General features: G+C 43.8%; 1 protein-coding gene, 2 long non-coding RNA genes and 6 other non-coding genes across 9 annotated transcripts; 8 read left to right on the top strand and 1 right to left on the bottom strand.

Moving 5' to 3' along the window:
* The first annotated feature begins 19,613 nt into the window (after positions 1 to 19,613).
* LOC142665391 (uncharacterized) lies at positions 19,614 to 28,758 on the top strand. The gene is made up of 11 exons (XR_012851495.1): positions 19,614 to 19,663; positions 20,193 to 20,241; positions 21,654 to 21,693; positions 23,725 to 23,770; positions 24,252 to 24,273; positions 24,887 to 24,943; positions 25,571 to 25,616; positions 26,918 to 26,944; positions 27,456 to 27,510; positions 27,892 to 27,937; positions 28,220 to 28,758. It is a non-coding gene; the product is annotated as an uncharacterized LOC142665391 (long non-coding RNA).
* On the top strand, positions 23,584 to 23,655 carry LOC142666870 (small nucleolar RNA SNORD65). Its single transcript, XR_012851760.1, has one exon. It is a non-coding gene; the product is annotated as a small nucleolar RNA SNORD65 (small nucleolar RNA).
* On the top strand, positions 24,077 to 24,147 carry LOC142666871 (small nucleolar RNA SNORD65). The gene has a single exon (XR_012851761.1). It is a non-coding gene; the product is annotated as a small nucleolar RNA SNORD65 (small nucleolar RNA).
* On the top strand, positions 24,745 to 24,815 carry LOC142666861 (small nucleolar RNA SNORD49). The gene has a single exon (XR_012851752.1). It is a non-coding gene; the product is annotated as a small nucleolar RNA SNORD49 (small nucleolar RNA).
* On the top strand, positions 25,430 to 25,501 carry LOC142666869 (small nucleolar RNA SNORD65). The gene has a single exon (XR_012851759.1). It is a non-coding gene; the product is annotated as a small nucleolar RNA SNORD65 (small nucleolar RNA).
* LOC142666860 (small nucleolar RNA SNORD49) lies at positions 27,296 to 27,366 on the top strand. The gene has a single exon (XR_012851751.1). It is a non-coding gene; the product is annotated as a small nucleolar RNA SNORD49 (small nucleolar RNA).
* Positions 27,751 to 27,822, top strand: LOC142666868 (small nucleolar RNA SNORD65). Its single transcript, XR_012851758.1, has one exon. It is a non-coding gene; the product is annotated as a small nucleolar RNA SNORD65 (small nucleolar RNA).
* A 47,073-nt stretch (positions 28,759 to 75,831) lies between the features above and the next one.
* On the bottom strand, positions 75,832 to 140,735 carry ST6GALNAC2 (ST6 N-acetylgalactosaminide alpha-2,6-sialyltransferase 2). Its single transcript, XM_075845072.1, has 10 exons — positions 140,429 to 140,735; positions 90,663 to 90,746; positions 90,518 to 90,572; positions 88,851 to 89,034; positions 82,495 to 82,657; positions 81,227 to 81,365; positions 80,377 to 80,480; positions 80,205 to 80,288; positions 78,771 to 78,870; positions 75,832 to 77,023 (listed from the first exon to the last, which is right to left on the bottom strand). The coding sequence occupies exons 1-10, from the start codon at positions 140,527 to 140,529 to the stop codon at positions 76,856 to 76,858; spliced, it is 1,182 nt and encodes a 393-aa protein (XP_075701187.1). The 5' UTR covers positions 140,530 to 140,735; the 3' UTR covers positions 75,832 to 76,855.
* On the top strand, positions 105,612 to 122,782 carry LOC142665399 (uncharacterized). The gene is made up of 4 exons (XR_012851496.1): positions 105,612 to 105,743; positions 107,491 to 107,561; positions 107,781 to 107,914; positions 121,841 to 122,782. It is a non-coding gene; the product is annotated as an uncharacterized LOC142665399 (long non-coding RNA).
* Positions 140,736 to 144,179: the final 3,444 nt, after the last annotated feature.

The following is a 144,179-nucleotide window of genomic DNA, read 5'->3' as shown; positions in this document are numbered from 1 at the left end:
TTTTAGCCTCGAATTACGTCAGAAAATACAGCTCCTAAGCGTCGGCAAACATCTGCCCATTCATTTGAATGGGTTTTACTATGTTCTGTGCCGACGGTCATTTTTTTTTTACGCACCGCTGTCAAAAGACGGCGCGTAAAAAAGACACCCGCGTCAAAGTGCATGTCACTTCTTGAGACGTAATTGGAGCAGTTTTCCATTGACTCCATGGAAAAACAGCTCCAATTACGTCCGTAATGGACGAAGCGAAAAACGCCTGCAAATGCCATTACGTCTGAAATTAAGGAGCCGTTTTCTCCTGAAAACAGCTCTGTAATTTCAGCCGTATCGGACGCTGCCGTGTGAACATACCCTAACAGTCTTTTTGGATACCCGAGATGTTTGACTTTTTTGCCATGTCATTCCATCTACTCTGAAGTGTAGAGGGATCTTGCATAATTCTTTTTACCCTCAACATTTGGTTGAAAGGGAGGGGCGCGATCATATGATTAGGATGACAGCTTTCAAACCGCAATACATTATTGCGGTCCGTTGTCTTATTGTATAGATCAGTGTATAATTTGTTATCTTTTCTGAAAACTCTTTTGTCGAGAAACTGTAAGGAATCAACTTAGGATGTCATGGTAAATTTAATGTGTAACCGTTTAAAGTGAGAAAAAGATCGGCACTGCTTTGGCTCTTGGAGCACTACAAGTCTCAATAGTCAGGCGACCACATAGGTCTAAATGGGTTCAATTGAATCCACAACAGGTGGTGCTCAGTGGTGTGATTAGGCAATGACAGGTATAATAGTAAAACGCAGAAAAAATCCACGGCACTCGCTATTCAGTAGAATTTTCATTTAACATTGCGGCAGGCAAACAAAGGCAGTATGGATGTGGAGCCAAATCCATACTGCCTTTGTTTGCCTGCCGCAATATTAAATGAAAATTCTACTGAATGGCGAGTGCCATGGATTTTTTCTACTTTTTACTATTATACCTGAAATTTAATGTGACTGTCTACTCCATACAGGATAAAAAAAAATAGTTCCAGCTCTGGGTGAGAACCAATCTCAGTATCTCCACCACCTCAATATTTAGTTCTGAACTTAGATGTGATCGGTAACAGCTTGATCCTGCGTGTCGGAGACCCTCAGGACCCGCTGCCACTGAACCAGTCAGTGCCGCTGACCTGATGGATACAGGTTTCAGCGCTAGATACAGCTGCTTTGTATACAGGATACAAAGCAGCTGTATCTCAAAAAGTAAAACTAATTTTTAATAAAAGTTGCACAAAACACACTGTCACTTTAAAAGTAAAGTCTTATACTTTTAATAAATGTGTAACCTATTATCTGATGTTAAACAATTTAGAATCTGATAGTATAGAATGTAGTATACTATAACTATTGTAAACTGTACAGAATTCCCTAGGTTTCTATTAAGCTGCAGTCTATAAACCTTTAGGCCCTGTTCACACAGAGTTTTTTGACGAGTTTGACGCAGAAACCGCGCCACAAAACTCCTCAAAAACTGCCAGAAAATGCCTCCCATTGATTTCAATGGGAATTGGACGAGTTTTTTTACCGCGAGTAAAAAAAACGCGTCACGGTAAAAAGAAGCGTCATGACCCATCTTGAGGTGGTTTCCGCCTCCAAAACCCCATTTCAATCAATCAGAAAGTGGGAAAAAAAACCTTGACGAGTGTTTTGACGAGTTTGTCAAACCACTGTGCAAAAACCTACTGGAGCAGTTTTTGCAGGAGGAATTTTCCTCCTGCAAAAAACTGTGTGCACTAGGCCTTATATCTCTTGGAATTTCTTTTCTGCTAATGTAAAAGGGGTAAGATCCAGCCTAATCCCTCTTGACATTTTGGTTACATCTGATACTGCGAGACATTACATTTCATGGTAGTGTTCCAAAAGGTTTTGCTGTCTGGACTAATTAATGTTCAACTAGTTGAATGACATTTTCTCAGGCAGATAAAAAGGTTCTCATCAATAAATATTAATTCACGGATGATGATCTAGCCTCATTATAAAGCACTATTAAGTTGTTTAATCCATGTTAAAGGGAAGCTCCACACTGTAACCCTTTTATCTAATAAATCAGGGTGCTACATTAAGAGCAACACCCTAATATACTTCCTTAAGGCCAGGATCACAATGTAGTTTTTGGTGCAGTTTTTTGGGCTCAGCTTTTTGAGCCAAAGCCAGAAGTGGAACTAAGAGGAAGGAGAGGTATAAAGAAAAAAGACTGATACATATCCTATTTCTTTTTCCATTTCTGTGTTTGGCTTAAACAAACAGAGCCCAAAACTGCATCAAAACTTTGTGTGAATGAGGCCTTAGTGAATAAAGCTAATCAACGAGGTACGACATTCTAATGTAGCCACCCATTTTCCCTTGCAGAGGCTATTGCAGGTTGCATGTACTATTAAATGGCACCAATTCAAATGACTTGTATCCATTACATAGTCGTGTCAAATTCATCTTAGTGGAACTAGATCCTATGACGGGCATAAACTGAAATTGGGAAGCAATAAAAGGTGCTCTCATGGTGTGCTGAGGGCATTTATATTAGCCTTTATCCTCTCCCCATTCACAGAATACAGGTGTTATAAACAATACCTTTACTCACAAAAGCAGCCGCAGTGAAAATTAACCGGTTCAGGACCACGCTATTTTGGTCCTTCAGGACCAGACACCATTTAGCCCTTTTTAGCACTCATTAGTTAAACGGCTTTTTTATTTGTTGGGCTAGCGACATGATTTGTGTTTTTTCCGTAGACAAAAACGTCCCAAGAAGTGTCCTGCACTTCTTTTGACGAGCCGTCATTTTACGCGCCGTATTTTGAAAGCGACACGTAAAATAAAGGCTCGTAGGAACAGAACATCGTAATTCCCATTGAAAGCAATGGGCAGATGTTTGTAGGTGTAATGCGAGGCGTAAAACGCCCGAATTGCGTCTGAAACCACTGCGTGTGAACATAACCTAATAGAGCTGTGCTGGGTCTAGTAAGACCCAGCAGCAGTATGTCACTAACGGCATTCCGGCGATCATGTGACCAGTCACATGATCACCTGGACCAATAGAGCTGCCGCTGCCTCTATTCATATACACAGCGCTCATTGAGCGCTGTGTAGAAGAGTTCAGAGAAGATAGAAGCGGCGAAAGCTGCTTCTATCTTCTCCTCATGGTCCCCGGCAGTCACTGACTGTCGGAGACCAGACATTCAGCTGCCCGATCGCTCGGGCAGCAAGCTAAAACCCGCACCGTAAATAGTCTATGGCGTGGGTTTTAAGGACCCTGACCGCTGGCCATAAATACACAGCCAGCGGTTGGGAACCGGTTAATTCCATGCTGCTGTTGTCTGTAAATTTATCTACACCAATTTTTTAGGTAGTAGCTAAAAAGATTCTGGGCCCTAGTTTCCCCACAATATAGAATTAGTTATGGACAGCCATGTTGCTGCACAACCGCGCTGCTCAGGGACTCCGGCCCCGAGAACGCGCCTGACATCACTGTCCATATATGGACAGTGAAGTAATCAGCTTCCCCAGGGCCAGAGTTCCTGGGCAGGGCACTAGCCGATGCTCCGCACATAGATTGCGGCCATGGGGAAACCCCTGAAGTCACTGTTCATTTATGAATAGTGACCTCAAGAGCTTCCCCAGGTTCAGAATTCCCGGGCAGAGCGATTCATGATGCTTCCTCTGCCTGGGGACACTAGCTGATGCTCTAGCAGGGACTCCGACCCTGGGCAATATCCTAATGTCACTGTCCATATATGGACAGTGACTTCTGGAGTTTCCCCAGGGGCAGATTCCCCAGGCGACGTATCCCATAGAGTGGGATACATCGCAGCCTTCTGTCGGAGGTATACTTCTGGAATCCACTTGTCGTATACCTCCGACAGAAGGCCAAAACGCATGGTTAAGAGGTCCCTATTTCAAAGGGTTCTCTTTTTTTAAAAGCTCAGAAATGTTCACGTATTTACAGAGCTGCTAAAAAAAATAATCTATCATTTTGGGTAGTATATTAAATGAACTATAGTGTTATTTTTTACTGTCTATTTTCCCTATGCGGAGAGCTGTTTTAGCACATTACTGGGAAATCGATTTAAAGGGAATACCTTTGTATAATATGGTGGTGATTTTTGTATTCGTATGTCCATGTAGACAGCAATATGTATGAAGAACAGATCGAAAGTAAAAAAATAAATGGCAGGACATTGTAACAATATTGGAAAAGGGAAATTAAAACAGTGTGCCAGCACATTATAATGAAAGCCTTAGTAAAAATCCAGCAGGTACAAATGTTTATGTAGTTAAAACTGCCAACCAGCTGGTGGACGACAAGATTATATTAAAGAGGCTCTGTCACCAGATTTTGCAGCCCCTATCTCCTATTGCAGCTGATCGGCGCTGCAATGTAGATTACAGTAACGTTTTTCTTTCAAAAACGAGCATTTTTGGCCAAGTTATGAGCATTTTTATATTTATGCAAATGAGCCTTTATGGACAACTGGGCGTTTTTAATCTTATTTCCAACTGGGCGTGTATTGTGTTCGTTACATCTGGGTGTGTTTACTTGTTTTACTAGCTGGGCGTTGTGAATGGAAGTGTATGATGCTGACGAATCAGCATCATCCACCTCTCTTCATTACCACCCAGCTTCTGGCAGTTCACAGACACACAGCGTGTCCTCGCTCGTTCCTCCTGTGGAATGAAGCGAGTGAGGTCACAGCGTGATCTCGCGAGAACACGCTGTGTGTCTGTGCACTGCCAGAAGCTGGGTGGTAACGAAGAGAAGTGGATGATGCCGATTCGTCAGCATCATACACTTCCATTCACAACGCCCAGCTAGTAAAACAAGTAAACACGCCCAGATGTAACGAACACAATACACGCCCAGTTGTCCATAAGAAAGGCTCATTTGCCTAAATATAAAAATGCTCATAACTTGGCCAAAAATGCTTGTTTTTTAAAAAGAAAAACATTACTGTAATCTACATTGCAGCGCTGATCAGCTGCAATAGGAGATAGGGGTTTGAAAATCTGGTGACAGAGCCTCTTTAAATCGTATCCACATATGTCCTCACAAAATAAGCTTAACCCATAAACAAATACAGAACAACCTATTTTAACACTATGACGAAAATGAACATGATGGTCGGGTGCTAGATCACGCACCATGACGTTCATTTTCATCATTGATTTGAACGGTCACCATGTGTAAACACATGGTGACAGGACTGTGCTGACAGCTGTCACAGACAGCTGATCATCATAGTCAGCGGCCGGAGGACGAATCACAGTGATCCCAGCCTGGCAATCGCTGTGATTGGTCTGTCATCAGTGACTGACCAATCATAGCTGTCAATGTCATGAAGGCAGGAAGAAAAGCCAGTACACGGCTCTGATCTCCTCACTTCTGTCAGAGGTTGTGAGAACAGAGCTGCGTCAGCCTGTCCTCCTGTCAGGTAAAAAGAAAAAAAAAAAAAAAAAAAAAAATAAGAAAAAGTTTAGATCTGCCCCAGTGATCCCTCCCCACCCATCCATATACCCCCTCCTGTCATTTTGTGTGACTTAAATAAAAAAAAAAATAGATAGAGGTAGTGCTAGGTGTAGGGAGTTAGGTATATGACGTTAGGTAGCATTGGGGTTGGGCAATAATTTGCGTTAGCTAGGTGTAGGGCTTTAGGTAGCGTTAGTGGTTGGGCATTAATTTGTGTTAGTTAGGTGTAGGGCTTGAGATAGAGCTAGTAAGGTTCACGTTATTAGTAGTTAGTGTTACGGATCAACAAATATATATGGGGAGCATGCGTGAGGTTCGACTGAGCGGATGTGCTTAGTGTGAGCTCAGTGCCAGCCACTGCAACCGGGCGATAATTAGCGCTGAATTCCAGCTCCACCAGCATTGCCTGAACAGGGAATTGTTCCCGAACATGACCAGAACTAAAAACAAAAAATCCGATTGGAACCGGGATTTGCAGGCTCCATCGCAAACTATTCCCGCTCTCTTCCGCTCTGCGGCGGAATTCAACATGGCCGATGCCACATCTCAGGCCTGTAGTGAAACCTCCGGCCGCAGCATACCGGTGTCTCTCAGGCCCCAGTTTCACCGCTTCAAGAACTACAAACTCACTCAGACCTCTATCAAAATATAGAAAAGCTATTTAGGGCTGAATTAGCCCAGGCGGTGACACAATTTACACATCAAGTGCAAGAACTCGGTCAGCGAGTCGCTGATGCGGAAGCTAAGACGGAAAGCATGGTGGACGCCATTACTACTGAGAGACGTGATATTGATTTTCATACTTCTAAGATTGAGGCCCTGGAAATGAAGCTTGAAGATCTCGAGAATTGTTCGAGACATGCAAATTTTCATATAAGAGGGCTTCTCGAATCTTCGACTGATCTTCCCGCATTGGCTACTACTTTATTTTGGGCGCTCTTACCTCAACTAGACACGATGTTGTTGAAGATGGACTGGATCCATAGAGCTCTGGTGAACCCAAGAAACCCTGACTGGTGTAGAAATGTTATTTTACGTTTGCACTATCCAGAGGTCCGAGAACAGATCTTGGGAGCTGCACGGAACTTTCCTACATTGCCTAATCTTCCATACACGGTGCGCATCGACACTCGGCAGACGTCGTGATATGAGACCTATCACTTTAGCCTTGCAGGCTGCCCAGGTGAAGTACCGCTGGGGCTTTCCCTTCTCTCTGACTTTTCTGGTCAATACCCAAACATATGTTGTTCATAATCCTGACGACGGCAAAGAAGCATTACATAAACGTGGCTTTTCCCTTGCGGCTCAACCACCATTGCCGCTCAGAACACCACGCCCTACGAGATCATGGATGAACAAAGCAACAACCTCCTCGAGGGCCTCTGGAGTAGTGAAATGACGGGTGTTCTCTGAAGAAACTGAAACTTCGTTGATGGAAGAGTGTTGGTAAGAGGGGATGCCCCTGTGCATCTCTACGCATTATGTGACCTGGTCTCGATTCTTCATTTGTCCTACCTAAGTCAGGTATTCCCTGTTCCTGAATGTTCAAGCTTGCCTGTAAGTGGTTTGGACTACCATATTGTCCCTGTCCTCCTGGACTTGGGGTTCCACTAGACGGATTCCCCACCCAGATAAACTAGTTGGAAAGGGTATCCTTTTTTATGGTTACAGCTCTCTCCCATTTTTTATCCCCTGATTCGCATGGTCATAAATTCAATGACTTCCGTGAGGCCCCCGAGATCAGAAATGTGCTGACCTGGCTCACGAGTATACCCTACCTGTGTTCACCTTCTATGATCTCTATGTATTGCATTTTTGTGTTATCTAAATGTGTTGAATCATCTCACATAATATGAGGGGTTTTAACTATCTCCAAAACGTCGAAAGGCCTTTATTTATTATTTAAAACAAGCTGCACTTTACCCATGCTTCTGCCGCTACGTTTTTCCATAACAGGTATTCTGCGGTTTAGAGGTCTTCATTTGACACTAAAACTAGGGGTGCAGTCACTAAGATTAGAAATACTTTGTCCCTGCAAGTCTCCTCGGTCCTAAAACCAGAAAGGAGATATTTGATCTTCCTAGGTACATTAGTAGATGTTGATGTATGTATAGTAAAATTCCTATGCCCACAATGTAGATCCTACTACATTTCTTCAAGATTTAGCACAGGTAGTTGAGCCTCGCTACTACCAACATTTAATATGGTGCGGTGATTTTAATTTAGTCATTAATCCTATACTTGACAAATCCCGCACTGTAGCGTCCTATCGTACAGCTGCGCACAAAACAATGATCTCTGATACCTTTCACCTACTCTCGTTAGCAGATACCAGGAGAGAGCACAATTGCTCAAATAGAGGCTATACCTTTTTGTCAGCAACACACCATCACCACGCCAGAATTTATATGATCCTATCAACTGCCTCATCACTGCTCCAATTGTTCCACTCTAGACATATTGTTTGTGCCTGGTCAGATCAGGACATGGTCTATTCTGAATTTGATTTTGCACGAAGGGTTTCGACTCCGTTCGCTTGTTGACTGAATGAGGCCATGCTTAGGAGCCCGATTGTGAGAGATCAGGTAACGGAGTATCCTCAGGAAATATAATGAGGAGAATAATACCTCTGACATGACTCCACATTGGCTTAGGCTGTCTCATAAGTCTTTTATAGGGGGACACCTTATCGCAGTAGCTTCTAAGAGGAAGAGGGAGAAAGGACTGGAACAGTCCAAATTAGAGGACAGATTAGCTAGATTATCTCTTGCACACCACCGCAGACCGTCCCTATATTTATATAAAGCCTTGTTAGAGGCGAAGACTCCATTAGATGCCGTACTATCACACACTACTGAGAAGGCCTTACGTTGGACCCGAGCTAAATATTACAAATGGGCTAATAAACCTGATAAACTTTTGGAGAACAAACTCAGGGATAGACAATGTATAAATCAAGTGTTCAAATTTCAAACTAAAAGCGTCAAACTACATCCAATCCTAACATCATTTATGACATTCAGAAAATTATACCAAGCCTTATACCTCTAAACCGTCTTGTGTTATGGAGACTACCATAGCCAATCTCCTATCACAGATACAGTTGCCGAGCTTAACATCTAACGCCGTATCTGACCTTAATGCGGTTATTACGGATGAGGAGATAGATTTGACAATTAAAACAACTCAAGTTGTGGGAAGCCCCAGAAGGCCTCTCCTTGCCTACTACAAAAAGTTTACAACTCACTTGTTACCACATATTCAACATTTTTGCAACGACCTCCTGAAAGGGAATGTTATGCCCCTTGAATTTCTGGATGCTATGATTGCGGTAATCCCAAAGCCAAATAGAAAACCCTTTGTCTCCATCAAATTACAGACCAATATCACATCCAAATCTCGATGCTAAGATTTTTACCTTATTCTGGCATGCCGTCTAAATTTATTTTTGCCTACATTAATACATACTGACCAAGTGGGCTTTATTCCTCATAGGGAGGCTCCGGATAATATCCATAAACTTCTCAATACTATAGTCCGGGTTCCGGGTGAATCTACACCTTGTACTCTCCTAGCTTTAGACATAGAAAAAGCTTTTGACACTGTCTTGGGATTATCTCTTTGCAGTTTTACGTCAGGTAGTCCTTTTTTTGCAGCCATACAAACCCTATATACTTCTCCATTAGCCTATCTTAAGTTACCCTCTTCCTCAATACAAATACACCACGGTACCCGTCAAGGTTGTCCCCTCTCCCCTGCTCTCTTTGCGCTAGCCATGGAACCATTAGCACATCTGATTAGAACCAACCCCAACATAGTGGGAATCAGTCTTGGCTCTTCTAAGTACAAAGCCAATTTGTTCGCAGATGATCTGTTGCTGACTCTCACTAAGCCCCTGACATCCCTCCCTAACCTTCTTAGCTTATTATGTACGCTATAAATTTATAACCACATAAAATGAAACATGTAAGATTTGAAAAATGAGACTCTGCCAGGAAGGCAAAACGGACTGCAGCGGCAATGGGTAAAGAACTCTGTTTGAAACGCGTAAGTGTCTGCAAGCATGAATTCTCAGAAGCATCATGTTTTAATAGATTACTTAATAAATGAAGAGTGCTGGATTAGGTCTTCAGTTTACCAACATCTTGCAAGCCAGCAAGCATTCCTAGGCACTTTGTCAGATTTAAGGACCTGTATAGCTTGAAATCTGATATACAGGGAAGGATGAGCACTATTTTTTTTATATTGTGACCCAGAGAGTGCTGCTTGTTTACATTGATGAGGTATAAGTACACAGGACTGGTATGCCTGCATACAGTATGCTTGTACTGCATATATCGCTGTCTAGGTAGCTGCAGTCCCTGAGATCTGCTCTCAAGGATATAATCATATAGATAATATAATAACATACAAGCTATATATACAAGGTATAAGTACAATGCTCATTTTAATAAGCTTTATTTCTAAAAACATTTATAATAGTTGTCGAATTTGGGCAATGTCTTTTTGCTAGAAGGGTATATTCACACGTCGAAAAGATCTGTTGCAGACATTTCTGCAACTGTCCCATTCACCTTAATGGGATTTGAAGAAATCCATGGGTTACATGCAGCAGAAACAACCTTATACGGATGAAAGGAACTGATCTTCATTCACAGAAATTTCTGCAACAAATCTACCGCATCCGAACATATCCTTAGGCGACATGCATACATTTTTAGGTACAGTTTAATTTTTGGTGCGGAAACGGTTGTGGTTTTAATGATGCAGATTTTTTTTTTTTTTTATAAACTTGCCAGATAAAATTCTGAGATGGAAATGCTAAATAAATTGACGTGATGCTCGTTTTAAAATCTGCACCGCAGATCAATTTACGTGCATAAAATTTCTGCAACGTGTAGATGAGATTACTTGAAATCTCTGGTATTGTATTACGCGCGGCAACTCTGCCCATAATACGCATTTTGTGCATGTGGCCTTAGCGTGTCTCAGTGATAACCTGTTTACAATGTGTCCCGCTTCTAGGAACCCCGGAGAGCAGCTGTAATCAGAGTGAGAACCTGGAAGCAAGTGTTCAGTTCCACTGCAGCACCACCACAGGCAAAATAAAGCATTACACAGTTGTCATTGAAATCACTGGCCTCTCCGTGTCATGTAGAGACAATAGGTCCCTCCAAAGCAAGAAAGACTCTTGTAGCCGCTAACTGCTGTCTAATCCATAAGAATCCTGAATGGGGCACCCCCTCTATTAACTCATAATTCCCTAACAGATATTTGAAGATGGGTCTTCTAAACCAGACAACTCTGTGACATTATTGTATTCTTTACCCTCCAAGTTGGCGCAAAACAATTAACATCCTTTGGAACCCATCACAATATCCTGTTCTACAAAGGACAAACATATTTTTACAATTTGTAAGTGACCCCAACCCCTGAGTGTTCAATATTTTTCTAATAAACATTCTTTAACAGAACAACATCCTTATGGTTTATTTCTTAAGATTATATCAATTGGCAACAAAAAATTTTTTAAACAACTGCCTGAAACCAAATGAATACTTGGTAACGGGGCGTAACTAGAAATATTTGGGGCCTACAGCCAAATTTTGATACTAATCTCTGTGCTCAAAACACCATTTAAAAGTCTTATTCACCAGAAGACTATTCAAACCTGTTACCCAAGTGAAACAGTCCTTGTAATATGGCATTATAATCAGTCATTATAATAAAATATATATATATATTTTGTGACAACTTGGGGACCACTTAGCTCATGGGATCGCCATCTCCCGGGTGAGATGGTTGGCACACATAGAAAGTTCACTCCAAAAAGGTTTAAACCAACCGCAGCTAGATTTATTGTCTTCACAACAGCAATCAGTGATACAACATAAACATACAAAATAAACCCTAGGCCGTCCAGCCTCTAACTAACACATTCAGTGTCCCTCACTATGTGACACTGAGCCTTGTGCCCAGCACCTCAAAACCTTCAGTTTTACCTCACACGGTGGTGATTCTCACAGGCTGGCATGCCTGTCTTCCCCAGACTGAGAGCCCTGTGTGAACAGCACACACCTGATATAAAGAGCCGTCTCAGGTGGAGAATAACTAGGCTCATCAGACAGCCCAAGACATGGACTGTCTGTATGGAGTGGAAGCCCAAGACACGGACTGTCTGTATGGAGTGGAAGCCGCCCTTCTCCTTCACACTCCAGTAAACCAGGCCCTTTGCCAGGCTTTACACCCAAGCAACAGCAGAGAAAACCCTCTCTGCTGTACATGTTCCCTGGTTGCTTAAAACCTGAGTTTCTGCCCTGTCCAGCAGCTGCACTGCTACTATATATTTATATATACCAAAATAAATCCTGCAGTGCTCCAGAATAGCAAAGAAAGGATGTGGTTTATTCAATCAATATAAAGATGCAACGATTCTATCTAGCGTTAGGACCGTTCTCAAGCATGATACATTAACACAGGTGATATTTAAGGCATGTGTCTCATTTACATAATGAGTGATTATTATAAAGTTGTGCATTTCTAATAAACAAAGGCATACATAATATAAAAAATTAAAAACATATATTTACTTAATTAGCACATTATCAAAGATGCAACCATGTGTGCTAGGGATGGGATTTCAGGGCCACTCACCAATCGGAGACGAACTATGTCAATTCTTGGTAATAAACCAGCAGCACCAAACCATGCGATGACTAACTACATGGCGTCCACAAAGTGCCACTGCCCATGTCCCGGAACCTCAACCGGAAGTTTACCATTGCTACGCAACCACACGCAGCATTGACTGCTGCACATGCGCTATTATCTCTGGACGCAGCGCTGGAAATGTCAATATGTGATTTGTCCGATAAACAGATAACTAGAAGTTAGATGCCCTTCATATTATATTCAAAATTTGACTACATGGCAAATTTTGGGTTCAGCAGCGCTAAATCAGTCAGTTGTAGTGAGGGCACAATAAGAAACTTATTTCGTTGAGGCTGCGGGAAATATAGCCTTGGCTGGCATGCCAACAGGTCACTCTGTCATGGCCAGGGTATTTAGATAAATGGCTAGAGCAGCAAACTGAATGTAACTCCAGGGAAACCGAAATCCCAGATACGACCAGCTTTTACAGCTTTTGCTTTTTGGATCTGGACAGAAAATGGCAGCCCTTTAATAAATATTTCACAACAATAGAGGGCAGAGCTGAAAAGTCCTGTCAAATAGAAGACAGCCAAAGAAATGTATAATGTCATATCAGTCACATTAGGTCAAAAAAGTCCTTTCTACTTGACAGTCACAGACTGGGTTGCTCAATTTAAGACAGGACATTTCAGCACTGGAGCTGAAGATCATCCAGAAGGTCTATTTGTGATCATTGTGCCTGAAAATGTATATAGCATTGACAGCACGATCTTGGCAGGTCTGAATATCTCAGCCAAAAAATACACAGGGAAAAATCCCTGCTATTTTTCAAATACAATATTAGGGAATTATGAGTTAATAGTGGAGCATCCGTTCAGGATTTATTAGCAGAACAGCTACAAGAGCATCTCATCTTCTGGAGGACTTGGCATGTTCTTGCATTATACGGTGTAACGTTCGTGGTCCATCATCCTCATTGACCGCAGACTCCTGGGTTCTGACCAGTGTCTTCCTCCTAGGAGACGCCAGCACTTGCTTCCGCTCCACTCTGCAGTGTCCTCTAGGTTGCGTACGCTCGTTCCCGGCCTTAAAGGGCCAGCGCACATGAAAATAATTGCAAATTATCCCCAAATCACCCTGGACTATAAAAAGGGCTCTGCCCTTTCACTTCTTGCCTGAGAGTTGTTGTCTAGTCCCATGTTTTTCTTAGCAAATGGTCCCTTAATCGTATCCTGTTCCCAAAGTTCCTGTGCCCTTCTACCTGTATCCTGTATCCCGTGCTGTGTTTATTCCTGTGCCTCTTCTAGTGTTGGAGTCGCATTGTGTCATCTGCCATGCCTGTTGTCGTACACCACATCTGGTGTCATCTGCCACACCTGGTATCATCCGCCACATTTGGCGCCATCTGCCTTCAAGTTCCATCTGTGCCTAGACTCTGCTACTGTCTGGACTTTTACAGGTACTCTTGCATAGACTGTTGTCTGGCCAGCTGCTACTTCGCTAAGGCGGTATGGCCTACTGTGTCCATATAGCCACGGATCGTGATATACGGACAGCTCTTTGATTTTGAGGACTGTGGAATGGATCATTTTCCCTGCTCTGGCGCTGCAGGGAAACTAAACTGTTGGATTCCTCCACAGATTATACTTGATCCCTGGGGGCCCAAGCAGTGGGACATCCTGTGAACAGTTTATTGTCTAATAATTATTCACCAATGGGATATTTTCACTTGCATCTATCAGAAGATTATTTTGATTGTATTTCCTCTTTAAAGTGCTAAAAAAAAACCTTGCCCATTTACCTGTTCTGTCCCCTTCAGACTACCATTTATTTCAAATGAAAAACAAATATGAAGAGACGAAAAGTTTGACGATAGAGAATGTCATGACTGATATGCAGCTTAGACAACCTAAACGCGAACCATGAGGGAACATATCCCCTAAAGAAATAATAAGCAAAATATATGCAAAAGTAGAAAATCTTTATTAAATATGATATACAATGACATAATACGGAATAAAAAAGGATGGACCATACACAGAGAAGAAGACAATAAGGTCAGATGTAAAGGACCAGTGACAAATAGAAAAAACCAACCACAAAAAACTCATGTAACCCACAACAAGAAAAAATAATGCATGAAAATAATGCATGAAAATAGATGGTACGTGCTAGAATACTAAGCCCACATGTAAGTGGTAGCTAGTGGTACAATGCCCACATATAGATGAAGTGCTACCTAAGTACAATACACAATAAATAGTGTCAAATGTCCTAATAGCCTGACACAGAAAAAATGCAGGCAGAGAGACAAAGAAGGTGAACTAAAGTGATGATCATAAAAAATCCATTATGGAAATGAGCACATACCCGGAGACATAGTGGGCAGTGGAAATGGCAACCTCAGGACTGGATGAAAAAAGCTCCTGATATGCAGCTTAACCTTATCTCTGTAAGAAGGGTATTAAAGTCAAGGGAGATTAGAAAAAGTATCTGCGCCAAACCTGAAGTTCATTGCCTTCTAAACAAAGCCCAAGTATTATCAGTATCACTCATATTTTCTATTTTTCCCTCTGGGATAGGACCTCCACCTTTTTCGAGGCTCCTATGGTAGGTGTCACAATCTGTGGGTATGTGGACCCACTGGGCCATACCACCATAGTGGGAGAGCAGCTGGCCAAACAGTGTACCAAGTCAATGTATATATAGTCCAAGCACAAGGGTACCTGTAGGAGTTCAGACAGTAGCAATGGCTAGGCTCAGATGGGACCTTGGCAGCAGACACCAGGCGTGTCCCCTTAAAGGAACAGTGTCATCACACAAAAAAATTTCATATGTTAAAGATGTCAGTGCTTTATTAAAAACGTTTATATTTATTTGTGTGTTTGTGTTTTACTTTTTCTTATTTTTACACTTTTTCTTCCCTATGGTGGCTGCCATTTTTTGTTCCATTTCTGTATGTGTCGATTAACGACACATACAGACATGGAATACGGCAGCCACAGTCCCATAGGGACTGCGAACGGCTCCCGTCCCATCCACTTCTGTGTACGCCGTCTGTGTGGGAACTGCGCATGCGCCGCTCCCACACAGTCCAATTTGAAATTGGCGCCGTCCGGCTCCATTTTCCTGTGGACCGGAAGTCGCGGCCGGACAGTAAGATTACTACTTCCGGTCGCGGCTTCTGGACTTGTGCACTTGGACCAGCGGCAGCAGACGGAGCGGACGGGCCGGAGGGAGCCGCGGCGGCAGGAGCAGGTAAGAGATTTCAATGTATGTTCGTGTTTGTGTACGTTTACTACTGTATGTAAACCTACTACACTGTGTGTTAGCTCAAAAAATGGCGACACACAGTGTAGGAGGATAGACCGTTCAAACCCCTCGTTTATCCCGGCACTAGCTAGGATAAAGGAGGGGGGGATGCTGAGAGCTCACTAGAGCGAGGGCTTTTTACCCAATTTTGCAATGCTGCAATTTTGGGAATAGCTCCATCTAGTGACCAGCAATGGGAAATATTATAAATTAGAATCTAATTTATAATATTTCCTGACTCGTGAAAAAAATAAAAAAAAATTTGAACAATGTTTAATCACCTACACACTAAATGTTTAATTAAAAAAAAAAAACATGTTTTTCTGGCAACACATTCCCTTTAAGTAGTAAGGTTCACTGTACTTTTTATTAGGGGTTTATATAAACTTGTTTGTATTTTTATAGATCCTGCATTTGTTCTTGATTATTTATTTTTATTTTTATCTTTTACTCTTAGGTTTGTCTACTTCTAATTGAATTTGGACTACTTCACTGGACGCTCACCCAAACAGGAGGACATAATATTGTTGAGGGTTATACTTACGGACCAATATGCTGATTTTTATAATTTTTCATTATGCCATTATGTCATTGGTTGTGTGGTTGCATATGTGATATGAACATTTTTGCTTAGACTTGTCCCCTCCTTTTTCCATTTTGGATTAATAGAACCCTGTATGGTCATAGCATTGGTTCTACAGCGTGAGATTCTCATTGCTGTGTCCTGTTATGTTATCAGACATGTGCCTCTTTTTGGCATTTTTGGTTGGGTCAATGAAATCCTACTAGAGTGGTGAGCATAGGATATGATATGACCATATGGTCACTTCCTTGTGCTTTCTTCTACTTTGACTTACCTCCGGCATTCGATTGCGCGTGCACGGCCTTTTACATATTGGGTTGCTAGCTGTCTCGATGGACGCTAGACCTGGACCGTTTTGACAGCCGACCATGTGATTTATTTATCACATGATCAACTACTAGACATGCGCATTCGTTCTTTACAGACGCCGGAGTCACTGTGCCTGAATGGCGTATTATACTCGTGCATGTTCTATTCCTGCGCTTTGGGTGAGTGCCAGTGATTTTGTATTGATTGAACTACTCTTAACACATGATGACCACAGCTGTTGTATAATACTGATAAAGATTTTGACAAGTTTTAGGTCTGTATTTTTATCTTCTATTACATTACCACTTATATGTATGTTCACTAAGATTATAACACTGACACTATTGGCTATATGGTGATTTGACCAGTCGATTGTTCACTTATAAGTTTTAACTTTTATTAGATGTAGATTCTGATAATCCTCCCATTGTGGGTTGTATAAATACACTGAAATGTCTGTATTATATTGCTTGACAAGGGCTGCATTCAGCAGCTGAAACTTTGCATTCTACTGCACTGATGGGTGAATAAATGTATCCTCTTTGATACGACTATTGGAGTGCTGCCTCTTTTCCTATTTTTTGTCTACATGTTGGGGATTTACAAGTCGGATCCCAGAGGCTTTGCACCCTGTTACCCTGGAGGTTTTGTTCTACTGTGCTGCCCATACTTTATCTGTTTGGACTACATGGACAGTGACGTCAGCGACTTCTCCTGGAGCGGAATCACGAGCCGCTGTGGCCGGGGATTCCGCTTCAGGAGCAGGGGACCACTCCAGGAGAAGTCCCTGACGTCATTTTCCATATATGGACAGTGACGTCAGGGACTTCTCCTGGAGCGGTCCCCTACAGTTGCACTATCTACAGGAAGGGGGGAGGTGCCATCTACAGGGGGTGCCATCTGCGAGTGGTGTGCCATCTACGGGGGTGCCATGTACAAGGGTGCTGTATAGTACTACCTAGAGGGGGGATGTGTGGCACTACCTAGAGGGGGGATGTGTGGCACTACCTAGAGGAGGGCTGTATGGCACTACCTAGAGGGGGGCTGTGTGGCACTACCTACAAGAGGGCAGTATTTGGTATTATCTACAGAGGGCAGTGTGTGGTACTATCTACAGAGGGCTGTATGCCATTATCTACAGAGGGCAGTGTGTGGCATTATCTACAGAGGGCAGTGTGTGGCATTATCTACAGAGGGAAGTGTGTGGCATTATCTACAGAGGGCAGTGTGTGGCATTATCTACAGAGGGCACTGTGGCATTATCTACAGAGGGCAGTGTATGGCATTAGCTACAGAGGGCAGTGTGTGGTACTATCTACAGAGGGCTGTATGCCATTATCTACAGAGGGCAGTGTGTGGCATTATCTACAGAGGGCAGTGTGTGGCATTATCTACAGAGGGAAGTGTGTGGCATTATCTACAGAGGGCAGTGTGTGGCATTATCTACAGCGGGGTTGTGGCAATATCTACAGAGGGCAGTGTGTGGCATTATCTACAGAGGGCACTGTGGCATTATCTACAGAGGGCAGTGTGTGGCATTATTTACAGGGTGGCTGTGACAGTATCTACAGGGGGCTGTGTGAAAATCTCTATAGGGGGCTGTGTGCCAATATCTACAGAGGGCAGTGTGTGACATTATCTACAGGGGGCTGTGGCAGTATCTACAGGGGGCTGTGTGACACTCGGACCCTGTCGTGTGAGTAGAGCCTCAGGCTTTGTTTTAGCGTTCGGTGGGGGTCTCAGTGCTCGGACCCCCACCAATCAAAACTTCTGACATGTCACTATGACATGTCAGAAGTTTTCTGAAAGTTTAGTTATCCCTTAAGTAATTTCCGAGTTAAATGGGTATTCCCAGAATCCACAGGATAGTTGATACTTATCTGATCACTGGCGGCCCCACCATTGGGCCCCAAGAACTGGGCTCCCAAAACGCCAGATCCTCCTCACTGCACCGCCCACAGTGATGAGGAGCTTGACTGGAGTAGTGGTAAAAGGATGCACCCGCCGCACCATTCAAAGTCTATGAGGTTTACGGAAACAGCCGAGCACTGCACTCGGCTATTTCCATCATTCATCTAGACTACGAATAGAGCGGTAGCGCGGAAACTTGAGCGTTCAATGTTGTTCCTCACTGCGTTCGAGCAATAAGGAGGAACAGTTAGATCGGTACCCCCATTCTCACCATCAGTAGGGGTCCCAGTGATGGGGCCCCCAGTCATCAGAAAATGATCATTTATACTGTGGGTAGGTGATCATTTTTGATTCTGTTACAACTCCTTTAATTTGGCATGGAAACATTGTCCAAGATCAGAGCTTCAATTTGTAAATCCTGTCCTTTTTTACGCTGCAAAGTTACGTCTTGTCTTTGTTTAATAGTAAAAATGATTTATTAATGGAAAATCACATCCTAAGGCCCAATTTACAGGAGGATGGCATCATAGTATTCTGGAGAAGGATTTGTTTTTCAAGGGCATGGCAGCAATCCAGCAGCCAAACCCCAAATCGCACAAATTCCAAGTTACTCCTCACAAATAAAAAATGAGAGGAGGTCGGCGATGGTTCGTGGATATCCATTACCATTAATAACGGGCTGGGGAAAGATATCACAGCGGAGAAGACAACGGGGACGAGGACATTCACAATAATACAGACGCGGCACTTGATTATGCCTTTATCTCTCCATAGGAGGTTAATCTTCCTTTTAATCTCTAATTAACTGTCTGCTTAATGACCCAGTAATATGCAAAGTCTGAATTCTCATTATCTCTCCCAATCAGCAGTTCTGCATTTCTAGCCCCTAATGGATTTTCATGCCACCAGCAGCAATATTTCCCTTCAGTGCCAGCCAACACCCTTCAGACAGGTGGCACCTTGGTAGCATTTCACAGCGCACCGTATAAATGGTACAGTCACATTCACTGACTGATAGTTACACTGCTTTATGAAGGACTGCACTGCGCATGACATATATATTTATTTATATTTAGCGAAAGAGCGCCACATAGTGGCTACTCTGCAACATTACATCTCAACCTAATAAGCAGAAGGAAAACAAAAAAAAAATCCTCAAGTTCCACCACAGAGTAAAACTTAAAGCGACTGTACTTTGTGTCGTTATTTCACATAATGATAATGAAAGTCTCTGGTCGTTAACTTAAGTGAGCATGCGCCATAGCTCAGCAAGAACTACATTTCCCTTAAATACGCCTCTTTGTATCGCGAGAAGTGCAGACGGGATTTAGGTGCTATAAAAGCTCGCTTTACGGCCTCGTAAGGTCTCTATCGTGGCGGTGACGGCTGGAGGAGGGTATGTACTGCTAGTTGTGTAAGCTGGTGGCGGCCTCGCTGGCCGGGTGTGGGTGAGCACTTTGGGGATGGCAGAATACGTTGTATTCCCAGCGTCGTCTATAGACACATGGTGGCCGCTGTGTTTGGGGTTAGTGATCTACACGTGGCTCACCAGCTTCTGCTTAACTACGACTTCCAGCATGCCTGGAAAGCGGCCGCTGGTAGTTGTAGCCTTGAAGAAACTATCAGATGTAATCTTGTCTATGATCTGTAGCATGTCTGATGTGTAACCTAAACGTGAGAAGTCTATGCTTTACATAATGACAAACTTTAATTCACATTCAGAACCCTCTCCATTAGTCCCAGCAGGGTCTCCCCTCCAACTTCCCAGGCCCCTCCATATAAGGTCACAGCCAGGCCTCCCTTCTCCTGACTGCATGCTCCAGCAATGTGCCCCTTGGGTAAAGGGTTGCTGGTGGTCCACAACACTTGCCTGGTTGTGGGTACTTGGCTTTGGATTACCTGGTAACGTGTGGTATATTTTACAGGCCTGCTGTGAGAATGTCCCTCATGGAGTTTGGACCCAGACTGACCGTGGTAAGTTATTTCCTTGTATACCTGTCTTTAGTGCATAGGGATTTTGGGTGACTCGGTGCCTGTCCTTCACCTGTGACTTCTCTGCTAATCTGTAGTCTGGTGTTGACTTCTCCCATAAACAGAGTACAGACTGCTGTTACCAGCCCAGACTGCTGCCCTAAGGCTATGTTCACACGGAGTATTTTGGGGGAGGAATATCTGCCTCAAAGCTCCAAATGGAATTTTGAGGCAGATATTCCTCCCCCAAAATACTCCGTGTGAATAGCAATGATCGCGCCGTTTTTCGCCCGCGGCCATTGAGCGCCGCGGGCAGAAAACACGCTTTCTCCTGCCTCCCATTGAAGTCAATGGGAGGTCGGAGGCGGAAGCGCCCGAAGATAGGGCATGTCGCTTCTTTTTCCCGCGAGGCAGTTTTACTGCTCGCGGGAAAAAGACGCCGACGCCTCCCATTGAAATCAATGGGAGGCGTTCTCGGGCCGTTTCTGCCGAGTTTTGCGACGCGGTTTCCGCGTCAAAAAACTCGGCAAAAGACCCCGTGTGAACATAGCCTAAGAGTCCTAGTGATCAGTTAGTAACGGAGCTTATACTTTAGAGAAGTCAATATACCAAGTACCACTTACGCAGATGACCATAAAATACCCCCATGTTATGCCTGTGGACTCGGCTGCACCTATCGGGCTGTGTTCACATGGCTTATTTGTTTCAGAAAGTTCTGCGTCTCAAATTCTAAGCACATGGATTTCTACCAGCCCTATTAGGCTACATGCACACGTTGCGTATTTTGATGGTGCGACTTTTTTTTTTTCCACAGCCCTAGGCAGATATAATTTGCACGTGGAAACGCAACTAAGTGGACATGCTGCGGATTCTAAAAAAGGACCGCAGGTCCATTTCTGTCCTGAAATACCACAGCGTGTACATGAGATTTCCTGGAAACTGACCATGCTGGTACTGTATTACGCTGTGGACTTGCCGCACGTAATACGCATCGTGTGCATTGAGCCTAAAGATGTGAGACCATTGCAGGAATTTCTGCAATAAATCTGCATGTGAATTTAGCCTTAAAAGCATGGCACGAGGAACGTGCAGGTGACTCGCTGGCACCAGTAAAACCTGTTACTGCCCATGTCCTAGTGACCAGCATCCAAACTTGCTTCATTCTTAGCATTCTACATGTGGGTGAACCAACCTGTACCCCCCAAAAACCACTTGGCATCCTGCAATGAATACAGCTGTGTATTGGCATTATGTGGATCTCGTAGCTCGCATTAGTTTTCTTACCAGTCATGAAAAGCCAGTGATGCTTTGTTATCCCTGTCTGAATGAATGAGGACACCTACATACTGAGGCTTTTCTTGTGCTGGAGTTCTTACATGAGGACATGTAGTCTAATTCTCTCTAACCTTCTGCAGGTGTCTGCTGTGCATTATGGGAGAATGCGGAGGCCCAAAGGTAAGAATCTTTCTTCTGACGCTCTACAGTGGCTAAGTTGTGTAGACTTATAATAGCCATGTAATACTGGATCAGGCTGTCAAAACTTTTAGTTACCTAGCGGATGTATTGGGTTATTACTGACCTCGCTGTAGAAGTCCTTACATCATGGAAAGTTGGAACTGCTGTTTTTGCATCCAAGGGCAGACACACCTGGCTGATGTAGGCCATATTCACACATGGTGGATTTGTGCCTACATAATCCTTACTGACTCTTCCAATGGTTCTCCGTTTAGTTGGAGACTAAAGTGAAGCTAATGTCTAAGGCCCCATGCACTACCAAAATAAACTCCGCATTTACGGACCTGCCCGTTTCTATTGGCTGCGGACACCTTTCACGTATCGCTACGGAAGTTGTCCGTGCCATAAAACCGGAAATATGGGGCATGTCCTACTAGTTTGGTTTTTTTTGCAGGCTGTGCTCCCATACATTATTGCCTGTCAGTGTAAAACTGACAGGCAATTTATTAGGCCATGCCTTTGTTAGGCCCCCGGCTGCCATGAGAACCTGACGGCACCCTGCGATTTCTTTGCAGGGGCGCCGATGGGGTGAAAGGGATCTACCTGGCGCTGTCAAACATTAGATGCCGCTGTCTCTTTTGACAGCGGAATTTAAAGGGTTAAACTGCCGGACTCGGCAGGCGCTTTGATTCTGGCAATTGGGGCAGGAGCCAGGCTGTAACAGCCGTGCTCCTGCCGCTGATCGTGTGGGTGTACTGGTAGTTCCCACCCAATCAGAGCGACTGATGTATCTGTCGCTACGCGGGAACGAACACCTTGCGACGGATATAACCGTCAAGGGGTTAAACCATCTGAAAACACTGGCCCTAATAGAATTTTGGGGCGCATATCTCATATTTTTTTACCACAATTGTCTGAGGCTTTCACCATCTAATAGATGCTTCGTTGTAGGTTACTACTGGGTTTTTTTTCTCTTTGAAAATCGTTTTAGTGACAGTTTGATGATTTTTACATTTATGTAAGTATTTTTTTTTTCCAATGCCCAACTGTTTTGTTTCACCAAGTGGGTGTTAAGTGTATCGCTGACCATTCGGCATGTCACTTCATTCGTGCCAAACTTTACTCACCGTGAGATCATGCTGTGCTGTGAATAAAGCTGGGCATGAATGAAGAGAAGTCTGACTTATTGGTCAGCGATACACTTCTTTACAACACCCACTTGGTGGGAAAAAAGCCCAGTTGGGCATTTGGAAAATTTGTGTAAATGTAAAAATGATCAGAACTTTTTCACCAATAAAGGTTTTTGTTTTGTAAAAAAAAGTTCACTCAACAGCGTTTAGGTTAGTTAAGAGATAGGGAAGTGTTAGGGCTTGTCCACACAATGGAATTGTTTCAGGAAGTTTCTGCAGCAATTCCATTGAAAGTCAGGATTTCCCCTGCAGCAAAAATGCACCATTTCCTGCAGTTTTTGCGGCAGAAAATGCTGCGTAAATTGCATTTTTCCTCATGTTAGGAGGAGACCACTCCTGGCAAACCGCAGCAATTCTGGACACCTTTTGCAGCAGGATTTAACATGTGGTCAGAAAAGTACACACCGCAGGTCAATTTTCGCTTGAAGTTTTACGCAGCATGTGGATGTGATTTATGAAATCCACTGGCTGAAATTCCAGCTGGAAAAAAACATGGAAATTCCGCAGCATGTGGACGAGCCCTTAAACTGGTGACAGCCTCCTTAAACTCAACAAACCAAAATGCAGTGGTCTGTATGTAGTAACAGCAGTTCTTACAAATAGTCAACCAAAAGCGAAAAGGAAACCACTTCTGCCATTTAATGTATATCTTAAATGTTGTGCATGGACGTCGGTCTGACCGCTCTGCCTTTATCCTGTGCGATGATGAGTTAACCTATAAATAGCTGGAATTACCGGCAGACTGCAGGTGGTGAGACGGGTCTCTCTGAGCACCTTATAAATGGGATGTAGAATTCTAATGTGTTGTATAATGTACTAACTGTGATCCTGCATCTTCCAGACATGGGTGTGTGGACATGGAAAGAGGGTGACACCTGAGTGCCAAGGTAATTTCTTTCACTTTTATCAAATGATCACAATGTCTGACAACTAGGCCTCATTCACATGGCTGTATTAGATACACCTTATATGCAAACTCATAAGCTAATTCATCTAAAGTACATAAAATATTCTTACTAGTTGTTGTACCAGATCCGTAGCCCTAGTAATACTTTGAGAAGGTTATTGTACATAGCATTTTTGGTGCTATTCCCATCCACTGGTCAGTGGGCAATCAAATATTGCATTATGGCTCATTGAGGTTTCCCTTATCATATTGATTTTTCCACGTTCTATGCAAGTCTTGGTTTGCGCCCTGATGAGACTAACCTTTAAAAAGCTGGAATTACCGGCAGATTGTTGGTGGTGAGAGGTTTATCTGAGCGCCCTGCAGAAGCTTTCTTGTAGATCACCCCAGAAATCTTTAACTTCTAGCACATAAACTCTTATAGACTCCAGATATGTAATACTATTTTAATTTTATTTTAGGTTGGACCTTGTTTGATAAATGGTAAGTAATTCACACTTGCCACTTTTTTTTCTAACTTATTTTTTCTATTATAAATGAATGTTGACCAGTAGTTGTTAACGTAGCACATTATATGCAAGCCTCAAATTCTGCCCTTGACTCCATATGAGGTCTTGCTTATTCCACTTTGCAGTGGAAAGGTGGCCGCACATACGAGGCCGTACTCTAGTAAAGCCTGGCATTTACCAAAGCTGCGTAAGGACACTCTACTGCCAACACTTGTTCAGCTGGGAATGTGCGTAGTTGAAAAACCATTTTATTGGTGGTACCCAAAAAAGTCTGATCTGTCACTGTTCTAGTACAAAGCTTTCTGTATGCCCTGCTGTACCACAAGAGCCCTGAGCAGGAGCTGTAGCTTAGGGGTCCTGAGGGTTGAATGCTGCCTTTTGGAGCCCCCAAATGACTTTCGCTATGAGGACTTTGAGAATTTTCTACCCCTCCACTTGCTAAGTGACACATGATGAGACCAGGCTATAGGAAGTGCCGTCAGATGCGATAACTGACGAGGAAATATTCTGCTGATTGTCACCACCTTCCTTTGGGTTGGGGTTGTTTTATGTTGCCCTTTATGATTTTATATTTTTGTTTTCTTCAGTTTGTAAGCCTTTCCAGTTTGTACCTTCGCTGCATCCAGAAAAACAAGGATGGTCAGGTAAGCTAAGCTACCTCAAACCCTCATGGAGAGCCTGTGGTGATTGTTCCTAAAGTGTCTTAAAATGCTGCTGTCCAGAAGCCTATAGTACAGTAATGACCCATTTCTTATGGCATAAAGTTGGAGCAGCTCTTGGGTCAGAAGGCAGAGACCACTGGCAGTAAATGGCCACTTCAGGCCGTGTTCACATGATGGACTCGTGCCATTACAATCCGCCACAGCTCCTCTGTATAATTGAAGATTAAGTACAACTCCACCTCTTGATTAATATTGGCCATGTGTAAGGTGCAGATCTTGCTACAGAAATCTGCATCTGCCACATTCAGATACATTTCAGGAACAATCTGCTGCAGGTGACCACCCTTAATCAGGCTTTACTTGTGTATATGCCATAGGTTTTGACATGTGACCTCACCAATCAGCTGATTGTAATATCTTAAATGTTGTGCATGGACGTCGGTCTGACCGCTCTGCCTCTATCCTGTGCGATGATGAGTTAACCTATAAATAGCTGGAATTACCGGCAGACTGCAGGTGGTGAGACGGGTCTCTCTGAGCACCTTATAAATGGGATGTAGAATTCTAATGTGTTGTATAATGTACTAACTGTGATCCTGCATCTTCCAGACATGGGTGTGTGGACATGGAAAGAGGGTGACACCTGAGTGGCAAGGTAATTTCTTTCACTTATCAAATGATCACAATGTCTGACAATAAGACCTCATTCACATGGTTGTTACAGATTCATGTTACTTACAAACTCTTGCTAACTCATCTGCGATACATACTCTATTACTACTGGATGTTCCATGTTTATAGCCCTTGTAATTCGGGATGCATTGATACTTCTATACTGTTTCAATGTCGCGCACCCTCAAACGGTTCGATACCATTATTTCAATACTGAACTGTGCATCCGCACAGCTTAGTATTGTAACACATGAGAGCGGGGCTGCGGCTGTGATACAGCCATTGCCCTGCTCCTGAGTCATGTCAGCATGATGTGATGCGACTGGTGCTGCACTGAAGACAGAACATGGCGGGCGCACTGCAAAACACTCCGATCTTCTGTCAGTCCCTGCCCCGACGCTCATTAGTGCAGCGCTGGTCGCATCACCTCATTCTGACCGCGGGGCAATCGCTGTATTACACAGCCGCAGTTAATCAAAGCTGAAAGCAGCATTCAAGGGGAAAATGAGAAGGGATGCCCTTTCGATTGCATCATGGGAAATTCCTGTGACTCAATCGATGGCCATGCCATATATGGGCAGACAGTCCAGGTTTCATTGAAGGACCCCAGGGCTGTGACCATATTTCCTGTTGGGGCATACTTGGGTATGTCCTAACCACCTCAGTACACAGCTAATGTACTGACATAGACATATGCCAGTACATTAATGTTTAAAAATAAAATTAGATTAAAAAACAAAACAAATATTACAATAAGTCTCTATATAAAATATACACATCGTTGCAACCATAATAAAAAAAAATGGCGTTAATGATTACGCTGTCATAAAATAAAAACTACTGTTTCACTTAATGTGTGAGGCACAAGGTACTATGAACCTAACGTGCTTCACATTAATAGTAATTAACCTAATCATGTACCTCATACTATTAATATTAACATGAGGCACATGGAGGTTCAAAATTCATCACACCATGTGCCTCACATCAGAACATGGCAACTTTTTATTTTGCTGGCATAGTATTTTGGTATAGAGTATTGCAATACTACACTATCTATCCAAGTCTAAATTCTGCTATCGTGGTAACCCTGCTGATGAGACTAACGCTTAAAGAGACGGAATTACCGTCAGATTGCAGGTGGTGAGAGGTTTATCTGAGCGCACTGCAGAAGTCGTCTTGATGACCCGCGCTAACTGCGTATCCTGTATTACTGGACTGAGTTTGTTATGTACTACAGTTTAAGTCCTTCAGATATATAACTGCATTTTTCATTTATTGTAGGTCTGACCCTGTTGGATGTGATACATGGTAAGTTTAGTCTTTGCCCATTTCTTTTTATATTGTAGCATGATATTGGAGTTGTTTTAAACGATGCCCTTGACTCTGAGGTACTGCTTCCCTCCCATAGTTTGCAGTGTGAAGGTGGCCACACAGGTGTCCCTCAAGTGTGTACACTAGTCACTAATGTTTAGTACATGGCGCTCTTGAAGCGCTCTGCTGCCCTGTAGTACATGGATTGCAGCACTGAGCAGGAACGCAGCCAGAGAGCTGAATTTGTAAGATGAAACCCCCCTCCCCCCTCAACTGACTTTCGCTAGAAGGAATTGGAGAATCATCGACACCTCCACCTGTTATTGCCCCAGGTCCTTCTAGTTGGTGACACATGATGAGACCAGGCTATAGGAAGTGCCGTCAGATGCGATAACTGACGAGGAAATATTCTGCTGATTGTCACATTCTCCCCCCCCCCCCCCCCCCCAGAGGACCTGGTTGTGTTTTTTGCACTTATGTCTTATGTTAAAATTTGTTTTTCCCCCAGTATCACTTTTCAGTCTGTCCTTTGGATGCAGCCAAGAAAGTACATGGATAGTTGGGTAAGTGGATTCATCCCACATGTCACTGGAGTATTCATGATTTGAGTCCCCATATTCCAGATCATTGCTCCATATAAAAACATGCCGATCGGCAAGTTAATGTTTATTGGCACTTGTTACCAGGCAGGAAATCTGCCAATGTCAGACCCCACTTATACATGGATCAACTGTAATATGACTTATAAATATCTTAAATGTTGTGCATGGATGTCGGTCTGACCGCTCTGCCTCTATCCTGTGCGATGATGAGTTAACCTATAAATAGCTGGAATTACCGGCAGACTGCAGGTGGTGAGACGGGTCTCTCTGAGCACTTTATAAATGTCATGTAGAATTCTAATGTGTTGTATAATGTACTAACTGTGATCCTGCATCTTCCAGACATGGGTGTGTGGACATGGAAAGAGGGTGACACCTGAGTGGCAAGGTAATTTCTTTCACTTTTATCAAATGATCACAATGTCTGACAATAAGACCTCATTCACATGGTTGTATTATGGATTAGTGTAATGTAAATCTGGAGAGCCTGTGATGTTTGTTATCCCTGTCTGACATGTTGTACATGAGGACACATTCTATTACTGAGGCCTCTGTGTAAATGTCTTGCTTCTAGCTGCTATCCTTTCTAATATTAGGCTAGGACTATTACTCTTTTGCAGGTCTTGCCTAATAAAAATGCTTACGATGACATTTTATTTTTTTGTTACAGCATCCTACTTGGCTGCAATGCTGGTCCTCATCTGCAGACAAGTTCAGTGCGGCTTCTGGAAAAGACACTTCTTCATCTGAACAATACCTTTTTTAAATAGTTCTCGGAGCTCAAACCAACTCCTGAGACCCCCCCCCTGGTAAACACCTAATTCCACATGGTGGTACTTCAGATGAATGGGAGCGGCTCTGGCTCATAGAAGGGGGTCTAGTGTAGGGCAGCCATTCTGACATCCAAATACAGATATTATCCTGGTGACTAGTTTCCTTCATGACTTGAACAGCAACTTTTAGTCACAGCCACATTCACTTTCTCGGGTGTTTTGTAACCTTTCAACGTTGTGAAGTCCCACTATTCCTGACAGACTTCTAGATGAGCTGCGCTAGTGAGTACTTCTGAGAAACATGCAACTTTAACAAGCTTTTAGGAAGATGACTCCAAATTTTTATTTTTTTTGTGTTTGTTGATCAATCTTATGCTAATTGGAACCTGTCAATGTATTCTGTACATAGAATTGCATTAAATACCTGTTAAATCCATGTCTGTATTCTTTGCTAGTGTCCAGGGTGCAATGCCACATCCATAGGAATGCATGGAGTATTTTGCATGTGCCTCAATTCACTGCAACTTAAAGGGTTTATCAAACTTCTAAAAGACTATTAGATTAATCTTGTCCACTTTACGAAGTAGCAAGTCCTTAATTTGGGCTGTAACATCCGCTAGCTGTTTAAGGGTACATTTAGTAGGATTTAGTGCCTTTGGTAGATTCCAGAGACTGCAACCTAGTCTGGAGCTCAGTCCATTTAAGTGTAGCAAGAATACAATGCCCTCTAACAGCCTTGTGTGCCTCCCAGAGGGTTGCTTCTGAGAAAACTGAGCCAATGTTTTAAAAAAATACTGCTATAAATGGCAGTGAAATGCCTCCCTCTTGAGAAGGGTCTCGTTGTCTCCAATGGCACACGAGTTATGGGACTGGGAGGTCATGAGGAACACAGAGCACGCAGCATGATCTGACCACGTCAGAGCCCATACAAGCATCAGTCATACGCAAAAGTGGGGTATTGCCAAAAAAGTTATCAATATGCGTATTGTGGCCATTCTATGGTATCCACTCGGCTAGTAAGCAGTTTAAGATCCTTGTGTACAATTGCTATTTCATCTTGCAAGTTTGAGTGACAGATACTAAAGCCTCAATCTGTCTTGGTAGACTGTTATGAAGGAATGCCAGCCAGGAGGGTGGCGTAGTAGGCAGTTGAGACGGTGATAGTCAGCAGCCTGACATGATGGAGTATTCCAGTGATCCCCCATCTGTCCCATATTGACTCAGAGGGGGCAGCCCCCAATTCAGCCTGGGTTTCTGACCCTTACTGGTGGTGGTAATGTTGGGAAAGTTCAGTAGGAATTGATGGCTCAGAGGGGACACCAGGTGCTTTGTGAGCATTCTGGTGTGATAGCGATTAGGCCCCAGACAAAAGGAGTCAACAGGGAAAGGGAGGTAGATTGTACATAGCCTCCAGGAGCCTCGCCTGGTGAAAGCAGTGTCCCTAGCAAAAAGCTGATGTGCAGGCTCTGGATCTTGTGGCCGCAGGCTGTTGTGAGGATTTCTCCCCGGAGAGTGATGAGGAGGATGCCACTGAGGATAGAGTAGCCTCAGGCGGATCTCCCACCATATCATTCAGTGCAGCTGTTGTGGAGATCAAATCACATGGCCATGTTATAGCGGTCGGCCGCTGCATGGGAAGATGGCCCTGGAGTACGAACTGCATGCTGTGGTAAGGGTATGGCTCCATGGTAGGGAAGCCACCCAGAGGTGCAGAAGAACGTGGTAGGAGCTTCTGGACTTTTTTCTCCCCAAAGTTTGATAGCTTTGCCTGAAATTAGTGGTTGAGGACAGGAGCGCTAGTCTCAGGTATGCACTCAGGCTTCTGGTCATGCCCCCTACCACAATGGAGGTTAAACTTACAGGCCTACAGTTTCCAGTCTTACTTTTTGACCCTTTTGAGTATTGGCACCACATACTAGGCACCAGTCCTATGGAACAGACCCTGTCATTATAGAATCCTTAAATATTAGAAATAAGTGTCTGTCATACCCACTTGAGCTGCTTATGGTTGCATAGGTGTAAATGCTGTGTATTGCTCCTATGTGGTGGTTTGCACAATCTTAAGACCTCATTTTTGGTGACTTAGAATTCCTTAGTATTAACATTGCAGGCTGGGAGCTCAAGTATTTCAAACTGATCTGACACCTTTCTATCATGGGCAGTACAACTTTGCCACATCTAGTGTCATCTGTGCCAAGGGTCTGCTCTGAGTATCTTCCCAGGTACTCTTACCCCAGAGACTTATTGACTGTTTGGCCATCTGCTACGGTGGAGCGGCCTAGTGGGTCCACAGGCGTGACAGTCTGTACATATACATAACACTGGAACCAAGCTAAGTACATAAATACAGCTCCAGAACAGTTTAACCCCTTAATGCCCAAGCTATTTTTTACGTTTTTCAATTGTCGCATTCCAAGAGCTATAACGTTTTTATTTTTGCGTCGACATAGCTGTATAAGGTCTTGTGTTTTGCGGGACGAGTAGTATTTTTTTAATAGCACCAGTTTGGGGGACATTATTGGTTAACTTTTTTTGGGGGGGGGGGGGGGGAATAGAAAAAAATCTGAAATTTCGCCACTTTTTTTGCGACCTAAATCTGCCATTTACCGTGTGGTATAAATAACACTAACTTTATTCAGCGGGTTGTTACGATACCAAATTTGTATAGTTTTTGTATGTTTTACTACTTTTACACAGTAAAAACGCTTTTTGTCTCCATATTTGAAGAGCCGATGCATGAGGGCTTTTTTTTTGCAGGACGACTTGTAGTTTTTATTGGTACCATTTTGGAGTAGATGCGACTTTTTGATCACGTCAGTATTCACAGAAAACAGTAATTTTTCCATAGTTTTTTATTTTTTTTTTACGGCGTTCACCATGCGGGTTAAATGTAATAGATTTATAGTCTGGGTCGTTACCAAATGTGTAACTTTTTTAATAGTAAAGCAGTTTGTAAGGGGAAAAGCTGGGTTTTTCATATTTTTTTTTTTTTTTTTAAATTAACTATTAAACTTTTTTACTAGTCCCATTAGGGGACTATAATATGCGATTGCTATTGTAATACACTGCAATACTTCTGTATTGCAGTGTATTACTGCCAGGTCATGCCTGCGGCATGACCCAGCAGGCATTCATTCTAGGCAGACCTGGGGGCCTTTATTAGACCCCCGGCTGCCATTAGAGACACAGGCGATCGTGTCGGTGGGGGAGAGAGAGGGAGCTCCCGCCCTCTCTCCAAAACCACTCAGATGCGGCACTTGCTATTGAGCACCGCATCTGAGGGGTTAAATGTGTGAGATCGATACTAATATCGATCTCACACGGCAGAGCAGGGAGATTTGACAGCTCCCTGCTCTGTTTACTTATTCCGATGCTGCGACGTAAAAAGTATGGCATCGGAATAAGGCCCGTTAGTGACCGACGTAGAAACACGATGGGCCGGTCACTAACAGGTTAATACATATACAACACTGTAACCAAGCTTAGTACATAAATACATCACTCGAACCAAGCTCAGTACATATACAATGTAAAGGGAAGTGTTTTATATATTTACATCTATAATCATATATATATTTGGCAAGGACGTGGTGTTCGAGGCACCGTTAGCACTGCCCACAGACAGACCTGTAAGGAAGGAGATGAGAGTGCTCAGTCGGTCTGTTTCTGCGTGAGCATCTACTGCATTATCTGTACTCTGAGTTATCTGTGGTGTTGGGCCCTATTCACATGACAGGGATTCTCGGCCGTCACAGGGGCTATTCCCACGGCCGATTTTTTTTTTTTTAACGGCCCTGTTAACTGGGCCATCAAAAAAAAATGGAACATGCCTTATTTTGGGCCGTTCTCCTGGCTGCACGGCTGTTACTTGGATGTGATCCGAGTGACAGCCGTGCTTTCTGCCTCTCGTCTCCTCACAGTGTGAAGTGCATGTGAGGAGGAGGGTATTTTGTTGCTCCCTAATCCCCGGCCACAGCTTCGGGATTACCTACAGGGGGGCTGTGTGGTACTACCTACAAGGGAGTCTTTGTGGCATTATCTACTGATGCAAAACGGGGCAAAATTGTCAATTAAAAACGGAAACACGGCCTGCAAAACGGCAGAGAAAAACAAACCAAATCGACCGATACTCGGACCCTGTTGTGTGAATAGAGCTTACATAGGACTGCAGGTAACATCTACATTATCACATGAACAGTGGACACATCCTGTGATGCATTCCCACATAACAGGAGGTTCCCACGACCTGCATGTGCATGAGTTTGGCACAGTGATGTCATACAGAAGTGCACGGTTTAAAGAGGCTCTGTCACCAGATTTTTCAACCCCTATCTCCTATTGCAGATCGGCGCTGCAATGTAGATTACAGTAATGTTTTGTTTTTTTTCTAAAAAAAGCATTTTTGGCCAAGTTATGACCATTTATATATTTATGCAAATGAGGCTTTCTAAAGTACAACTGGGTGTGTTTAAAGTTAAAGTACATCTGGGCGTGTATTATGTGCGTACATCGGGCCGTTTTTACTTCTTTTACTAGCTGGGCGTTGTGAATGGGAATGTATGATGCTGACGAATCAGCATCATCCACTTCTCTTCGTTAACACCCAGCTTCTGGCAATGCACAGACACACAGCGTGTTCTCGAGATCACGCTGTGACGTCACTCACTTCCTGCCCCAGGTCCTGCATCGTGTCGGACGAGCGAGGACACATCGGCACCAGAGGCTACAGTTGATTCTGCAGCAGCATCAGCATTTGCAGGTAAGTAGCTACATCGACTTACCTGCAAACGCCGATCCTGCTGCAGAATCAACTGAAGCCTCTGGTGCCGATGTGTCCTCGCTCGTCTGACACGATGCAGGACCTGTGAGTGACGACACAGCGTGATCTCTGGAGAACACGGCTGTGTCTGCACTGCCAGAAGCTGGGTGTTCTGAAGAGAAGTGGATGATACTTCTATACACAACGCCCAGCTAGTAAAAGTAGTAAAAACGCCCCGATGTACGCACATAATACACGCCCACTTGGACTTTTGCAAGCCTCATTTGCATAAATATAAAAATGGTCATAACTTGGCCAAAAATGCTCGTTTAAAATAAAAACGTTACTGTAATCTACATTGCAGCGCCGATCTGCTGCAATAGCAGATAGGGGTTGCAAAATCTGGTGACAGAGCCTCTTTAAATACCCCAGAGTCCAACACTGCTCTTGCACTCCTGCTCCCACCACCAACGGAGGATCTCTACCCTGCTTCGTGCACGGACACTCACCACCACCAATGATCCCCTGGACAACGAGCATTAAGAATCCTCTCCCCTTATACATCGAGCATTCCTCTCCCCCTATACAAGGCGCTACATTATCTCCCTACCTCTCTCCCCCCTCTTTTTCCACCTGGTTAACCCTTACTTCCCCTAGACAACGAGCATTATCCTACCATTCTCCCCTTACATTTAACCCCTGGACAAACCTCCCCTCCTGGTCCTGCATATTTTCCTCTGATATTTACCTTTTACCCCCCTATACCTACTCATTAACTCCATCCTATCCTAACCCTGAACGCAAATACAGCAGAAGCTGTATTAACCCTACACTACAGTATTTACCCCAGTTATTATGCGTATTGAGATATTCATATACTATACAGTGAATATATATATATATATATATATATATATATATATATATATATATATATACATGTGTGTGTTTGATAACTAAGTGTGATTTGTGTTGGTAATAAAGCTTTATTTATTATACACTTGTGTCGTCAATCACTGCGCACACACGCACTTAGTAGCAAGGTAAATAGATGAGCGTAATACAAGGAAAATGGTAGAGAAGCTAGGCATAACCCTGGTGACCCTGAGAAAAGGAGGTAGTGATAGTGGGTGACACTAGCCAGTGAACCCCACTAAATACTAGCCCCTTCTACATATGGCGAGCCAAGTCCAAACTGTTTATTCATTTATTTTTGAATTTTGTACAATAGAATTGTGTTAAACCGTGAGCTAAGACAGGCGGAGAGGCACAGATGGATAATATATGTACACGGTGAAGTCTTATACTGTTCGTCTAGACCTTGAAGTTCGGATGAGTACCACAATTTTATTTAAAGGGGTTGTCCGAGATCCCAACATTTTTTCAAAAACTGTGTCATACATTACCCCTTATACAGACAACCTAAATAAAGCATTATTTTTTAAAAAAATTCTACTTAGCACATTTCTTCTTTGAATTCAGCACGGCTTGTTTACATGCAGTTCAGCTCTGGTTTGTTGATCTTTCCTTGTGATGAAACTTTTTTCCCGTGCACGCTCCTTGCAGGCTGCAATGAGCGTGCACGTACCTTCCAAGAGTTCATGTGAGCTGTCCTTGCTCCTCCCGCTGTCCTCCTTCACTGGACTTGTCTCCTTGCTGACATTCTTGAAGGATGATGAGCAAATGTTACCCCCCCCCCATTATGTTTTTCACATTTATGTTTTATTTCTCTTTTCAGGTCTATAAACCTCTTCGTGTCTACCCTAAGGGTATGTTCACACGCACTAATTACGGACATAATTCGGGCGTTTTTGCCCCGAATTACGTACGAAAATAGCGCCTCAATAGCGCTGACAAACATCTGCCCATTGAAAGCAATGGGCAGACGTTTGTCTGTTCACACGAGGCCTAATTTACGCGCCGCTGTCAAATGACGGCGCGTAAATAGACGCCCGCGTAGAAGAAGTGACCTGTCACTTCTTTGGGCGTAATTGGAGCCGTTATTCATTGACTCCAATGAATAGCAGCGCCAATTACGTCCGTAATTGGCGCGGCGTTCAAGCGCCTGCACATGCCGTTACGGCTGAAATTACGGGGATGTTTTCAGGCTGAAACATCCCCGTAATTTCAGCCGTTACGGACGCCCTCGTGTGAACATACCCTAACCCTTGTCCGCCCTCCTCTATCTCATGTCTCTCTCCACTAAGGCTTTGTTCACACAGAGTTTTTTGGCAGGAACAATATCTGCCTCAAAATTCCATCTTGAAGTTTGCGGCAGATTTACCTCTCCCTGCACGTTGTTTTTTGCGTCGTTTTTCCCGGCGTTTTTTGTGCGCTGTTTGCGTTTTTCTTTGCCGATTTTTTTCGGGGCGTTTTTCGCTTACTTTATCTTGGCGTTTTTTGCTTGTTTGTTTGCGTCTTTTTTTGCGATGTTTTTGAATGTGTTTTCCGTTTCGTTTATCGTATCCTTTTTTCGCGTCGTTTATCGTTTCTTTTTTTGCGTCGTTGTTCTCGGAAATTTTTTATGCGTTTTTCGTTGCGTCTTTCGTGTGGTTTTCCCCGTTTTTTTTCGCAGCCTTCTTTGCCTCTTTGTTTGCGGCTGTTTTCGCGTCATTTTCCACTATATTTTTTTCGTCGTTTATCATAGCCTTTTTTTCTACGCTTTTCGTGTATTTTTTTGGGGTTTTTTTTTTCTGCGTTTTTCGTTGAGTCTTTCGTGGCGTTTTCCCTGTTGTTTTTCGTGGCGTTCTTTGCCTCTTTGTTTGCTGTTTTTTTCAAGTTTTTTTTAAAATGTTTTTCCCCGCGTTTATCGTAGCCTTTTTGGCGTTGTTTTTTGCGGCGTTGTTTGCTGCTTTTTTTGCGTTCGTCCAGCCCCGTCTTATGCCTCATGCACACTTGCGTGTAAGATTGACGCCCGTGAGAAACGCATATGAAAACAGGCCAATTTAAAATAATGGGTCGCGTGTGCTGTGCGTGGTTTTCACGATCAGCACACGGGCGAGATTCACCCTGTTGAGAATGGGGCCTTAGGCACGATTTACACAAGCGTGAATCACGTCCGTGTGCTGTGCTTTGAAAAAACGCACAACACACGCGACCCATTTATTTCAATGGGGCCGTTGACACATGCGTGACTTTTCACGCAGCGAGAGTCCGCTGCGTGAAACATACTGCATGTCCTCTATTGGTGCGCTATCATGCACCTACAGTCACATTGAAGTCAATGCATGCGTGAAAACCACAAACAGCACACACGTGTTTGGTGCGTGATTTACACAATTTGTTAGATGAAAAAAATGTGCTGGCTTTGTGAGTGCGTGAATAACACACGACAATCGAAAAGCACACTGATGCATAAGGGCGGATTTACACGAGCGTGTGCGTTTTGCGCACGCAAATACAGTGGCGTTTTGCGTGCACAAAATGCACTTCACAGCTCCGTGTCATGTTCATATGGTGCGCAGCTGCGTGCTTTTCGCGCAGCCGCCATCATTATGACACTACGTTTGGATGTTTGTAAACAGAAAAGCATGTGGTGCTTTCCTGTTTACATTCATACTTTTTACTGCTGTTGCGCGAATCACGCACGTCCCACGGAAGTGCTTCTGTGTGGTGCGCGTGATTTTTACGCACCCATTGACTTCAATGGGTGCGTGATGCTCGAAAAACGCAGAAATATAGAACATGTCGCGAGTTTTACGCAGCGTACTTACGCTGGGCAAAACTCACGGACAGTCTGCATGCCCCCATAGACTTGCATAGGTCCGTGCGACCCGCGTGAAAACCACGCGGGTTGCACGGACGTATAGCACGTTCGTGTAAATCCGCCGTAACGCACACACACAGACATGATTGACGCAAGTTTTTCACGCGTGTAAAATACACACGCTCGTGTGCATGAAGCCTTACTAATGGACGCTGTTAGACAGTAATGAACTAGTAATACATTTTAAAATAAATGAGGACATAGAAAAAATATTGTAATGAAATAACACACACAACACTGGTTAACGATTTTATTAAAAATAAAAAAGGGTGACATTGAAGTAGTCCTTGAACTGTAAAAAACACATAACTAAGAAAAAAAAGTGATGCTTAGATACACTGCTCATGTGTGATACTGTCTGTTTGACCATGTATCTAAGCCTACCACAAGGTAGCCTTAGATACATTACCCAAGCAGACAGTGTCACACATGGGCCATGTATCTAAGAATACATGTTAGGCTTAGATACAGGGCCCCAAAACACAAATCTTATACAGAAATAAAAAGAATGTCATCTGGGGTCCTGTATCTAAGCATACATTGTGTTAGGCTTAGATACAGGCTCCACGTGTGACAATTTTTTTTAGCCACTGTATCTAAGCCTAACAATGTAGGCTTAGATACAGGACCCCAGAAGATCTTTTACAGTTTAATATTATACGCTCTGCTCCGGGACTCCTGACATCGTAGCAGAGCCTATAATAGCGTAGTGCGGCTCCTCCTTGGGCCTGCTCGGTGCTACGGCGCAACGGTGTCCCGCGGGCCGCAGATAACAGCCTCAAGGGCTGCATGCGACCCGTGTGCTGCATCGAGTTGTCTGATCCCCTATCAAAGCCTACTATGTGTAGGCTTTGATAGGGGAAGAACTAAAAGTACAGAGGTCACTGTACCTCTCTAGTCCGCGGGTGCCGTCCCTCTTCACTTTTTTCACTGTGAACACGCATAGGCGCGCTCACAGTGAAAAAAAGCTGCATAGGCTGGGCGGGCACCCGCAGAAACGACACATCTCCAGTGACGTGTCGTGTCCCATCCGAGGTCTCGCTGGGGCGAGACCATGTGATCGGGACACGACACGACAGTGGAGGAGGAAGAAAACGTGACGTCAGAAGACAGGAGATCTGAAGAAAAGAGCTGCCAGAACGGAGAACAGAAGCAAGATTGCACAGGTAAGTATATTAGGGAATAGTTAATGTGTGTATTGTGTGTTTAACTTTTAAATAAAAATATATCTCGGACAACCCCTTTAAAGCTAAATACAGGATACAGTTGGAAACAGCGAACCTAAGTATCGTTTTTTTAAGGTATTAAAGTTTTTTTTAGTTTGCTTTGCGGCGTGCTGCTCTATGGCGACGAATTGTCGGGCGATCAAGGAATGCATAAGATTCTTTAGAGGTATCAACGTCTGTGTCTGTGTTAGGAGAAGTCGAGCTGGTTGGGAAAAGGCGTTCCAAAGCAAAATAACCTTTTTCCTTATTCAAAAATTTTTATTGAGTTTTAGAACACAAAATTACAAAACATATGGGAGAGAAGGCCTCCACCCATAACTAAAAGAACAAACAAGGTCAGTGGACCAAAGCAAAAACATACAGAAAAAAAAAAAAGGGAAAAATCAATAATGTGCATCACATCTTGACATGAAACAGAATTATCAGTGTACAACAGTAGCATGAATAATCATAGAGGCATAACATCAAGAGGTACAATGAGATCACTTAACTCAAACAGAGAAGGAGAGGCACATAGCCCTAGTCAGGGGGAAAGAAAGTACAGAAAAAGGCCCCACGAGAGGGAAGGATAGGAGGGAGGGGAGAGGACAGGAGGGATCCTGGACTCCAGTTCCAGCGTATTATGAGTAAAAAATCAGCAGCGAGCAAGAGCCGTAGTATGTTTCACAGGGGCATAGGCCGACTCAGGCTACAACCGTGAGGTAGGAAGGCGAAGAAAGAAACACTATCCAAGGAGACCATGTAGACGTGTATTTTACCACAGCTGCCGGGGAGTGAGCCACCAAGTGTTCCATTCGCTGTATCAAGGCAACTTCCCGAAACCACTCATCTAATGTTGGGGGCATTGCCGTTTTCCACCTGCGCGGGATCACTGACTTTGCCGCCTGAAGCAGATGTCTAGTTAGGGAGCTTTTATAAATGTGTAATGGCATCGGGAACATGAATAAGAGAGCTGCCTCCGGAGAGTTGGGGACAGAGACTCCAGTAACCTCCAATATCAATTTAAGTACCGCATCCCAAAAACTCCTCAACAAGGGGCAACTCCACCAAACATGAGACATGGAACCTCCCACAGCACCACAGCGCCAACAATTATCAGGCACAGACGGATACCATTTATGAAGCGCAGCCGGGACCCGATACCATCTAGAGACAATTTTATAACTAGTTTCCTGGGCCCTAACGGCTATAGAGGCTTTTTGTGAGAGGGAGAAACACCGCTTCCATTGTGTATCAGTAAATGTAGTATGTAATTCTCTCTCCCAGGCCCCGCAGAAGGAGGGGAGTTGTTGGGAACGCAGCGAAAGGAGTAATTTATATATTGTGGATATGGTATGTGTAGGGGGCTGGGAGGAGACACATAGGCGCTCAAAGTCCGTCAACGACCTGTGAAGATGTGCGCGTCGGTTTACCACTCCATAAAAATGTTTTAACTGGGCATACTCATATATATGGCGAGTGAGGGGCACGGCATCGGGGCAGATGGAGGTTAGAGGGAGAAGAGAGGAAGCGGAGAGGACCTGGGCAAAATACATGGGGTTGGTGGACTGCCTGCCTAGGAAGGAGCGACCAGCCTTACCAGCAGGAAAGGCTGGATTATCTGTGATAGGAGTTAAAGGACCCAGGGGGTCTACAAGCGTACTTCCAGGCCCTAAGGACCTCAACGCCATGAGAGTATGGTAAACAACAAAGGAGGCTTGAGTCGGTCTATTCCCGGGCAGGATCCACGGCAGGGATGATAGGGTACTGGGACATAGTTGTTGAGCTAAACGAACCCATAGTTTTGATTCACGGTTATGAAAGAAATCTAAAACCCGTGCGTGATTTGATGCCAAATAGTAGAGCCGACAATCCGGCAGACCAACCCCACCCGTACCCCTGGAACGAGTCAGAAGAGCCCGGCTCAGACGTGGGCGACCAGTCGGCCAAATGAAGGAGCCGAAGCATCGCTGAAGCCGCAACCAATAGGAAGATGGGATAGAGATGGGGATCGTCTGCAGGAGATAAAGCAAGCGGGGGAGGAGGGACATCTTAATAATATTGATACGGCCAAACCAGGAAAACTCAGTCTTATGCCAGGAATTAAGGTCAGTGCGAAACTTGGCCAGTAGGGGGATAAAATTATTTGTAAACAATTGTGTAAGGTCCCCACTTATACGGGCACCCAAATATGTAATACCTCTAGAGGGCCATGAAAAGGGGAAATTACTTTGGAGAAGCGACACTAATGGGCCCGGGAGAGAAACATTTAGCGCCTCAGACTTAGAGAAATTGATTTTGAAATTAGACCATGTTCCAAAACGAGACAGCTCGGACATCAGTGAAGGGAGAGAGACATGAGGGTCTGTGAGATAGACCAATAGGTCATCAGCGAATGCCGAGCACTTGTATTCCTTCCCTCCAATGTTAATACCCTTAATATCTGAGTTGTTCCGAATGGAGGCCATGAGATGTTCCATAACCAGGACATACAACAGGGGGGATAGGGGACAGCCCTGTCGTGTGCCATTGTAAATAGGGAAAGGTGCCGAAAGGGAGCCATTTATTTTTATTTGGGCCGAGGGTGTACGATACAATGCCATAATTTTTGCCAAGAAAGATGGTCCTATTCCCACATGTCGAAGGGTTTGGTAAAGGGCAGACCACGATATTCTGTCGAACGCCTTTTCAGCATCCAGGGACAGGATCATGAGCGGGATTCGGTTAGCCTGGGCGTGGTGAATGATATCAAAAGTTTTAAGGGTGTTGTCACGGGCCTCCCGACCAGGCACAAACCCCACCTGATCCGGGTGAATTAGATCTGGCAGGTATTTATTCAGTCTATTGGCGAGCAATTTGGCGTAAATTTTTAAGTCTACATTGAGCAGGGAGATGGGACGATAACTGGAGCAGAGTTGAGGGTCTTTACCCGGCTTAGGGATAACCGCGACATGAGCCAAGGTGGAGCTAGGGGGAAACAGGACCTCCGGGGAAATAGAGTTGAAAGCTGACAACAGGAGCGGTAGCAACCGGTCCGCCAACACCTTATAAAACTTGACAGTGTAGCCATCCGGGCCAGGACTCTTTCCCCCAGGAAGATCAGATATAACCATGAGGAGCTCCGCGGGAGTGAAGTCCGTATCAAGTTCCTCAGCCATCTCCCCAGACAACGGTGTGAAGGGAGATGAGAAAGAGTCCCGTCCCGGCGGATGGGAGGGGGCGGGGGTGGGAGGGTTAAGGTTGTAAAGCTCAGAGAAAAAGCTATGGAAGCACTCCGCTATCTCTGGGGTCGTGTGAACAACTTGGCCAGAAGGGGCCTTAGTATTTGGGATGTGTGACTGAGCAATTCTGGTTTTTAAAGCTCTGGCCAACATACGTCCGCTCTTATTGCCAAACTCGTAGAATTTACTGCGACAGACTTGAAGAGCGCGCTGCTGGGCAGAGTCCAACAGCCGTCTGGCGTCCTGTCGGGCAATCTGTAACTCACGTAAAATCGGGAGAGACAGCGCACGTTTGTGAGCCAGTTCAAGAGCACTAATTTTTTGGAGAGCAATTTTAAGGGAGTGGGCCCTTTCCCTCTTAAGGCGCGCCCCGTGTTTTATGAGGACCCCCCTGAGAACACATTTAAGAGCTTCCCAACGAACCAAGGGGGATGTGTCGTCCTGGGCATGATCAATAGTGAAATTTTCCACCGTTTGAAGCAAATCAGCATGGCACACCCCATCCAGGAGCAGGGACTCATTCAGTCTCCAAGTCCAGGGGCCTTTAGTGATGAAGGGGAGATGTAAGGTACAATATACCGGGGCATGGTCAGACCACAGGATACTGCCAATGGACGTAGATGCCACCCAGGGGAGAGCATGTTGCTGAAGGAAAATGTAATCCAGGCGACTGTAGGTGCCATGCGGATGGGAGTAAAAACTATAATCCTTATCCGTGGGGTGTTGAATGCGCCATGCATCACACAGTTGAAGCTGTAGGAGAGCACGCCTCACCCGCCTAATAGCACCGTATGCAACACTAGAGCAAAATAACCTTTTTCAAGCAGCAAAGGACAAGGAGGACAACACAGACTGAGATGACTTCTGGAAAAGTGAGTACGGATTTCTCCACATATAAACACCTTGCGAAACACAGCACTTTTAATCCAGTACCCCCAACTACATATAAGTCAGCAGAAATGCTGTGGTCCACTCTGCTGGACGGGGCTTATGCACACGATAACTTGTGCATTAGCAAGAGGAGTGTTTTTAATAAATCCTCCAAATGGCTCCACGTGCTCGCTAAACTGATCTGTGTTTATGAGGAGACGTGGACGCATGATCACTCAGAAATGAAGAGTGATTCCCCACATTTTCACTGCCAGTGTTGTGTCAATAATTTGAAGCGGGTTTGTGGTATGCAGACACAACTGGCAGAGAATGCCCAATGTAAGATTGATAGAGGTGCCGCCTTCTCAGATTGGAGTCGTTCTTTTTCATGCAGTCCAGACCTCTATGACGCCGCCTCCTGGCCATGACCAATTTAAAAAGTTTGCCGCTCAGATGTCTTCAGAAGCTCACTTTTCCAACATTTCCACACCTATAAACGAAGTTAAAATTATCACTCTATGCCCGTGAATATAATAATATCATACATTGTGCCCCTGAATATGATAGTGCTACACACTGTGCCCCTGAATATAATACCATACACTGTGCCACTGAATAAAATGGAGTAAAATACTGTAAAGTAATGCATCACACACACAGTGCCCCCTGTAGATAGTGCCACTCACAATGCCCCCTGTAGATCGTGCCCCTTATATAGCTCCCTTTAGATCATGCCCCTCATAGTGCCCACTGTAGATATTGGCCCCTGTAGATAGTGGCTCCTATAGTGCACCCTGTAGATAGTTCCCCCTCTAGTGTCCCCTGTAGATAGGGTCCCTGTAGATAGGGTCACTGTAGATAGGGCCCCTGTAGATATGGCCCCTGTAGTCTACAGGCTGTAAATAGTGCCTCCTGCAGATAGTGCCCCCTGTAGAGTCCCCTGTAAATAGTACCTCATGTAGAGTCCCCTGTAGATAGTGCCCCCTGTAGATAGGGCCCTCCATAGAGTCCCCTGTAGATATACCCCCTGTAGAGTCCCTGGTAGATAGGGCCCCGAGTCCCCGGTAGAGAGGGCCCCTGTAGTGTCACCTGTAGATAGGGACCCCTATAGAGTCCCCATAGATAGTGCCCCCTGTAGCATCCCCTGTAAATAGATAAGCATAGATAGTGTAGAGCCCCCTATAGAGTCCCCTGTAGATAGTGCCCCCTCTAGTGTCCCCTGTAGATAGTTCCTCCTCTAACACCCCCCTGTAGATAGGACCCCGATAGCATCCCTTGTAGATAGAATCCCCTATAGAGTCCCCTGTAGATAGTGCCCCCTGCATCATCCCCTGTAGATAGGGCCCCCTGTAGTGTCCCATGTAAATAGGGGCCCTATCTACAGTGGACTATATAGGGCCCCTATGTAGTCCACTGTAGATAGTGCTCCCTGTCGCATCCACTGTAGATAGGGCCCCCTATATAGTTCCCTGTAGGTAGGGCCTCCTGTAACGCTCCCTGTAGAGAGACCCCTATATAGTCCCCTGTAGATAGGGCCCCCAATATAGTCCCCCTGTAGATAGGGCCCCCAATATAGTCCCCTGTAGATAGGACCCCTATATAGTCCCCTGTAGATAGGGCCCCCTATATAGTCACCTGAAGATAGGGCACCCTATACAGTCCCCTGAAGATAGGGCCCCCATCACTGGCCACTGTAAAAGTAAAAAATAAAATTACATGCTTACCTGTTTCCGTTCCTGTTCCCGCACCATCCTCCAGTGAACCCAGAACTCATACAGCAGGACAACGCAGTAGCGCGATGACCTCATAGCGTTGACTGCATCATCACTAAAGCACCAAATGGCGAGACATTTTGTGCCTCGTCAGGGCAGTGCTAGCCAAATCAATTGTATCCGCGTCCTAGGGATGCAGATACAATTGAGTGCAGGGGACCGATTATGGGGGCGGAATCCCTGGCCAGAGCATTGCCGACGCTCTGTACGGGGATACTTGCATTACAAAGCCCCTAACATATTGACCGTGACGTCAAGAACTTTCCCAAGATTGGAGTCCCCGGCCAGAGCGCTTACTTTGCTCAGGCCAGGGACTCCATAATTGAAAGCCCCTGACATCAGTGTCTATATATGGACAGTGACATCGGGGCTTACCTGGGCTCAGCGCTTAAAGTAGCACTGTGCCCTGGGAGTTTGTGCGACGTATCCACTGTATGCTGTATACAGTGGAATACGTCGGTGCCTTTCGTCGGAGGTATACATCGGGACTTCTCGTATTTCCGCAGCGTAAAAGTACCCTCCAGAAAACTACAATATATTCCTGTGGGAAAAATATTCTACGCTGCACACCTTTTTCATATCATATACATGGTTTTGTGACAATATAGTAAACTTAGCATGGTTAAAATACAACTGAGGCCTTATTCAGACAAATGTAGTATACTTCCGTGTAGCGGCGATTTTTTTTAACGGCCGTCACACGGACGTATGTAGTTCAGTGGGGCCATTCACACGGCCGTTGTTTTAACGAAACCGTGTGAAGGGTCCATGAGAAAATTGCACATTTTCACGGATCCCTCAGTAGACTCAAGTTTATGAGGGATCCGTAAAAACAGATTCCACACAGGTGCGACTCAGACATGAAAAACTGCAGTTTCTCACGTCCGAGTTTGCAGTCGTTCGTGTGAGTCAGGTCTTAAAGAGGCTCTGTCACCACATTATAAGTGCCCTATCTCCTACATAAGGAGATGGGCGCTATAATGTAGGTGACAGCAGTGCTTTTTATTTAGAAAAACTATCTATTTTCACCACGTTATGAGCGATTTTAGCTTTATGCTAATTATTTTCTTAATGCCCAACTGGGCGTGTTTTTACTTTAGATCAAGTGGGCGTTGTACAGAGGAGTGTATGACGCTGACCAATCAGTGTCATACACTTCTCTCCATTTAGTCATCGCATAGGGATCCTGCTAGATCAGTACGTGCTGTCTTATACTGACACATTAACGTTACTGAAGTGTTTAGACAGTTAATAGACATTCCTACCAGGCAGGACGGGATGTCTATTCACAATCCCGACACTTCCGCAACGTTTCTGTGGTACTTACAGCAGTAATCTCGCTGTAACCTGTCATTTACAGCGTGATCTCGCGAGATTACGCTTGCTCTGCTGTACGTACCACAGAAACGTTATCGAAGTGTCGGGATTGTGAATAGACATCACGTCCTGGCTGGAAGGAAGGTCTATTCACTGTCTAAACACTTCAGTAACGTTGATGTGTCAGTATAAGACAGCACATAGTGATCTAGCAGGATCCCTATCCGCTGACTAAATGAATGGAGAGAAGTGTATGACGCTGATTGGTCACTGATTGGTCAAAGTCATACACTCCTCTGTACAACGCCCACTTGGTCTAAAGTAAAAACACGCCCAGTTGGGCATTAAGAAAGTCAGTAGCTAAAATCGCTCATAATGTGGTGACAGAGCCTCTTTAAAGTGAGTGTGTCACAAGTTTTTTTGTAGGTCAGGTATTGAGAAATGCAGTGGCCACATATCTTTACTACATGTATTGGTTATTGACGGATCCTGCACGGCGCAGGAACAGTATTTGGATGAAGTGGCAGATGACTCAGCAGCTTGGCAGAGTCATCAGACGAGTCTAGAGGGTAGGGAATGGGGAGGTGTTAGAAAGGACAATGCAGGACACTTCCTGATCCTTAGGACACTTTGTGCATAATTAACATATGGCGTGCGGAGGAATAAATGTTTTTTACTGTTTTTCAAGAACAAACACATGTAATAACAGTATGTGGCCACTGCTTTTCTCAATACCTGGTCAGCGGTGTAAGCAGCTTGGGGGTGAAAAAAGTAATGACAGACTCACCTTTATTGTTTAAATGATTAACAAAAAAAATATATGCAGCAGTTCCTCTTTCTTTCTGCTGTTAAATACTACTTTGAGGCAGGACATAAAGCTGTCTTGCCGGTGTTTATAAGTGGACCTTCTCTGTAGTGACTCATCATGATTGTGGAATAGAGTAAGTTACAAGGTACCACTAAGAATAGGACAAACATTTTCATTGGTCCACATAGGACACCCTTAATGGTCGCACTGTGCCACGTCTGTACTCTTCTAATCCAGCGTCTTTCTCTTGTTACCTGTGTCACTCTACTTATGAAGGACATGATTCCCGTGATTGAAATATATTATGGAACCCCTGATAATGCAACTCTCCAATCAGGGGCGTCGCTAGCACCGGATATTTGGCCCGGTGCCCCGGATCCCCGGCGACTGCCACATTCGGGTCGTAGTGGTCGCAATCGCGACCGGGTCGCAGCAGTTGCAATTGCTCATTGGACCGCGGCCGCCCGCACCGTATCTATAAAAGTTACTATAGTAACTGGAGCCTATGTAATAAAATACACGGGCCCCTGTTACTATAGTAATGACACATACTTACCCAAGTCCTGACATCTTCTCGCGTCATGGCGTAACTTCGCTGTGCGCCGCGGATGACGTCACAATGCTAGATGGTGTCGGGACATCTGCTGCACGTGGAGCCGAAGAGGACGGTAAGTGTAACGATACAGTCTGCTGGGGTCCTGTATCTAAGCCTGCCTTGTGGTAGGCTTAGATACTGGTCCTAACAGACAGTGTAACACATGGACCCTGTATCTAAGCCTACCACAAGGCAGGCTTAGATACAGGGCCCCAGCAGACAGTAATCTTATACAGTATAAGATTAGTCTTCTGGGGCCCTGTATCTAAGCCTACATTGTGGTAGGCTTAGATACATGGTCTAACAGACAGTATCATACATGGGCCCTTTATCTAAGCCTACCACATGTGTTACTAATGTTTTTTTTTTAGGTTTGTGTTTTTTTTACAGGTTCGGTCATTGGACTATGTCGGATTTGAGGACTACTTCAATGACGGATGTTTTTTATTTTCAACAAAATATCTAATGAGTGTTGTGTGTTTTTTTTTTATTTCAGTAAAATATTTTTCTATGTCTTTGTATTTTCTTTCAAACTTTATTACTACCACCTCAGTAATGGCCGCTGGCTGATAGACAGCGTCCATTACTAAGGCGGGGCTTAGTGTTAGCCAGTGCAGAGGCTAACACTAACCCCCATTATTACCCCGATACCCACCGCCACCAGGGGTTCCGGGAAGAGCCGGGTACGATCCAGTACCTAACAATCTGCAGCGATGGCAGGACACTGGAGCGGCCGCAGGCTGGTATTATCAGGCTGGGAAAGGCCAAAAACAGTTGCCCTTCCCACCCTGGTAATGCTAGGCTGCTGCTGCTGTGTTGTATCTCGCTGGTTATAAATAATTGGAAATAACAATGTCGTCCGTGTGCTGTCCGTGGTTTTCACGCACCCATTGACTTCAATGGGTGGCTAGGTGCGTGAAAACGCACCAATATAGGACATACAGTGAGTTTCACACAACAGACAATCGCTGCGTGAAAACTCACGCATGTGTGAATGGCCCCATTAATATCAATGGGTCCGTGTACTGTGCGTTGTCTCAACGCACAGCACACAGACGAGTATTACGCTCATCTGATTTTTCGGGGGGGGGGGGGGAATATATGTCTTGGGCTTGTGCCCCTGATCTTTTAAGACCCTAGCAACGCCCCTGTCTCCAATATAGATGTGAAAATGTTACTTTTGCTTGAAGTTTTATTGTTCCCCAAAGTGCTATTCTAGGGAGTCTTCCTAGATAAACAGCAGCGCTTTTATCTGTGGGCTGTGTCTGGTATGGTATCTGGTGTCTGGTATTGAAGAGAATCGGACTGAGCTGCCCATGGGAAAGTGATATGAGCTCATCTAAACTTGGCTCTCCTCTTTTGATTGTCACCATAGTAGCTGCAGGATCTTGCACTGTTGTTTGGCAGGCGTTTGATCCGCTTTAGTTGGCCATTAGAATAACCATAGGCTTCCCTGCTTATAACTATTTACAGCACAAGTGTCCTCTTTTGCATATTTTTTGTAAAGAAACACAAAGTTGATATTTTTTTGTTTGTAGTGCAAACATTTTTCATGGATCAGATACTGACACGCAATAGAGTGGTACGTGGTGCTTTTCACTTGGCTACAAGACTCCTCCTGACTCATCATGTGTTAACACCAAAGGTCTGTGCAAATAGTTTTCATGCTGTTGATTCCATTTAGATGTTTTCAGACAAAACATAACCATGAGACTTGTAAAGGCAGAAGACTCCATGCACTGCTTGAGTTCTTTAGTGATATGGCCTCCTCATCTACTACCTTCAAACAGGTTGTCCCAATAAAACAACCAATTTTCATGGGTCCTCTATAACATGGAGCAGAGAGCCCATAATAAAGAGTGCCTATCGCTCTGGTGGACCTGGTCCATCCATGTATTACATGGTTGGTTATTCATTTAAATGGCCATCACGTAATGCTACATTTTCCCTGCCGGGACCCATACCATCTGTGTATGGTCCCATTCCACATGTTCACACACAGCTCTCCTTTCTGAGGTTGGCATTCTAAATAGGAGACATCACTCCCTCCTGCATAGATTGCAGGGACTAAATCACTACATGACCCTATAGTGGTCTGCTTGTTATTTTTTAGGAAGAGGGGCCCCACAATTGCTGAACCAGATTACAGCTGTTATGGCTGGTACCAGATTGTGACGTGGCTGATCATTTGGAAGTACACCAGGTTATATATTAGGCAATATTGACATTCTTCTGTAATGTGGCAGACATTTTTTAAAAATTTACAACAGGAAGTGCAACTAAATTGGTTGTCTTCTTTAGTTTCTGAGAAGCTACTTTAAATGTGATAACCAATATGGCTGTTGACACTTTGTTGTTCCCCCAGGCCCTGAAACTAAATTTCCCTGCAGATTGTTGTCATTACCAAAATCTGTTGTTGTATTGCATTTCTACTGATGTTGGCATTGCTGTGGTTCACTTCCATGACAACTGTAAATAAGGTAGCGGTGCCCCACCAGGGGCATAGCAATTAGATACCGCACCAGGGGCGTTAGTAGCTGCACTGGGCCTTGGTTCTTGAGAGGGCCCAATGACCCCTCTGCTGCATAAGAAGCCATAAGTATTGTAAATGTCACATGTGAGGTGGAGGCTCTCTTAGATATTTTGCATTGGAGCCAGGAGCTTCAACTTACACCCCTGTGCCCCACTGCATATTTTGCTATGGGTCCCTGAGAATATTTTTTCCACCTGTTCTACCTCGACTGAAAGAACGCACATTGCATTTCTGAAATACGTTCTGGTTGGATAACATTACTGGGGAATTTCCCAGCTCCGGACCGAGACGGCTTGGTGGTAATGAGTCTATTGTCAGCTTCTACATTTTGCTTATTTTGTAATGTCAGTGGCCCATATTAGCTCTTCTTGTCAGATTACTTGAAGATTCCAGGATGGAAACAAGTCTGATCATGTGAGTTGCATCTGACTCTTCTCCCCAACCTCATTGTGTGCCCTCCTTTGACCTAGTGTGTCACACAACTTGAGGCAGTAATTAGACTAAGTGCTGGCGGGTTTCAGGTTCCTTTGCATTGTACTTTTTGCCATCTGTCCCTCTGAACAAGAGTTTGGAGAGGGTCATTGACTCTATGACCTTGTCTGGAGCCCTGTGGACTTGTTCTAACACAGACAGTACTTAGATGGGCTACTCTAGTTACACATGGTAACAATGACATCCTCTGACCTGTGTATGAACAGTGCTTAAAGGTTATGTAAACCTTTCACATAACCTTTAAGCAAAATTTATATATATATATATATATATGTTTTAATGAAAAGGTGTATCCGTGTGTTTGGTGTAACTTTGTAAATACTTTCTATTAAAAATTATTTTTACTTTTTTAGATTCAGCTGCTCTGTATTCTCTTAACAGAGCAGCTGTATCTTGCGTTATTCACTGAATCCGTCAGTCCCGCGGACCTGACGGGTTCAGTATGTTCACACGGGGTCTTTTGCCGAGTTTTTTGACGCGGAAACCGCGTCGCAAAACTCGGCAGAAACGGCCCGAGAACGCCTCCCATTGATTTCAATGGGAGGCGTCGGCGTCTTTTTCCCGCGAGCAGTAAAACTGCCTCGCGGGAAAAAGAAGCGACATGCCCTATCTTCGGGCGCTTCCGCCTCCGACCTCCCATTGACTTCAATGGGAGGCAGGAGAAAGCGTGTTTTCTGCCCGCGGCGCTCAATGGCCGCGGGCGAAAAACGGCGCGATCATTGCTATTCACACGGAGTATTTTGGGGGAGGAATATCTGCCTCAAAATTCCGTTTGGAGCTTTGAGGCAGATATTCCTCCCCCAAAATACTCCGTGTGAACATAGCCTAACAGTGGGTCCTGCGTATTCCACCTGTAAACTATCACATCTATTATATGATCTGATGGATTCAGTGAATAGCGCTAGATACAGCTGCTTTGTACAGAGAATACAGAGCAGCTATATCTTAAAAAGTAAAAATAATTTGAAATAAAAAGTATTTCCAAAGTTACACCAAACAAACTGATACACAATTTTATTAAAACTTTATTTTTTGCCTTTCAAAGGTTTACATAGCCTTTAAACACTGTTTCAAGAAAGTTACATTTAACACACCTGTCAGTCATTGGAGTTAGGACAATTAGGATTAATATTTACAGGATCACTATTGCTTAGGGCTCATTCAGACGGGCGTCTATCTTGTCCGTGTGACGGGTGTTAAAACAACGGCTGTCACACGGACTCATGTACTTCAATGAGGCCGTTCACATGACCGTTGTTTCAACGGAGCCTGTGAAGAGTTCGTGAAAAAATAGGACATGTCCTATTTTTTTGCGCTTCACACATCCCTCTATGGACTCTCGTCTATGAGGGATGCGTGATAACGTGTCACACACGGGTGCACCCCGGAAGTGAAAAACTGTAGTTTTTCACGTCCGAGGTTGGCTACGTTCGTCTAAATGTAGCCTTACATGACATTTACTTTTCCTTTTTGTGACAAGGAATACATTGTACTATGCAAAACCAAAAATATGCTGTGCTTTATACATTAACATAGGGGAATATTGTGGTATACTCTGTTCCTTATTAATGGGGTTATGCGGGGACCGGAAAGTATTAGCAGTACTCACTGTAGCAGTAGTTACTTCTTGTACATAGAGTACAGCGGGGCTGGTCACATGACGAAGAGTCCAAACGAGTGTACTCACATACTTTTCGGTCCCCGCATAACCCCTATAAGGACTCATGCTCACCACCATTCTTCAGGTTGTACAGAGCCGTAACATAGCACTGAATGAAGTCTACGGACCCTACTCTTCCTCCATATGCCTGTGATATTGCATTCGCCTGTACTTGTGACTATGTCATGCTAACAAAGCAGATGACCTACACATATGTCTGTTTCTAGCCGTTGAGAACAGCAACCCTCTCTGGTAAGTTGGAGTGGGAAAATGTAGAAAAACAAAACTGCATTGAAATGAAGGGCAATACATTTGGAAAATAGAGGAAAATATAGTATTGAGCATGTTCACAGGATAGATGAAAAGCTACAGGGCTATGACATTTTTTTTTTTTAAAGGGACTGGTTAAACTAAAAAGGGAAAACATGGCAAAGCAAAGTATTTATAAAATGAATATTCTAAAGTGGAATGATTTTGAAACAATCTTGGATACAAAGAGTTTGGAGGGGCACGTGTCGCACTGATGAATTGTGTCTTTGCGAATACCACTTTTATAACAGACAAACATCTTTTCTGGGGTCGTCACCTCAGAATGGAAATGTTTCCCTCTAAGAATTCTGGAGGCATCACTTCCGGAGGCTAAATTTTCTCCCCCCTCTTCCCGGTCTGCAAAAAATTTTTTTTAAAATTATTATTTCCAGGTATTCCAGGTCCTTTTCCTGATGGCCAGCATTTCTGGACCACACGTAAGAGTTGTAGAACGCCATTTGAATCAGGTGTATAGCTCGTTTATTGTACCCCGTACGGGACCTTCACATCGCATCACGTGGCTTTATCATCTGTTTGAGAGGTTCGAGGGGTTTTCTTTGTCGTCAATGGAGGAAGTTCAAGGGCGAAATACGGATGCCCCCTCACTGACAGAATCTGTTTCCGAACAGAGCATTTCAAATACCTCTTCTGTGGTATACAGTCGCCTTGCCATAATGCATATATATATATATATATATATATATATATATATATATATATATATATATATATATATATAGTAAATCCTTTCAATACACGAGACGGCACACCTTGATAGTAAAAAAAGTGGATTTATTCACCACATGCGCCGTTTCAGCCCTACTCCATAGGGCCTTTCTCAAGCATAACACAACATGTGAAAAGTGCACATATAAGTACCCATTTCCTGGGTTCAGATGATTAATACAAATTTCCATAAAACATTGTATAAAAAATTAATAATAGGTAAGAAACTGCTGATACATGTACCTATTAATACCAACATACAAAATCTTCAACTTTTCATTGACAGTCATTTATCATTTCTAATGTATATAGTGTACAGTGCTAATTGGTGGTTAACCCAGTGCAGGTGTTACAAATAACAATAGAATAACATTTACATTTCAAAGTGACTCACTGTTTACAGATGCCCTCCTCTGTTTGGTATTGAGAAATCTCTGCTACTTCCTCTCTCTGAGTGTAACACGAGTCCTGGAACGCACAGCATGACACGCACACCCATTGCTCAGCATGTGTCCAGCCCACATTCAGTAACTCATTGTGTGCCAGGTAAGAATTACTTCCTGGTTTCCTTTCCTTATTGTCAATGCTATGATACATGCGTTTTTGCTATAATACATGCGTTTTTTCAAGCGTTTTTTCAATGGAGACATATGTTTTTGCAAATTCTGTATATATATATATATATATATATATATATATATATATATATATATATATATAAAAATATTTCTGTAAAGTGTATAAATATATAGAGGTCTTTAGTCAAATCAAAGACCATACTATATCATCTAAATTATTAGACTTAAATCTGTTTCAATATAAATACGTATTTGTGTGTTTTATTCATAATATGAAAAACCCAACGGAAATAATCCAGATCGGCATAATATTGTGTATCACATACACTCTTATTACAGGACCTAGTTCTAAATAAACCGCATTATCACGGTGTTTATATCATGTCAATCGCATTATCGCGATGTTTATGTAATATCAACCCGTATAGTCACTCACTGACTCAGATACAACTCAGGAGAGGAAGAGATAAATATTAAAAAAAATTAATTTATATTTCATACAATTTTATAAAATTCTCTTTACTACATATAGCGAGGGGAACCGTATCAGGCGAGTCCTTCAGTCTTGAGGATCATGTAATAACTATCTGTAATACAAAAATTTAGAGTTAGTATACATAACTCATACTCTAATAATAGTTCATAAAATATGATCATATACAGAATATGCAAATGATGTAAAGACAAACCCAACGCCAACTTGGAGAGAAAACGCCAATCGGATCCACCGTTCCCTAGCCGATACCCTTCAATTTAAAATCTACATTAAGACCATATGGTCGAAGTGTATTCAGTTTGAAGATCCATTGTAACTCTCGTCTCTTTAATTGAGCTACCCTATGACCACCTCGTCCAGATTTCGCTACATGGTCAATGATCCTAAAACGCAAATCTTTTTCTCTATGGCCAGCCTCACAAAAATGTTTGGAAACTGGCAGATCTAATCGTTTATTCTTAATTGTAAATCTATGGTTATTCAACCGTGTCTTAAACTCCAGTGTCGTCTCCCCTATATAGAGCAAATTACAGGGGCACTGTAACAAATAGATTACATGATCCGACATACAGGTTAAATAGTGTTTTTTCTAAATTCCTCTCTAGTGAAGGGATGTGCGAACACTTCTCCCTTCAACATATACGTGCAATTAATGCAGTTAAGGCATGGGTAACAGCCAAGTTTTTTTGTACCCAAGAATGTCTGTCTATTCTCCCTACTGCCACCTACATCAGCTCTTACCAATCTATCCTTGAGATTATACGATCGTTTATATGACATTAAAGGTGGTAAATCAAATTCTGGAACGTACTTCAAATTAAACTTTAAAATTGGCCAGTGTCTTCGTATTATCGCAGCTAGACTGTTACTCGTTTCTGTATATGTTGATACAAAAGGTACTCTTTTGGTCATATCCGATTTATTCTTAATTTTACAATTTACTCTCCCAGACGAGGACTCCCTATCCAACTCCATCACTCTATCCTTATGGTGTTCCACCAACTTCTTTGGATAGCCTCTAGAGACAAATTTCCTACCCATCTATTCCAATCTATTCATGCTTTTGTCCTCCCCTCCACAATACGTCTCACCCTCAAAAACTGGCTATAGGGAATGTGTGTGTGTGTGTGTTAGGGAATATCAGCCTGGCCCACTGCATGTACACGCAATTGATGACGAGCTGTGCCTTGGCTCAGCCGGAAGTGCAGGGTGGGCTGAGGCACGGAACGTCAGAGGAAGTTAAAAATTCACAACAGGTAAAGAACACAGAAATGCTGGCACATTGAAACAAATAGTATATTACAAAATTATTTATAAATGGCAACGTAAGTTAAAATAAAAATTATTCCTGGCCAACCCCTTTAACTGTATTATAATTCACGTGTATATGTGTGTATATACACACTACCGTTCAAAAGTTTGGGGTCACCCAGACAATTTTGTGTTTTCCATGAAAACTCACACTTATATTTATCAAATGAGTTGCAAAATGACTAGAAAATATAGTCACGACATTGACAAGGCTAGAAATAATGATTTTTATTTCAAATAATAATTTTCTCCTTCAAACTTTGCTTTCGTCAAAGAATGCTCCATTTGCAGCAATTACAGCATTACAGACCTTTGGCATTCTAGCTGTTAATTTGCTGAGGTAATCGGGAGAAATTTCACCCCATGCTTCCAGAAGCCCCTCCCACAAGTTGGATTGGCTTGATGGGCACTTCTTGCGTACCATACGGTCAAGCTGCTCCCACAACAACTCTATGGGGTTGAGATCTGGTGACTTCGCTGGCCACTCCATTACAGATAGAATACCAGCTGCCGGCTTCTTCCCTAAATAGTTCTTGCATAATTTGGAGGTGTGCTTTGGGTCATTGTCCTGTTGTAGGATGAAATTGGCTCCAATGAAGCGCTGTCCACAGGGTATGGCATGGCGTTGCAAAATGGAGTGATAGCCTTCCTTATTCAAAATCACTTTTACCTTGTACAAATCTCCCACTTTACCAGCACCAAAGCAACCCCAGACCATCACATTACCTCCACCATGCTTGACAGATGGCGTCAGGCACTCTTCCAGCATCTTTTCAGTTGTTCTGCGTCTCACAAATGTTCTTCTGTGTGATCCAAACACCTCAAACGTCGATTCGTCTGACCATAACACTTTTTTCCAATCTTCCTCTGTCCAATGTCTGTTTTTTGCCCATATTAATCTTTTCCTTTTATTAGCCAGTCTCAGATATGGCTTTTTCTTTGCCACTCTGCCCTGAAGGCCAGCATCCCGGAGTCGCCTCTTCACTGTAGACGTTGACACTGGCGTTTTGCCGGTACTATTTAATGAAGCTGCCAGTTGAGGACCTGTGAGGCGTCTATTTCTCAAACTAGAGACTCTTATGTACTTGTCTTGTTGCTCAGTTGTGCAGTGGGGCCTCCCACTTCTCTTTCTACTCTGGTTAGAGCCTGTGTGTGCTGTCCTCTGAAGGGAGTAGTACACACCGTTGTAGGAAATCTTCAGTTTCTTGGCAATTTCTCGCATGGAATAGCCTTCATTTCTAAGAACAAGAATAGACTGTCGAGTTTCACATGAAAGCTCTCTTTTTCTAGCCATTTGAGAGTTTAATCGAACCCACAAATGTAATGCTCCAGATTCTCAACTAGCTCAAAGGAAGGTCAATTTTATAGCTCCTCTAAACAGCAAAACTGTTTACAGCGGTGCTAACATAATTGCACAAGGGTTTTCAAGTGTTTTCTAATCATCCATTAGCCTTCTAACACAGTTAGCAAACACAATGTACCATTAGAACACTGGAGTGATGGTTACTGGAAATGGGCCTCTATACACCTATGTAGATATTGCATTAAAAACCAAACGTTTGCAGCTAGAATAGTCATTTAGCACATTAACAATGTATAGAGTGTATTTCTGATTAATTTAATGTTATCTTCATTGAAAAAAACTGTGCTTTTCTTTAAAAAATAAGGACATTTCTAAGTGACCCTAAACTTTTGAACGGTAATGTATATGATAAGGGCAGCTATGGGGTCATTATACTGTATAGGGCAGTTATGGGGACATTATGCTGTATGGAGGCAGCTATGGGGCATTATACTGTATGGGGGTATCTGTGTAAGTATTATACTGTATGGGGCATCTGTGTGGGCATTACATTGTATGGGGGAATTTGTGTTGGTTTTATACTGTATGGTGGCAACTATGGTGGCATTATACTGTATGGTGGCAGCTATTTGGCATTATACTGTGTGGGAGGCACTATGGGAGCATGATACTGTGTGGGCTGAACCGGGTGTGTATGGGAGTGGACTGGGCGGGATTAGAGGCATGGCTTATAAGGGAAAAAATTGCCGTGCCGCACTTCCCGCACCGTATTGGTTGTCCCTCTTTGCCATACTTGAAAGTTGGGAGGTATGGTAAATGGCCTTTGTTATCTCTGCAATTTTAATTGATTTTATTTATTAACCCTTTATGATTTGCTAACACTATTTGCATTTTCTGCAATGAATATATTTAAGACAACACTTGTCTGTATGCCCTACAAAGGATCCACTCAGAAAAAAAAACAACCACTTGTATATCCAAACCTCGCATCACTGATCAAGAGCCGATATAGCGCTCATTTATAATCCCCCCCACCCCCGCCCTCCTTATCCTCCCCACCTTGTGCATAAATTATCAAGCCACATAACCTTACCATGCCCCCAGGGAGGCCTTGGTGCCAATTTCAAGGGCTTATTTAAACACACAAGTCAGCTACACCATACACTTCATTGTCTCATGTTTACTTGATAAAGGGTTTTGTGTCCCCCAAAATGCATCGTACCTCAAGAGACTTTCTTCTCTTTTTTATGCACTTTTTTTTATAATCTATTGTTTTAGACAATAAATGTATAGATTTTTTCCAAAAATGTTTTGGACTCATGGAAGTATTGCGCCTTGATTATGCGCCTTTTCACAGTGGATCCCATCTGGTTCCCATTGTTTTTATCTAACTACTAGGGCATATAGAGATCATAGATAGGGGTCCTAACTCGGTAGTCCCAGGGGCCGGTAAACCCAGGGTAGGTAAATCTGGGCAGGGATTTCAGAAAGTGCCCCATCATTTTCAGTCCCTTAAGTTCACTATTCTGATGGATGGGCAATCATTATTTTAATTGCATCCACCTCCCAATGGCTCTTTAGGTGGCTGCCTACTCCACCTACCCCTTGTCCTTGCCAACTTCAGGACCGCTAAAAGACCCGCTAAGATAATTGACTAATATGTAATACTAGATGTAAATCCCCCTGCCAGGGACAGGTAACGGTGGATTTTTTTTAGAGTAGGAGTTGAGACATTCTCAGGGATTGGCAAGTGTTGCTGGCTAGCCAGACATTTTCAACACTTTTGTCTTGTTACTATTTGTACTAAACATGTTTGTGAATAACGTGTTAATATTGGAGCAATAACAGCTTTACTGTGACCACTTGAAAATCTTTATCTGTTTTCAACCATCATGCGGAACCACTTAGAAATAAGAAATCCTATCTCTCATCGCTTGGATGAGGTGTGGTAGGCAGATGAATGGTCAACAGTCAACAGCCTGTGATCTTTTTCCAAAAACAGTTATATTGACAATTGGTATAGTGCAAATACAGTTTCCAATTTGCTGTGGAACTAATGGAAAATGCACTTTGCAGTAAATACTGGGAGGGATTATGGACCATGAAACATGTGGCGTGGAATTATGCATCTCAGAGTTGTTGTGAGGAGTTAGTTTGTTCACTGCTGTGCTTACTTGCTGGCTCTAACTGATAAAAAAAAATTAAAAAAATCACTGCAAAATAGTACCTATTTAAAAAAGTTTATAATCACAAAAGTGTACCTTGCAGGGGAAGGTGAATACGGATTAAATCCAGGGTCAGTGCCCAAGGGCTCATTGCAACTTTAGTTAGTTACAGCGCTCATTAAAGTTTAAAGGGTAACTAAAAGTTTAACAAATTTCTGACATGTCATAGTGACATGTCAGAAGTTTTGATTGGTGGGGGTCCGAGCACTGAGACCCCCACCAATCGCTAAAATGAGGCAGCTGAAGCGTTCGTGTGAGCGTTCAGCCGCTTCGTGTCTGTTCGGCTTTTTCCAGAAATGAATGTATCGGAGTACAGAGTCATTAGAAAGTCTATGTGCCCGTACTCCGATACATCGGATTTCCGGAAAAAGCCGTCCCGAAGCGACTGAGAGCTCACAAGAACGCTTCAGCTGCTTCGTTTTAGCGATCGGTGGGGGTTTCAGTGCTCGGACCCCCACCGATAAAAACTTCTGACATGTCACTATGACATGTCAGAAGTTTATCAAACATTTAGTTACACTTCAAGTGCAGGAGCTGCAAAAAAAAAAAAGCAAATAATTAGCGATCCTCAAATGCAATTATTTGCCCAAACCAAATATACCATGGCTATGGTGGTTGGTAAGGAGCCCGTGATCTTTGCCGTTTGGTGCCCAGATCGCTCTGTCTACCCCTAATTAGATCTTAACAGTTTGCAGTTTTGCGCACTGGTGAATCCATTTATATTCAAATTACAGGGAACAGATTGAACATTACCCTAGGACTACCAGTTCTGGCATCTTACGTAATTCTAGGACAATGATTCCCAACCTTGTTACCATGGTAGAACCCAGACAAACTGTTTTCCTGTCCTGGGGAACCCCTCCTATCATAGTCACATAGGTTGAAAAAAGACACAGGTCCATCAAGTTCAACCTTTCTCAATCAATTGCAAGTCTGTCATTGCTAAATTAGTTAAAATTCCCAATGCCGTTCGTTAACAAGTAAATATCTAGCCCTTTTATAACTGCTGACATAGTATATTACCACCTCTTGGGGTAGGGCATTTCATAGTTTGACTACTTTTACTATAAAGAACCCTTTTGTATATTGATATCTTAAACTGCTTTTTTTTCCATATGCAATCAATGTCCCCTGTTTCTTTGTAATGTCCTTGGAAAGAACAAAATCATGTGCTAGTTCTTTGTATTGACCACATATATACTTCTACATGTTGATAAGATCACCTCTAAGGTGTCTCTTTTTTAGTCTTTCATTGTAAGAGAGACCTTCCATTGCATTTAATAATCTAGTCGCCCGCCTTTGAACCCTCTCCAGCTCTCCTATATCCTTTTTAAAATATGGAGAAACAGTAACTTTTATGAGCCTTGCAACCTGAACATACAGTAGAACCCCATTGTGTATACAACATACACTATATGGACAAAAGTATTGGGACACACTTCTTGATCATTGAATTCAGGTGTTTCATTTAGTCCTATTGCCACAGGTGTATAATATTAAGCACCTAACCATGCAGTCTGCCTTTACAAACATTTGTGAGAAGAATGGATCGTTCTAAAGATGTCACTGAATTCGAGCTTCGTAGTGTAATAGGATTTCTGTTCATGAAATTTCTTCCCTCTTAGATATTCCACAATCAACTATGAGTGGTATTATTGCAAAGTGGAAGCGTTAAGGAACCACAGCAACTCATCCATAAAGTAGCAGACCATATAAAATTAGAGAGCGAAGTCATCGAGTGCTGAGGCGCATAGTACATAAAAGTCGCCAACGCTCTGCTGGCTCATTAACTGCAGAGTTCCTAACCTCCTCTGACATTAACATCCACACAAAAACTGTGCCCCCGGAGCTTTATAGCATGGGTTTCCATGGCCGAGCAGCTGCATCCAAGCATTATATCACCAAGCACAATGCCAAGCATCGAATGGAGTGGTGTAAAGCCGCCACTGGACTGGGGAAGTGGACATGTATTTTGTGGATGACGGATCCTGCTTCTCTATCTGGCAGTCTGATGGACGAGTCTGGGTTTGTCAAATGCCAGGGGAACGTCACCTGCCTGACTGCTTTGTGCCAACTTTAAAGTTTGGTGGAGGAGGTATAATACTGTGGGGTTATTTTTCAGGGGTTGGCCTAGGTCCCTTAGTTCCAGTGAAGGGAAATCCGATTGCTTCAGTATACCAAGACATTTAGGACAATTGTATGCTTCCAACTTTGTGGGAACAGTTTTGGGAAAAGCACAACCTATTTTCAGGCGTAAACGAGGCGTATTATGCCTCGTTTTACGCCTGAGAATACGGCTACAATACGTCAGCAAACATCTGCCCATTCATTTGAATGGGTTTGCCGACATATTGCGCCGACGACCAGTAATTTACGCATCGTCGTTTGACAGCTGTCAAACGAGGACGCGTAAAATGACTGCCTCGTCAAAGAAGTGCAGGACACTTCTTTGAAAGGTAATTTGAGACGTTTTTCATTGAAGTCAATGAAGAACAGCTCAAGATTACGGGCGTCAAAGACGCCTCGCAAAATGCGAGGAGGAGCTTTTACGTCTGAAACGACACAGCTGTATTCTCCTGAAACCAGTCAATCTTTTCAGACGTAAAAGCCAGTTGTAAAGGATCTGTCAGGCACTACGTCTGTGGATACTCCCAGGATTAATCAATCGACACCTGAGGCCGGACCTCTTAGACTGACTCCGGCTCCCACCAATCAGGGTGGCAGGCTCAGGAGTGGGAGAGCCTATCGCGGCCTGGTCAGTCGGAGTTAGCTCCGCCCCCTGTCCATTTATACCTGCCGTTTTCTCTTCCTCATTGCTTGTGATTCTTCCTAGTTTCCTGGCTCTGCTACAGCCTTGCTCCAGCCTGCTACAGCCTTGCTTCAGCCTTGCTACAGCTGCCGCTTATCCTGCTTCGCTCTGACCCCGGCTTGCTTCCTGCTCCTTGCTCTGCGTTCGTATACTTCGTGACATCCTGATTCTGACTGCTCGTTGACCACTCTGGTTTCCTCACGGTGTTCCGTGGGCTACTGCCCCTTCCCTTGCTTGTTCCCTGTTTGTATGTCCTTGCACTTAGTCAGCGTAGGGACCGCCGCCAAGTTGTACCCCGTCGCCTAGGGCGGGTCGTTGCAAGTAGGTAGGGACAGGGCGGTGGGTAGATTAGGGCTCACTTATCCCCTTCCCCTTCTTCCTGCCATAACATAATCACAAGCCCTTACCTAGTCTACCCTTTCGCCTACTCTATCATGGACCCCCTTGAGACCCTGACCCAGCAGATGCAGGGCCTCTCCCTACAGGTCCAGGCCCTGGCTCAGAGGGTCAACCAGCCTGACGTTGCCATAGTAGTACCCCTCGCCTCACCTCTAGAGCCTGACCTCAAGTTACCTGACCGGTTCTCAGGGGACCGTAAGACTTTTCTCTCCTTTCGGGAGAGTTGCAGACTTTACTTCCGTCTAAAACCTCACTCCTCAGGTTCCGAGAACCAGCGGGTGGGAATCATTATATCCCGACTCCAGGAAGGGCCCCAAGAGTGGGCCTTCTCCTTGGCTCCTGACGCCCCTGAACTTTCCTCCGTTGATCGTTTTTTCTCTGCCCTCGGACTCATTTACGACGAGACTGACAGGACTGCCTTGGCCGAGAGCCAGCTGGTGACCTTACGTCAGGGTAGGAGACCTGTTGAGGAATACTGTTCGGACTTTAGAAAGTGGTGCATAGCTTCTCGGTGGAATGACCCTGCCCTAAGGTGCCAGTTTAGGTTAGGCTTATCTAACGCCCTGAAGGATCTGCTTGTTAGCTACCCCTCTCCTGACTCCCTAGACCAGGTTATGGCCTAAGCAGTACGGCTTGACCGACGTCTAAGGGAACGACAGCTTGAAAGTTTCAGTGTTTTCCCCTCTGACTTCCCTGCGATCCCCCCCGAGGTCCCGTCTCCTCGCTCTTCCACGGAAGACTCGGAGGTACCTATGCAACTCGGGGCCTCCGTGTCCCCCCGACAACGTAGAGAGTTCCGCAGGAAGAATGGTCTTTGCTTCTATTGTGGGGATGACAAGCACCAACTGAACACCTGTCCCAGGCGCAAGAATAAGCAGCCGGAAAACTTCCGCGCCTAAGTGATCATCGGGGAGATCACTTGGGCGCACAGGTATTTCCCGTTAATATGAAACGCAATAAAATTTTGCTTCCCTTTCAGGTCTCGTTTGGTGGTCGGTCTGCCACCGGCAGTGCCTTTGTGGATTCAGGCTCATCTGCTAATATCATGTCTGTGGAATTTGCTATGTCTCTAAAGATGCCTTTTATTGATTTGCCTAATCCTGTCCCGGTAGTGGGTATCGACTCCACTCCTCTTGCTAATGGTTATTTTACTCAGCATACTCCTGTTTTTGAACTCCTTGTTGGCTCCATGCATTTGGAGCAGTGCTCTGTACTGTTGATGCAGGGATTATCGTCCGATCTGGTATTAGGTCTTCCCTGGTTACAGTTGCATAATCCCACGTTTGATTGGAATACTGGGGATCTCACCAAATGGGGTAGTGAATGCCTGACGTCATGTCTTTCGGTTAACTCTATTTCTCCCCGTGAGGAGGTAAACACGCTACCTGAGTTTGTTCAGGACTTCGCTGATGTTTTCTCTAAGAAGGCCTCCGAGGTGTTGCCCCCTCATAGAGATTACGATTGCGCTATCGATTTGGTACCAGGTGCTAAGCTTCCTAAGGGTAGGATATTTAATCTTTCATGTCCTGAACGTGAAGCCATGAGGTAATATATCCAAGAATGCCTGGCCAAGGGTTTCATTCGCCCCTCTACTTCTCCTGTAGGTGCTGGCTTCTTCTTCGTGGGGAAGAAGGATGGTGGTCTTAGGCCGTGCATTGACTATCGTAACTTGAATAAGGTCACCGTAAGGAACCAGTATCCCCTTCCTTTGATTCCGGATCTTTTTAATCAGGTTCAGGGGGCCCAATGGTTCTCTAAGTTTGATCTACGGGGGGCGTATAACCTTATCCGCATCAAGGAGGGGGATGAGTGGAAGACTGCGTTCAACCCGCCCGAAGGTCATTTCGAATACCTGGTCATGCCCTTTGGGTTGTGTAATGCCCCTGCTGTCTTCCAGAATTTTATTAATGAAATTCTGAGAGATTACCTGGGAATTTTTCTTGTAGTGTACCTTGATGACATACTGGTGTTTTCCAAGGATTGGTCCTCCCACGTGGAGCATGTCAGGAAGGTGCTCCAGGTCCTCCGGGAAAATAATCTGTTTGCGAAAACCGAAAAATGTGTGTTTGGGGTACAGGAGATACCATTTTTGGGTCAAATCCTCACTCCTCATGAACTCCGCATGGACCCTGCCAAGGTTCAGGCTGTGGCGGAATGGGTCCAACCTGCCTCCCTGAAGGCGCTACAGTGTTTTTTGGGGTTCGCTAACTATTACAGGAGATTTATTGCCAACTTCTCGGTCGTTGCTAAGCCTCTTACGGACCTCACTCGCAAGGGTGCTGATGTCCTCCACTGGCCTCCTGAGGCCGTCCAGGCTTTTGAGACCCTCAAGAAGTGCTTTATCTCGGCCCCAGTGCTGGTTCAGCCCAACCAAAGGGAGCCATTTATCGTGGAGGTTGACGCGTCCGAGGTGGGAGTGGGGGCTGTCTTGTCCCAGGGTACCAGGTCCCTCACCCATCTCCGCCCCTGTGCTTACTTCTCGAGGAAGTTTTCGCCCACGGAGAGTAACTATGATATTGGCAACCGCGAACTTTTAGCCATTAAATGGGCTTTTGAAGAGTGGCGTCACTTCCTGGAGGGGGCCAGACACCAGGTAACGGTCCTTACTGACCACAAGAATCTGGTTTTCCTAGAATCTGCCCGGAGGCTTAATCCGAGACAAGCTCGATGGGCGCTATTTTTTACCAGATTTAACTTTTTGGTTACCTATAGGGCTGGGTCCAAAAATATTAAGGCTGATGCCCTGTCACGTAGTTTCATGGCCAATCCTCCTTCGGAGAAGGATCCTGCTTGTATTTTACCCCCTGGTATAATCGTTTCTGCCACTGATTCTGATTTAGTCTCTGATATTGCGGCTGATCAAGGTTCAGCTCCCGGGAACCTCCCTGTGGACAAGTTGTTTGTCCCCCTGCAATACTGGCTAAGGGTACTTAGTGCGGAGTCATGGTTTTCCCTATCTGGTCATCCTGGCATCTTGGGTACCAAACACCTCATTACCAGAAACTATTGGTGGCCTGGGTTGCCTAAAGACGTTAGGGCTTACGTCGCCGCTTGTGAGGTTTGTGCTAGGCCTAAGACCCCCAGGTCCCGACCTGCGGGCTTACTACGTTCTTTGCCCATTCCCCAGAGACCTTGGACCCATATCTCCATGGATTTTATCACCGATTTGCCTCCATCTCAAGGCAAGTCGGTGGTGTGGGTGGTAGTAGACCGCTTCAGCAAGATGTGCCACTTTGTGCCCCTTAAGATACTACCTAACGCCAAGACGTTAGCTTCTTTGTTTGTTAAACACATTCTGCGTCTCCATGGGTTCCCAGTCAATATCGTTTCTGACCGAGGGGTACAATTTGTTTCATTATTTTGGAGAGCCTTTTGTAAAAAGTTGGAGATTGATCTGTCCTTCTCCTCCGCCTTCCATCCCGAAACTAATGGCCAAACGGAGAAGACTAATCAATCCCTGGAACAATATTTAAGGTGTTTCATCTCTGACTGTCAATTTGATTGTGTCTCATTCATTCCTCTCGCCGAATTTTCCCTGAATAACCGGGTCAGTAACTCGTCAGGGGTCTCCCCGTTTTTCTGTAATTTCGGGTTTAATCCACGTTCTCCTCCGTTTCTCCTGGTAGTTCCAATAATCCCGAGGTAGAGTTCGTTCATCGGGAACTGTGCACAGTCTGGGCCCAGGTTCAGAAGAACCTAGAGGCGTCCCAGAGCGTACAAAAAATTCAGGCTGATAGAAGACGTTCTGCTAACCCCCGGTTTGTCGTCGGGGATTTAGTGTGGTTGTCGTCTAGGAACTTGCGCCTTAAGGTCCCGTCCAGGAAGTTTGCTCCCCGATTTATTGGGCCTTATAAGGTCATTGAAGTCCTCAACCCTGTATCCTTCCGTCTGGAGCTGCCCCCATCCTTTCGCATACACGACATCTTTCATGCCTCCCTCCTTAAACGCTGCTCCCCGTCCTGGTCCCCCTCGAGGAAACCTCCTGTTCCCATTCTCGCCCCTGAGGGGGTGGAATTCGAGGTGGCCAAGATTGTGGACAGTAGGATGATCCAGGGCTCCCTCCAGTACCTGGTCCATTGGAGAGGATACGGGCCGGAGGAGAGGACTTGGGTACCTGCTCGAGATGTTCACGCTAGGGTATTGGTCAGGAGGTTCCACCTTCTCTTCCCCACTAAACCAGGTCCTCTTAGTAAGGGTCCGGTGGCCCCTCATAAAAGGGGGGGTACTGTAAAGGATATGCCAGGCACTACGTCTGTGGATACTCCCAGGATTAATCAATCGACACCTGAGGCCGGACCTCTTAGACTGACTCCGGCTCCCACCAATCAGGGTGGCAGGCTCAGGAGTGGGAGAGCCTATCGCGGCCTGGTCAGTCGGAGTTAGCTCCGCCCCCTGTCCATTTATACCTGCTGTTTTCTCTTCCTCATTGCTTGTGATTCTTCCTAGTTTCCTGGCTCTGCTCCAGCCTTGCTCCAGCCTGCTACAGCCTTGCTTCAGCCTTGCTACAGCTGCCGCTTATCCTGCTTCGCTCTGACCCCGGCTTGCTTCCTGCTCCTTGCTCTGCGTTCGTATACTTCGTGACATCCTGATTCTGACTGCTCGTTGACCACTCTGGTTTCCTCACGGTGTTCCGTGGGCTACTGCCCCTTCCCTTGCTTGTTCCCTGTTTGTATTTCCTTGCACTTAGTCAGCGTAGGGACCGCCGCCAAGTTGTACCCCGTCGCCTAGGGCGGGTCGTTGCAAGTAGGCAGGGACAGGGCGGTGGGTAGATTAGGGCTCACTTATCCCCTTCCCCTTCTTCCTGCCATAACACCAGTTCTCGTGTGCACATACCCTAAGGTGAGCGCAGAAAAAGCATTAGACGGCTCAGCCTAGTTGAATGTTTTGTTCTTCCCATGACATGGACCTTTGAATGAGCTAATGATCAAATTCCTGTCTGGGGAATCCCAGGGGACCACAAAGCCCTAAATACTGCCCCTAAATACTGTAAACTGGTAAACAGATGCTAGGAACGTTAAGACATACTAGGATAATCTCCCACCTGTTCCTATTATCAGTTCAACTCATTTTTATTTTGATGGACTTTGCATCTGAACATATGGACAACGTGAATGTAGGGATTAACAGATTCACCAGTGAACAAAGCAATATGCTGGTAAACTCCAATTCTTATTTATCTTTTCCTTCGAGGTACACTGTTGTGAATATATACTTTTTAAAGAGTTTATTATATACCGGACGATTTTGATCCATTTTGCATCCGGTTTATTCCCTGTCCATTTTAAATACAGATGCATTTCATTTGTAAATTTTTTGCCACACATAGCCCTCTGTAGATAATGCCACACACTTCCCTCTGTAGATAATGCCACACACTTCCCTCTGTAGATAATGCCACACAGCCCCCTGTAGATAGTACCACACATCCTCCTGTGGGTAGTGCCACATAGCCCCCCAGCCAGTGGCGTAGCTATAGGGGTCGCAACAGTCACAGTTGCAACCAGGCACCTAAGCCTGGGGGACCAACATTATACTGTGTGAGGGCAGCTATTGGGTGCATTATACTGTGTGGAAACAGCTATGGGGGTCATTATACTGTGTGGGGTCAGCTATGGGGGTCATTATAATGCATCGGGCAGCTATGGGGAGCATTATACTGTGGAGGCAGCTATGGGGGACATTATACTGTGGGGGCATCCATGGGGGCTGTCGGGCAAGCCGGCTTAGCACAGGCGTGAACAGGGGTCTAGTGGTGTTGGGGTGGGGAAGGGGGGCCCAAGCTGAATTCTTGCACCAGGGCCCATGAGCTTTTAGCTACGCCCCTGGTTAGTGCCACACAGCCCCCCTGTAGGCAGTGCCACAAAGCCCCCTGTAGGTAGTGCCACACAGCCCCCCTGTAGGTAGTGCCACACAGCCCCTTGTAGGTAATGCCACACAGCCCCCTTGTAGGTAGTGCCAAAGTCCCTTGTAGATAGCACCCCATATATGGCATCCCCCATAGATAGCGCCACTGTGGCTTATAGCTCCCTGTCCATATATGGATAGTGACGTTAGTGACTTCTCCTGGAGCGGAATCAGCCCCCTGTAGGTAGTGCCAGACAGCCCCCTGTAGGTTGTGCCACACAGTCCCCTGTAGGTTGTGCCACACAGCCCCCCTGTAGGTAGTGCCACACAGCCACACTCTAGGTAGTGCCACACAGCCCCCCTGTAGGTAGTGCCACACAGCCCCCCTGTAGGTAGGGCCACACAGCCCTCTGTAGGTAGTGCCACAGCCCCTTGGAGATAGCACTCCCGTATATGGCACCCCCTATAGATAGCGCCACTGTAGCTTGTAGCTGCCTGTTCATATATGGATAGTGACGTCAGTGACCTCCTGGAGCGGAATCCCCGGCCACAAAGCTTCGGCAATGCTGTGGCTGGTGATTAGAGGGATTCCGCCCCTACAGGGAGCTACAGTAGCGCTATGGACAGGGGGGAAACCAATGGTGGGCCAGCTACAAGGGGGCTGTGGCAGCAAAAAAATCTCCTCATATGCACTTCGAACTGTGAGGAGAAGAGAACAAGCGGCAGAAAGCACGGCCGTCACTCGGATCCCATCCAAGTGACGGCAGTGCTTTACACGGCACCATAGACTTCTACAGGTCAGGTGACTGGAATAGTCCACACCTGGGCCAGTACTGACCCCAGTCAGAACGCCGCTGCAAGACCTCCTGCCTCCTCCTAACGGTGAGTCCCGTCACACAGAGTGGAGAGTGGTAGCGGTAGGCTACCGCTACAGCTCTCCGCTATTGCGGCAGTGTGGCACTAAGTACAAGGGGGAGGGTCGTTCAGTGGCACTAAGCACAAGGGGGAGGGGGGCACTATCTACAATGGGCTGTGTATGGCGTTATCTACAAGTGGGCTGTGTGTGGTGCTATCTACAGGGGGCCGTGTGTGGTTCTATATATAACGGGGCTGTGTGGCGTTATATTCAAGATGGGGCTGTGTGTGGCCTCTTTAATGTATTTACTTTTAGCTTATTGTTATGTTAAACTACCTTATATAACTACATTGCTTGTAAAATGTTGAAATGGTTAATGCTCGAGTTACATTCAAAAAAACGGTGAAAAAAAATGACACCTCATTGATTGGTAAAGAAAGCAAACATGTCGAGGGGAAGGAGATGTCGGGAAATAAGTTGGGGGGAGGGAGGCGCCAGTCTGAATATTTGCCCCGGGTGCTGGAGAATCTAGCTACGCCTCTGCCCTAAGCCTTTGATCTCATAAGGAGGCATAGAGAGGTTTTTCTATTAAATTCTGTATTTCTGTTAAATTTAACGCCTATTCGTTTTTTTTACTTCAACAAGCTGGACTGTGCTTTTATCAAATATTTATGAACTATACTTAATATATTGCCTTCCCGGAAGATTGTCTGCACATTGCTTTAGATAGATGTACTTGTATTTGTCTTGTGAGTTAAGTGATCGATGGTAATATGTACATTGATTGTATATAAAAAGTCACTGCTGTATTGCACCTTGCACTATAAAGCTGTATGATATTTATAAGCACCAACTTTGGATATTGAGTGCGGGAACACTTCTATTAGCAAACTTAAGAGGTTTTCTAGGGGCCAGAACAAAGATATTTTCTCAATGGACACATGACCCCGGGTTAATTGCCAGCCACAGTGTTGTCATACCTCTCAACCGTCCCTGACTCAGCGGGACAGTCCCTGATTCCGTCCAGTGAACCCGCTGTCCCGGGCAGCTGGTGGTATATCCCTATGTCAACTGTATCTGCGTCCTCAGCTCCTTGCTTCAGCATTCATTGTTCACTCATCAAGGACTCCTGAGCACAGACTACTTTAAGCGCTTGTCCCGGGGAAGCTCTTGACATCACTGCCCATATATGGACAGTGATGTCAGGCTTTCAACTGTGTAGTCCCTGGCCAGAGCAATGCAAAGTCTCTGTTCGGGGACTCAAGTCTTGGGAAAGCCCTTGATGTCACTATCCATATATGCATCTCAAAGCCCCTATATGGACAGTGACGTCAGCGGCTCCTTCTTTAGCGGAATCTCCGGCCAAAGCGTTACCGATAGTGATTGCAAATAGAAGATAGCTAGGTTCTTTTTTGTGTGCAACTTGTGTTCTAACTACTGACACAATTTAAAACCTCTTATTTCTTTTTTGCTGTACACCTAATTAAGGGGAGGGGATAATTGCTCTCAGGTGCTTTAAATTAAACTGCAGGACTGTTATCTACAAGTGGGCTGTGTGTGGCGCTATCTACAGGGGGCCGTGTGTGGTTCTATATATAACGGGGCTGTGTGGCGTTATATTCAAGATGGGGCTGTGTGTGGCCTCTTTAATGTATTTACTTTTAGCTTATTGTTATGTTAAACTACCTTATATAACTACATTGCTTGTAAAATGTTGAAATGGTTAATGCTCGAGTTACATTCAAAAAAACGGTGAAAAAAAATGACACCTCATTGATTGGTAAAGAAAGCAAACATGTCGAGGGGAAGGAGATGTCGGGAAATAAGTTGGGGGGAGGGAGGCGCCAGTCTGAATATTTGCCCCGGGTGCTGGAGAATCTAGCTACGCCTCTGCCCTAAGCCTTTGATCTCATAAGGAGGCATAGAGAGGTTTTTCTATTAAATTCTGTATTTCTGTTAAATTTAACGCCTATTCGTTTTTTTTTTTTACTTCAACAAGCTGGACTGTGCTTTTATCAAATATTTATGAATTATACTTAATATATTGCCTTCCCGGAAGATTGTCTGCACATTGCTTTAGATAGATGTATTTGTCTTGTGAGTTAAGTGATCGATGGTAATATGTACATTAATTGTATATAAAAAGTATATAAAAGGAGGGGATAATTGCTCTCAGGTGCTTTAAATTAAACTGCAGGACTTATTCTGAGCTCGCTCTCACTGAGCTTGCTGAACTATGTGGCTTGTGTAATAAGTGGAGTTAATAAACCGTAGTTGAAAAGAGGAGTTAAATGGATAGCAAGATTGTAAGTTTTCTTCAATGCACAGTTTGCCATATGTATGCACGACTGGGGCCGGAGTACCAGGTCGAATAGCTCTGTGGCAGATGTGAGCATGTTGTTCACCTGGAAGACACACCCCCTACTCACGCATCTGACGTCAGGATTGAAATCAGTGCACTCCACGTGACCTACGTCCTCAGTGACGTTTATAAGGGAGCCTGCTGCAGACATGCGGGTAGCGCCTCTCATTGCGGCCAGCCGCGTTACAACAAGCGCCATTTCGCAGAAGCCAGCATACTATATTTGAGTGACAGAATGTCTATATGCCCTCCTCAAGCTAACAGTCCGGGTGTATACACCAAGTAAATACAATTGTGACATTAAGTACATATATAACCTGGTTTAAAACTGCAGAATTTCCACCAATATGGCTAATCAGTATATACTACATGTATTCCTATTCGTACCATAGACCTCTATGTATCTCCGGGTATTCGTCCATGTATACTTACCGACACACATACACATTGTTTGTAACGTAACTTCTTGAATTGTTTTTTTCTACTCTACATGTTCGATAGACATTTAGACACAGTATGTTCCTCAACAATTACCCATAGATGTGATAATAATCTGAGTGAGAGAGATGGACCCCGGTTTGAACACGACTGCATACTTGATATGTCATTTTCTAAAAAAAAATCTGTTCTTGGTATCTTTCTCTGTATTGCGCATACCTTTTAACATGCATTGCTGTTTTTTGTGCTTATTGTGACAGGTAGATCTGTTTATACCTCTTATGTTACTTAGAGTGCATATCCCTCCTCCAGATGAGAATTGCTGAAAATTGTTTAATTACACGTTATGTAAGCCATTTATCTTACGATTACTGACATTATTATTTGTTGTACATGGAGTTTAATCAGTGGCGGATTATCATATGGGCGTTTCGGGCGGCCGCCCGGGGCCCGAGGCTCCCAGGGGGCCCATGGCAGCCCGAAACGCACATCATCTCCTAAATCTATTCAGCGCGCTAGCGCTGCTAACGGCCGAAGATGAGGAGGAGCAGGGAATTGGCCGGGAAATAGGTAGGACACGCCTCCCTGACAAGTGCGGGCCGCCGCCATTGAGTAACAGAACAGCGACGGACGGCTGTTCTGTTACTCCAAAGCAGCAAGACAAGAGCCGGGCGGGCGGTCACCGGCGCTGAGGTCAGTACAGGCGCATCCTCCTGCCCAACTGGTTCCCGACCGCTGGCTGTATTTTTACGGCCAGCGGTCAGGGACGGGTCCTTAAAACCCGAGCCATAGACTTTCTACGGCTCGGGTTTTAACTTGCTGCCCGTGCGATCGGGCAGCTGAATGTCGGGTCTCCGGCTGTCAGTGACTGCCGGGGACCCTGAGGAGAAGATAGGAGCAGCTTTCGCTGCTTCTGTCTTCTCTGATCTCGTTTACACAGCGCTCAATGAACGCTGTGTAAAGGAATAGAGACAGCAGCAGCGGCGCTGTCTCTATTCCTCCCGGTGATCATGTGACTGGTCACATGATCGCCGGGTGCCGTTAGTGGCAGACTGTTGCTGGGTCTTACTAGACCCAGCACAGCCCTATTAGTGACAATCGTCACTATGAGAGGGCTGATTTCCCCTGTAACTGGGGCTGCTGTGCAGCTCCAGTTACAGTGGAAAAACATGGTGTAAAACAAAGAAAAATAATATATACAGTTCCCCAAAAGTCTTTTTTGACCTTTGAGGATCAGACCATAGTAATAAAAAATAGTAAAGTGCAAAAAAAAATTAAATAATAAATACACATAAAATACCCACCCCAAAAAAAACGTCCCCCCCCCCGCCAATCATTGTTGTAACGCTAGCGCTGACCCAATTACCCTAATATAGACATGTAATATATTAAAATTTACGGTAGACAATGACGATTACAAATAAAAGGTCTATTTTAGGGTAAAACAATGTTATTACCAAAAAAAAATAGCTGAAACGTAAAAAAGCTTATTTTTTTACTATTATTTTCAAACTTTATGAATAAAAATTCTAAAATAGCAAAAAAGGTGTGTATAAAAACGCTAAAAAAACGAAACCTGCATTGTCTACGGAAAAAACTTCGCAAAAATCACGTCGGTTTTATATTTTTTTTAATAAAAATGTGTGTTTGGGGCAACTTTGTAATTACGTTTTATTAAAAAATATTTTCACTTTTTGAGATATAGCTGCTTTGTATCCTGTATCCGTCAGGTCAGCAGGACTGACGGGATCAGTGAAACGGGCCCTGCGCTAAATTATAATCTTAGATGTGATAGATTTGAGGTGGATCCTGCGTGTCACTGATCCTGTCAGTCCTGCTGACCTGACGGATACAGGATACAAAGCAGCTGTATCTCAAAAAGTAAAAATATTTTTTAATAAAATCAATCAATCACACTGATACACAGACATACCATATATATATATATATATATATATATATAATTATAATATAAAGTTTTTAAATGTGTACATAACATTGTGGCACTATATGCAAGGGGGAGCGCTGTGTGGCACTATATACAAGGGGGAGCGCTGTGTGGCACTATATACAAGGGGGGGCTGTGTAGTGCTATCCACAGTGGTATGTGTGTGGCGCTCTTTATAGGGGGGGCTTTTTGGTGCTATTTACAAGAGGGGGAGGGCTGTGTGGCGCTCTCTACAGGGGGGCTGTATGGCACTATCTATAGGGGGCTGTGTGTAACGCTCTCTACGAGGGGGATGTGTGATATATAGAGGGGGCTGTGTATGGCGATATCTATGGGGGTGTGTAATATCTACAGGGGCTGTGTGTGGCACTATGTACAGGGGGCTGTGTGTATGTGGTGTTTTACAGTGTGTGGTATTATTATATTCAGGCGCGCAGTGTTTGGTGCTATTATATTTAGGGGTACACTATGTGGCACCATGATAACTTTATTTTCGTTTATAGGTGTGGAAATGTTGGAAAAGTGAGGAGACATCTAAGTGGCAAATTCTGCAGAAATGAGTCATGGCCGGGAGAAGTCGTCATGAGTGCTGGACCGGATGGAGAAGAAAAGAGGAAAAAAACTACTAGAATCTGATACGTCGTCACCTGTGAGTCACTAGATTTATAGAGAATCTGTCACCTCTCCTGACATGTTTATTATAGGAAATCCTTGTATTTCACAAAAAGTCTTTCTGCAGTCCAGGACTGATAGACAATTCCCCTTGTCAGGAGGTTGTGTCCCTGCACAGTGTGATCCTGTCAGTATGTAGGGACACCGCGCTGTGACAAGGGAAATCGTAACACTGTTAATGCTTGCCCAAAAAGGTAGTGTTAAAAATAGTTACGGCGCGGTGAGGAAGGGGGGCCCAAGTTTGGGTAACAGCCCAGGGCCCATGGTCTACTTAATCCGCCACTGAGTTTAATGTATATCCATTCACAAATTTATAGTGCCTGAGGAAGGACAAGGATTGACCGAAACGTTGAACTGATACTGGCAGCACTGATACTGGTAAAATAATAAATACCTTTCTTGAAAATTACTCCCATTGGTGTGCATTGTACCTTCCTCATATTCTATTGGGTTGGGCCCCTACACATGCACCCACCTGAAAACCTAGTGCTATCTGAACCACGACAAACCTTAATAAGCAGAGATTATTCACGGTTTGTTCCTCTCCGGTGAAGAAGAATTTAAAATTTAGAGTTCAGTAAGCGTCTATACTGGAGATCACCAATAAATTAGGACTTCTTTATACCTTTAATGGAGCTAAATCTTCTGTATAATGGGATTACATGTCTAATTAGAACTTGACCTAATTAAGGTGTGGAGTTCGTCTTTTAATAAACCTGACTGCCAAGAAGAAATTGTGAGGTCGAGGGAGCAATTTTATAGCAATGAGTTTTATTTGAAACTAATTTTTTATGTTCATTTTTTCCTAATATTATTTGCGGGGCACAATGGGGAAGATGTACAAAGTAAAATTCCCCAGAACACTGGTGAAAATTGAGCCCAAAAACTTGCATACATGCTGTTTATTATGCATTTTAAGCAGAGTTTTTCGTTTTTACAACGCACTTGACAGTTTTGAAGAGTGTCTAGAAGAAGGGGCTTAGTAATGTCATAAAATGCACCAGATTTATTACTGACGTCCATCATTCTTTTGGTGTAAAGTGCGCCAGCCATGAGAAAGAGAAGTTTGTCTGAGGTCTAGCAAGGTGCGCCAAAACTTATCATGCAGCGTGCACCACTGTGATGAATTTGGAACAGTATGTGCCAGTCTAGCCCAGTGTGATCTTGTCTAACTTTAAGACAGTATTAATAAATGTCTTAATATGTCTTTATTTGAGATTATATGTCGTAAGTAGGCTTTTGTTCACTGGGGGAGGGCAAAGATTAAGTTTGCTGCCCATGCCCTGCATTTACATACCCTTTGCTAAGGCATTGTGTGGCTTGTTGGCACCCCCTCTACTAGCAGCCAGCACCCAAGGCACATGCCCCACCATAGCCCCAAACAGCTTCGTCACTGTTATATGCATATTGTTTACTTGTATGTTTGAATATTCTATTTTAACCATAAATATCTGGGAAGAAAACAGAATAAATACACTATGAGATTATGAAGGAAAATATAAATTTTGTTGTATAAATATATGTCCTTGTGTCCTATTATGGCAAATGTATGATATAGAGGGAACCCTACCCATCTCCACTATTAGCCAGGGTAGAGAGATCAGATTATAATTTGATCACCTGTTGGAGGAAGATGCTTCGATGGGGACATCCCCTTTAATTAATACTCACATTTCAGTTTTGAAAGGGTATATAAGGAAGGATTTGGCTGGTTTCATACGAACTTCTTTTAATCTCTGTATTACAGCAGCAAAACCTGAAGTCCCCTGGTTCTACTAAAGCAAATTTACACCACCATAGGGTTCTGTGGTTTACAATCATCATTTAGGCAGTTGCAGATGTATATTAAGTGTAATGCATCCTGAAATTATGTCTGCAGCCATTGCTCTGTATGCATTTCAAAAATGAATATTATTTCTGTCCATGCCCGCTGAGTGGGCAGGCTCTTCCACGTGTAAAGTTACTACTGGCATGGTGCTCTGAGCCAATCTGATGTATCCCCCTGCTTCTGCTCCCCTTCCCTCTTCTAATGAAGACATTTATAGATGTGCACCTCCAATTATATCCCTCTTATGATATGTCATTGAGGCAGGTCAGGAGACCATGACCAGGGACTGCAAATGGTTGCTGGGAATGTAGAATACTGTGACACTTACCAAGTACACTTTAAGGATTCTGAATTTCCTGGCTAAAAATAATTATTGATTATATTGAATACAATTAGTAATAACAGAGAACAGTAAAAATGTGTTTAATACGTTTGTAATACACTTTCTCAATCTGTAATCAGCACAGTCCAATACTTTTTTGCACCATTCATTACACCCTTGGACACTTAGAGTTCTTAGTTCACTATAGCAGACAGGCAATAGACATTCTACAATTATTACCTACTGCATTCCATTTTATATCCTCGTTGTTTAGTGCCTGTTTTGCAGCAGAAATTATTTTTAATTTTTTTTAGAAAACAAGATACTCCATGTACTTTATTTAAACATGTATTAAAAAAATTTCAGAGAAATAAAAACACAGAATGAGACACAATCATCATTTAAAATATATTCACACCTTTTTAGTTTCCTAAAAAGTCTTCATTGCAACATCAGCTAAGAGGTATTTAATTTCACATTTGCTCACAATAGTAGGAAGAAGAACGTGTAAGGCACAACACCACATAAAACTGCAGTATTAAGGTACTGACCACATGGTGCGACACCATTGTAGCAAACGTCTGAATCACAGTTCTAAACTGTTCTTAACTTTTATTGTTATTGATTAATTCAGTTGTACATGTCTTAAATTAATGCTTGGATTTGGAAACCATGCCTTGTAAATTATTGACCAAGAGATTGTTTTGTTAAAAAAAGATAAAATACCCTGTTAACAATTAGAGGAAAGAGGAAATGCCTGTTTGGCAGCCCATAGGTCCATTCTTTTTTAATCACAGATAGTGGTAGGCCCCGCTAAAAAACAGTTAAATTATTTTAATATCATGTTTAGTTATTTTCAGGTGGTTAAAGATTAATCCAAACTATGGGAATTTATATGGCAAGTTCTTTGTGAAGGAACCAGGAATTTTTTGTACTAATATTGTAATATTTAATGAGGAGGCTGACAGTACTGTAGTTAAAATATCCCAATCCACAATAAATCCTGCTGACCCTCACATCTACAGTGTATTTTTCATAGCTCTCCAGCGCTATAGAGGAATACTGCCAGAATACTTTCACGAGTTCAATTGGCAAGCCCCTTTTTCTCTTCACCGTTGGTACAAAGTCATGATCCCTTTCTTATGCAGTTTGCTCCACAAGTGCATTTCCAGCATCATGTCATGATTGGCATAGAATTCGAGTGGTTTCTTCGTTCTTTCAAAGTAATGGTCAGAGAACTGGCTGTAATGACTAGTGATGAATCCATAGGCATCGACCTGTGAAAGAGACATACAAAGACTGAGTTTGTCACCCCTTCCTCACAAAGTAATACCTACAGGTCTTTGTATAATGGTGTACATATATGGATTTGGAGTTTAGTCATAAGCATGCCCTCCCCCACACAGCTGTTACTGGATGGTGGCCCTGCTGCTATTAACACTTTATTTATTCTTGCTTCTGGTATCTCCCCCACTCCCCCTCCATCACCCAGGACACTTGCCCTGTCAGACATCCTCCGAGCTACACGCCATACTTCCCAACAGTCCTGGATTCAGCGGGCAGACCTGCATTCCAGGCGGTGTTCTGCTGTCCCGGGCAGGCAGAGGTATGTCTCGCTGTCAACTGTATCTGCGTCCTCAGGGCTCAGATACAGTTGAACCTAATACTGAAGCAGGGAACCATCAGCTCCCTGCTTCAGTATTAGTTCAGAGAGGAGGAGCAGAGGGAGCTCCTCCGCTCGGCAAGGACTCCATGGGCACAGCGCGACTTTAAGCACTATGCTCGGGGAAGCCCTTGATGTCACTGTCCATATATGGACAGCGAAATCAGTGGCTACTGATTGAGCAGAATGCCTGTTGCCGATAATCTTGCCGAGGATTCCGCTCCTAGAGGAAACCCCTGAGGTAACTTTCCATATATGGACATTGACGTCAGGGGCTCCACTTGGAGTGAATCCCGGCCAGAGTCGGCAACGAGGATTCCGCTCATGGAGTAGCCACTGATGTCACTGTCCATATATGGACAGTGACATCAGGGCTTCCCTCTAGCAGTGGAATACCAGGCCTATGTTCTGGTTGGGGATTCCGCTCCTAGATGGAGTCCCAATGGCACTATCTACAGTTGGGGGGGAGCACTATCTACAGTTGGGGGGGAGCGCTATCTACAGGGGGGTGTGCTATCTTCAAGCAGCTGTGGCACTATCAACATGGACACTGTGGCACTATATAGGGGCACTATCTATATTGGCGCTATCTACATGGGCACTGTGGCGCTATCTACAAGGGCACTGGCATTTTATATGTGGGCACTGGCACTAGGGGCAGCCCTGAGGGCATTATTCGGTATAAGGGTAGCAATGGGGGCATTATACTGTATAGGGGCAGCTATGGGGGCATTATGCTGTATGGGGGCAGTTATGGAGAATTAAACTCTATGGGGCAGCTATGGGGGCATTATATTGTATGGGGGCATCTGTGTGGGCATTATACTATATGGGGCATTATACTGCATGGGGCAGCTATGGGTACATTATGCTGCATGGGGGCAGCTATGGGGCATTATACTGTATGGGGGAATTTGTTTGGGCATAATTACTGCATTAGGGAATCTGTGTGGGGATTATACTTTATGGGGGCATCTATGTGGGCATTATACAGCATGGAAGAATCTGTGTGTGGGCATTATACTGTATGGGGGCATCTGTGTTGGCTTTACACTGTATGGGTGCATCTATGGGGCATTAAACTGTATGGTGGCAGTTAGAGGGCATTACACTGTGTGAGGGCAGCTATTTGGCATTATACTGTGTGGGAGGCACTATGGGAGCATGATACTGTGTGGGCTGAACCGGGTGTGTATGGGCGGGGATTGGGAGGGAATAGAGGCGTGGCTTAAAGAAAAAATTTGCCGCGGTGCTCTTTGTGATACTTCAAAGTTGGGAGGTATGGCTACACCCCTCCTTTCATAATTGCTGACCTAGCAATGGTCCCATTGGAGGTTAGACATATAACAGAACCCTCTTACCTGATCACAGCTGTGTAGTGCAGTAAGCAGCATCAGCCCACCAGTACTTGGCATATATAGGTTTGCATATTCTGTTTTTAATATATCCGACTTTAAGAAACTGTAAGATGAGAATTACATTGAAGCTGAATTGATAAGGTTACGGCAGCGCATTCCAGTTACTAGTCCACTCCCTATTTTTTATTGTGAGATGATTATCGCTTGTAGAAAGAAAAGAGAGATGCAGAAAGAACTAAGACGAAAACAAGGTTTCACCATCAGAATATAAAGAATTTTATTTAAAAAAAGTTTAATAGGGTTAAAGGACTTTCAGCCACGGCCTGTTGTAATGGTGAGCTTAGTAAATCAATTTAACCCGTTAATTATCTATGACTAAATGTAAATTTGCATTAGTCAGTGTCCTATGTTTATTTTCGTATATAATACACAGTGTTATATTTGGCACAACATTTTGAGGGCTAGGGTGGCAGACAAGACTTCTAATACTTTATTTTCTATACTATAGATTGCCCCTGTATCTGTGGATGATATAAGAGCCCAAGTTACAGGAAAAAAAACAGCCCTAATCTGGTAACAATTGCACATTGACGGTGTATGGTATTGTAAATCAGCTCCATTCAAGTGAATGGGGCTGAGCTGCTGATTTGCAATAAAGGTATGTTCACACACTGTGTCTTCAGGCATATTTCCCCCCAAAAAATACCTGAAAAAGGGTAGCTTAGCCACCTACAAGCACCTGCCCATTGAATTCAAAACGGCACGTAAAAAAACGCCCTGTAAAAAGAAGGAGCATGTCACTTCTTGAGCCGGTTTTGGAGCTCTTTTTCATTGTGTCAATGGAAAAACAGCTCTAAAAACGGCTCCAAAAAACCCTCAAGAAATGTTTTTAGCTTTAAGAACGGCTGAAAATCAGAGGCTGTTTTCTCTGAAAACAGCTCCATAATTTTCAGCCATTTTTGACTCTGCGTGTGAACATTCCCTAAGGGTATGTTCATACAATAAACAAAAAACGGCTGTAAAATACGGAGCTGTTTTCAAGGGAAAACAGCCTCTGATTTTCAGCCATTTTTTTAAGGATCAAGCGTTTTTTGATGCATTTTACGGTCGTTTTTGGAGCTGTTTTTCTATTTATCCAATGAAAAATGGCTCCAAAAACGGCACCAGACATGACATGCACTTCTTTTTACGGGGCTTTTTTTTACGCACTGTTTTTTTGCTGCGTTTTTGGCCCAAAAAATGGCTGAAAATTAGCCGTGTGAACATACCTTAACAGTCACAGCCCATGGTCAAGACTTGCGGTGTTTTTGTAAAAAAAGCAAACCCTTTATTTTTCATTTCTTTCAACCCCTTTAAGTAATATCAGACTACAGATATTTTGCAGTTCTTAACGCAACCTCTGAACACAAATTTATGAGTATAAAGTCATTTAGTCACCTCTCCATGGTGTACAGCAGAAAGTCAGGATGCAGAAGCTTAAATTTCTTTGCCGTCGCCTCTGGTCCATAATATTCAGAAGGCCTAAGAGACAAATAAAAAGGCATTTGCTGCATTACTAGGATTATTTAGACATCCCGTAATTTCATTGAAATAAATATTTTCCACTAACTTGTCTTCTTTGTCGGTACCACTTGGGACAGGAACTCCTAAAATGCTTGAACGTAGCATAACATAGTCCCTTAAATCTGAGGGTATAAATATATACCGTAGTCCCTGTAATAACATAAAAGGAGAAATGTATTTAACCATTGACTGCAATGCTGACCACAAGCAAGAAGTATAAACAGGACTGTTTTTTATAGAAAATGGGACTCTGGGCAATAAGCAAAGTAAATAACCTTTTTAAACAGTTTGTCTAGTAATTTTAGCACACAGAATACCACCATGCCAAAATAATATTGCCCTCTACAGCTTACAAATATTATAGTGGCCAAATAATATGCAGTATCCAAATAATACTCCCCTAAAGGAAGTCTGTCACCAATTTTGCCCCCCCCCCTCCCCACCGCAAACACTGCTAGAAAGGTGTAGGGACAAGCAGTAGCAATATATCGCTGGTCTTGCTTAGTTCTTCCGTCAGTGTAAAAAAATACTTTTATAGTTATATGCAAATTAGGTTCCAAATATCCGGCATCCTGAACTCTTCCCCCCCCCCCCCCTCTGTAACTGATTCATGGCTATTTCTGGTCTTCACTGTCATACAGGTGATATGAGCCAGCTACGAAAATCCATACACATATAACCCTAGATAAAGAGACACTTTGGCATTTGTGATTCTAATGATCAAGGTTCTATCTACCGCATAAATCCAGAAGAAACCTCTGTATTATCTCTAGAAATAAAATGTATGCCACCTACTATTACAGCCCTGAGTAAGTAAAACATTCAAGCTTCTATTTCCCAGTAATCTCCTTTAAGAGTGACATCGTTGGTTGCGTTCTTCCATTTACATCTTTTACCTGCCCTTTAGGTGTTTCAGTGAAGCCGTATTCATAGTAAGCAATCAGAGAATTCTTCATGGTGTTGACCGTGAAACCATAAAATGACGTTTTTGTACCAACATCCTCCTCAAATCCTTTTATCACCGCACCATTTAGCCTAAACATACACAGGAACATAATATAAAAAAAGAGAGAACTGTGGTAAGATATTCAGCTATCCAGAAGGAAGAGCAAAACATTCTGTAAATGTAAAAATTCTCCCTTAAAAATGTAATATAATGATGATTGCCAGGCGTGATTACATTTAGTAAATCAGTTGCACTTGAAGGACATTCCTCAATTCTCGAAAAAGTAATTTGTGTCAGTAAAATTGGCGGGGGACCCTCATACATATGGGGTTCACGCTGAGATAACTGCCATAATTTCACTAATATATGACGCTCAATCTTTCAGATCTTAAAAACCCTTTTACACCGGCCAATGATTATTAGGAAACGTCCGTCAATTTTAGGTTATCATGACTACTAGCCAAGTTTCTGGATGACCCTGGTTTGAGATGCAGAGCCAATCTTATTTTTCTGTCTGCAACCTATCAGGGCCACGTGTGAAGTATTTGAGTCTGTTCAGTTATTTCATTGTTGCTTGTGATTTTATTGTGAATACATATGCCTGATCAAGCTCCTGGTTACACCCTGAATCACTCTGTGATGTGAAACAAGCTGGGCATGAATGGAGAGAAGTGTATGACGCCGATTGGTCAGCGTCATACACTTTTTTTATACAACGCCCACTTGGTCAATAAAAAAAACGCCCAGTTTGGCATTTAGAAAAAATTAGCATAAATCGAAAAATGTTTCAAAACTTGCTCAATAATAAACATTTAAAAAATAAAACAGTAGTTATCTTCATCAAAGCGCCTATTAGATTAGGTAGAAGATAGGGCAGTTATAAACTGGTGACAGCTGCTTTAAGCACACACTCCATTAACAGGTATCACCACATTTTTTCATCCATTCCCAGAAGGAATAACTGGAACTGCACAATGCCGAGTCCTGCAGAAATGTTTCAAAATTGTTGGAGCGTTTTTGGGGAATGGAAGTATTTACTAAACAGACATTTCTTTAGAACCAAATGGGCCATTTGTTCAAGATGATTTTACAATGTACAATGTTCTTTTACTTTCAGGAGCCATTTGTGCAGAAATAAAAGTAATTGTTAAGAGTTTACAAACTTTTTGTATATATTCGTATTACTCATTGACATTCCATATCCAGTCACTCTCATACCTGAAAACATAGTGGTGGTCATCAATCTCTTTTCCCTTACGGGAACCATTCAGGATCCCCCCATTTCCCACCACCGCACAGCGAACACATCCCTTAGGAGGCCGCCAATCAAACAGTTTCTGGTTGGCAGAATCATTAAGAAGCTGTAATGTGGAGGTAACGTCTAAGGAAAAATAAAGATGGGACAGTTCATGTGAGACCCATTCCATAAAATGAAGAAACGGGTAATTAGATTTTTTTTTTTATTATTACATTTTTCATTTTGTTTGCACATTAGTATAACATGGGACAACAGACAATGATAGCAGGAAGGCTTCATGGCTTATTAGTAACAACTACAACACTTCAAAGCAATGAATTGCATTACGCTCTGTGCACAAGGAATTCTCATGTGGATTGTTTGTTGCTAGTAACCTGCAATGTAGCTCTGCATCAGTGATGTAATATATAGCCATGGCTTTTGTTGTTTATTTCTGCTGAGGCATACATTTGCGTTGTCTGTTGGGGATTTATTTAAAATTTACAGCCGTAAAAAATCACCGCTACAAAATGACCTAAGAAAGCTAAAGAATGTCTGGCGGGAGTATGGCAGAGCATTTGCAAATAAAGTCTTCAATGTGCATTTTTGGTATATGGCCTTTGTAGACAGTACGACCTGGTGTATCACACTTTAGTCTGGCTGGATGTAAAGTGTAAAGGGGGTTTTACACTGGACGATTATCGGGCAGACGATCGTTCATAGAACGCTGGTTGCCGATAATTGCCCTGTGTAAACAGGGCAGCGATCGGCAGATAAACGAGCAAACGCTCGATCATCTGCTGATCGTATCGTTTTAAAAAAGTTAAATATTATCGTTGTTGGCAGCACATCTTGGCGTGTAAACAGAGACACGCACTGCCGACATGATAATAATGGATGGGGACGAGCGATCGGAGTAACGACCGCTCGTCCCCATCCATAGCTCCGTGTGACCGGAGCAAACGTGCGCCGATCAACGATGTCTCGTTGATCGGCGCTCGCTGCACCTAAAGAATATCGGCAAGTGTAAAAAGGGCCTTAAATTTAAAAAAAACTCAAATATGTGTATGAAAATGAAGATAAATTCTTATGTCATAGTACACCTTACTAACTATAATGCAGTAGTCTACAAACCTCTGGCCTCCCAGCTGTTGTGAAATGACTATTCCCAGCATGCACTAATAGCACGTGTAGCTGAACAGCCACAGGTCTCATAAACATCTACGTATTAACTGGGTTGAATAATGCAAATATTCTCCTTGTAATGGGCTGGTCACCATGTGCGATCATCACATAACCAGGACTGTTTTACATCCTTTAGAAGTAAACCTGAAGCTCTCTATTCACTAACAGCAAGCAGATTGCTTGGTTTTCTAAAATAATTGATACACAAACTTTAATGTACGTAGATGAACGTGGAGACTTACAAAGAAATAACAGGATCGTTAAGGCAGAACAAGAAGAATCTTTAAGTCAATGAAAATTCCTGTATATAGCCAAGATGGCGGCACTGGAGCAGTACTCTCAGTAGTCCAGCCATTATTCCTGTGTATACCAGCCATCATCCCTGAATATAACCCCCATCATCCCTGAATATAACCCCATCATCCCTGTATATACCAGCCATCATCTTTGTTTATAACCCCCATCTTACCTGTATATACTAGCCAGGTTGGTATATACAGAGATGCTAGGGGTTATATACAGGGATGATAAGGGTCATATACAGGGATGATGGCTGGTATATTCAGGGATGATGGGGGTTATAAACAGGGATGATGGCTGGTATATACAGGAATGATGGGGCTATATACAGGGATGATTGGGTGTTATATACAGGGTTAATGGCTGGTTTATAATTAGAATGCACCTCTTCAGTTGTAAACATGCTTTAGGGGGGCCCACTGGGTTGGGGCCCACTCAGATATGTCCCCCCCCCCCTGTGCTAAACCCCTAGCTGCGCCTCTGGTCCTGCTCTTATGTATCTGCTTTCTGTTTTGTCCCTGTCTTGTTCTGGCTTTGATTTCTATCTTGACCCTGCCACTTCAGACTACTCTCTTTGCTAATCTGCAATTCTCGCCACCATCTATTATCCCTTTCTTCTTTTTATTCCTGGCTTTGACTGTTTATGTTACTTGAAATATTTTTACATTTTATATCTTTGTCTACTTTAGGCTAAAGAATCCAGAAAGGAATCAAATAAGGCATAGAAAATACATCATGATGCTAAGGCTTCAAGGTGAGTTCTGGTCGCGTGAAGATCACAGTATTTTTGTCATCACCAAACCTCAATATTGCATGACAATTATAAGAATTTCAACATGGTCAGAAATTCACATGATCGTTGCAAGTTTTCGGTGACTTTTTTTCACCCATAAGAAACATTGAGGTGACTAAACAGTCATGGTAATCCACGATTTTATCAAGACCAAAAGTTCCGTAAAGGAATTCTCTAAAAAGTAAAAGGTAGCTGCTACATGCGTAAAGGCGCCCAAACACATTTCAACATGCTTGATCCTTTGTTTTCAGGGGAGATAGGCCGCTGCCAGATGTGTCTGGCAGCGGCTTATTCCCCTCTCCCCATTTAGTACAAATGCACATTCGTCCAAAAGCTATCCAAGGTTTATGGCTACCTTAAGGTTAGGGCTGCATGGTGTTCAGCTTTGTGAAGCCCGTTGGCCACCTTGTTGCTGCAGGATCTGAATCCGGTGATGCTGCCACAGTAATGAGACAATTCGATGTGACTTTTGGTAACATTGGGCATTAAGTATTGCTGAGTGAACCTGTCATTATGGCAGAACTCTTTAAATTGTAGCATTAGTGTGTTGCCCTAAGAGAACTGTACTAGTCACTTTTATTGCATCCACTAAATGGCCCCCCAACTGGCAAGCAGTAATTAGTATTAGTGAGGACTTTTTGGGGTATAACTCTAGGGGATACAGAGATAGCAGTTGCACTCAAGCTCTTGTGAATGAGGGGACCCAAAAGCCCTTCAGTCACATAAGAAGACACCAGTATTATAAATGGCACATGGTAGGTGGGGGGCCCGATTACAGATTTTGCATTGGGAACTTCAATTTACGCCTCTGATGACATTCCATCCCTATCCACAGACAGGTCTTTTTGCCTACACTTCTCTACTTTTTACAATTCAGTCTGATTGAGTTGTTTTCTTTGACGTCGGTGTCCATATCTCTTCTCTGTCTTTTGGTGACCATATGTTGTCAGATATTTCCGTTTGAGGCAATGTTTGGCCATAGAGGTGGTGACATCAAGCCCCTTTAATGCCTGAAAATCTCTTTGTGATTAACTAATCTTTACCATTTCTCATAGAACAGGTAACTGGACCTCCGTGAAGCCAGTGTCGGACCCGCACCGATGACATACTGATAACCTATCCGTTGGATAGGTCATCAGTTTTTAGAAGGTGAACAACCCTTTTAATGAGTAGGAAGAAGTAGAAAGAAGGTGTCTAACAATGGTTAGCTGTCTTACCAACCATTGGTTTAAGCGAGACATGTTCCTATGTAGGCCAGCTTTAGCTTTGGTTGGTAAGACTCCTGTGGTTTCTATAATTGACCTTCCTCAATGTCCCTGGTTCTACTAATGCATCATAATTCCATTTTCATCTTTTCCATTTATTTTCTTGACCCTTCTAATGTGACATCAGGTCAGTATTGTCTGTATGTTCTGGGTTCCTGTTTTCTACTATACTGGCCGGCTCATATGGACAGTTTCAATTCCAAAAGATGGTGTAGAGAGGGATTTAGATATGAAGCATGGTTCCAAGGACAGTTGTGGTACTAAGTTTATTTTCTCTCCAGAATTGTAGTTTATCAGTGGTATGGAAATATAGTACATGTTATTGAGAATGGTGAATTATGATTTTAGAGTATACACAATTATCTAGACCTATAGAATATAGTTGACACAAATCATCACCATGGTTTATAGATTTATTGCAGTCTTTTGACATGTCCTGGCTACAGAAAGGGTTAATACTTACACCCACAGCTGAGCTTTTGGCGACGCTATCGCAGATAGTTTAAGACATAAGCCCCCTGTGTGTGGCTCTGGGGGGTGGTCCTTTTAAAAAGAACAAGTCTCATTGTTTGTGAGATTCGATATGGAGAGTGAATTAAATGTCACAGTTGCTTTCACTGCATAAATCTGTGGACATGTTGGCGGAAGCTCATTGTGTATGTGATAGCTGTATAATATAGAATTCATGAATACTATAGGAAAATACATTGAGCAAAAATTTAGTTCAGTTTTCGTGTACCTTCTGTTTTGCAAAAATGCTATAGTCCAGCGGCATTAACATGTACTAAAATAGTACACGGTACTAGTGCGATGCAAAGACGTTATTGATGCATTTTATGCTTCAGTTATGCATTTTACCCCCCAGAGACTAATGGAATAGTTCCAAATTGAGTTGTGCATAGTATTTTATATAGGCAAGCATAGTACACAAGACGCCCCTCACCGTGCCACTTTCTACTCCGAATATGCTGCCCATCTGACCGATTGAGTGAGCTAATCCCTGTCTACTACCTTGTTCTATCATTCAGCATCTGTGAAAGAGCAAAGTTCATCTAGGCTTAATTCCCATGGCCCCACATAGCTCTACTGGACCAAGCTTAGATCACCATAGAGTAGGGTTCTGTGATCTAAGTTTGATTCACTGAAACTTTTCAGGGTCCATGTCTTGCAGCTGTAATACAGACCCTAAAATATGTCACCTGAAATATGGCTATCTGAAATAGGGCTATGAGCAGAGTTATAGACAGGGTATATATACTGTAACTCATTTTGCACTTCCACCGGACTTAAAGGGGTTTTCCAGTTTCTGACAACTGATGACCTATCCACCGGATAGGTCATCAATACGTGATCTGTGGGGGTCCGACACCCAGGGCCCCGGAAAGATCAGCTGGTCCGGTGCCTCCGTGCACCGGACGTCCATGCCGGAAGCAGTTAGCTGTTGCCACGTGAAGAGTGGCCGAGCTGCAGTACTGCAGCTCTGCTCCTATTCAAGTGAAAAGGAGCAGACCTTCAGTTCGGCAGCACGGCCGCTATGCTATATATACGGAGCCGACTGCTTCCGGGTTCTGCACATAGCATTATGTGCAACAACATCCGGTGCCCACAGGCCACCAGAGCGGGTTATCGGTGCGGGGTCCGGGTGTCGGACCCACACCGATGACATACTGATGACCCATCCGGTGGATAGGTCATCAGTTTTTAGAAGGTGACAACCCCTTTAATGAGTAGAAAGAAGAATACATCTTGACACTTAAAGAGGTTGTACACTTTGAACAATCTTCATTTTAGTTTGAAGGGTTCTTCGACCAAGCTGTTCACAGGATGTCCTGCGGCTCGGACCCCCACCGATCAGCTGTAATCTCGGGGGGGGGGGGGGGGGCAACCAAGCAGCAAGTGATCAATTCCCCTGCAACATGACCATAAGATAAGTGAAGTATTGCACAGTTTGGGTATGTTCACACGCACTAATTACGGACGTAATTCGGGCGTTTTTGCCCTGAATTACGTCCGAAAATAGCGCCTCAATAGCGTTGACAAACATCTGCCCATTGAAAGCAATGGGCAGACGTTTGTCTGTTCACACGAGGCGTATATTTACGCGCCGCTGTCAAATGACGGCACGTAAATAGACGCCCGCGTCAAAGAAGTGACCTGTCACTTCTTTGGCCGTAATTGGAGCCGTTATTCATTGACTCCAATGAATAGCAGCGCCAATTACGTCCGTAATAGACGCGGCGTTCAAGCGCCTGCACATGCCGGCGGAAACATCCCCGTAATTTCAGCCGTTACGGACGCTGTCGTGTGAACATACCCTTTGAATTAAAATCAGTGGGCATTCCATATAATGTAGGGGCTGTCCAGACAACCCCTTTAATGGCTATTTTTTTTAACCCCTGGGCTGTGTTTTGTTGTAATTTTACATTTTGTTGCTGCATGCATTTAAGTCCAGGAGGAGATGTTAAAGTGAGAAGTATAAGGAAAGCAAAACGTTGCATGCACCAAAACGGCAATATGTGAACACAGCCTAAAGGCCATCTATGCACTTCTGAAGCTCTACAAAAGGGAAAATATTTTAACATGTTTAATTTTTCTTAATTTTAGATATATATTGCAGTGGGTTACATCTCTTATTGAAAGATTTATTATTTTACAGATAATTTCTTACTTCTATGCAAATTTATGAAAAGCAGAATATTTGATAACTTGGCCCCTGTCAGGTCCTGTGAAAACATATTCGGGGAATACAATGATTTTTAATTAATATAATGATAATGGATAAAAAAGGTAATACCTTCTAAGGGAAGATCCTTCCAACCGTATGGAACTGGTCTCTGGCTAAGGTTTTTCCTAGTGTCCTCAGTAATGTAACTGTCCCACATAAGCACAGGGATGTCAAAATTAAACAAATTTCTGAAATAAAAGTCATTCTGCACACGTAAACGTAGAGAAGTGTGACAGACTGAGTCAGCGTGCAGCTAGGAGGAAAAGAGAAAGGGTGTAAATTTTAGAAATAATATATTTTGGGTTCATTTTTATAGTCATTTGCCCACATTGACTAAGGGTGGTTTTACACGTTAGCTCATTCATCAGCTGAGCGAGAGTTTATCCAATGATTGACCCATGTAAAAGTGCCTTAAGACTGGCGTATCTTATGCCTGCCTTAGTAAAGGAGAGAATAATTTGCTTCATAATAAATTTGTCGAATTTTGCACTGAGAGGCAAAAACCTGCTATTAACAGGTGTAGATTTGCAACAATATTTGCGCAATTTTTAGCCTTTTTAATTAGAGACCTTATCTATTTTTCTTCTCACTTTCCAAAATTGGTGAATGGTGAGAAAAGTTGCAAATTTGTCCCACGTTGTGATTTGCGTTGTTTTTTTCCCCAAGTTTACACCAACACCTGGCGTGAACTACATGACAAATGTGGTAAAATATTCTGAAAGTGAACCTCCACTTTGGAGCCACTATATACATCAGCAATTCCATAAATATATCTATTTCTCCATTTACAATAGAGCAGGTTAAGTAATAGAGTAGGATAACGGGAATTCAAATTTTCACGCTCATGGCAGGCCTTATGTTGGATGGCGCTCTTTAAGGTACCTTCTGTTGATGCCCCATACACGGTGTACTATACAGTGCACAACTAATCATACCATATAGCGCTTTATTGTGGTACCCACAAACTAGTGACATACATTGGCCTAATATTTCCATACAGTTGCTTAAATAACAATACTATACACCATCATGCACTGCGAAAATATGTGCACAGTACGCAAATATTACCAACATACAGTCACCAAATAATAGCTCCATACATAAAGTAATCTTATTACAGTGCCATACAATGTTTAAATGATATTGCTATACAATAAATATTAATATTCATGGTGGTCGCAAACCTTGGTTCCCAGGCCATCTGTAGTGCCCCGTTTAGCAGGAACAGTCGTTGCGCCCTGTGAATCTGCACAGGACGCATGCCTCCTGTTCATGCTAAAGGGGATATACACATATTGGATAACTGCTGAGTCCAAATTTAAAGTGAATCTTTAGTTTTTAACACCATGTTATTATTACGTCCAGCATTCTGTGATGAGTAACAGATTTTTCATAGAATCACATCCCATAATATATTTGCTTTTTTATGTATATAAAATACATGTATAGGTCTTACGTTTCCTCTCTCTCATTGATTGGGTTGAATGATTAGTAAAGAGATCCCAATGAAAAAATAACTTGTACTTTTTCGGAACGTTCTCAGCACGATGTCCCAGTGTATGTGGCCCCACACAACGGCTGTAGGAGTGGAATGGCAGCTAACCTGCTGCAATATCAGATCATAACAACTGCTTTATGAACTTTCTTGCATGTATTTATTTGAATGTATCCAGTTTTATGATACATATATAATGCATATAATGTCATGATTGTAATAAATCTCCGACACCGTTTACCTTAAGATCAGCTATAGACTTCATCAATGTCATTGCAGTCTTCTTGTCACTTTTCCTACATTGAAGCAATAAAATTAATATTATTCTTATGCTATTTATAGAGCCATTGCTTTTTTTAACCAAAATGCTTTTATTTAACCCTCACCTTTCGTGATCTGTCCTGATGGTATGTTGGCTATCATTTGACCCCTTGAAAATGGAATGAGGACCAGTTCCTGGATGAAGGCTTCTGCAAAAAGAATAAAAAGCCCACTTGAAATTCAGGCCCACAACTGACATCTTGTGCTCCAACACACTTTGGTTTTAGTAACTTAGTTCTCAGTGCAATGCGCTAACACAATGTATAGAACCGTTCTTAAACTTTCTACCTGTTAACCCTCGGGCCTTATCAGTACAATACAACTCCAAATATTCCATTCTGGGGGATGTCATAACGTCACTTCTGGAGAACCTGTGTTAGAAAACATCCGTCCCTTTAAGATTACCATGACTACTAGCCTAGCTTCTGGGCGGCTCTGGTTAGGGTTGTTGAGCCTATTCCACTTCTCTGTCTTTCTTCCTATCAGATTGAATGGTGGAGTATTTAAATCTGGGTGGGGTTCTGTTTTCTTTGCTTGTGATTTTCCATGTTTCCATGTGTTTGATCAAGTTACTGACTATACCCTGTACCTTTGACTATTTGCACTTTTTGGAATTGGATCTCGGCTTGTTTCTGGATTACCCTTTGCTTACTGATTTGGACTTTCTGCTCTCGGCTGGTTTTGACCTCTGCAATCCCCGATATCCACTAGCTTTGTGATTTGGACTTTCTGTTTACCCTCGGGCTGTCTTGTTATCTGCTCTGGTATTGCATGCATTGTACCTCTTATCCAACACCGAACTCTGTTAAAACAACCTGGGTTCTCTGCTGCAAAGTCCAACCTGCCTTGCGGTGGGCTCTAGCGAAAACCATAGTGTAGTCTTAGATTCTGTTGATCAGAGTTGTGGCGGATTTGGGGTTGCAGATTTATTTGCATGCTCATTCCTGACAGTCTCCAGCAGCCTTTGGGGAATCGCTCACATAGCAATTGCTCAACTAGTGATTCCATAACAACCTGCTTCAGTAAACAGCTCTGATTACTAAGCTGTAGGGTAGTGGTATATAGCTGTAGAGCACCGTATACCACTCAACAATAAAAATGTAAGATAGTGTTCCATTAAAGCGATCCAGGCGATCAGATCCACTAGCTCACATATTTAGCTGCAGGGGAAATGTTTCATTTCTTGGCTCCCATTCAAATGATGTTCATATGCTAAATAGGAAATATAGAAATTGGTTGTCCTGATGGTCACGTTGAGCACTAAGTTGGGTTTTAAGGGGTGAGGAACTGGACCCAGGGCCCTAATTTTCTAGAACCCCCGGAAGCAAACTAAGACCACCCAGTATATACTATAGTACTATATGGCAGTGTTATGTGGGCTCTTTAAGGAATTATTATTTGGATAGTGCATATTATTTGGGTACTATATGGTAATATTATGTGGCCTATATATGTCAGTATTATCTTGGCACTATATGGACTTAAATTACAAGAACAACTGTCTAATAATAGTAATTGCCCTACTTTGCTTGTTGCCTATTTTCTATAAAACATGCACAATTGATGTCTAAATAAATCACACCCCATTATTTAGCTTGGCAATATTGGTCCACGCGCACAGATGAGTATGTATTAATTGAGAAAGGAGCTAGTCCGGCTCCAAAATTGTTCTCATACCCTTGTAACAATAAATTTAGTCTATAAGAAGATTTTGAATCTAATATTCTGATTACATGCAGACACCTAAGGGCTTGTCCGGAATTGCGGACGGAAAACCTGCAGCAGAATACAGTACCAGCAAAGTGGGTGAGATTTAACAAATCTCATCTACACGCTTCGTAAAATTTCTGAGCAGAAATTCACCTGCAGTGCATATTTTTCATACTGCAGCATGTCAATTCTTGCTGCGGAAAGTGGACTGAATTGCTGTGCTTTTCAGGAGATATCATCATCTCGCAGCATTGAAAATCCGCAGCAAAATCCGCACCATTTTCTGCAGTAAATGGTGCGGAATGTCTGCTAGTTTCAAGGATGGCCTAGTAATGGAGTCAGATACAGCTGTTGTCAATAGAAACGTAGCGTTACTCCAATTAAGGCAACAAGCTTAATATTTACAAGAATGTACAAAGTTTGGCGGTTACAGAATATGGCAAACAGCTTGGCGGTTACATTCACAATCCAGAACAGGGCTTGGTGGTTACAGTCTCTTAGTGGGTATGGAGATTGACTGTTTCAGTCTCTTAATGAGTAATATGCAACTCATGTAACTTGCGGAACACAGGGTCTACGCAGACTTTCTCTGACTGAGTCTCTCTCTGGCAAGGATCCACAACATCTACCGGCCATGATGGTGCATAACCACTTGCAGCAGACATAAGGCCTTCTAGTCGTCAGGGCTCAAGTCACTCGCGGCAGGCTCAGATCAAGATAACTGGTGTGTACCATCCAGCAAGATTCCCAAAAGCCATAACTTTTTTATTTTCCCATCGATAGCCGTATGATGGCTTGTTTTTTGTGGGACGAGTTGTAGATACTCAGGGCACCATTTGTTGTCCATATTATATACTAGGAAGCAGGAAAAAAAATCTTTGTGGGGTGGAATGGGAAAAACACAGTGATTCATCCATTTTTTGGTGGTAAAAATGAGATTGTTAACTTTATTCTTCTGATCTATACGATTACGACGATACCAAATTTACTGTATATAACTTTTTATGTTTTACAAGGAAAAAAACTGATTGTTAAAATAAAATTTGTTTTGTGTCGCCATATTCTGAGAGCCATAACTTTTTTATTTTTCTGTCTATTGAGCGATGTGGGAGCTTATTTTTGCGGGACGAGCTGTAGTTGCTATTTCCATACATTAGATTTTTTGATACATTTTTATTCCATTATTTGTTGGAGATGACGTCACCAAAAACCAGCGATTCTGGTGTTTTAATTTATTTTTTTTACGGCCTTCACGTGCAGGTTAAATAATGTTGTATTGTTATAGTTCTGACTTTTAAGGACGTGGCGATACCATATATGTTAATGTTTTTATTTTTTTATATTGTGTTTGTTTTTGTCTTTTGAGGACTTAATAGTTATAGTTTTTTTTATATATTTAAAAAACTTTATTCAACTGTATTTTTTTTATTTTATATTAGTCGCACTAGTGGACTTGAACGGGCGCTCGTTGGATCACTTGCAAGATGTACTGCAATACTAATGTATTGCAGTATATCGCTATACTGACAGTCTCCAATGAAGCCCTGTCGAGGCAGGGCTTCATAGGAGTACAAAGATGGCAGACCTGGGGGCCTTCATTATGCCCCCATTCTGCGACGCCAACCATCAGGACCCCGCGGTTGCATTGCAGGGGAGGCAATGCAACGTCACAGGGGGCCGCCCCCTTTTTCTAACGGCTTAGATGCCGCAGTCGCTTTTGACTAAGGCATCTAAGGGGTTAAACGAGCTGGATCCTGCTCGCTACACTGAATAGTTGGCTGTTTTATACAGTGGACACACTCGTTCTATGGAGTGGACTAAATATCCTCGCTCCACCTACAAATGGAGCCCATGCAGAACGTGGCCAGAGCCCACCAACATCTCCCACGGGCCCTTGTATGTCAACTAAACATGGCTTGACGATTAAAGACACAGTGCCAACATAAACACATGAACAGCAACACAATATGACTTGTGCATGAAATTGAGGGGACAGTCCAAGTGCTCTATTGCAAAGCACCTCCTTGTAGGCTGAGCAGGGCTAAGCTGCAGTAGCAGACAGCCCCACGATCATACATTGATTTCTTAATATGGATGGAGAATATTCACCGAAAGCAAGCCTAATGTGATCCTTGTGAATGATTAAAACAGATAAAAGGTATTATCTTGTTAAAGGAGTTGTCTAGTTTAGAAAACACATTTTCATATTCCCCATTAGGGAATTCTGAATTTATAGAGGGTGGTCCTCTGTTCAGAATACTCATCTCTTAGCCACGGTGTATAGCGGATACAAAGAGCGTCTATTGCTTTGGAGGACCAGTCCTGTCCTGCCTTACACAGACCATTGATATGAATGGGCTCTGTGTAATGCTTATTTTCTACTGTGGTGGCACTGCAGGTAAACTGAACACTTACAGACTAGGTTCCCCACAGGTTGCATTTGATCTCTGGGGGTCCCAGCAGGGGGACACTTTGTGATCAACTTATTGTAAAGTGAAACTACTAACAAATAGGAATTCTTCACAACGAAGAACTCCTTTAAAAGCTATATAAACCTTTGGAAAAAAAAAGTTTCAGTGTGTTTCGTGCAACATTGTAATTACTTTTTATTAAAAATTATTTTAACTTTTTCAGATACAGGTGCTTTGTATCCTGGATACACAACAGATATATCTTGTACTGAGACCTGAATCCGTCGGGTCAGCAGGACTGACGGGTTCAGTGATAGCGGGTCCTGTGTGTCTCTGAAACACAGGATCGAGCTGTCATCGATCACATCTAAGTTCATAACTTAGATGTGATCTATAACTGGTGGATCCTGCGTATCCCGCTGTCATGAACCTGTCAGTCCAGCTGACCTGACGGATTCAGGTCTCAGCGCAAGATGCAGCTGCTCCGTATAGAGGATACAAAGCAGCTGTATCTGAAAAATGAAAATAATTTTTAATAAAAAGTAATTACAAAGTTGTACCAACACACTGATACACTGTTTTAGCAAAAATTAAAAAAGGTATTCATAGGTGTACAAAATATAATGTACTGACATATGGTCTGCACTAATCTGTAATCAGTGGAGCGCCCAATTGCAGTGAATTAAGTCCAGCAATCCACTCAGAAATACATATATAATAATTATGTCCAATGGGGCTACACACTGTACAGATAAAAATTCAACACACTGACTCCAGGAAAAGTTCCTCACCATCCCGAATATCAAGGAGGTTAGATATGGTAGATGAAGTATCAGAACACACTTGGTGTTTCTACTGCCGGGTCTCCCAGCCTTCACATAAATTGGTTCTGTAAAGGATAAAAGCAGACAAACATAGCGCCGACTGCAGCATTGGATAAAATCTTTTGGTACTTTATTTCATATACTAACAAAGTGACAGAATAAAAAGCGCTCATAAACATATAAAATCTCCACGTTACATGCCAGGCCTCTCCTGCCCCCCGACCCTGGGTTTCGCCTTGTCCAGCTTCTTTTGGGGCATTTTTTACAAAAGAAGTAAATTATAAACAGTAATTTCACATAGAGCAAAGCATGGAAATTGGACCCTCATGGTTCCATTCCATTGGGCTATTGGTGCTATGCGTATTGGAAACGTGTGTTAGCTACTCATAAAACCATATAGGAAAGTAAAGCAAAACATAAAATAAAACATATTCCACAAAGTCTGATGAGTCCAGCTAATAATTGTCGGCTAACTATAGACATTTTCTGAATATCTGACACGATCGGTTGAATTTGTTTTGTTGGGGGTCAGGCAAATGACAAGTCATTATATCTGTGTCCTGTCAGGAGATAAAAGGTGGAGAACTTGGCCTGACACAGAGAGCTGGCAAGAACGTTTCGAGATTTGTGTCTGGGGGAAACCTAAGATGGAACAGCATGGCTTAGATCTGTGACATTTGGGACCCAGAGGAAATGAGCCAAATGCTGTGACACCCATCTGTGTCGGATTTTGTTCAGCTATGTATCTGAGGAACAGGTTGGGGCCTCATCTTGGTTCACCGATGGAATAAAGTAAGAGGGGAAAGACAGGATAGATGAAGTGAGAATAACAGTGTGAGAGCTTGTCATCTCTGCATTAGTCCTGTCTGCTATAGTGATGTAACATACTTATTCTGCCGCGATCCAGCTCGCTCTCTCCCTACCAGCTGCTATACAGTAGGTGACTTGTGCCGTTTAGTTGGTTCTTTCTCTAGGTATCATAGGAACCAGACCGTAACAAGTGACTACCATATGTATACATATATCCAGAAACTTAACTATTAATGCCCATAGTGTCTGTCATCCAAGTAAGGTTAAATTTGTGTTGTTCACATGTTATCCTAAAAAGGGTCCTAAGGGTTTAAAAAAGTTAGACTAAAATCACATTGTATTCAGGCATTACGTTTGGCATGCAAATTTGAAGAGTGCATATGCTCCAGACTAAAGGCCCTTTTACACTGACCAATTATCGGCAAATGCTCGTTGCCGATAATTGCGCTGTGTAAACTGGGCAGCGATCAGCAGATGAATGATCATACGTTCATCTGCTGATCGTATCCTTTTAGAAGTGAATATTTTTTGTTGTGGGCAGCACATCTTCCTGTGTAAACGGGGACGCGCTGCCGACATGATAATAGTAATGGATGGGGACGAGCTATCGGAGTAACGACTGCTCGTCCCCATACATAACTCCGTGTGACAGGAGCAAACGAGCACCGATCAGTGAGCTGTCTCGTTGATCGGTACTCATTTACACGGCCCAGGACGGACCGTGTAAGAGGACCTTTACATGACTAAGATTTTGCAGTTTCATACATCTGCCATTGACTCTTTAATTGCAAAAAAAAAAAGCTGTATTGGAATTTTAAAACAAAGTTATATCGGCTTATAGCTGCCATAAAATATAAAACAATAGACGGTGAAAGATTGGGGTGAACACCAGCCGCGATTTTGGAAGGCTATAGGGCACGTACACCTTCAGTGAATGGTATAAGGAAAACATTACAAATTCTAATCCTTCTTTAAAGGTAACATGGAAAATCTCCTGCACGCTATGACACCTAATACATCCTGAAAGCCGCCTACCACATGTCAACAGCAGGGATAGCAGCGTTCAGGAGCAAACATCAAATATAACATGAGTTTTTTGGTTCAATTGTCAGATTGTACTCGAAGGAACTGCAATAAAAAGAAGTTGCTTAAACAGTGCCTAAAGGCTATATAAACCTAATGAACAATTTTTTCCTTTTTTTTTAAAACTTTTTGAGTTAGAGTTTCTATGTGTCCTGGAAACATAGGAGCTGTATCTTGCACTCACACTCGACTCCATCTGGTCAGTGGGACTGATAGCTTTGGTGACAGCGGTTCCTGCGAGTCTCTGACACGCAGGATCCACCTGTTATCGATCACATCTAAGATATGAACGTAGATGAGATGGATAGCAGCTTTATCCTGCGTGTCAGAGACACTCAGGACCTGCTGTCACTGAAGTCGTCAGTCCAGCTGACCAGATGGATTCAGGTTTGGGCGCAGGATACAGCTTCTAAGAGGCTGTATCTCAAAAAGTTAAAAAAATTGAGTTTTAGGAATTAGGAGTTTACAGCTCCTAGCAACCGGGACAATGACTGCTGTAGGAAGGATTGGAGTAGGAGTGCAGCAAATGTCCGACAGACGCATGTGGTAGGGAATCTATTATTAGGTGGACAGATAGGGTCATCTGTCAATGAGACTGTGAATGATGAACAGTGTGTTGTCTGCCGGGTGCTCGGGTTCGGCATATTGCGGATCAAATAGGCAGATTGCTGGGTGAGGCTGGGGACGACCCATCAGTTATGGTACACACTGGTACCAATGACAAAGTCAGTGAGAGGTTGGAAAGGCCTTAAAAATTATTTTAGGGAACTAGGAGAGAAGCTGAAGTCCTGGTAGTGTTTCCAGAAATACTACCAGTGCCACAAGCTTCACTAGAAAGAGACAGGGTGGGATTAGGTAGTTATATAAGTGGCTTAGAAATTTGTGCAGGAAGGAAGTGTTTGCGATTGTGGCGAACTGGGCTGTCGGCTACAGGCTCTATGGTAGGGACGGGCTATATCTAAATGGGTAGGGTGCAGCGGTGCTGAGGGAAAGAATGGTTAGACGGTTGGAGGATCTTAAACTAGGATCTGGTGGAGGGAGGGTGGGGATACACAAGCAGGGTTAGACAGTGTACATAGAGAATGGGATACAGCAGGGGTAATGGGGATTTATTGGGGGCTGGGGTTAGCAAGCCGAGTAGGGAGGTGACTAGAAATAAATATGGACCTAATGCTTTATTCAGACGAACGTAAAATACGCGCGTGCAACGCGCGTGATTTTCACGTGCGTTGCCCGTAGCTATATTAGTCACTGGGGCCGTGCAGACATGGCAGCGTTTTTTGCGCAGCGTTGCTCCGTTGCAAAAAACTCACGACATGTCCGTTGATTCAGCGTTTTCAAAGCATCACGCACCCATTGAAGTCAATGGGTGCGTGAAAACAACGCAGGGCACACGCAAGCACCTCCATACGCACAGCGTTTTTCACGCAGCACTTGTTAAGTCTATGTAAATGAGTTGAGCAGACTAGACAAAACAACTACACACCAGGAAGTGCCTTTTCACATTCTGAGCACATGCGCACAGTTTCAACACACATCTGCAGCAATGCCACGTGCGTGTGATGTGGAGAAACTTATTTGCTTGGTCCATGACCGACTCCAGTTGTGGAACACGAATGATGAGGCCTACCACGACCGCACGGGCAAGGAGATAGCCTGGGATGAGGTGGCGCATAGCCTATTTGGGCAGGAGTGGGAAAAAAGTACCACAAGAGACCGCAAAACCATAGGTAAGTGCTGATCTAAATTAATGCTGATGCAATCGCCCATGCTATCGTGTATAGCCTTGTGTTTCATATGTTCTGTACAGTGCTTGGTCGCGCGTGTGGCACTGCATAATGTATAGGCCAGTGTTTAGTGTGTCGTTGTGTATTACGTATAGCAACGTTTGTGACAAGTGAAGTTGTCCATACGGTCAGATGGTCTCATTTTGGTGTCTGTCTCCTGTTCCTATGTCCAGTTGATGATGTCAAAACACGGTGGAGGAGCTGTCGGGATCAGTTTAGGAGGGAATATGGAAACAAAGGGCGAAGTGGGGATGGGGCGTCCAAAAAAAGGCCCTATATATATATGAAACAGCTGATGTTTCTCAAGGACATTATGGAGATGCGACTGTAAGTACTGACATTACATTGATGACATGTGTGTGTTCACTGCATAGCCTGTATAAAAAGCTGTATGGCCCTTGTGGACATGGTAAAATGAGTAACGATAAATGTTTCTGGCAGATGCAGTGATAATCTGAATGACACGGAGGAGGAGGCTGGCCATGTGGAGGCGCACCAGGTCACCGAACAACATCCCGTGCTGCCCTTGACCCCCGACCGTACACAAACCCAAGCTGCCACACAGTTAAGCAGCCAACCCCAGCTGCCAGTGGACCTGGACAATCCATGGACGCCACCAGCCAGACGCCGGCGCACCCAGGTTGCCCCAGCAGGTGCCAACGTGGACGCGAGAGTCCTGGAGTACCTTAGGCGCTGTTTGGAGGAGGATGGATGTGACGCTTTTGGGCGTACCATAGCGCCACTACTTCGGCGAGTACCGGACTACCGGATGGCACGCGTCCAAGGGGCGATCCTCGCTATTATTGACTCTGCCACTCCTCCTAACAATCCACGGCAATGCTTCCAGGTAGTAGAGCAATGGCGTGGATTGCCTGAAGATTGTCTGACCTCTTCTGCTCCTCTCCCTTCCCAGCCTGCTCACACCTTTCAACAGCCACAGTACCAACGGCCGATGGTGAGGGTAATGTCACCAGGTCATGTGGTGCCTCTTGACCGCACTTTCCCCCCCTACGTCAGACCCCAGCCTCCCTTTGTCCAGGGCCCCCCGGCAGGGCTAAACCCTCAGTATCAGCACCACTATGCTGGTGAGGAACATCCTCAGCAGTCCCAGGGACAGTATAGTGGTGCTGAGATGCAGAGCCACCAGTCTCCCTCACACATGTATCAGGACTTATAGAATTGTGTAGGCCGATGCCGCGTGTTTCTATGTGGGACTGTAAACATGGAAGTCACAGTTTATTTCTGTAGCATCATGTTGGTGCGTTGGATATGTTTTTATGACAGCTGGATGCTGCTCAGTGTTTACGTTTGAAATACCAGATTAAATGGTTATGTTGTTAGCACGTTTCATTATTTGTGTTTGCCTCCATTTATGTGTTGGTACCCAGGTTCCCCCAAACATTATTTTAGGTAATGTTCCCACATTGGGACGGTGGAGCAAGTTTGTAGCATGCCATGATAGAGGTATTAGTTTGTCTTTGGTGGTTTACCTCCATTCCTCATATTGCCCTCGCCTGCATTGCAGTTCTGTGTGAAATGGAAAAAAAATGGTTTTTTGCATGCAAATAGTGCTCAGGGGCTAAGCCATCCGGCCTCCAAAGCCAATGTGTCTACAAGAGATGTCACGTAAAAAGGTAATCCAACAAAGACATAAGCTCGCAACCCACGTCAAGGGTCCTCATGTCTTGCGAGTGCAGAATCAAAATATGCCCTCCACAAAGAAGCACAAATTAACATAACTAATGATACAGTGGCACACTTATCGTGACTAGGACAGGCCTCACAGAACATCCTCCTGCCATGGCACAGCTCCTTCGGGGCTGTCAAAATATTGAGCAAATATGTCGCGTATTCTAATTCCAGAGGTTTGCGCCCTTCCAAGTGGAAGTGGCAGCGGAATGGTTGTTGAGGTAACATTTTGGCGAATATATTCTGCATCACAACCTGCATCATGTATACGACCAAAATTATGAAGCACCACACACGCTTGGATGACACGGGTGACATTTTGCGGCGTCAGTTGCATGGTGGTGAGGAAAACACGCCATTTGGAGGCCATTATGCCAAATGCACATTCCACACATCGCCTTGCTCTGCTAAGGCAGTTATTGAATATGCGCCGCCGGTCATCCAAGCCTCTTCTAGCAAATGGGCGCATTACTTGACTTGTGAGTCCAAAACCCTCATCTGCCACAATCACATAAGGGACTGGTGGTCCTTGCGAGCCAGGCAGGTGGTTCGGCACCGGCACGGAGAGCAGATTGCCCATCAGACGTTGGCCCATCCGGGATGTACGGAAGATGCGGGCATCAGCTGAGCTTCCATAGGACCCTATATGTACAATGGTAAAACAATAATTGCTGTCGGACAAGGCCAACAAGACGATAGAAAAAAACTGTTTGTAGTTATAGAATCGGGATCCTGAGTGGGGGGGGCTTCTTGACCCTAATATGCTTCCCGTCGAGGGCACCAATACAATTAGGAAATTGGGTGGTGGTGTTAAAGTCAGATGCTATCGAAAGCCAGTGGTCTGTCGTCGGCTGCGGCATCACTGTGGTCTTCAAACGCACCCACAAGACAACACAGGTGGCTGTGACAATGGCCGAAATAGTGCTCACTCCCAGAAGGAATTCGAAATGGATCGAATGATAGCTGTTTCCGGTAGCTAGAAATCTACATGGGCGAGATGCAAAAACACACCACACAAATAAGCGTGCTGTAGGACATGGCAACCACACACCAGCCTGTAAGCTGCTATAGTTTTAAACCCACATACCTCAACGTCACAAGGAGTCGCTCCTCGGGGCAAATGCAGCGCCGCATATTTGTGTCCGTGTAGGTTATTCCAGTGCGAATCTGGTCCAGTAGAATATCAAAAGTAGACACAGACATGCGGCAAAACGACCGGAATTTCTCGGGATGGCTGCGAAGTTCCTCATATAGAGTATGAAAATGGCCTTTGGTGGTGCGCTGGGCCACTAGTGGATGAACCCAAATCCTCCCTCTTCTCCCGATTCCCTCAGGAAGCATGGGTCGCCGTTCACCAAATCTCCTAGAAACCATCCATGCTAGCAGCACACGGCCCAGCGGAGTCAAGGGCATATTGTTGTTTTTGGCGTGTAAAACAACCCAAAAACCTACTAACACGGGCCAAAGTTAGAGGAAACGTGAAATCTTGATGCCACCATGTGCTCACATCAAGCAGGTGTTGGAGAAGGTGTCTTTTTGTAGGCTGGCCTCTCCATTACTCCACCCTCCGTTGTTTGGACGCGCGTAAAAAACGCATGCCATACGCGCGTTAAATACGCTATCACGCTGGCCAAACGGATGCCACACGCAACTACAACGCAAACAAAACGTCGCGTTTTTCACGCGCGCACAAACGCCACGTTCGTCTGAATACAGCCTAAGAAAAATAAAGGTGTTGGTAAGATCAAATGTATGCTGGTGAATGCAAGAAGTCTTGCAAAAAAAATGGACGAGTTGGAGATTACTAATGACCGACATAGATTATAATGTAGTGGGCATAACAGAAACCTGGCTGGATGAGAGGCATGACTGGGTAACAAATGTTGAGGGCTACAACGCATTTAGAAAGGATAGAAAAGTTGGAGGGATTTATCTGTTTGTAAAATCCAGCCTAAGACCAGTGTCGAATGAAGACATTGAGGGATGACTGTGACAGTGCGGAGTAATTATGGGTAAATATTCATTGAAGAGGCAATAACAGTAAACTGCTAATTGGAGTTTGTTATAAGCCACCCGAACATAGCGGAACAGACTGAGGATGAAATGTTGCATCAAATAGAAAAGGCAGCAAATAATAATGGGGTCCTTATTATGGGGGATTTTAACTGTCCTGACATTAATTGGGACATAGAGGCCGCTGGATGTGCTAAAAGCTGTACGTTTTTATACACAATTCCAGACAATTATTTTGCTCAGTTGGTTGATAAATTAACCAGAGGAAATGATGTGCTAGATCTGGTCTTATCTAATAGGCCAGACACAATATCAGATGTTTTTGTTTTGGTTTCGTTATCCCGCCCCCCTCATCTGGTTCCAATGACCCATCAGAATCTTTGGTTTGCTTATCAGCATTTCGAAGTTGTTTCCTTAAAACTTCAAAAAGAGGTGTCTTTGGGGCGTATGGCAGGCCACCTGTGGTGGATCTTTAGTTTCCCTGTTAGGAGTGGTGCCGAAGCGCAAGCCCAATAAATTTAGTTTGATCCAGCATCTCTCTTTCCCCAAAGGGTCGTCGGTTAACGATGGCATTTATCCCGATTTGTGCTCGGTGGTATACACATTCATCGATAAAGTGGTATGGTTAGTCAGGCAGGCTGGTAGGGTTAGTCAGGCAGGCTGGTAGGGTTAGTCAGGCGGGCTGGTAGGGTTAGTCAGGCGGTCATTCTGAGAGTCAACGGCTTTTAGGGTGCCTCTGGAACGGAGGTCTTTATGTTGATCGTTGCCTCCCTATGGGGTGCTCCCTTTCTTGCATGTACTTTGAGGCCTTTTGTTCCTTTCTGGAATGGGTAACGAAGGGGGTAGCTGGGGTTGATTCATTGATTCATTATCTCAATGATTTTTTTATGCATAGGCCCTAGCGGCTCCCCTGTTTGCGATAACCTGTTGTATACATTGCAAAAGGTCACAAGGGACTCTGGGGTCCCTCTTGGGCCTGAAAAAACAGAAATAGAAATAGGTTCCGTTGCGATGAAATGTAGACTTCTCGAGGATAAATTTTGTGCTCTCTGTCATAAAGTGCGGCGTGTATGCCATATAAGAAAAATTACCTTGCGCAATCTGCAGTCACTGTTGGGGAAGCTAAATTTTGCATGTCGTATCATGCTGATGGGGAGAATTTTTTGTAGGCGATTGGCATTTGCTACGGCGGGTGTGCAGGAACTACATCATTTTACGCGCCTGGGTGCTGAACATCGGGCCAATTTGCTCGTGTGGGATGATTTCCCCTATAATGGTCGATCTCTGGATGTCACGGCTGCTCGATACATGTGATTTGGACCTCTTCACTGATGCAGCGGGAGCGGGAGGTTTTGGCGCTTACTGCAGGGGTCAGTGGTGTGCGGGGAGTTGGCTGTCGAGCTGGGTGTTAAGTGGTCTTACGAGAAACCTGGCCCTTCTCGAGCTTTTCCCCATCGTGGTTGCCTTGATCATTTGGTGGGATAGGCTCATGTACAAGAAGGTTCGCTTCCATCGCGACAACCTGGGTGTAGTTTTGGCTATTAATAACATCTCTGCGTCCTCGCCACCTGTGGTGCAATTGCTACGTCATTTAGTACTAGTCTGTTTGTCATTGAATACATGGGTGATAGCAGCGCTGCGCATGTGCTGGTTTTTGACAATTGTATCACTGACGCTCTTTCTCGCTCGCAGTGGAATTGTTTTTGACAACTGGCACTGGGAGCGGAACCGATCGGCACAGCCTGCCCGGATCATCTTAGGAGCTGGTTTTCGTGCAGAAGGAAGGTTGATCAAGAGATCTTTGGCGGGGTCGACGTTGGTGTCTTTGTTGTATTGGCTAGGGGACGCATATGAGGCGGGTTTTCCCTGTTGATAAAGTCAATAGTTTTGTGTCGGCATTAGCTTCTGGTTTTAAATTGTGGGGTATGAAGGATGTGATGAATGATTTTTTGGTAGGACAGGCATTGAAAGATTTACGGCGTGGCAGAGCCGAGTTAGATCACAGGCGGACTGTTTCATTTAATCTTCACTGCTCATTGGGGGCTGCAGAGGAAAAGGTATGTTGTTCGTCTTTTGAGGCTCAGTTGTTCCGCCTCGCTTTTCACTCACGTTTTTTTGAGCTCTCAGACTGGGTGATTTGGTCTCTCCGAGTACATCTCGTGCGGGGTGTCTAAGACAGGATGATGCAGATTTATGTCAGGAAAGACTGGAAATGTTATTACGTCGGTCTAAAATGGACCAACTAGGTCGTGGTAAGCGAATAGTTCTATTTGCTCTTCCGAGGTTAGTAGTATGCCCTGTCCGTTGCATGTGAGAATTAAGGCCACGAGTCGGCTTATCTGACTTATCTTTGCGCCGTCACGAAGATGGTACTTTTCTTTCCGGATTCCAATTTTGGGCCGTATTTAAGAAATGTCTGTCAGCTCTGACAAGTACGCTTCCCATTCCTTCCACATCAGTGTGGCGACCGAAGTGGTGTGGTGGGGGTTGGATGAGGAGGGAGTTCAACCTACTGGGTGGTGAGAATCCAACATGTTTCGTACTTATGTTCGCCCACATGTGTTATAATTGATGTTCTGGTTGTCTGTATTTTGACGGTTCTGTATGGTGGTGTGTTGTGCTGTTGTGGTCGTGGTGTGTTTGCTTATGAGTGTGCGTAATATGTTTTCTTTTTGTTTCAGATTAGCACCCGTGTTTGATGTGGATATTAGGTCACTCATATGTGCACTGGGGCGCCCTAAGGGCGGATGTTCAACCAGATGGTCGCCAGCTGAGGATCCCACGGGACGACGCAGTACTGCACTCGCGGGGATTTAGAGGTATGCTATGGAGCCGGGTTTTACCTGAATTTCACACATACGCGCAGCTGGACCAGGTTCCTGAGATTCTGGCTTTACATATTGGGTGTTTGCTAATTTCGCAAACTTGTCCGGGACATTGAGCATGACCTACTATGTGGGCTTCTCATCCTGGTTGGGGTTTGGTCCGTCATAGTTCCTAGGACGCATTGTTGCTTAGCGCGGTCAGTTGAAAGGATCAATAAGGCCCGTATAAAAGTGTACCCGGCTGTTTCAGTTTTCATAGCTAGGAACGGTGGCATTTGTGTGCGACACAGGGACTTTGAGTCGGGTGAGGGTAATGTTTTGAAAGGCGACAGGGTGCACCTTAACGAGGTTGGAATGGACTTGGCGATTGAAAGGGCGGTTGTTGTTTGGAGGGACTCACAGGCGTCCCCAAAAAAAGGAATAATATTTGGAAGACTTCTTAGGGTGTTATCCCTTTGAAGTGGTTTTCTGGTCAGAGCCATCTGCAGAGGTGATAGGTGCCTCCAAGCCAGGTTATGGCTGGAGGTAAAAAGGTGGTGGTTGCAGATGGCTAACCTCAATTTAAACAAAATTAACTTCAAGGACTTCCCCTGGCATAGTTTATGTTATTTATGTTTACTTATTTATGTTATTATTATTGATGTTTTATTTACATACTGACCCAGGTAGGGTCAGGTGAATTTTTGGAGGAATTCCATTGGGGAGAATTCCCTGTGTTTTTATCTGAATGTTTTGGATTAAATTGCACTTTTCATGTTGTGTAAATCAATAAACGACTGCTTTTTGCCAATAAAACCCAACCTCGGTTTTTCATGTGTGGTTTCTTTGATGGGGGATAGAGAAAAAGTTAAGTGGGGACAACAACACACGACTCTAATTAACCAGGTCAGGGCCATTGGGTTTGTAACTTCATGTGCCGCTATACGGAGTTTGTGCATGCGGCGTTGTCGTGTGCATGAGTCCTTAAGTTTCATTTATCATCTGGGATGCTAAAGGGGATTAATGGTAATATTCCTGGTGGATTAGGATAGTGAAGGGGTTAAATACCTGATATCTAGTGGTTACTCACCTTTCCCAGTAATGTCCTGTTGTGGCAGGAAACTGAATTGTCAGTCTGTCTCAATCTGATTGCATTCAGCTGTTAAACCATATCAATTATCGTGACAATTTGTACATTTCTGAGCGATCGGAATTATAATTGTCCCACGCAAATGCAGCAAACAAATTATTGTTGTTGATAAAAAGTGGTGGTTGATTCAAAAAAATTATCATTATTACAAGTGATGAAAATAATCTGACTTTTTCTATAGAACTTCATTGCTAATACGATTACATTTAATTTAATGATCTCCATCTTTGGGTCATAACAATACTGTGCGTTAATGGTGATTTGGAAACATTGGTTTAGTGGTTCGCTCTGTTGCCTTGCCGCAATGGGGTAATATGGGTTCTGGGCAATCACCCAGTTTGCCCTACTATTGCCGTCTCTAACAGTAACCTGTCCAGTAGGGGAAAGATTTGCCAAATGTTTGCCAGATCAGTGAAATCTTTATCAAGATTGTATGTACCTTGTATTATTTTATTATAATCTAGTAATATTATTTTATGATAACGCTGACACTTACTCTTTCCTTTCCCATCCACTGTGTAAGCAAAACATGGTAAATATGTATTTAATACTAGTGACTCTGTATTGTGTGTACCATTACTTATCATATTAGTGCCTTTTCTGTCTTTTCAGATGCATGTCGTGTTTGCACATTGGCATGAGAAGTGATAACCGTTGTTAATCTTTTAACCCTTATTTTACACGTAAGTGAATTCTAAAAGGTCCAAATCACGTTAACCCTGCATTTGTAGTGTCTCCTGACCAGGTTGACCAGCTCGATCTGTAACATTGTGTTCCATGTATGTGACATTCACCACTTAGCCTTGAAGCTAACAATTTATTTTACTGTTGTACTCCCCCGTTTGAACAACAGTAAATTATATGAAAATTACTCTATTGACCCTGCCCTCGGATTTTCACAGGTCTCGGACAATGCCTCAGACTACTGTCTGTAGTATGGTGGCCAGAATTTTCTCGGAGAACATCTCATAACTCCTATTTGATGTGGAAATTGATGTTATGGAAAGTAGAAGACTAGAAAAGACTCTCACAGGGAGTAAGCGTTACACGTAGGCCATGTTACCATATCACTGGGTTTATACTTATAATAATAGATTATTTCATCATGGTATTCAGTTGTTGAATAAGTGATTGTTGGTTGTATATCCGCAACATGAATATCAAAAGTTCTTCAACTTACTACTTCATGCTTAAAGAGGATCTGTCACTAGTTTAGTAATGCCCCATCTCTTAGATAATCTAATAAGCGCTGCCACCCTGATAATGCTAGTGAAAATTGTGTCACAAAACATTATTTTAAATGTTATGAGCTTTTTACAAAATATGTAAATGAGCCTTTACTAGACAACTGGGAGGTAACAGCAGCGATTCTCCTGGGGTGGAGCTACCTCACAGCCTCTGACACTGTCCAATCAGCTTGAAGCTGCTTCACACACAGTATGAGAGACAGTCTAGAGCAGGGGTCGGGAACCTATGGCTCGCGAGCCAGATATGGCTCTTTTGATGGCCGTATCTGGCTCGCAGACAGGGCTCCTACCTGTCTATGGGAGGGATGCACGTTGCAGCCGCACAGCTCAGTATAGTACACATGACTATGAGAGCGGGGCTGCGGCTGTGTAATTCAGCCACAGCCCCGCTCCTGAGTCCTGACATATGCGCGCGGGGTCAGCATCATGTGATGCGGCCGGCGCTGCACTAATGATCTGCGGCATTGAAGACAGAACATGGCGGGCGCGCTACAAAGCACCCCCATGTTGTCTTCAGTGCCTGAACTGCCGCTCATTAGTGCAGCGCTGGCCGCATCTCCTCATGCTGACCGCGCGCGCACTTCCTGTCAGGAGCGGGGCAATGGCTGTATTACACAGCCGCAGCCCCGCTCTATAACGCCGGAGATCAGAGAACCTCTCATCTCCGCCGTTATTCCCGTGAATGCTGCGATCACAGCTGACCAGCATTCAGGGGAAAGTGAGAAGGGGGGATGCCCCTGGATCGCATCACAGGGAATTCCTGTGACGCGATCGAGGGCCATACCATATATAGGCAGACAGCCCAGGGTCTATTGACGGACCCCAGGGCTGTCTGACCATATCTCTTGTTGTTAGGATATACCCAAGTATGTCCTAACAACTGCCTGTGTGCTATCCGTCCACAGGCTAATGTACTGGCACATATCTGATATATGTCTGTGTGCTATCTGTCCACAGGCTGATGTACTGGCACATATCTGATATATGTCTGTGTGCTATCTGTCCACAGGCTGATGTACTGGCACATATCTGATATATGTCTGTGTGCTATCTGTCCACAGGCTGATGTACTGGCACATATCTGATATATGTCTGTGTGCTATCCTTCCACAGGCTAATGTACTGGCACATATCTGATATATGTCAGTACATTAAAGTTTAAAAATAAAGTAAAAACAAAGTATGGTTACATTTTTAAAAAAATATACACCTTCACCTTTTTTACAATAAACATTAAAATAAGTCTCAATACATAAAATACACACATTCAGTAATGGCGCGGACAACAATGTTTTTGCATCATTTATGATGTGTACGCTGTAAAAAAATGAAATAAACACGGCTTTCATTCACTTATTAATGTGAGGCGCGAGGTGCGATGAATTTACCCTCCATGTTCCTCACATTAATAGTAATTAACCCCATCATGTACCTCGCCTATCTGCGCATGCGCGAGTTCAAAGAGACAGAGAGTCCTGGGTCCTGCCGCCGATGGCCATAGTGAAGCGCTCCTGCACGAAATGGTGAGTATATCTTAAATTCTATATTTTAAGGGTAAAAGTTGGGGGTCGTCTTATACGCCCAGTCGTCTTATACGCCGACATATACGGTAGTTCTTTGATGGCCTGATAAGCATTGGCGGCAGTGGTGAGCGGCAGGGAGCATGGACTACATTTCCCATAACTCCCTGCATAGCCGCGCCGTCTGCAAGCACGCACCTGCGTCCCCTAGTGAAGCGGCATCTGCCTCCTCCCTTGTGTCTCCCTTGGACGTTCCAGAAACCCCTGGCTGTGCTGCTGCTTTGAAGGTGAACATTATAACATGGAAATTGTTACACAGCCTCATGGTCAGCAGCAGTGAGCTGCATCAATAAAGGGGCTGTGTAATACAGTGTGTCCCACCAACCCCCCCTTCCCACTTCACCCCTGAAAATAATCCCACATAATCCATAATATAGCCCCCCCCCCCAAAAAAAAATAAAAATATGGCCTTAAAAAACATCTGCCACCCATATTACACTCTTGGGGGCTTTAAATTAATCTCTTGTGGGCATAAGAAACTGATTTAAAGGACCACTATCAGGGCAAAAATCTGTTCTGAGCGCTTTATTACAGCTCTGGAGGTCTCCCAGATGGGTCTGAGCCTCTCTTTTTTGTTCATTTTCTGTAAGACCAACACTTTTAAAAGGGCCACTGACAGATACAATTGCTCCAGCGGTCACTTAGTACACAAAGGAGTGTTCCTCTCTGCTGCACTAAGCCACCGCTGGACCTAAACAATAATTCGCTGTAAAATAATAAAATAGATAATTGACATAACTGACAATGCGTTGTGTGACATGTCCAACATTCCAGCTTCTTTCTTCTGCGAATGCCTCAAAGCTGGCATTCTCTCAACATCAGGTGGGAAGAATGCCAGCTTCCAGTCATGCGCAGGAAAAAGAAGAAGCCAGACTGCTGGACTGATGTCATGCATCGCAAGCTCACAATGTAAGTTATTTATTTAATTTTTTTACTGCTAATTACCATTGTTTCAGTCCAGTTGTGGCTTTATACAGCAGGGAGGAGCATTCCTTGCTGTACTAAGTGAACATTGGAGCGATTGATCTGTCAATGGCCCTTTAAACATATTGTACGGCTCTCGCGGAATTATATTTCAAAATATGTGGCGTTTACGGCTCTCTTAGCCAAAAAGGTTCCTGACCCCTGGTCTAGAGGGAAGGGGGATCAATTCAAACAGTTATATCTCGGGCTGTGGCCCAACTAGAACAGCGGTTCTGATGGCATATGAAAGATGAGATTCTAATCTTTCATTAGCATATTTAGAAAAATGCTCATAACTTTGTAAATAATAAACGATTTTTAAAACAAATCACCCTGCAGTTATCAGCTGAAAAGTGCCCATTAGATTAGTTAGGTGATAGGGAATTAATAAACTAGTGACAGAGCCTCTTTAAAGACCCATGAGTCAGTTTTGGCACTGAAGCTAGTCATATAGTAAGGATTTCAGATGGCTGTTTTCTGAACTGTTGTCTTTCATGGTCATTCTGTGAAGGTTTTCATTTTGGACAACAACACCATAAGTTAAAATGACAAATCACCAATCAATCTTTGCTTTAATCTGTGGCCTGGTCTTGGCTTCTATTGATGGGATGTAGAACTGTACACCACAAAACAGAAAAAATCCAACACGTTAGATCAGCTTTCCACATATATCTGTCTTCGGTTGATGTCTGTCAATCTTATTCATGCCGACAGTCGGCAGAAAATGGTCTCTAATCTACCTTTTCGGTCATCCGATATCTCTATTACCCCTTGAAACTAGATGAGACAGCTGGTGTACTTTGCATCTAGGAGGAGACTAAAGATGGGCATCTGTGCAGCACTCGCTATTCAAGTTTACGCAGGTTAGGAAACAGCTGAGCAAACTCCCGTTCTCCTAATAGGTGGGGGTCCTAGAGGACCTTGAATGGAGAATACAGATGTATGGCCATTTCTCCAATTAATTCCTGCCTGGATTCAGCAGCTGATGGCCACCGCACCTGGCGGCACTGTGCTCGGAACCCCTATCATGGATATAACATAAATGTCTAAGGTGGAAAAAGCCCTTTTAAGATTTACAGTAATGGCCACATATGGTAGCATAACCTAAAAGCACAAAAAGCACAGGGAACATAGCACCCAATTGGAAAGTAAATATATATATCTACCACGTATCGTCAAAAATAAAAATCTTTATTAATAATAAATAACAATACATGGCATCACATAAATATATATAGATGAACTCACCATAAAATACAAAGCAGTTATTGCTAAACAGCAACACCAACTTCGTCTTAGGTCTTAGGCGAAACGCGCGTCGAGGCGTTTTTTCTGTACCACATCTCCTGGCGTGCCCTCCTCCCTCTACCATGTCTTTAGGTACGGTTACTCATTTTTGATGATTCACTTAGATAAATTCTAGCTTACATTTATATTGCTGCATTTAGGTCTTACCTTAATCATTTATCTTCACACACCTATTAGTATTATATCTGGCTATCTGGCCATTGCTGTTTAGCAATAAATGCTTTGTATTTTATGGTGATTTAGAGCATTGGACGTTCTGTTTGAGATGGGTTGTTCTGTTTACCCCTGGGTATATTTACATCTATACCTCACTGATGCTGCTCTTCGTATATGACCTGTTTTTCTGAGTTCATCTATATATATTTATGTGATACCATGTATTGTTATTTATTATTAATAAAGATTAATATTTTTGATGATACGTGGTAGATATATATTCTTACTTTCCAATTGGGTGCTATGTTCCCTGTTCTACAGTTCAGTGGGGACTCCCTTGTTCTTTTGTTTGAGGTCTCTTGTAGGTTTACACATATGGTAGCATGTCAGGGAAATGTCAACAGCTTTATATTTATTTAAATGGATTTAGAATACCAGCAGATTATATTTATTGTAGGTCTATTCTATACCAATAAAAATATGCAGGGTTTCTTTCTCTACCTTCACCACCCTGCACTGACTACCATTGGCCAATGCTCCAAAATCTTCTTATAATCATCTTCCAATGCTATTACTGGTAACATATCTACTTAGGTGACCTATGACAATGCATTGAAGGAGAGAATAGCAAAAGACTATGTTCAGAAGATATTTTGGGAAACTTCAGAGAACAAATGTGTTTGTTCTGAATAGCTGTGAACACATGGCTTTCTCTGTTGTAATAAATATCCTGCTCATCATTATCCCATCTAGTTTTGATATAGCTGCACAAAGCCTTTCTAAAAATATCTCTGTACTGAAAAGTGAAATAATAAGTTTGACACACAGACACACACACACACACACACACGCGCACGCCACCCAACTTTGAAGTATCACAAAGAGGGACAAAAAAAGAGGACATTTTTTTTTAATTTAAGCTATGCCTCTAATCCCACCCAATCCCCACCCACACACACCTGGTTCAGCCCATACAGTATCATGCTCCCATAGTGCTTCCCACAAAGTATGATGCCCTCTAGCTGTCACCATACAGTATAATGCCCCCATGGATACACCTATACAGTATAAAGCCAACACAGATGCCCCATACAATATAATGCCCACACAGATTCTCCCATGCAGTTTAATACCCACACAGAGCCTCCATGTAGTACAATCCCCACACAGATGCCCTAATGCAGGATAATGGCCAAACTAATTCCCCCATACAGTACAATGCCCCATAGCTGCCCAATACAGCTTAAAGCCCCCATACAGCATAATGCCCCATAGCTGCCCCCACACAGCATAATGCCCCATAGCAGTCCCCATACAGTATAATGCCCCCTAGATGCCCTTATACAGTATAATGCCCCCAAAGCTGCCCCTAGTGCAAGTGCCCACATATAAAATGCCAGTGCCCATATATAGTGTCACTGTGTCCGCGTAGAAAGTGCCACACCCCCCTTGAAGTTAGCACCCCCCCCTGTAGATAGCGCTATTGGGACTCTAGGAGCAGAATCCCAAGCCAGAGCATAGGCCGGGTATTCCGCTCCTAGAGGGAAGCCCTGATGTCACTGTCCATATATGGACAGTGACATCAGCGGCTACTCCTTGAGCGGAATCCCATTTGCTGACGCTCTGGCCAGGGATTCCGCTCCAGGAGAAGCCCCTGACGCCAATTTTTTGGTTATACTGATACGTATGATGCTTATATTCACAAATAGTAATGTTAAAATAATCAGTCCAAGAGCTGATCTATAAGTACATACACAAATTACCAGACTAGGTATCTGCCTTATCATGATCACATGTCCCAAATTAATAGTTTACACAAGTGACAATCTTTATTTATCTCAGCATTATGTTCCTGAGCAAGAACATGTCATGACCCGTGCAATGACTATTATTGTACTGTGGTAGTGAAAGGTGTAACTCATAAATTAAATTCTGGAAATATTTTCCTATTTAGCACAGATATAGTAGTGCTGAGTTTATCAGGTGCAGTACAGCTTCAAAGTGTATAATTTGGTCCGAATCATTGCTATATGTTTTATCTTTGGTTTCACATAAAACTGCAAGTAAATCGACCTGTATGCGTACCTCCCAACCGCTCTGGATTCAGCGGGACAGTCCCAGATTATGGGCAGTGTCCCACTCTCCCGGGCGACCAGGCGTGTATCCCACTGTTAACTGTATCTGCGTCCTCAGGACTCAGATACAGTTGAGCCCAGTACTGAAGCAGGGAACCATCAGATCCCTGCTTCAGAATTAGTTCAGTCAGAGCACAGGAGCAGAGGGAGCTCCTCCACTCGCCGAGGACTCCCCGGGACACAGCGCTACTTTAAGCGCCGTGCTCGGGGAAACATTGGCGTCACTGTCCATATATGGACAGTGATGTCAGTGGCTACTGATTGAGCAGAATCTCCATTGCCGATAATCTGGCTGTGGATTCCGCTCCTAGAGGAAACCCCTCAGGTCACTGTCCATATATGGACATTGACGTCAGGGCAGGGGCGTCGCTAGCATCGGGCCTTCGGGGCCCAAGCCCTGGATCTTTGGCCCAGTGCCCCGGATTCCCGGCGACTACCACATTTGGGCCACAGTGGTCGCAATTGCTACCAGGCCGCGGCCGCCCACACCGCATCTATAAAAGTTCACTATAGTAACTGGGGCTTATGTAATGAAATACATGGGCCCCTGTTACTAAACTAATGACACATTCTTACCCATCTTCCTTTCCGAGCGCAGTGGAAGTCATGATAATAACGTATGGGGACGAGCGATTGGAGCTCGTCCCCATCCATAGCTCCGTGTGACAAGTGCAAACGAGCGCCGATCAACGATGTCTCGTTGATCGGCACTCACTGCAACAGCCAATTGTCGGCCGGTGTAAAAGGGCCTTTAGTGTCATATTGTCAAAATGTCACTGCAGTTATACATGGCGGTTAGACAGGGTAAGGGACAGGTAAGCTATATGGATTAAACAAACAAACTTGCATACATTAAAATTGTTACATTTAACATTTTAACTGTTTTCCAAAAACCACATGTTTACTGCCTCACTCATCTTAGTAGCTGTTTTTTGTTTACAATCTTACCGCTCATTTATGCCTTTGGTTAACTCTATCCATATCAGTCCCTCTCTCCTTCCCTCGCCCATGTACAGCTCCTATGCACTATTCAATTTCCTGAATCACCTTAAACCATCTCATCCCACTACTCAACACAAAAGTCACTCTTATAAATCACTTAACCATTTGCAGACTCTCTCCGTTCTCCTGCTATTCTCTGTAGGGGTCATCTCTCCCAACCCTGGTCCTCCCTTTTCTTCTGCCAAGCTCAACTCCTTACCTGCTGCACATAGAAACCATGCTAATCTTTTTAAGATTCCTTGTATGTCTTCTCCTGTCTCTTTTAACTGTGCTCTCTGGAATTCTCAGTCCGTGTGTAACAAATTCACTTTTATTCATGACTTATTCCTTTCTAATTCTCTCAACCTCCTGGCTATTACAGAAACATGACTACACCTGTCTGGCACTGCTTCCCCTGCTGCTCTATCTTACGGTGGTCTCCATTTCTCTCATGCCCCTAGACTAGAGAACAGGCAGGGTGTAGGAGTAGGCATACTTCTTTCTCCACACTGCACTTTCCAGGTTATTCCCCCGGTACGTTCACTCACCTCTTTTGAAGTCCACACCCTCAAACTCTTTCGCCAATTCTCCCTCCGAGTGGCAGTTGTTTACCGCCCCCGGGCTCACCATGTTAATTCCTGGATCATATTGCTGGCTGGCTTCCACAATTCCTATCCTCTGTAACACCCACTCTCATCAAGGGTGTCTTTAACATCCCCATTGATAATCCAATCTCCTCATCTGCCTCCCAGGTTCTGTCCTTAACCTCCTCCCTAGGTCTGTCACAACTTACTAATACTCCTACACATGAAGAAGGCTATTCACTTGACCTGGTCGTCTTCCGTCTCTGCTCAGTTTCTGACTTTAATAACTCTCCTCTCCCGCTCTCTGATCACAACCTTCTCTCCTTTACTATCAAATATTCTCTGCCTCCTCAGGTCATGCCTACCTATCAGACATACAGAATTCGACATGCCATTAACACTCAGCAACTCCTAGACAGTCTACAGTCCTCATTGTCCCCTATCTCTTCCTACTTCTGGCCCAATCTGGCTGCCGAACATTACAATAACACTCTCCAAACTGCTTTGGATGAAGCAGCCCCCCCTACACTCTGAATCACCCGGCAAAGATGTCCACAACCCTGGAACACGCCTCAATCCCGCTTTCTTCAGCAGTGCTCGAGATGTGCCGAACGTCTGTGGAGAAAATCACATTTGTCAGCAGACTTCCTCCTTTACAAATTTATGCTGAGAACTGAGAAGATCTCAATAGAAAATGTAAAAATAAAATCAAGTTAGCAAAGTTATCTACAGAAAAAAAAAATCGCCAACCACATTAAAATAAATCCCAAAATGTTTTATATATATATATATTAATGCCAAAAAGAACAAATCTGATAATATTGGCCCTCTTAAAGATGACCATGGGAATACAATTGTAGAGGACAAAGGGAGGGTTGAGATATTAAACACATACTTTGCGTTCACTGATGAGCTACCAGTACCAGATAATCAGGGGGACAGTGATAAAGGTTCCCCACCCAATATTACCTGCTTAAAACAGCTGCGTCTGAGCAAATTAAATATTGATAAATCCCCTGGCCCAGACGGCATTCATCCACGAGTATTAAGGGAATTAAGCTCAGTAATAGACAGACCATTTGTATCTCATCTTCTCAGAATCTCTTGTAACAGGATCAGTGCCACAGGATTGGAGGATGGCTGATGTTGTACCAATATTTAAGAAGGGTAAAAAGGTGGAACTGAGTAACTACCGTCCAGTAAGTTTGACATCTGTGGTATGTAAAGTATTTGAGGGTATTCTAACAGATGAACTGCAACAGTATTTAGCAGAGAAAAGTCTAATAATTGATAACCAGCGTGGGTTCATGAAAAACAGGTCATGCCTAACCAACATGCTCGGTTCCTATGAGGTGGTCAGGGCAAATCTGGATGTTGGTCATGCGGCTGATGTGATTTATTTGGATTTTGCCAAAGCATTTGATACTGTTCCACACAACAGTCTTGTTCTGAAGCTACAGAGGCAGGGACTGGGGGAACATGTATGCAAGTGTGTAAAGAATTGGTTAAGGGACAGAACACAGAGTCGTTATAAATGAAACTTACTCAAAATTGGTTGAAGTTAGCAGCGGGGTACCACAAGGATCGGTGTTAGGCCCGATTCTTTTTAATCTCTATTAATGACCTTGTGGATGGGATTGATAGCAAGGTGTCAGTTTTTGCTGACTAAATAAAACTTTGTAGGATACTTAAAACTCAGCTTGACTTTAAAATATTACAGAAAGACCTAAATAAGCGGGCAGCATGTGAAAAAACATGGCAGATGATATTTAATGTCAATAAATGGAAAGTAATGCACTTAGGACGCAATAATATTATTTATTCATATATGTTAAATGGAGTAAAACTGGGGATAATGGAACAGGAGTAGGACCTGTGTATTCTGGTTACAAATAAGCTAAGCAGTCATACTCAATGTCAGGCAGTAACTGCAAAATTATTTTAGGGTGTATAAAAAGAGAGCTAAAAACCTGGGATTCAAATGTAATATTACCCCTCTATAAATCCCTTGTAAGGCCACATCTAGAATATGGAATTCAGTTAGGGCTCCACATTGTAAAAAGGACATAGGAGAACTGGAGAGGGTTCAAAGGCAGCCAACGAGATTATTAAATTGGATGGGAGGTGTCGCTTACAATGAAAGGCTGGACAAATTGGGCTTGTTCAGCTTGGAAAAAAAGACGTCTTAGAGGTGATCTTATTAATATGTATAAATATACACTACCGTTCAAAAGTTTAGGGTCACTTAGAAATTTCCTTATTTTTGCAAGAAAAGCACAGTTTTTTTTCAATGAAGATAACATTAAATTAATCAGAAATACACTCTATACATTGTTAATGTGCTAAATGACTATTCTAGCTGCAAACGTCTGGTTTTTAATGCAATATCTACATAGGTGTATAGAGGCCCATTTCCAGCAACCATAAAAGATTAATATGGGCAAAAGCACACAGACATTGGACAGAGAAAGATTGGAAAAAAGTCTTATGGACAGACGAATCGAAGTTTGAGGTGTTTGGATCACACAGAAGAACATTTGTGACACGCAGAACAACTGAAAAGATGCTGGAAGAGTGCCTGACGCCACCTGTCAAGCATGGTGGAGGTAATGTGATGGTCTGGGGTTGCTTTGGTGCTGGTAAAGTGGGAGATTTGTACAAGGTAAAAGGGATTTTGAATAAGGAAGGCTATCACTCCATTTTGCAACGCCATGCCATACCCTGTGGACAGCGCTTGATTGGAGCGAATTTGATCCTACAACAGGACAATGACCCAAAGCACACCTCCAAATTATGCAAGAACTATTTAGGGAAGAAGCAGGCAGCTGGTATTCTATCTGTAATGGAGTGGTCAGCGCAGTCACCAGATCTCAACCCCATAGAGCTGTTGTGGGAGCAGCTTGACCGTATGGTACGCAAGAAGTGCCCATCAAGCCAATCCAACTTGTGGGAGGGCCTTCTGGAAGCATGGGGTGAAATTTCTCCCGATTACCTCAGCAAATTACCAGCTAGAATGCCAAAGGTCTGCAATGCTGTAATTGCTGCAAATGGAGAATTCTTTGACGAAAGCAAAGTTTGAAGGAGAAAATTATTATTTGAAATAAAAATCATTATTTCTAGCCTTGTCAATGTCTTGACTATATTTTCTAGTCATTTTGCAACTCATTTGATAAATATAAGTGTGAGTTTTCATGGAAAACACAAAATTGTCTGGGTGACCCCAAACTTTTGAACGGTAGTGTATGTGTGGTCAATACAGAGAACTAGCACATGATTTGTTCATTCCATGGAATCTACAAAGAACCAGGGGACACCCATTGCGTGTGGAAGAAAGACGTTTCAGACATCAATATAGGAAAGGGTTCTTTACAGTTAGAGTGGTCAAGCTATGGAATTCCCTTCCCCAAGAGGTAGTGATGACAGATACTATGTCAGCATTTAAAAAAGGCTAGATGCTTATCTATTTATGAATGGCATTGAGGGTTATTGTTAATCAAGCAATGAATGATGGGTAATTTATTGAGAAAGGTTGAACCTGATGGACCTATGTCTTTTTTCAACCTATGTAACTCTGTAACTTACAACTCTGCCCTTCACAGATCCAAAAAGTCTATTTCACCTCTCATCTCCACACTATCTAATAATCCAAAATGCCTCTCTGATACTTTTCATTCCCTCCTTAGTCCTAAAGTGCAGACGCCAATCACAGATCTCAATGCTGAAGACCTGGCCACTTATTTTAAAGTTAAAATTGACAACATCCGGCATCTGACAGTCCCCTAGTAACATCGACCCCCTTCCCTCCCGCACTTCCTCTTCTTCACTTTCAGCATTTGACCCAATAACAGAAGTCTCTAGGCTCCTTTCTTCTTTTCGTCCTACTACCTGCCCTAGTGATCCTATCCCCTCACACCTCCTCCAGTCCCTCTCCCCGACTGTCACTAGTCACCTGACTAAAATATTTAACCTCTTCTTCTGGAATCTTTCTCTCCTCTTTTAAACATGCTGTTATAAACCCATTACTGAAAAAAACAACTCTTGACCCATCCAGTGTTGCTAACTGCCGACCTGTCTTCAATATTCCCTTCATCTCCAAACTCCTAGAACACTTGGTCTACTCTCGCCTTATCCGCTATCTCTCTGCTAATTCCATTCTTGACCCCTTACAATCAGGTTTCCACACTCTACACTTTACAGAAACTGCCCTTACTAAAGTCACCCCTGCTCTAATACAAAACACCAGTGATTGTCTCTCCGCTGTCTTTAACATCATGTTGTCTCTATCTGAATCGGAATCTTTCTAAAACGGAGCTCCTTGTGTTCCCACCGTCTACTAACCTACCTAAACCTGATGTCTCCATCTCAGTGTGTGGCACAATCATAACTCCTAAGCAGCACGCCCGCTGTCTTGGGGTTATTTTGGACTCAGATCTTTCCTTTTCACATTCAATCACTTACACGCTCCTGTCACTTTCACCTCAAAAACATCTCCAGAATAAACCCTTTTCTTACAGTGGAAACAGCCAAAACTCTCATTGTCGCTCTGATTCACTTTCGTCTTGACTACTGTAACTCATTTCTAATCGGTCTTCACTCACTAAACTCTCCCCTCTCCAATCTATCCTCAATGCAGCAGCCAGGCTCATCTTTCTGATCAACCGCTACACCAACGCCTCTACCCAGTGCCAGTCACTGCACTGGTTGCCCAGTCCCTTCAAATTAAATTTAAACTTATTACACTCAGCTCTCCACAGTGCTGCACCACCTTACATCTCCTCCCTTATTTCTGTCTACCACCCTACTCGTGCTCTACGTTCTGCCAACGACCTTAGATGAACATCCACCATAATCCGAACCTCCCACTCCCATCTCCAAGATTTTTCTTGTGCTGCACCCGTCCTCTGGAATGCGTTACCCCAGACAATCAGATTAATTCCCAACATCCACAGTTTTAAACGTGCCCTTAAAACACATCTTTTTAGACAGGCCTATAACATTCCCTAATTTAACTCCTTTCCCTGGCCCCCCTTTTACATTAGTCATGAGGACTTGACCCCCTCATTCAGCAGTATCCTCCACAATCCTTACACCCAAGTGCACTTCATGTCTGTCATACACAGATACTGGCTGGTGACCGGCTCATGCAGCTTTATGTGTACTACCCCATACTTATAAAAGATGGCTGGACCATTGTACTTTTAAACATTTTGTGTCTCCCTTTTTTCCTCATAGATTGTATGCTCTTGTCGTCAGGGTCCTCACTCTTCTTGTTTGAATTGTATATTAGCTTTGGCACTATGTAATGTCTGAAATTGTCTGTACATGAATCCTCTAAATTGTAAAGTGCTGCGGAATATGTTGGGGCTATATAAACAAAGATTATTATTATTATTATCATTATTATTGGCCTTTTTTGGTGCTCTGCGGGGGGGGGGGGGGGGGGATTGGTTTCCACCACTTCGGGTCATCCAGGAGGACTGCTCCAAGAGGATGTAGACTTGTATTCTGATAGGGTGGAGATTGTCATGCCTAGTTCTAAGACTGATCAGTCCAGAAGAGGCAAGAGGGTGGTTTTGTTTTCTGTCCCCGGCGTGGTGGTCTGTCCTGTTGCATGTTTGCAAGAGTTTTGTGGGCATAGATTTGGCCTAGCTGCTTCCCCTCTGCCTGTGCACAAAGATAGCTCTTTTCTCTCTCGGTATCAGTTCTGTTCAGATTTCAAACACTGTTTGGTGTTGGGTTCTGTCGTTTCTGATCATTACTCTTCACACTCTTTTCGTATTGGGGCTGCGACGGAGGCGGCCTGCTGGGGCTGGGATGAGAAGGGTGTGCGCAGTATCGGTAGGTGGGCGCGTTTTTGTTCATATGTTCAACCTCATTTGTTGTCATCTGTTCTGTCAGTCTCGTCTGTCTCGTTCTTTGTGTGTATATATGGTTACGTTACTGTATGCATCTTCTAGTGTGTGTGGTTATGCTGATGGTGCGTGTCTTTTTTTTTCTCTTTCTTTCAGAACACCACCCATGTTTGATCTGGATCTTAGGGTACTCCTACGTGTACTGGTGTGCCCTAATGGCTAATGCTAGGCCAGACGGTCGCCAGCTCATGATACAACGGAATTGCGCTATCCTTCACTGGCTGGGATTCAGGGGCCGGGTTTTGTCCGAGTTTCATACTTATTCACAGCTAGATAGTGCTCCTGATGTTCTGGTCACCACGCTGACGGGAATGATCTGGGTCTCCGTGGCTTTTATGTGAACTGGTGCGTAACATTAAACACTACCTGCTCTGTTTATGGACCTCCCACTCCGGCCTTATGACTGTCTGGTCTGATGTAGTCCCTAGAAGACATTAGCGGATGGCCCGCTTGGTCGCCCGCATTAATAAGTGTGCCACTTCCAATTTTGTGGCTAGAAATAGGGGATCTGCGTTCGACATTGGGAATTGGAGTCGGGCCAAGGGGGTTTTTGGAGAACCTATGGGGTACAATTGAACGATGTTGGCATGGATTTGTAAAGTTTGGGCATTACGGATGGGGTCAAGAGGGCTGTGGTTGCGTGGAGGAACTCACTGGCTTGAGGTAGTCAAGGCCTGTTCGCGGTGGCAGGGGGAGTCCTTGAGGTTGGTCATTAAAAGCATTGGGGGGCAATGCATTGCGGGTATGCATCCCCTACAGCAGAACATGTGGTTCTATAATGTTTGGTTGGATATTGGGAGGTTCAAAGGGTGTGAACCCTTAGAAGTTTTAGTTCTGGTAACAGGTCATCTGCATGGGTACTAGGTGCCTCCAAGCCGGGTTATTGCTGGGTGTAAAAAGGTGGTGTGTGCAGATGGCCCTAAATACATTTTGGGTAACCTCAGTGACTTCCTCCGTCATTAGTTAGTGTACAAAGTTATGACACTAATAGGGTTTTCAATGTTAAATTCCATTGTGGGAATTATGCATTATTTATGTTTGGGTTTTTTAATAAAAGAAATATGTTTTATTCCTATTTATTAAAACGACTGCTGTGGCCATTAATATCCAACATGGTAGTATGGTGTCTTCTTTATTGGTGGTTTGGTCACGGTAGTATGGGGTGGTAAACCGGTAACAAGGGAACACAATACACGACTCTTCTTACTCACGTCATTTATCAGTGTACATAAGAGTAATTAGCCTGTGGGGTCGCAGCTAAGAGGGTTACCAGGGCACTTGCCCTGGGCACAGAATTTGAAGGGGGCACAGCATGGTGACCTCCAGATTTGAAAAAAGAAATCCAAAAAAATAATAGCCGGTATACTTACTCTCCTTGCTCCTGGCTACTCTTCAGCTCCGGGCGCCCCTGCACTGGGTCCAATTCACAACATCCTGATGCTTAATGGCATCAGGAATCAGTGCAGTTGCACATGGAGCTTTGGGTGAACCAGGGACACATTTCCAAATTCGACCCTGTTGTATTAATTGCCTATTATTATCAGTGCCTGGACCCACCAAAGGATCGTCTGGTGGGCCACTGACACTGTATAGGTGGCTAAAGACAGAATTGAAGTGGAGATGTCCAGTAATTGGTGTCGTTGAGACATCTGACTGTGTAGGGCCATTTGGTCTTAGATGGAAAACTGTACCGAATACGGAATGTGTATTTTATTGTGAACATTCCTGTCCAGTTATCAGATAAAGGAGAAGTTTATATGTTTTCATCCATTGGGTGCCCATCTGAAGCAAGAGGTGCGTGATAAGATATGGAAGGACGAGTACGTGGAAATTTTCTCATTCCTTCCTCTTGAGAAGTTTTAATCTGGACAAGAGTAAGATGTTGGCAATCTATGTTCCCATCTACGATCACTAATAGCTTTACCATTTCATAACAGGGATGAAATCACTGGGGCCAGATAATTCTGAGTATAATCACTTGTACAAGAATCAAGCACTAAATGTACCTGAGCAGTAGGGAACTATATGCATTTAAACTGTTAGTAATAAGCTTTTCTCACACGCTTAGATGCAAATGAAAATCTTTCAACATTTCAAAGCAACATTTCTCTTCAGATCTCAAAGGGTAAATCACCAGAATACTATTAAACTAAAATAGGGGCCCCAATTTATGTTTTCATTTTATTTGCTTTTTGATATGCAAATGTGTCTGATCAAAGAAAACCTGCTTTATTTAATCTAAGCATATAATTGCAGACTTTTACCATTGAGTGTACAACAGACAGGAAGGATAAAGTGACATACCCAGCATGCTCCCAGGCAGGTTTCTCTATAGAATCTTGGGAAATTTTGCTTTTCTGATGCAGCAGCCAATGCTGCTTCTGGCTCGCTTGTCTGCCAAACAACCATGAATAGATACAAGTCTATGTCCAGAACTATAGAACATTTATAAAGGGATGAGTTTAAGTATCGTTGTACTGACAAGGTACTGTTGCCTGGATAATCACATATAAGGTTGTCATTGGCATCCACTGGTTATTGTGCCTTTCACTGGTTTAACTGGTTTACAGATGCAGAAGGGCCGGATTCAGGCCGCAGGACATGGGAGGAGGCCACATGACCGGGGTGATAGGACGGGAGAGGTTAGGGGCGGAGCCTGAGTGTGGTAGACGGCGTGCAGTCAGTTCTGGTGCCATTAGGTGAAGAGCACACGCAGGGGAAGTTTTTATCTCCTGGCTCTGCATGCACTCCTGTGTCTTTATGGTGGACGTAGGCGCAGTTTTTGAGAGAGTTAGGTCTCCCAATGGTGAAAGGAGCACAGACTCGCTGCTGCAACAGCTTGCCGGTTTAGCCTGTAGACGCGATCCCCCGGTAGGCGGGGGTAGGCCTGTTTCGCAAGCGCTGGATGAAACAGGGGGGTAGCAGACCACCCTGTCTATCGGGACGTGTTGGTTTCGTAGGGCTACGTCTCGAGTCCGGCGCAAGGTAGGGAGCTCTTCTAGGGACACTACAGGCTGGTGTGCTAGGTCCTTCACAGTGGGCCGCAGGTTTTGCTCCGGCAGGAATCCTGCCTCCCGGTCGGACTCTGCTGAGTGGGGGGTCGATCCCCCTGCCTCGTGGGGTCGCCCCCAAGCTCCAGTCGTCGAGATCCTGGATCTGCAGTGGGTCGACCTGGCGATGCCCTGGTCGGGCAACAGACTGGGGCACGTGATTATGGGCAATTCGGGCCAGAAGGACGGTGCTCGGTGGTAGCGCAAAGTGACGGTGGTGGGGGCACCCCACTGGCTCTGGACCTACGGGGCACCAGGTGTCGTTTTGTGATGGGTGAGGTCCGAAGGCCTTCGGGGCTTTGCATGACATGTCCCTCCTGCGGTACCGGCTCCGGCCCCATCGGGCAGCGAGGATGACTCCATGATGGATGAGATGGATTGTGCTGGTCTTCTGGACGTCCTGGTTCTTCCAGCAGGCAGGGTCACAGCTTCTGCATAGCCCGGTTGCCTTTTTCTTGTTCTATTCCCGAAGTTTTTAGGTCCCAAGGGGTGGGGTTTGGTCCTGGGTTTGAGGGGTTGCAGGAATCGGGTACTGTGGTGGTTGGGTCACCGGTGGATGGGGAGGTGCGTGAATTGTTGGGAAATGTGTGCCAGTTCTTAGCCCATTATGATGGGAGAGGGGCGTCAGGGCAGTCCATCTCCAGTTTCGATATGGGTTAGCCCGCCTGGTTTGGTCTTCCCTTTCGGTGGGTGCTGGGATAGCAGTCGGCGGGTCGTCGCCGCGTGATCCAGGAGTGGTGGTGTCGGTGCAGTCGGACAAAGATGGGGAGGTGGATAGGGTTCGGTTAGATGATAAAGCGAAGGGCGAGGCTTACATGTGCTTTGGGGGCCCATTGGGTGCCCATCTGAAGCAGGAGGTGCGTGATAAGCTATTGAAGGACGAGTATGTGGACATTTTCTCACTCCTCCCTCTTTAGAAGTTTAATCTGGACAAGAGTAAGTGGTTGGAAAGCAAGGAAGAGGAGGATGAGAAGCTCAGATACAGATTGATTCCACAGACCTTCCAGAACTGGCTTAAAGCGTTTGCCATTCTGGCGAGTGTCATTGGCGAAAAGGCAATTGTTCAGCCCTTTTCTGTTATATGGATGCAATAGGGGAAGCCCACAGGGTGTACGGGGGTTTGACTTGGCTCAGATATGATGAGTAATTCAGACAGAAGAAGGCGGTCCGTCCCAGCATCAGGTGGGACCATAAGGATAGCTGGCTGTGGCTGCGAGTTATGGCTCCGGTACGATTCGGCCAGTCCTTTCCTGGGGGGGTCGGGGGAGCTGGCCAATCAAGTCACGGGGGTTCGCAGGCAGAAGGTACAGTGGGATTCAGTGGGCAATTTTACAAAGGCCAATGCAAATTTCAAACGGGTTGCAAGTTTAAGCACACCTGTTCCACCTGTAACGGAACTTTGCATGGTGCGGCCAAGTGTTTCAGAAAATAAAAGGGCAAAGTCGAAAACGCAGGTGGCCAAGGGAGTGACTCTGGTGATACTGTCAGAGATGCTGCCATACCTAAGTAGATTTCCTGACCGCGTAAGGGCCGTTTTGTTGGAGGAGGGTTTCAGGGAGGGATAGTTTTCATATCCCTTGCCCTCTTCATAAAGTTCCTTTTCCCTTCGGAATTTGAAGTCTGCTTACCAATTTTCATTGGTGTGTCGGACAAACTGAGGAAAGAGGTTTCCTTGGGTAGGATAGCAGACCCTTTCCCCCCCATTTACTGATTTGATGGTTTTCCCGCTGGGTGTGGTCCCCAAGAAGGTGCCAAATAAGTTTCGGCTCATTCACCATCTATCTTATCCAAAGGCTTTGTCGGTTAACGATGGATTAATACTGAACTGTGTTTGGTGGTTTACACTTTGTTCGATGGGGCGGTGGAATGGGTTCACTTCTATGGCCAGGGGGCCCACATGGCCAAGATTGATGTCGAGTCGGCTTTTCGTCTCCTTCCTGTGTATCTGGATGTAGTATGGTGAATTGGTAGATGGGAGTCTTGACATTACATGTCTTATGTTTGCCCCCACCTGAGTGTTTAGGGTGGCTGGTTATTGTTGCATTGATGGAGGGGTACTTAGATATGTGGGATATTCATACGTTGATGTGTTGATTTTTGCAAGTTGATTTTCTCTTGGCTTACCTTCCTTACTCCCGCCCTTTTTTCCTCTTTTTTTATGTTCTTTCCTTTTTTGATTGTGTGCGTTTGTTTATGTAGGTGGATCTCCTCGGCTGGTGTCGATTTTGGGGCATTCTTATGTCCAGTGGGGAGCACTTCGTGCGGACGTTCGCCCGGATGGCAGACAGCTTGGTTTCCGCAGGGATGTAGTGGTGCTGTGCTGATTGGGGCAGAAAGGAATGGCATGAAACCGGGTCTTATCAGATTTTCACCATTACGTGGCCTGGATAGAGTGCCGGATGTGTTGGTCTTGCATGTGGTAATGATCTGGGGGTTCGGCGCTTTAGGGAACTTATCAGGGAAATACGTTACAACCTTTTCCGTCTGTAGGCTCAGTACTGTGAAGTGTGACGGTATGGTCGGAGATTGTGCCTCGTAGATAGTGGCGGTTGGCTTGCTCGGTGGCTAGCCTGAATAGAGCTAGGGTGAAGGTCAACAGGGCAGTCTCCACTTTTGTTGTGCGGAATGGTGGGGTTTTTGTGCGCCATTATGAATGCGAGGATGGTCAGGGGCAGTTCTGGTTGGCTGATGGAGTGCACCTGAATGTGGTGGGCAAAGAACGATGGGCGCTCAGAATACAGGAAGATATTGAGCGTGTATTGTTGGTGTGGGGTAGCTCGCATACTTGAATGTGTTCAAGCTACACTAGTTGTGGCAGGTTGGAGTCCCTTGGAGTTGGTGTTAAATTTATGGGGGAGGGACTCATTGTGGCGTTTCCCGCCCTCCCTACTTGTTTTCTTTGTTTTAAGTTGCTGCAGGGTAGTGATTGTATATTTGTCACGGCAGTGGTGGGCAGGTTGGAGGTTCTTGGTGTTAAATTGGTGGGAGAGGGACTCATTGTGGATATGGTCCCTCCCAAATTGTGCAATATGGAGGGTCTGTCTATTTTGGGCTCCTGCTGGGTGGTGTCCCAGGGAGCAGGGGGTGAATTATTAGCCATCTACAGTTAGATACGCTGTCCCTGTGCCTGTGGGGAATTGGCTGGGGGTAAAATTGCACTTATGGGCAGATTGGCAGGGCAAGACCCCCTTCTTAGCTCTAAGGACCTCTTTCCTTTGAATGATTGTTTAAAATATGTGTGAGAATGTTTATATATATATGGTGATGGTAATTTTCTATTTGTTGTTATTGTTTGTTAATAAACTGGCTGTTGTGGCCAATTTTATCTAATCATGAGTGTGTCTTTATTTGAGAGATATAGTTTTGTACAAGGACGGGATTGGGTGGTTGGCCTCATTAGGGTAAGTAGAATGATCACTAGGACTGAACTCTATCATCCCTCAGTCAAGTTCATATTCTTTTATATTCAGTGGCGGATTAAGTAGACCATAGGCCCTGAGCTGTTACCCAAACTTGGACCTCCCTTCTCCCCTGCCGCCTTGCCGCGCCCTAACTATTGTTAACACTAGCTTTTTGTGCAAGCATTAACAATTGAGTGTTATGATTCCCCTTGTCAAAGGGCTGTGTATCTACATACTGACCGTTTCACACTGTGCAGGGACACATCCTCCTGCCAAGAGGAATGGTAACACCCAATGGGTCAGGAGAGATGACAGATTCTCTAGTGACTCACAGGTGACGACTTCTCAGATTCTAAAAGTTTTTTTTGTCTTTTCCGCTGCATCTTGTCCAGACTTTATGACTACTTCTCCCGGCCATGACCCATTTCTGCAGAATTTGCCACTCTGATGTCTTCGGCTCCTCACTTTTCCAACATTTCCACACCTATAAACGAAGATAAAATTGTCATGGTGCCACACACTGTGCCCCTAAATATTATAGCACCAAACACTGCACACCTAAATAAAATAGTACCAAACACTGTGTCCCTGAATATAATTGTGTCAAACAATGTAAAGCACCACATACACTGTGCCCCCTGTACATAGTTACACACACAACCCCTGAAGGTGGCATCAGACCACCCCCTGTAGATAGCATGACACACAGCACCTGTAGATAGCATCACACACAGTCCCTGTAGATAGCACCACACACAGCCCCTGTAGATAGTGTCACACACAGTCCCTGTAGATAGCGCAAGACACCTCCCCCTGTAGACAGCATCATACACAGCCCCCTATAGAAAGCGCCACACAACCCCCTGTAGAGAGCACCACACGCCCCCCCCCTTGTAGATACCTCCACACACAGCCCCTCTGTAGATGGCACCATACAGAGCCCCTGTAGATAGAATCACACACACCCCCTATAGATAGCGCCACACACCTCCCCCTGTAAACAGCATCACACAGAGCATCCCTATAGGTAGCACTAGACATACACCGTGTGGATAGCGCCACACCCCCCTCTGTAGATGGCACCACACAGCCCCCCTATAGATAGCGCCATAGACAGCACCCCTGTAGATAGCATCACACCCAGCCCCCTTAGAAATCGCCACAAAGACCTCCTGTAGATAGCGCCACACAAACCCATGTAAATAGTGCCCCACACCCCCCTGTAGATAGCGCCACACAGACCGCTGTAGATAGTGCCCCGTCACTGTTTATATTAGGGGCTTGCATTTGGGGCCCTTGGACAGTCTTTTCCTGGGTTGGTCCCTTCCCATTTTGCCGTGAGTGGCAAAACCTAACACAACATAATAGTGGGGCTTAGTTTAAGCTTTGCTATGGGACCCCTTTTGTATGTATGCTATGATTGGGCTAATAACAAAGCAGTGCAACAGTGGGGAAATTTTTCCCTGCCAATCTAACATGCCGGCATTTTCTTTTCACAAAGCTAATGTCTGCTGTTGGCAATTAAGGCTTCGTTCACACCTGCGTCGGGATTGTGCTCATGGGTTCCGTCGGACCTTTCCTTCAGGGGAACCCATGAACGGAACCTTGACACAGATGTGAATGAAGACGTAAACTGCTCTTACTATATTACCAATCACCTCATGACATAAATGGAGATTTTGAATAATTGAAGTATATTAAAGAAATGTGGTATATGCATTATACAGTAAAAACATAATTCACACTATGTGCCCTTTGGTAGCATATATGCCATATTGCTATGTTGTAAATAGTGTAGTAATAGAAAGCAGCAGAGAAAGCAGTTGCATTTGGGTCCCCCTACCTCATAAGAGAACAGATACACTATGACAATGTGGCGCGAAAGTGTAATGATACATCTCGATAAATGGACAATGATTAATATCATGATATGCAACAGTATGAATATTATATACCAATAAACATTTGTTCTGATTTGATAACCCCAGTCCATATGCTTTATTAGATCTTGGGACCCTACCTCCATGACCCAGAGCTTCTAATATGCAGCGGCTCTCGCTCTGGTGAACTCAGGTAAGGAATATAGTATATTGATAGCCATCCCTCTAAATAACCACGTGTAATACTACGTTTTTGCTGCTGTGGAAAATGTGTGACTGATTGAATCTCTCCCAGCCAAAATAAGCTGTTTGCCAGGGGTCTTAGGAGCTGGACCCACAGCCATCTGGGGCCCAGTAAAAATACAAAACTAGCACTTTAAAAGCTATCAAAGATGCTGAAAACTAACAAGCAGTGGTTCTCACTCTGACAGACTCTGGACAGCCATTCACTTGAATGGCCACATGTAATACTATATTTATCCTGCAGTGGCCGCAACAGGGGAAATTGACAGCCAACACCAACTCCACCCCCCCCCCTGTAATATCAGCTGTTTGCTGGGGGGTCTCAGGAGTTGGACCTTTGAGGAGAAAGCCTTTTTAAAGGTGACCCATATATAATTATTTTACACAGAAATAAATATGCGGATATACTCCTGTAGACTTGATCATAGATTTTCTGCTGTACATTGAAAACCCCAATAAACATCTGAAATTTGTCAGACAAGTTTTTTGGGATCTATTTAATCTTTACCCAAAACATTGCTATATGATAGCTTAAAATCAATATAGATATAATACAGAAGGATAGTCTAAAAGAAAATAGTTCCATAATGACATGATAAATACCATAGAGCAGCCCCTTAACTGTTTTTAGGGTCAATGGATTTAGTGGAGTTTTGCCCATTTAGGTTCCAGCCCTCCTCCCAATGGGTGCTGTAAAGCCGCAGAAGGGCCCTATTATGGTTATGGGGCCCTGTCTGATCTATTTACCCTTCCTGTATCAGTACAATCCATCATTTACACGTTGCCGAACCAAAGGCAAACAGCAATTTACAGGAATATATACAAAGCATTTACACCAGCGTAGGTGAAGTCAATATTAGCTGTGACTTAATGACAGTACAACAAAGAAAACAAGACGTGCAGTCTGGGGTAGTGACCACTGCTCCACACCAGGGCTGGGTATTGTAATAGGCTGCAGTTAGTAGCAGGATGTGAGATGTCTCGGATGATAAGTAAAGCATTGATACCTTTTGGTGGTGCAATGAATGGAGAACTTTGGAATGAAGTAAGAACAGATGGCTTACACATTTCCATGAGATATAGGCAAATGTGAATCTCTGACATAAACAGAGAAATGTAAAGGTGCCCATAAACATTAGATGAAAGTTGTCCGTACTCGCCATTCAACTGTATAATCTAAACAGATGTCAGGGAATAGAAACGTCGGGTATGTTGGATTTCAACATGTCCCATTCTTTGCTCCTGTGCAAGATAAGCCGATGCCAGAAGGGTCTGGCAGCGGCTTATTCCTCTCTTCCTATTGAAAAAAGCATGCTGGTCCAAGCAGGAGTCGGGAGGAAAAGCTGTCGGCTTACAATTATCTACTTAATATTATCTTCACCCAAAAATATGAGGTTTTCTGGGCAGCTTGGCCCTAGTGATTGGTCGGTGGAAGGGGGGTCACAGATTACGAATTACATATATAGGTTGTTCAGAGTGATTGAAAGAAGTCACATGACTCTACAGCAGTCTGCAATGTGCTGACTACAGACCGGTGTAACCTGGGCTAACAATGGATTGTAAAAGAAAAGGGAAATCAATGTTTTTAGATTTTTACTTGTAGGTCATGTGACCTCTTTTAAATGATTCTCTCTCTGTTGGTGCGACTAATTGATTTGAGCATTGAGAGTTAAAAACCATGGAATGCATTTTCTATGTCTTGCTTACATTCTTACAGAAAGTCTATAGATGTGCTATATAGATAGACTTAATGGGGCGTATTTTTCAAAACTGTCTAAAGAAAAACTGGCCTTGTTGTACAGTGCAACCAATCCGAGCTCAACTTCCATTTCTTAAACTGCTCTGGAAAAATAAACTGCACTGTGATGGGTTGGTATGGGCAACAAGGCCAGTGGGCTACTGTCTTTAGACACTTTTGATAAATGAGTGCCAATGCATCCATAGACTCCCAGTAGAACTCATTTAAGGCTCCATGGTGCTGGGGCTCCGCTAAGGGGAGAGCTTGGAGGGCATGTGCCCTGTGTGCTAAGTACCAAGGAAGTAAGCCAACAAGCCACTCTGCATTGGCAAGGGTATTTAGATACAGAGCTGGGGTCAACCAACTGAATCTTTGCCTAGCTATTAACATGAATGGAAACACCATCTACAATTCTAGAAAGTAGCTCCAAAGTGCAGCCATATTTTATACAGTATATAAAGATATTTCTATGCTATAACTGCCCCTAATTCAGTAAAATGGCGGCACAATTGAACCACGGCAAACGAAAATAGTAATGTGTGTGTGGGTTAAGTTATACTTTAAGGTGTCGTTTAAATGTTTTTTAAAAATATTTCAAAAATGCTTTCATTTTTTCAATCTTACTTTATTTGTCAATTCTGTAAAAAAAAAAAAAAATCCCATTAAAATATACCAATGGAATCAACTCTATTGGCCTCTCAGTACTGGGAATGTCATTGCAAATGGTCAGGAAAGGATCGCGACAAAAAGATTAGATACATGATAGGTCACAGGATATTCAGGCTGCAGTCCAGGAATCCTATGCAACAGATAAGGAAAGGAGATTAGCGTATGTGATTAGGAATGGAAATTTGAGGCTGAGATTAGGAGGAATCAATCTACGACATGGGACATGCATTCCGATGTGTGTTAGAAGACCAGAAAAGCAGCGATTGGATAATTCTCAGGGAATAGGATATCCTGATTTATAATAGTTGGTGGGTGGGACTGAACATATTTTAGGCACAGTGCTGTACTCTCTTAGGCTACATTCACACGCTCAGGATTTGGCAAATTCTGAGATATATTTTACAAGGAATCCATGGCAGAAATCCAAGGCTGACACTCAGACTTCTGCCGTGGATGTTCTTGTGCCAGTGGATCCGCATGTGAATTATCCTCTTTGTCATTCAGCCTTAGACTTTCCAATAATTTGTGTTTTCATAGATTGATAATAAAAAAAATTTGTTAAACCAACATGAATATAAATTGCTAGGGCAGTGGTCTGCAACCTGTTGCTCTCCAGCTGCTGTGAAACTCCAACTCCAAGCATACCCTGACCACCAGGGCATGTTGGAAGTTAGGGCTCGTCCACATGTAACGGAATTGCTGCGTATTTTCCGTCCGGAAATGCGGACGGAAAATACGCAGCGGAATACAGTAGCAGCAAAGTGGATGAGGTTTAACAAATCTCATCCACACGCTGCGTAAAATTTCCATCCAGAAATTTACCTGTGGTGCGTATTTTTCATCCACAGCATGTCAATTCCTACTGCAGAAGGTGGACTGAATTGCTGCGTTCTTTAGAGGAGATGTCACCAGCATTGAAAAAAGCGGCGCAAAATTTATTATGCAGTAAAAAACGCAGGAAATGGTGCGGTTTTTCGATTTTTAGAGCAAGTTGTTATAGTTATGGTGATACCAAATATGTCTATTATTTGTGGTTTTATTCCTTGTATCAAAATTTTTTAGAAAATCGAAAAATATTGTAGTTGCGTGATTTTTTTTTTTTTTACTTTTTTTCAGTTGCATATTTATTAATGGGATTTTATTAATTATTTATGATTTTACATAATAATTTACTTGCACATATTCATATATGCATGAGCATTAGCCTGTGTACTAATAAGTACACTGACTGTTAGGGCTAACAGTCATTATAGACATACAGCCCTAGGGTCCTATAATAGATCCTGGACTATCTACCCATGTATGCTGCAGGTAAAGATCAGGTCAAAGGACATTCCTGTAACGCAATCAAAGGGGATGCCCCCTGTGCTTCCCATTTGTATGCCGCAATTGGCATCCTGATAAACAACAGAGATCAGAGGTTTCTCTGATCTCCTTTGTTAGAGCAAGGCTGCGGATGTCTATTACAGCGGCAGTCCTGCTTCTAATCACGCAGGCACATTGCCAGTGTCACAGCGCCACTTCTGCCTGTGTCGTACTATTACGGCACGGATTGTCAAGGGGTAGAACTGTTGGTCTTATCAAGCCTTATCTTATGAAGCCTGCGATCAGCTGATCGCCTCGGATCTGGCTACCCAGGACCAAATTTATCATTCACCTGTGCTCATTTTTGGCAAAAAATACTGGAGTACGCTTCCATCAGCCATAAAGTGGTTTAAGTGTGTCTAGTATGTTATAAGTTGTGCCAAATATATTATGTAGCTTATAAGGCCCCCGATAAACAGCAGATTCTGCTTGCGGGAGGTTCAGCCTACTATGCATTTCCCCTGCCGGGGCCATCCATGCAATCCATGTTATAGATGGCTTGAGTCCGCCAGAGCAAGAGCCGCTGTTTTCTTAGTACTGGCTCATAGAGGGGGGTACCGAACGGGAGACCCTCTTTTATGATGTCCATATGCTATTATACATAGTCCCATACCTATGTTTAAAGTTGCATGCCTAGTCAGAACCGGAGGTATTTTACATTATACACGGTAAAGATGCATAGAAAGCATGGAAAAAAAGCATATTTTTTTTACGTTATCAGCTAGTCTGGCTACCGAGTATAGTGCACATCATCAGGGTTACTACTCGATGTGGTAAAACATCACCTCATATGGTAATAGAGGTGAATGATGAAGATGTATCCAGCACTCGCTCATGTAATATCCTGCACTAATTCAGTCGCAGACAGCCTATTGTTTACTAAAACAGCCCTTTTCAGGTAAAACAGATGCGGGGCTTAAAGAAAACCTGTCATGAGGAAAATTGTGCCCTTTCTGGGTGTACTATTGAGTAGCTCGAGGGAAACAGTGTACGAATGTAGGTGTTTTATGATTTTGGTCTTTCCTGTGTTAGAACGCTGTTTTATTAATCTCCAACACCAGGCTAGTGCCGGGTAAAGTAGTCCTATGTATTCATGAGCTGAATTGGTTACTCCATCCTCCCGCCACCCCCTACCTGTTTTTCCCTTATAGAACTGATGGGGCACCATACAGATGCTTGCGTTGCAATAGTTCAGTTAAGTGGTGGTCCAGCATTGACTTTGCTACAGGCCCCTTTGAATTCAATTTAATTTCCTAGAACTCCAGTCAACATTACACTGATATAATAAGAGAATTAAATATGTACAGCTAAAGGACCTGTTCACATCAACGTTTGGGTTTCATTCAACCTTTCCGTCAGAGGATCCGATGAACAGAAAGCCAAACGGAAACTATTGCTTCCGTTTGCATTACCATTGATTTCAATGCTAATGCTTCCGTTTCAGTATGTTTCCGTCCTGTAAAGTTTCCATTATTTTTAATGGAAACAATACTGCTGTCAACTGCGCTTTTGTTTCCGTGAAAAAAACCGAAAACTTTACGGAACTAAAAACAAACTGAAACGGAAAGCATTACCAATCAATGGTAATGCAAATATAAGCGATAGTTTCCTTTTGGCTTTCTGTTCATCGGTTCCTCTGACGGAAAAGTGAATGGAACCAATCAACGGAACCCGAATGCTGATGTGAACAGGCCCTAAGACTTACAACTAATGTAAAGTGCTACTACAACATATAGCAATGCTTCTCAATTAATTTTTTTTTCTACTGTGGCCTCACCAGCCAGAACACGGTAAAGCCTGAGCCTCATCATTGGTCGTAGTATATGCCAAAATTATTTAAAAATTACCTCAATTTATCTTGAACTTTTGCTCCTGAATACAATATAACATTTAAATAAGTACAAAAGGGAGTCGGTTATTCTACTAAACCAGAGATTGGTGCAACCATAGAAAAACCTGTGCAACATATGAACACTTCTCTTAAAACTGCCTCACCAGCTGTGCCTCACCAACAACTAGGGGGCACCTCACTAGTAATACCCGCCTATAGGTTTGAGAAATTCCGATCTATAGTACAGTATAATACCCTGGGCCCCTATAACACATAAAATGGTATTGTTTGCCCTTGTAATGTTACAAGCTTGACTTCATTGAAGTGTACATTTATGCAAATTCATTTCATATAGGAAACTGCTTGCTCATATCACAAGTAATAACACGTAATCCTGACTTTAAAGGACCTTCTTATTCTTTTCAAGATAACCTGAGCATGACAACTGGAATGTAAAGGGGTTGCTGTTTACTAGGCACCAATGATTGATAGCATTCACTAGTTACCACAACTTCCCGGCAGCTCCATAGTATGCCCCGCGCTGTGTCGTAAAAGGGCACCCAACAGATTATGATACAATTCCTCTTTTCTGTCGGCTTCATACAGAAACAAATCTCTGTATGCATCTATATGAAATCGGAGGCATGCGGCGGTACTGTAGGGCCTTAAACAAGTCTATGGATGCCCTATTACGGCTCCGTATAACTAGCACATGACCATGCTCATGAGACCTAAGACTGTATGTATACGGGTAACAATTCCGTTCCTATTTAAACCAATGTCTCTATAGTTCACTTGGGAATCATTTGTATCAGCTCTGCATTTGCACACATAGATATTCTAGTACAATTACGTTTTAAAGGATTTTTTTTTGCCGTGATAGCTAAAAAAGACCCTACTGTTCCCCATGATAGGATCTTCTCTATGTTCACCACTTAAACGGGTTGTCTCATGTCAAACATTTATGGCATATCCATAGCATATGCCATGAATGTCTGATAGTTATGGGTCAAACCTTTACGACCAGCATTTCTCTCCTGATCGGGGTCTACCGACTCGCCTGGTGAGGGAGCCACAAGCAACCGCATCCAGGCGGAGTATCAGTGCACTTCAGGACAGGATTCCACAAACAGCCGACCTAGCTGAGCTATGCTGTTTTTGTAACTTCCATAGAAGTGAATGAGCGTGACAAAAACAATGTAGCACAGCAAGCTACGTTTTTTCCGTAACTTGGGACATTAGGGACCTCTGTTGAGAAGATAGGTGTGGTAGTTAGGTGCAGTGGGACCTTCATCTACCAGACATTTGACATATTCTGTGGATATGCAATAAATATCTGTCATGAATTAACCCCTTTCAATTTTGCGACTGTAGAGATAAGAATTATCATTAGAAATAACCCCACCTTAATGGAATTGATCATTTTGGTCATTACTACACGCCGATTGTGTATAAATGAACCTTTAGACCAAACTTTTTGTAGTGCGACTTCGTCAATAGCAACTGTTGGCTGACGGCTGTTCCTCCAGACTCCTTGATCAACATGCACACTTGGCTCGGCCAAGCATGCATGTTTTTTTTCAATGGTGAAGGGTAAATCTCGTGGGTGCAAAGTATCTGCCATGGATGGAGAGTCGGGAGGCCCCCATACACATTAGATTGTCGGATAAAATTGGCAGGACCTAGATTAGTTTAACATTTGCATGAAAAAAGCATGCAGCTTGCACGCTAATTTTGTTTTCTTTGTAGCCAATGTCTTTCTTATTGATATATTGACCACCTCCTTTATTAGGAGGTTTGTCCTGATGGGACTATAATAGCACAGTAGAAATTGGAGCCACAGTAGAAATTGGAGCCTTCGGAGTACAAAAAGTCTGTAGAAAATAGAGATTAACAGGATACAGGGAGCTATTAGCACAAGAATGGCAAAGTTGAGGGTGGTCTTCAGGTGGGAGAAATGTATGTAAACTCCAAGTAGCTAACAATATGGGGGTTGGTGTTGGGACAGGTAAAGATAAATCTGCAAGAATATTCATTTTCCTGATAGAATTTCATATACTGTATGGGCTTTGACCATGAGCCGATATAATTTATCCGTGAGAATCCGCATGAAAAAAATTGTTCCATACTCCATTTCATGCCATTTTACAGAGGTATTCTCTCCTAGAGGCCAGTGGCGTAACTACCCCTGTAGCAGCCATAGCGGCTGCTAGGGGCCCCACGGCATGAGAGGGGACGGGATCCCTGCGCAGGCCGTCACGCAAGGATCCCGTTGGCGTTGATGCTTTGGAGCAGCTACGTTTGTCGTGTGAATGGGACCTAGGTGAAGATAACGTTTTTTGTTTTATTTGTTTGGGAGGCACTATCTACAGGGGGGGGCTGTATGGCGCTATCTACAGGAGGGGCTTTATGGCATTATCTACAGGGGGGCAGTATGGTGTTATTTAAAGGGGTAGCTATATGGCACTATCTACAGGGGGGCTGTATGGCAGTATCTACAAGGGGAAGGTGGGGGCACTATCTACAAGGGGGAGGGGGGCACTATCTACAGTGGGCGGCACGATCTACAGGGGGCTGTATGGCACTATCTACAAGTGGGAGGTAGGGGGCACTATCTACAGGTGGGCTGTATGACACCATCTACAAGGGGGAGGTGGGGGGCACTATCTACAGGAGGGCTGTATGGCATGATCTACAAGGGGAGGTGGGGGCACTATCTACAAGGGGGGCTGTATGGTACTGTCTACAATGGGGAAGGGGACTGTCTACAGGGGAAAGGGTAGCACTATCTACAAAGGGGTGTGACAATTTCTACAGGGTGGGCTGTATGGCAGAATCTAGGGGGCATTATTTACAAGGGGGGGCTGTGTGTGGCTGTGTGTGGGGAGGGGGGAGTCAAAAGATTGCTACGGGGCCCAGTCTTTCCTAGTTATGCCCCTGCTTTTAGGGAAGAATACAGTGACTCATGGAGACATCATACTGCAGTACATGCAGTGCCTGCAAGATGGACTTGTAGGGACGCCATGTTATTCTGGCTTTCCCGCGTACATGACCTCTTGAACTAGCCATAGGCATAAGATTTAAAGTGGACCACAGAAGGACCGATCAGTCGTCCGACTGTATTTTTGGCCAATACCACCAAAAGCATTCATAAAATATGTTGTCAGATTTAACAGGAAGCAGAAAAAAAACTCTTCAACTTCTGTATGTTTGCCCCGAAAGAACCCGATTAATTTATGGCTAATAATGGGAGGAAATGGTCAAGACCAGTCCTTTCTGCCAATATTCATCTCAAGTCTATGAGATCCTTGTACGTCTGCAGATTTTCTCTTCTCTACTACAACAAAATATTTCACTAATTTTAAAAACGCAAGTACTCTGCTACACACATAACCAGTTAGAACATGCCAAGAACCAGTTTGACTTTGTTACAATCCTTGCAAGAAGTTCTCTCATTCACAACAATCTAAAACGAACCAAAAATAAATGTGCCAACGTCAATGAGTAAACGGAATGATCATGCATAAAATAGGTGAACCAGCGTGCATACAATTAAATATATGATGTGCTAACCTAACACTTTTACTAGCTGGCAGTCACAATTTGTTAACTGTGTGTTTGGGCAGCAGTACCTCAGCTAGATATCTCCAAAATATCTATACAACTCAGATAAACTGCTGCCATATCACTTAGCACTCATTCAGACGAGCGGGATTCTCGTCCGTGCGCTGTGCGTTGAAACAACGCACAGCACACGGATCCATTGATTTTAATGCGGCCATTCACACATGCGTGAGTTTTCACGTAGCGAGTGTCCGTTGCGTGAAACTCACAGCATGTCCTATATTGGTGCATTTTCATGCACCTAGTCGCCCATTGAAGTCAATGGGTGCGTGAAAATCACGGACAAAACACGGACGCGCATCCGTGTGCTGTCCGTGTCTCGCTAATCAATTACAGTGAAAAAAAAAAGTGCTTACAAGTGCATGAAAAACACATGCCACACGCAAAGCACACTCATGCAAAAATGCAACGCGCACACAGACAGATTTAAGCGCGTTTTTTACGTGCGTAAATCGGTCACGCTCATGGGAAAGTAGCCAAACCTAGTGTCATGTGAAAAGCATAAATGTTGCAGAACTTAGATTTAGAGCTACACTGTTTGTGCATCACTCTGAGTTAAGATAATGAAGTAGAATTACCAGTAGTCCTATTTAAGACCAAAGATAACAATTTCATGGTGTATGATGGATGAGTAATTCCAAACAAACTCAGCTCTGCTACATCTGACAAACACAGTTCTATGGTTTCAATATTAACTCTTCACCGCTACACTGTTTCGCCTTATTCTCTAAGTTCAGAAAAGTTTTACCTGCTTAAGACTACAGATCATAGTATTATGGATGATGCACGACCAATGACAAACTCCGTTCTGCTGTCTAAGTCCCAGTATTATCATACGTGCCATTTCCTATAAGGATGCCCACATTTACCTCTATGCCCTTACCTGTTAGAAGTCACCAAGGAAGTGTAGTAGTGCCCATAGAACATAGCGGACACTGCCAGCCCGACCATCAGGCTCAGGAGTTTAAACCAACGAATACGCATTTAGGAAGAGAAGAAAGATTGAGACTCTGGGGACAAGAAGGGGTGTGCGCGTTTGGGGTGGGGGGTGAGTTCTCCTGTTACAGGATTACAGACTATAAAAGTAAATCTTATCCCAGGCAGAGCTGTAAGATCCTGGATCAAGTCTGCAATCCACCCTCTTGTAAATGAAGTCACCCACAAGTGCGGGCAACCCATCCAGGAGAGCTGAGTGTGGAACACTTGTGTGCTCCCAGCTGGGTGTAGATACACACACACTGATCCCTCCCACTCATTTCAACGTCTGCCCAGTGTCACTCACTACTGTATCACACACAGCCTTGAACAGGTTAATACATTGTGGCTTCCCGCATCTTACCCGGTATCCTGCTCAATAGACCGGGATGGGACCGGATTAATATTCCTGCTGTGCCGCTTGTTACAGGAATGTTTTGGAATAAACAAAGCTTAAGTAAAGAAGCAATATTCGTGGGGATGATGGGAGTGGTAGTGGCGGTGCTAATAATAGCTGCCACACCTAGCAAGATATGAAAGACAACTTACAATGTAGAATTACTTTTATGGTTATACTAGGGGTCTTCAATAGCAAATTCCTCTGCCAGTTATAAGATTGTTCTCACATGTAAAGTGCAATTTCAGTTATAATAATATATTAGGGAATTGCTCCGTAGGCAGCGCCTTCATTAAAGGGGCTACAAATGTGATCTTCAGTTCACAGAAGTTGTTTTTTTTTTGCTCTAAATAATGTTTATTGTTAATAAAAAAGAAAAAAACAAATGAATACAAGATGGATAATACTGACATTCTTTAACATTATCCAAAAAATAAATAAATAAATAAAATAGTGTAGTACAAACCGCATTAGTTACAAACCACAGAGACGGCGCTCTGCTCAATATAATAAACCAAACCAGTATTTTCATATATTTAATCACCAAGTAATGTTATCTCCATGATGTCTACCCTTCAAAAAGAAAAAAGATAAGAAAAAAAAAGAAAAATGGGGACGACGACAGGAGGGGGGGGGGGGAACGTTTTTTACGCTATTTGAATCCATTCCATCATCTTTCTACCTTCTCTAAATTGTATCCGGACACCCCAGGTACGAAGAAACTCTTCATTCCTATTATCAAAAGCCAGCATTTTCTCCATGTGCATGAAATGGTTTACTTCTATAACCCATTCATTTAAAGATGGAGACTGAGTAGATTTCCAGTGACGCGGAATAATCTGACTGCCATAAGAAAATGCCGCAGAATCCCCTTCTTTACTGAAGGGAACGAACCCGGTAAGACTGATAGTAGACCTATTTGGGGTAATATTTTTACATTATTGTTAGTCAAAGTATTAAACAATAAAAATATCCTCTCCCATTTTCTATAAATAGTTGGGCATTACCAACAGATATGTATCATGGAACCAATAGCATTACCGCAACACCAGCACAGTTCCGACACGGAAGGGTTGAATTTATGTAAAAGAGTTGGACAACGGTAACATCTGGTAACAATCTTGTAATATTTTCCTGTGCGTAACAGACCACAGGTAACTTATGTGTGAATATAAAGGCTTTCCGACATTCCTCTTTAGACACTTGTCTTTTTCCCATGAACCCATAAAAGAGGCCGCGACCATATTCTCTTAATTTTGTAAGAGGTCATAAATAAATGACAACGGTTTGCATGGACTACTGGGTTCTAGTATTACTGCTTCCAATGGAGTACGCGTTTGCTTTAGCCTATAAAGCTCCAGAAAAGATCCTAAAAAGGACCTTATTTGTATAAATGCAAGCCATGGATTCCTTTTTCCTGGGCAGAATTCTCCAAGCTCCATGTATGTTGGTAGTGCGATCTGGTAATTTATTATTTGCACTAACCTAGTGCGGGATACCCTGTCCCAGATCAACCCCGACTGCAGGTGGAAAATCTGGGTTATCAAATAAAGGGCCTCTCGACCCTTCACAAAGCCAACCTGTTCATCATTAATGATCCCCGGGATGTATGGTGAGATATGTATTGCCAGGGCCGGCCTTAGGATAGATGGCGCCCTGTGCAAAATTATCTTTCGGCGCCCCAACCCATCATAAAAAAAATGCCCCATAAAAAAGCATAATGCCGCCCCACAGTATTATGCCCCATATAGTGCCCCCCACACAGTATAATGCCCCTTTAGTGCCGCCCATACAGTATAATAATAATATTTAATAATATTATATATTATAACGCCTTCAAGGACACAGTATTTTGTCCTCTAATTGTGTCCATACAGTATTATGCCCCCTAAGTGCCATACACAGTATATTGCCCCCAGTAGTGCCCCTACACAATAAAATGTCCGCTTAGTGGCCACCACACAGTATAATGCCTCCTCCCCTGGCTGCCACACACAGTCCCCCCTCGTAGATAATGCCCACCTGTAGATTGTGCCATACAGCCTCCCTGTAGACAGTGCCATAATCCCCCACCTCCTCCTTGTAGACAGTGCCATAATCCCCCACCTCACCCTTGTAGATCGTGCCATACGCCCCCCACCTCCCCCATGTAGACAATGCCATACAGCGCCCCCACCTCCCCCTTGTAGATCATGTCATACATCCCCCACCTTTCCCTTGTAGACAGTGCCCCCCCAAAAAAAAATTTACTCACCTAGGCCCTGTTCCCACGACGACCTGAGCTGCTCCATGAGGGGATCCTTGCGTAGGCCAGCGTGATCCTGATACCTAGTACAGAGTTTCCCAACCTTTTCGGAATTGAGGCACCCCTGGGAACAACATGTCCTCAGGGCACCTCTACCAAAAATTGTTTTGAGAAAGACAGATAATGGCTAAAAACAAGCACTCAATCTATTAGGGTATGTTCACACAGCGTTTTTTATAAGGCAGAAAAAATGTGCCTCAAAGTTCCTTCAGGAAGTTTGAGGCAGATTTTGAATTGACAGCGTTATTTGACGTTTTTTTCTTTGCGTGTTTTTTTAAGCAGTTGAAACTAATGCAAAATACGGAGGCAAAAAAGCAACAAACGAGCGCCACATGTATTTTCTGCATCCTATTAATTTCAATTGGAGGTCAGAGGTGGAAACCACTTGAAGACCATCAGCCCCCTCACAGTAAAATGACCACCAGCCCGCCACTCACAGTAAAATGACCACCAGCCCCCCACTTACAGTAAAATGACCATCAGCCCGACACTCACAGTAAAATGACCATCAGCCCCCCACTCACAGTAAAATGACCATCAGCCGGACACTCACAGTAAAATGACCATCATCCGGACACTCACAGTAAAATGACCACCAGCACGACACTCACAGTAAAATGACCACCAGCACGACACTCACAGTAAAATGACCATCAGCCCCCAACTCACAGTAAAATGACCATCAGCCCCCCACTCACCGTAAAATGACCATCAGCCCCAACTCACAGTAAAATGACCATCAGCCTGCCACTCTCACTAAAATGATCATCAGCCCGCCACACAGCCCCCTGTAGATAGTGCCACACAGCCCCCTGTAGATAGTGCCACACAGCCCCTTGTAGGTAGTGTCACACAGCCCTTTGTAAGTAGTGCCACACAGCTTCCTCTAGGTAATGCCACACAGCCCCCTTCTAGGTAGTTCCACACAGCCCCCTTGTAGGTAGTGCCACACAGCCC

The sequence above is a fragment of the Rhinoderma darwinii genome, chromosome 13 (genome assembly GCF_050947455.1).
Source record: "Rhinoderma darwinii isolate aRhiDar2 chromosome 13, aRhiDar2.hap1, whole genome shotgun sequence".
NCBI lineage: Eukaryota > Metazoa > Chordata > Amphibia > Anura > Rhinodermatidae > Rhinoderma > Rhinoderma darwinii.
Note: the sequence above shows the minus strand (reverse complement) of the source record. Positions and strands in the feature narration are given on the sequence as shown.

Coding starts and splice junctions, on each gene's coding strand:
- ST6GALNAC2 (XM_075845072.1), bottom strand. CDS start 140,529: ATGCGTATTCGTTGGTTTAAACTCCTGAGCCTGATGGTCGGGCTGGCA. Junction 90,573..90,662: donor ATCAGGACAGATCACGAAAG/GTGAGGGTTAAA, acceptor GCTTCAATGTAG/GAAAAGTGACAAGAAGACTG. Junction 78,871..80,204: donor CTGCTGTACACCATGGAGAG/GTGACTAAATGA, acceptor CTCATCTTACAG/TTTCTTAAAGTCGGATATAT.